The sequence below is a fragment of the Myxine glutinosa genome, unplaced genomic scaffold (assembly GCF_964187855.1).
Source record: "Myxine glutinosa unplaced genomic scaffold, kmMyxGlut1.1 SCAFFOLD_719, whole genome shotgun sequence".
Taxonomy (NCBI): Eukaryota; Metazoa; Chordata; class Myxini; order Myxiniformes; family Myxinidae; genus Myxine; species Myxine glutinosa.
This window is the reverse complement of record NW_027616814.1, coordinates 20991-165169: the sequence shown is the minus strand read 5'-3', so window position 1 is coordinate 165169 and position 144179 is coordinate 20991. Positions and strand designations below refer to the sequence as shown.

Sequence of the window (144179 nt, the reverse complement as noted above, 5' to 3'; positions counted from 1 at the left end):
ATACACCGCCCGAAATAACAGACGGGAAAATGCCGAGATATATATATTTTGTTTAAATCGCGGCATGGTCAGTCATACACCGCCCGAAATAACAGCCGGGAAAATGCCGAGATATATTAAAAATTCGTCCATTTGATGACAATCGTCACGATGAAATATTTAATTTATACGTCGTCACAATAATGTGGAGAGAGGAGCATAGCTTCGTTCACGTGTCGCCACATACGGGAAATTGCCGAGATATATTTTTTTTACATCGCGGCATGGTCAGTCATACACCGCCTGAAATAACAGACGGGAAAATGCTGAGATGCCAAAATTGTAAAGTTTGGCATTGTGTACAGGTGCTGACGTTGTACCTAACCGTTTATATAGAAGTTTTACTGTCAAGAGAAAAAGCATCAGCCTTTTCCTGGGATGAACACTGTTTAATTTGTGGAGAACCACAGAATAAAAAGAAAGGAATAAAACTTACAGCAGTGAATATGAAGCCAGCAGAAGTTCGTGAGAATGTGCTTACAAGTTACAACAATGGTTCTGATTACAAAAATGATTCCCAAATACTTCACCGTGCAGTTAGTATTATTCGCAGAGACATAGAAAAACAAGAGAAAAATGACCACAGTGTGGTCACCAGCTGCGACGTGTAGAATCATGAGGATATCCGTTGCAATATGCATATTAAAATGTATGCGCATGCGCTATTCAAAAAGGCACCCCAACAATTACAACCAACAACTGAATACCCTAATACCCAAGAAATTGATCTTAATGCATCAGCTGCGTTTAATTTAAATATTATTTAAATATTATTTTAAATATTGTTGCGGATCTCCTACATCGGCTCTCCCCTTAGGAAGAGGGGTTTAATCCCCTTGTCTCTTATCTGGCCGACGCGATCCTGGGGGTTATCACGTTCCTTCCGGACGACGTTAACTAGGGTTGTAAGCCGACTTCTTTTTACCTACTTATTAACGCCGCCCAGGAAGCAAGGAAATAACTCCTGCTCAAACCATGGATATTGATGGGATATGCCGAGCGGATAGCAATCCGCGATCCGAGCTGTTAACCAGTGACTAGACCGGATTATAGCAGTTCCGAATCGTGCCATGTTTACCCAATGGAGAAAAGACTAGGACGATCGAATTGAGAGGAAACCAGGAAAATAGGAAGAACAGATTGGTTTATTAATTATGTACAAATAAGAAGAGGAAACGAAAGAATGTACAAGAAAGAAAGAGGAAGGAAAAGTACACAGGGCAGCCTTCGACAGTCTTATTATATTCCCTGGACACGGGCTCGATTGCTCTCAGATTCAGTCTGAGACGCAGACTCACGCGGGGATGTAGAAGGTAGGGTGGAAGGTCCGGCGATGGTGTTCAGGCTCCAGTCCGGCTCCGGTCCTCGACCTGTACCAGCAGACGAAACCCAGCAGGCAGCTCTCCACGTAGTGCAGGCGCGGACGGACAATTATAGTGACGAGGGAAGGGTAAGCTGGCCTAGCGCGACTTCGTAATATGTGGACCGGCGCTTTGACACGCGCTACCGGTCTTACTCGCCTCAAGCGCCCCTTCCCCAATGTCTTTCGGCACGCTGCAGTTCTCGGCAATGCGTGCCGCACGCTCGCCCGTTGTAAAGCTGGTTACCACAGCGCGTCTCTCTCTCTCTCGTAAAGCGCAATTCCCTTTCAATACCAATCTTTGGCTTCAGTCCTTTCGCAATGAGCGCTGCTCCGTAAGTCCTGATCATAAGCCTACCTTCCAACGAGTCCTCTCCAACAAGTCCTTTCGAGGGCTTTGCATGCATGCTTTTATAACCAAGCCAGCGAACGCTCTCGGAGCCCAAAACCACGCCCTGTCAGGCGACCTCACCTCAGCCCTGGTTGGCTGGTGTTGGCTTACCGGCTCCGCCTTGATGGCTGGTTGACGTGGCCACACCTCCATCCTGCCGCTCCGCCCTCTTTTCGGGCCTTACCTCGTGGGTTTCTGGGCTGGTTTGAGCAGAAGCCCAGCGAGGTTGCAAACGCCGCTGGCCCTAAAGGGCGAGGGCGATGGCTAGCGCCTAATGGCGTCGCTTGGAGGGGAGGCTGCCAAACTGAACGGATGGGGACCTACTCTTATTTGTTTGACACAACGCAGATGCAACTACTGGACAGGGCCTTATCTAACACATACTAAGAAATAACTGACGTCCTAAGGTGGCCTACGTGTTGCTTGTGGCCTATCTATGGGGTGCTACCTTTTAACCTTTAATGATGTTATATTTACAAGTGTGGGTTCTCAAAACCGCAACAATATTATTAAATATAATTAATAATATTATTTTTAAGTATTGTTAAATATTAATATTATTAAATAGAATATTTAAATCAGATGCTAGTATCATTTTATTACAGATCAAGACACAGGGACCCTCAATGTAAAAATAAAATACAAAAACTTAATAAAAATGGAGGCCATCTTGATGACGTCACTTGAACATGTTCCCCCAAGGGGATTCTGGGTATTTTTGGTGTGTGAACTAGTCAGGGCCCATACTTTATTTTAAAAAAATATAAAAATTAGCTGGTAGGAAGCTAGTTGCCACTTCACCCTCATTTTCATGCTCAATCTGCAGCCCTATTAGGGACATTGAAGGAAGGCTGAAGTCGTGACATCAAGACATCATGAAATCATGACATCAAGTCGGCAGGAAGAAGTTGGTTGTGGTACACCTTGGAGAAAATCATGTAGGGAAAGTTTACTCAGAGGTTTTGAAAAATAGATGCAGGATATTACAAAGGGTTGTGAGGTAATGTTTTCTGGTATTCTCCCAAGATTACAAAATGGAATATAAATTATGAGCAGAGCGATAGATGTGAACCAATGGCTGGAAGAATGGTGTCGGGAGGAAGGTTTTTCATTTAAGAGGTAGTGGGGAATCATTTGGGGGGTGGCAAAACAGGTGCTTCCAGAATGATGGACATATGCTGATAGAAAGGGGGCAGCAAGGTTTGCATTCGGAATTGAGGAAGGAATTCAGTTTCGTTGTTTTAGGTCAATGGAGGGTGAGGAAGCTACAAAGGAAGGAACTGATGTAATTGTGATTGATAAAGCCACACAAGAAAATATAGTTTTAGGAAAGGAAAATTAAACATATTCCATACCAATGTCAGGAGTTTAAATAATAAAGTGGAAGAGCTTGAGGCTAAAGTAGATAGCGAGTAGTATGATTTAGTTCCGGTAAGTGAGACGAGGTTTAATGAGGAGAGTAACTGGAGGACAGGATTAGGGGATACAAGATGTATCGGTGTGATAGGAAGGAGAAAATAGGAGGAGGTGAAGCAATGTGGATAAAATACATTGCATGAGAGCGTTGCATGAGAAAAAGAGGTGCCATAGGAGAGAATTAATGTAGGGATTCTGTTTGGGGAGAGATTAGAGATTGTAAAAACAATAAGATACCGGTAGGATCCTTTTATAGGGTTCCTGGTATGAGGGAAGAGGAGGAACGAGTACATGCATAATTCAGAAGGGCATGTGGTAAGGTATTGATTATGGGGGATTTAAACTTTCCTGGGATAGATTGGGTCCAGGAAGAGGGAAAGGGCAGCGCAGATGAGGATTTCCGATATATATTCCAGGATTGCTTTGTAACCCAGTTTGTAGATAGGCCCACGAGGTCAGGCCTCCTTTTAAGTAATGATCCTAAGATGGTGGAGGAGGCGTAGATAGGGGAGCATTTAGGACCAAGTGACCAAAACATAGTGTGCAAGTATTCTGTTAAGAGTTAAAGTTCAGGATAGTAGAGTATAGTCCAGCGGATAGGTGAATAATCGTGCATTTTATGATTAAAGCATGAAACTTGGTACACTAATACTAGACATTATGGGGAACATTTTAAAGATTGGAGGCATTCTGGATCTGTCCCGTGTCACCCGTGGCGAATTAGAGTCAGAATCATTATTTAGCTAGAATAAATGTATATTACATCAGAAAATATCAAATGGTTATTTTAATATCATCTGGACACTAAAGTATCACCAAGGATTATATATGATAACATAAATATTCATTTTTGATTGTTTTGGGGACCTCTATGTGTCACTTTAAGGGCATTTGGAGGGGAAAAATGCAAAATTCCAGGAATAAAGTAACACAAACTGGTTTCGATAAACTAGTTTATTTGTACAAAGTGTTATCTTCCTTTCATTTAGGAAAACACTTCAGAAAATTACACTGTAGTAGTACAAATGTTTTTTGGTGTGCATGAGATAGAACAATAACGTCCAAGAACACTCATGTTTCAATGTCAACCGTTCTCTTGTCACCCTTCTCGCTCACAACCACCGCACTTGCAGAGTAATGTACAGGGTAGATTTTCTTCCGCACATTTACATCTTCCTCTGCAGCCTTTAATACAGCCACACTTAACAGCACGGCATGCTGCACCAGCAGGGGGCAGGTTCCTCCACATCACTTCCCATTCGGCCAAATTGTTCTTTCGCGTCCATCCAAACTCTGCTGGGCTGGGCAGGTGAGGTGCTTTTAGCAGGGCTTGACCCCATACATGGCCAGCCTGATAACCAACTCGAAGTAGATGCTGATAGAGAACATCTTGAGTTGGAGGTATGTTTTCAATGCTCCTGCCTTTCTGTGTGAACAGAGTCTTCCATGCCATGTTCACATTATCATCAGAGCTTCCACGGTCGTACATAAGCACAATGTACCTCTCGATGTTTGGGAGAAGCTGGGTTATGCTAGCTGTTGTTGGAGTCTGTGCAAGTCTGCACAAGTCTGGCGTGACATCAACAAACGCATTCCATGATGACCATGCTGTTCTTTTTCCTATGCCGGTGAAACTGGATGTGGTGTCACACCATGTATGAGGGAAGGATTCTAGTCAAGAATAGCATGGTCAGTAGATGTAGTCAGTGCATGAAAAGCAAGTATTGCATTGCACTTATCATTTCCCAGCGTCTGTGCCATGTGAGTTGCGTCTAGGTAACGGAACGATTTTCCCATTCCAAATGCTACAGTGAGCTGTGCACTGTCAAGCTTGTGAGCAAGACTGACTGCTAGTACGACTACATCTTTGTCAACAGTTCTAAGCAAGATGTTCTTGCAACCTTGCCTGGCCCCATCTGCTGCATGCAGCAGCATTCTTGTGTCTGCTTCCTCCTGTGTAGAAGGGGACAACCAGTCTGAGTCAATTGTCTCTGAACAACGCAGCTCTTCTCCGTGAGTCATGACCACTATACCAGGAAATGTTTCATTTGTCACTCGTTCACTCAGGAGATTAAAAAGTTCTGTCTTGTTACCGTCTTCCCGTAGGAATTGTAACCAGTTTCCAGGCAGCTTCTTGTTTCCTTCCACTCTTATCCGTATGCCCTTCCCTCTCTTCTTTCTTGTGGCGGCCTTCAGACTATCTTCTCTGTATACATCAAATACCACATCAACACGGCAAACAGAGCCTGTGAATTGCCTCCGTACATAGTTCATGAACTCTTTAGAATACCCATTGAATGTCTCTGATGTACCAGGCGTAATCACGTTGGCAATAGCTGCACCATCAATGATGACCATGTCTACTTCAGATGTAGTGTGGTCGGCATCATCACTATGTGGCACCAGATCTTCCAGGCACTGGAGCAAGTCTGACTTTTTGCCAAGTCTCATTTTCCCATAGTCTGATATTGAAGGTGGAAATGACTGATTTTCATGCTGGAAAAAATCTTCCAGGTCAGCTCCACGTATTTGACTGGCAATGTACAATGTTGAAAACAAATTGCGGTCACGTTTCATGGACAGCAGCTGCTCCTGGGTGCGAGACTTTTCTTTCTCAGGACACCATCTGAACAAAGGCAAATTGTTCTTTGTTATTCTATCATTGAGTGCAGTTGTGCGCTCCACCAGCCGACTCTTAAAGAACTCGTTGTGTTGATTTTCACCAAGTAGTTTCATTTTGCGAACAGAATCAACAACAGATGAATCGACCACCTCTCGCGTGTCGAGGACCAAGAGATCTCCACTGGTGTCAGAGAAGGGGTTGCCCATAGTTTTCATTGTTAAAATCAGAGACTTCACATTCTTGAGGAATGCCACTTGTGTTCCTGAAAATATATAGTAATTGGGGATTACACAACTGTCAAAATATTTAGTTTTACAAAACAAGTAATGCAATACAAAAACTAGCCAAATTTCATGGAGATACTTATAAGACCTACCTGGCTTGTCCTCGTGATGGTGTGGGTGTGATGCTGCTTCCTTCCTGTCCAGTTCACTTTGAAACTCACCAACCACCCGGGAAATCTCTGGTCCAGCCACCATCCACCTCAATAGTGCTGCTGGATTTTCGGTGAGACCAACTGCTCCCCCATCACCTTTCACACAGGCATTGTTCTGTTCATGGCTTTCGTCCAAAGACATCCTTGAGAATGGTCGGCATGTCTTGTTGACGGTGAACTTTCCCTTGCAAAAAGCTGCAAACACACCTGGTTGTTTGTCGCTAAGCACCACCATGTCCCGCAAGTGAATGGACACAGCTCTTGCATAGTTGTAGTGGTCAAGAGCATAGAAGAGCCATTCCAGCTGTGTCAAGGCATCCACATACAAAAGGAAATTGCCTTCATGAATAGATCTGTCCCAGACCAGTATATTCAACTGCGTTTCCAGCACAAGCTGCCAGAAATAGAATTGTGGACTTGCTTCTGCTCTGCATTTGCACCACTCTTCAAATGATACAGCATCAGTGTCTGCCTGGGATACTTGGTAGTTGGTATAAGATTCATGGAGAAGCTTGTGCAGTGTGCATGCAGTCACTTGATGTGCACGAGCAGTTCTCTTGACATGAGTCGCTTTCAAAAATGAGTCTGCAGTTCCTGGTGTAGCTATGTCAGCTTGCACTATTGCCGATGTCCAACCGCTGCCACCTAACAGATCACCAAGTGCCTTAAGCAGAGTCATCTTGATGTGCAGACCACCCAACATTACCAGAAATGAGCCTTCGCCATATGTTTCTGGCCACATCCACTGAATGTTTTTGGCAAGTTTGAACAATGGCTGATCACACGCTATGACTGGAATTTGTCCCGGATTGAGTATGGCTACAGCTTTTTTCACCACCTCCAATCCTCCATTGAATGTCTTATCATTGCGATTGACTTTGAGTCATCAGGGAATAGAGGGAGAAGAGCACTGACTGCTGTGGGGCCATTATCAGTGGTCTCTGATGATTCTATTCTTGTAGCGTGATATGCACCCCATGACACATGTATATCCTTATCTGCATTTCTATCATCAACAACGTTGCTAATATGATCACACCACCTTTGCTCTTCTGCCACTGCTGCAGTCATTAGACTGCAGTCTGATTGCATTAGGCCACATACTTCTGGAACTGGCGGCCCGTTCTTCAGTGCAGAGACAGCAGGTACCAGTGTGTAGCTTTCTGGTAGTTTTCGGACCTTCTTGCCAGATTTTGTTAAAGGTATGCGCATTTGCTCAGTCCCACAATTTTCAGTGTCAGGGTGCTGAAACAAGGAGATGCCCGTTCCATGGAAAGATCCATGCGCACTTGTTGCTGTCGGGTCATGGTCAATGTTGTCGACTGCTGATGTTGTGAATACTCCAATTTGGAGTGCAGGTGGGCACACTGTTCCAATACTTTCAAAGTGGCTAATGGCAGAGTTTCCTAGATCTGCAGACATGCCTAGAACACGGTCGTATGAAACTGACAATCCAAGCCTATAAAGTGTATCAACTAGATCTCGAGATCTTGTCCTTGAGTGGATCAATGATCCGAGAAATAGTGGAAGTGGTGTCTCACGCTGTTCAGTATGTCTTGTTTCCAATGATGGTTGTTGTCGTCGACGCACACAGCTGTTATATGTCACAGACAAAGCTGGCTGTGACAAGTAGTTTTCTTGGTTTTGGATATCTGTCCCATACATGATCATTGTGACCAGCATCAGCAGTGAGTGAGGCACAGAATTTTCTTGACAATCCTCTTTGAATGAACCACTGAATGGTAAGCATTTCATTCTTAACATGTCTCTACGAACAATGTTTGCAGCACGAGAGATGAACACTGCTTCACTGTCACCGTCGAGCTGGCACGAACTTCTTAGCGATTTACCAATATTTGCATTGGCGACAAGAAGCACATCGCGACCTTCATTGTGCGCTTCTAACTCAGGAAAGTAGCTTAGAACTTTATTTTTGAATCGTGTAGAGTGAATTACAGAGGAGCCCTCTCCCAGCTGGTTAACTCTATCAGTATATAGTTTTTTCAATACAGATATTTTGAAAACAGGGGCAATGTTGTCATCCTCAAGAGTAGTTTGCATGTATGAAATAAGTTCAGCAAATGCAGTGTTATGAGCAATATTTGTGTTGCATTCGTCATGTGATGTTGTTGGTCTATCTCGATCTCTGTTATACAATGACACTAAGCATTGGCTGTGGTACTCAGCCTCTGTAGCGATTAAGTCTCCTTCACTGAGCTTTGCCAACAGACGCTCATCTTGTAGATTAATTGCACACTGTCGCACTCGAGTGTCAAGGCCAAACGTTGAGGCTCTATGGAGAGGTAGGGCATCACATGCGGGCTTCTCACAGATGAAACAATGGCTAACAGCATCACCAGTCCTGGAGACCTTTTGACGTTTGAATTTTTCCTTTTCACCAGAAGAGGAACTCTTGTCCGTTACACATATCTTCCGCTTAGCTGCACGTTTGAGTTCATTTTGGTTGAATTTAAGTCTGCATGTTTTATGAAATTTTGCTTTCCTACTTGAAAATGTTTTCTCCAGTCCATTACCATCGTCCATTCGAGTCAACTTAAGCTTTGGTGGCAAGCAACCGAGTTCGTTGAATGCTGATAAAGTTTGAACAATAGACGTATACCCAGCTCCTTGGAACCTTTCTGCAAAGTCTGCTGGGCACGTGAGTTTCTCACTGGTGCTTTCCTGGCAGATGAGACACTTATTCCAGTCCATCGGTGTATCCTCCTCATTCACAGACATGGTGATATCACTGCTAGCTTGAACTAGTTTGAAGACTTTCTTCATGATGATGAGCAGTAGATTAGATTAACACTCACAACAATCTGAAACAGACAGAAGCAATGATTATTAGAAACACAACCACACCAATTCAATAAATTATAGAAAATTATATTTCTTAAATATTGCAAGAATTCTGGATCTGATCTGCAAAAAAACACCTTAATTAATCTACTTAATTATTTAAAACATGTTTTACTTATAACATATAATGATTAATAACAAATATAACAACTTATATCTAATAATGACTACTAACAATTTCTACTTCTAAACTTATAACTAATAATATTATATGATCCTTATCTTTAAAAAAAAAAAGTGATATTAAGGAATTTGTTCATTTTCTTTAATATTTTAACCATCAAAATACCTATATTGGTCCATATATCCATTAAATATATATTCTTAGGGCATATTTATAATTCTTGTGTTTGAGTAAGTTACTACATATATAGCATGAACATATATATTTTATGTTAATAGAGGTATTTTTGTCATTCACTTATCAGCAAAATCTCCTCGATGGCAGCCATTTTGGAAAATGGCCGCTACGGTGGACACAGGACAGATACAGAATGCCTCCAATCTTTAAAATGATCCCCATGATGTCTAGTATGAGTTTGCCAAGTTTCATGCTTTTATCATAAAGTGCACAATTAGTTCATTTTTTAGCACCTATCTGCTGGACTAGTAAGACTATTAGCTTTCAGGAAGGCAAACCATGAGGGTATGAGAGAGAGCCGGGTGACGTAGATTGGGAGAGGCCAAACAGATGACAATCAGCAGAGGAGAAATGGGAAACCTTCAAGGAGGCAAACCGTGAGGGTATGAGAGAGAGCTGGGTGACATAGATTGGGAGAGGCCAAACAGATGACAATCAGCAGAGGAGAAATGGGAAACCTTCAAGGAGGCAAACCGTGAGGGTATGAGAGAGAGCTGGGTGACATAGATTGGGAGAGGCCAAACAGATGACAATCAGCATCGGAGAAATGGGAAACCTTAACCTTTATCTTTACCAAAAACTCTCTTCCTCAATTTCCTTGCACTGCCCTCTCTCACCAGCCATGGCACCTCAGCAAAGGACTTCTGCGACTCATTGGGACTGACACAATCTGCCAATTTCCCAACCCGGATCTCAGTCAATGGAGTATCTTCTCTTCTGGACTTGGTTATGACTAACTTCCCTGCAAATGTCTGCTGCTCTTCTTCTGCTCCAATCGGTTCTTCTGATCATGTGCTTGTTAAAGTGGACATCTCTCTGGCCATTCTCAGAGAGCCTCCTCAGCGCCGACGAGTCTGGCATTTCACTCAGGCCGACTGGCACGGTCTGCAAGCAGCCATCAATCATCTGGACTGGTCTACCATCTCTACTGCCTCTGACATTAATTCTTCCTGGGAATTCTTCCAGAGCAAACTGCTGTCTCTCATGCATGGATTTATCCCATCTCGTCTTCAGTTGCCTTACCCTTCCTCCCGTCCATGGTACACTGAATCTTGTAGTGAGGCAGTTGCCCTGAAACAACTTGCCTTTGCCTCTTGGAAGGCAAATCCAACTGAAGGCAATCTCAGGTCCTTCCACCAAGCTTGGAACAAGTGTGTGTCTACTCTCAGGAGTGCCAGGAAGCACTATCTCTCCATACTCAAAAATGAACTTGCAAACCTGTCTCCTTCCTCCAAATCCTGGTGGCGTCTGGTCAAATCCGTTTCTGGTGTTTGTTCCCCCTCCATCCCCTCCCTTACCTCAAATGGCTACATGCCTCAACTCTGTGTTTGCCTCAAAATCTTGTGTCCCAAACAGATCTCTCTCTGTTCCCACCTTACTCAGTCGAACCCAACTGCTCCTGGACTCTGTGTCCTTCTCTCCTGACAAGGTGGAGAAGTTTTTGTCAAACCTCGACTCTGATTCTGCAACTGGACCAGACGGCATCAGCCCACGGGTCCTAAAATCCTGCTCTGCCACTCTATCGCACCCTCTCTCTGTTCTTTTCACCCTCTCTTTTGCTCAATGTCATCTGCCATCTGCTTGGAAATCAGCAAACATTACCGCTTTACACAAAAAGGTGCAAAAACAGATCCTTGCAACTACAGACCAATCAGCCTGCTCCCAATTATCAGCAAAGTCCTGGAATCCATCATTGCTTCGGTTATCAAATCCTTCCTATTCTCCAATGGCTTGATCTCCGATCATCAATTTGGATTCAGACCAGGTCTTTCCACTCTGGACTTGCTGCTTCTGCTGCATCAACAATGGATGGAGGTCCTCAATGCCAAACAGGAAATCGGGGATCTCGCGAGATCTCGGAGACGGTGGGAGGGATTTTCGAAGCTCCACACGGTCTCCACGTTTGTCGAAGTTAAGTCTGTTCACAATTGTATTTTGTCGACACTGTATTTATCTTTCGGTGTGTGAAGTTATTGTGTGCAACTTTGGTTGTTTCTCGGTGTTTATCTTTCATAAATTTATCGTCTGTTTGCCGTGTCGCGAGCAAGGCCTTTGCCGCGTCGCGAACGATTTGAAATCGAAGTTAAGTGATTGTTCCCATTTGTATTTTCGTTAAAACTGTATTTATTTATGGTGTTGTACGTATAATGTGTCCCGACGAAGATTTTTCGGTGCAAATCTTTCATACCTGTATTGAAAATCGTGTTAATTCGTGTCGTGTCTTGAGGCCTTGTACAGTGTGCACTGTACAACCTTGAGGCTTTGTTTTTCTCTCAGCGGTCCGTCGTTTTTGTGATCCAATAACTTTCTTTCTCTGTATTCCCAGTCTTTTCACCCATAGCCTACTTCCTTGTGTAAATCTCAACTAAAAAAAAAACAAAAAAAAACAACATTTCCTTCTCTGTTCTCATTCGTTTATTCATTCTTATTCGTTCGTTCGTTCTTCGACCACGTGTTTCTCCCCCATTTCCCCAGATAGTTTTCACTCATTAACCTTCAATGTTTACACTTTCCCCTCAAGTTATGTATTCCGTCATATTTTATAACACCTTTTTCTTCTTCTTCTTTAAAAGGCTGCTTTCGACTTCCTCACAAAATCAATTCATCCCAAAAAAAATATCCATCTCCTATAGTGCCTTTTTTCTACATTCCCTAAACTCTCCTGCACTCCATCCTCCATCCAGCGTCCTTAAACGTATTTTTAACTCGAAGGTCAAAAGAAACTCATTTTGCAATAAATGTTCGTTTCCCATAAATCGTACACTTTCAAAAATCCAATCTCACCCCTCCCCTCCAAATCTTCCCCATAACCCCTCCCCTCCAAATCTTCCCCATCACCCCTCCCCTCCAAATCTTCCCCATCACCCATCCCTTTCAAATCTCCCCCCTTGCCCCCTCCCTCCTAAACTACCCCCTCACCCCTCCCCGCCAAGACGCCCCCTCGCCCCTCCCCTCCTAGACTCCTGCCTCACCCCTCCCCTCCAAATCTCCCCCATATCCCATCCCTTTCAAATCCCTCCCCTTGTCCCTTCCCTCCCAAACTCCCCCCTCACCCCTCCCCTTCAAATCTCCCCACCCTCATTGCTTCTCAATTTCCCCCCTCTCACTCCCCCTCCTCAAAGCGTCCTCCCCGCTTCTTCCCCCTTCAAACTCTCACCTCCATCTCCCCCAACCTTCTGCCTCGCTCTTCCCCCTCCTCAAATAACACCTCATTGTGGCTCACCCAATCACCATCAAAACTTTTGTCTGCCCCATCCTTCCCTTTCTCCGAGCTATTCTGAAATCTCTGACACACCTTCAACAGCTCTCCCTACCTCTTCCACCTCTTCCACATCTTACCCTACCCCTCCTCCCCCCTGTTCTGTATCTGATGCTCCCCCTTCCTCTTCATTAACGGTATGGACCTCAAACATCCGGGGCCTTCGTTCAAACTTAACTGATCTCTCCATACAGGTTGCTTCTGTCAAACCAGACGTGATCTGCTTAACAGAAACTTTCCTCCTTTATGATGTCTCTGATTCCATAGTATCTCTCCCGGGCTACTCCCTCCTCCGGTATGATAGACCTGAGCCTCGTCCTGGAGGCGGGGTTGCTATCTTTATCAAAAACTCTCTTCCTCACTCGCCCTGCACTGCACTCTCTCCACCTCACCCCCAGGAATACCTCTGGCTACGGCTTCCCCTTCGCTCCCACCTCTTGTTCATATGTGTGTTGTACCGTCCACCAAACAGTGATGACTCCATCTACATCTCGCTGTCTGATGATATGGACCAACTTCTATCTACTCATCCCAACTCTCTCTTCCTCATATGTGGTGATTTCAACTGTCATCATGCCAGTTGGCTGGGTGTGGGTACCTCTCTCACCAGCCATGGCTCCTCAGCAAAGGACTTCTGCGACTCACTGGGACTGACACAATCTGTCAATTTCCCGACCCGGATCTCAGTCAACGGAACATCTTCTCTTCTGGACTTGGTTATGACTAACTTCCCTGAAAATGTCTGCTGCTCTTCTTCTGCTCCGATCGGATCATCTGATCATGTCCTTGTTAAAGTGGACATCTCTCTGACCATCCTCAGGGAGCCTGCTCAGCGTCGACGAGTCTGGCATTTCACTCAGGCCAACTGGCACGGTCTTCAAGCAGCCATCAATTATCTGGACTGGTCTCCCATCTCTACCACCTCTGACATCAACTCATCCTGGGAATTCTTCCAAAGTAAATTGCTCTCTCTCATGCACAGATTTATCCCATCTCGTCTTCAGTTGTCATACCCTTCCTCCCGTCCATGGTACACGGAATCTTGTGGTGAGGCTGTTGCCCAGAAACAACTTGCCTTCGTCTCCTGGAAAGCAAATCCAACGGAAGGAAATCTCATTTCCTTTCACAAAGCCCGAAACAAGTGTGTGTCCACCCTCAGGAGAGCCAGGAAACAATATCTCTCCGTTCTCAAGACCGAACTCTCTTATCTGTCTCCCTCTTCCAAATCCTGGTGGCGTCTGGTCAAATCCGTTTCTGGTGTTTGTTCCCCCTCCATCCCCTCCCTTACCTCAAACGGCTACACAGCTGACTCCGCACGTGAAAAAGCTGAATGCCTCAACTCTGTGTTTGCCTCTAAATCTTGTGTCCCAAACCCATCCCTCTCTGTACCCACCATACCCAGTCGTACCCTGCTGCTCCTGGACTCCGTGTCCTTTCCTCCTGACAAGGTGGAAAAGTTTCTGTCAACCCTCGACTCTGATTCTGCAACTGGACCCGACGGCATCAGCCCACGGGTCCTAAAATCCTGCTCTGCTGCTCTATCTCACCCTCTCTCTGTTCTCTTCACCCTCTCTTTTGCTCAAGGTCAACTGCCATCTGCTTGGAAATCAGCCAACATCACCGCTTTGCACAAAAAAGGTGCAAAAACAGATCCTAGCAACTACAGACCAATCAGCCTTCTCCCAATTATCAGCAAAGTCATGGAATCCATCATTGCTTTGGATATGAAATCTTTCCTCTTCTCCAATGGCTTGATCTCTGATCATCAATTTGGTTTCAGACCAGGTCACTCTACTCTGGACATGCTGCTTCTGCTGTCTCAACAATGGATGGAGGTCCTCAATGCCAAACAGGAAATTAGAGCTGTCTCCCTCGACATATCACGTGCCTTCGACACGGTCTGGCACCCCGCTCTGCTCACCAAACTCTCCTCCTATGGTATACATGGAAATCTCCACGCATGGCTTGCGGACTTCCTCTCTGGTCGTAGTCAACGTGTGGCCCTGAATGGATTTCTCTCATCTCCCCTTCCTGTTCAGGCTGGAGTTCCCCCAGGCAGTGTTCTGGGCCCTGTGCTTTTTCTGGTCTTCATCAATGATCTCTCTGACTCTCTGGAAAATCCTCTCCATCTTTTTGCTGATGACTCCACTCTCTGCCGCTCCATTCTTCATCCCTCAGAATGGCAGTCTGCATCCTCCTCACTCTCTGCAGACCTGGACAAAATCACAGACTGGTCAAACAAGTGGAACATGTCTTTCAATCCTGACAATCTCACACTCTTTCTATATCTCTCCGAAAAGATCGTTTGGAAAACCCTCCCATCTACTTTCTCAACAATCCTCTCCAATAAGTTCTGTCGCTCAAGCTTTTGGGTCTCACGATCTGCCATGATCTTTCCTGGGAAAATCCACATTTTCAAGTTAGCCTCCAAAGCCAGTCGCCGACTGGGCATCCTCCATCATGTGAAGTCCTTTCCTTGGCACACCTAAGCTCCTCAGCACATACAAGGCTTTCATCCGCAGCTCAATGGAATACTGTTCCCCCCTCTGGGCCGGTGCTCCTGCCTCACACCTAGCTCGTCTTCACGCTGTTGAAACCAAAGCTTTCAGAATCATTGGAATCTCCCGCGATGAAGCTAACTCCGAGGGCCTTTCACTCACTCACCGCAGGCAGGTAGGTGGTCTTTCTGTCTTCTACCGACTCATCTCCGGCCTTGCTCTGCCAGCTCTGTCTGTGCTCTGTCCCCCAAATATTCCTACAGGTCGCACAAGATCTGCCAGCAACCCTCTTATAGTTAAACAGCCAAAATCTAGGCTATCTGCTCACCTTCACTCCTTCATTCCTCTTTTCTCCCGCCTCTGGAACAAATTCCCTCACTCTCTTCAATCCCACTCCTCCCTCCAGGTCTTTAAAACAGCTGTTCACCACCATCTCTTATCTTCCCACATCCAAAACCTTGATCTTTTCTGCCCCCGCTAATTCATCCCAGAAGCACGTTTTTGAAATTCCAACTTCTTTCCTGGAAGTCCTTGCAGTTTCCTTGTGTTTTATACCTCTCCCACCTCCCCCAAGCCCTCTCCCTCCCACAGATCTCTCGATGTCCCTGCTCTCAAATGTTGTGTTTGTGTCCTTCCCCCCCTCTCCCCATCTTGTTTACCGCTCCCCTTATTTTGTGTTTTATGTGTCTGTTTGACTTTTTGGGCGATTAATGTTAGCCCTTTCACGAGCCTCGATCTTGTATACAAAAAAAATAAAAAAAATAATGATAGGCCGGATCTGAAACAATGATAGGCCGGATATGAAACCATGATAGACCGGATATGAAACCATGATAGACCGGATATGAAACCATGATAGGCCGGAAATGAAACCATGATAGGCCAGATATGAAACCATGATAGGCCGGTTTGGATTTGAACCTGAACCAAAACCTAATTGGCTTGTTCTTGTGATCTAAGTAACTCATCCACCGAGTTTCGATCAAATCCAAATCTAAATGGCTGGCTGTGAGTAGGTGATATCCTACTCACAGCCAGCCAACCAACCAACCAACCCGGAATGAGACCATAACCGCCGTCCATCCATCTTTGGTGGTGGAGGTGATAAAGGGAAGGAAATTTAAAAAAGGAAATTAAATGAAGGAAATAAAATGAAATAAATGAAATAAAGGAAATAATATAAAATATATTAAATAAAGGAAATTAAATAATGGAAATTAAATAAAGGAAATGAAATAAAGGAAATTAAATAAAGGAAATTCAATAAAATAAATTAAATAAAGCAAATTAAGTAAAGGAAATGAAATAAAGGAAATTAAATGAAGGAAATGAAATAAGAGAAATTAAAGAAAATTAATTTATTGTAGGACCAAAAATTGTGACGTAGAATCGTACCCGTACCAGTACCAGTACCAGCATCAGCACCAGCACCAGTACCAGCACCAGTACCATCACCCTCTCAAACAGCCATTTGTTTCGTTTCTTTCAAGATTTGCAGAAACGATGTTCCCCGAATTCCCCGTTCCCCGGTTGTGTGTGTTCACAAACCACGTGGTTTAACATCGAATAATATCGAATGTGCGGTCTTATACGGTCTAAACAGTTTGTGGTTTATTCATAGATTTAACATAAAACCCAAACCGAGTCCGACAATAAATGCGGAATTAACGACGAGTACGAGTTTTAATGATGATCATCGGTCTTTACTACAAGGTAGTAATTAGTAGTAGTGAGCAGAGTAATGACATTTAGCCTCATTCATAGTTAAGCGATACCTCTGCGCGACCTCGAGGAAGCGCTTCAGATTAGCATCATGATGTTCCTGGTCATACCCGCAAACCGTTAGATTATCCAGATAAACAAAGACATCGGTCAAGTTCTCCTTAGCGATGAGGTCGTCCATAGCCCTCTGAAAACAAATGACCCCGTTCGTGACCCCGAAAGGTAGCCGGGTGAACTGGTATAACCTCTGACCCGATTCAAACGCTGTATAGATGCGATTCGCCTCGGAGATGGGGATTTGATGATACGCACTACGCAGATCGAGAGAGCTATAGACCGAATACTGTGCCACCTGTCGAACCAGGGAGTCCATTCCCCCGGGAGTGGGTAGGCGTCCAGCTGTGTAAACCGATTAATCGTCTGCGAATAGTCGATTACCATGCGTCTGCGATGCGATTCGCTTCGTACCACCAGAACTTGGGCCCACCATGGCGACCGACTAGGTTCTACGATACCTTCCTTTAGTAGCTGGGCCGTTTCTTCCGCAATGAATTGTGCGTCAGCTCGTGAGTAGCGTCACGATTTAACCACGACAGGTGTACAGTCCGTGGTCATATTGGGGAACAGCGACAGTGGCTCAATTTCCATCCCTGCAAGAGCACACACAGCAAGATTATCAGTACCACCAAATTCCATTTCCAAACGTCCATGTCGCTTGATAAAATCATGTCCTAGCAAAACTTCTGCACATAATGCTGGTAAGACCATTAGATGCACATCCGGAAACAATCGACCCTTAATCACAAGCTTCAGTCGACATTCCCCTTTTGTGCTAAGCCATAGCACTTGAGGCCATAAAGATTCGGCATCTTGTCCCAAGGATCGGCCATCCATGTTTCTGCACAAGTCGAAAATCAACATAACTATCCATGGATCCCGTGTCGATCAAAGCATTAGCAAAAATTCCCTCGATCATGAGTGGGATTATAGCCACGAGCCAGGCCAGGTGGACCTGTAGTTATCGATTCGTCAAGGCGAGGCGCTCGTGCCTCACGTGTGGATCCAACGCCAGCTAAAGTCTTTCGTGCCGTTGAAGTCGTGTGTAGGCCAGTCGTGCCGCCTCCAGAGGGCGCTCGTGCCACGCGCAGAGTTTCAAAGCCAGCATTAGCCGATCGGGTAGCCGATCCCGGAAGTTGGCAGGGTGTCGGAAGAATGCCTGTCAAGGACGGTCGCGCCGCGTACTGAAGTGATTGCGACACTTGTTTAGTCGGCGCGGCGAGTCTCACCAAGGTCGAGCTCTCAGCTCGGGGCCCACGGAAAGGGGCGATCCCCATCAAAGTCGGGCGAGGCGCGCCGCACGCCGTTCGTACCGCTGGCTCGGAGATAAGCACATTCATCGTCGAGCGGGCTCGTTTGCCCCGCGACGCTCGGCAAACTTTTGCAAAATGTCCCGGCTTTGAGCACAAATGACACTTCGCATCTTTAGCAGGGCAAACAGACCTGGGATGATTCCGATTCCCGCAGAAATAGCACGTAGCGTTACTTCCGGACTTGGGTCCTGCTGCAGCGGCCACCGTCAAGCCCGGATCGGGATCCTCGGGAGTGGCCGGGGTCTCTGATTCTGGCGGAGGTGCCAAGGCTGCATCTACGACCTCGGCGGTAGCTCTCTCTGGTCGAGTCTGTCGAGATGTCCCCGCAGTGATGTATGGGCGTTCATACGCGTCGGATTGTTCCCGTGCTTCGGTATACACGCGAGATAGCCGGAGTGCTTCGGCTAGTGTCAAATCGGCTTCTTCAAGTGGTCTCTGTCTGACGACCGGTGATCTAAGACCTGCGATGAAAGAATCGCGTACAAGGTCATCACAGACTTGTTCATGAGTGCGTACCTCAGGGGTACTCTCCTTCAGGAGGTGTCGGAGGTCTTGAGCAAATTGATCTAAAGTCTCAGTGGGCTGTTGTCGTCGAGTCGCAAGCAAATGTCGTGAATAGACCACGCTTCGTTTTTTTATGTAAATACGCTTCAGCTCAGCCACAGCTGTATTGAACGTCTCACATTGTTCAATTGCCATGTACACGGTATGGTGCACCTTTGATTGCAGTACTTCGAGTTTTGTTTAGTTGGAGACAGCCTCCTGAGCATTGAACTGGATATTCAAGATTTTCAGCCAATGTGTCAGTTCGGCAGCCGCGTCTGCCGCCTGAGGGTCTGCTCCGAAGATCGGAACTTGGATCATCTTATGAGTCACGTTGTTCTCGTTCGTGTCCCGTTATCGTTCAAGATGAAGAGATGAATTTGCTTTAATTGTTGTAAGAAGTCAAATCCACAACATTGTCCCAATGATAGGTTTAATGCAAATTCAATCTCTGGCAACACCTGTAAAAATACGATCATGCAATATATCAGGATTATATAATCAAGGAGAAGCCCAGCAATCAACAATCAGTGCAAGCAAGCCTGGATCATCTAAATATACACACCATTCGAGTCTACGCTGTCACACAGATTATATGTCACAGGAATGATCCGGAGCGATGGTCGTCCGAGTTCTTATAGACGCCCCTCAGGGGTTGGAGAGAGCATAACACCTGGGTTCAACTTAGGTACAATTTCATTACAGTGTGCACACAAACAGTTATTACAAGCAATAATGAGATCGCTTAACAGGCGGAAATGAAGCACAAACAATTAAAATAACTACTCGACCGTGAAATAAGCAAAGCATGCGAAATAAGTATGTGCCAAAGTGAACACAGATGGTGGATGTTTCAAACCCATGCATTTTGGGGATTGTTATATAGTTTTTGCTTTTGCCATCTGATGGAGCACTGCAACTCAAGTGAGATTCTGTCATTAGATAAAACTATAAACGTGTATTTGTCCTGGAAACGTTTATTGGGGTGCATTGCACATCAGATGGGGATATTACCTCTTGCTCACCATAGGCCTTTGGTGGCTTTGTGGGTTTTTACGATCTGAATTCTGGTCTTGCTCCTCCTGCTCTCTCATCATGCCACTCAGCTCCTGTCTTTACAGGTTGCACACATTCCACCAGAAACCTTTTCCTTGTTGCAGTCCCCAAGTCAAAACTCAATAATCACCTCCATTCTTTCATCCCCTTCTTTTCTTGCCTATGGAACTGTCTTTCTGTGGGTACGTTGGCTTGAACTCTTCCCTGCAGGGTTTCAAGTCCGCTGCCGAACCGTCATTTTATGGTCTCTACCATTTCCACTGCTGAACACCCACTGAGGTCATGTTCTCACCCTGCTCCTATAGATTCCTCTCCTTGTGCTGTAGTGCATCTTTTTGTTGTCGGCACACTCTTTTCTCCTTTATCCCATTCTATCTGTTTATCCATTCTGTTGTTTTTTCGTTCTTCTGTTCCATGAGCATGTAGTACCTGTATAACTAGAACGGCACCCAGTAGAGTGTGTACCTCTACCAGGCTGAACACTTTATGCTTTGTATCCCACTGATAGGCTGGATCTGCAAAATGTAGTCTGCAAAATATCTCAAAAAAGATCTGCGAAATCTAATCTGAGACCATAACCAAAATCGAATCGATTCGTCCTCGTTACCTCACAAACTCATTCACCAAGTTTCATCATAACCTGTCCACTACGTTTTGAGATGTCGTGCAATATATCTTTTTGGCCCAATCTCAACGAAGATTATTTTTAAAAAATTATCATCTGGATCTTCACAAAAATATTGTCAATTTGTCTTTGGCATACATCCAACCTGTCCACAAGGTTTCGTCCAAATCCACCCATAGCATTTTGAGATATTCTGCGAACATACAGACAAACAGAATTGAAAACATAACCTCTGTTCACCTTTGGTGGCAAAGGTAAAGATCGATAAAATTGTAGCGGTTACCGGTAGCATGACACAATTACCTTGCACCGGCCGATGACGCAACCTGCGAGCGGTCACGTGTCCGGACTCGCCCGGGCGTGTTCAGACTTGCCTTTCCCGGGCGAACACTTGTCTTGCATACCACGCCCCGTTGAGAGGCGTGGCTTACCTATTCGCATACCACGCCCCGCCTGAGAGGCGTGGCTTTTGTGTGTTGAGTTTCTCTTATAAATTGCCGGCCGTTCGATGGGCGGATTCAGTGCTTTTGAGTTCTTTTGAGTGAGCTTGAAATAAATAGCTCAAGGAAACTTCATTCCTGGCGTCGTCCATATTGTCCGGTTTTATCGTGCGAGCACAGCTCCCACAATTGGTGACCCCTTTTTAAGAACACGGCGATGGAGTCGTCTGTAGCTTTGAAGCTCCCGGGCTTTTGGGAGTCGCACGCGGCCGTTTGGTTTGCTCAAGCGGATTCTCAATTCGCCCTGCGGAAGATTACGGAGGATACGACGCGCTACCACCATGTGGTCTCCGCGCTCAACGCCTCCACCGCTGCCCGGGTCCTGAGCTTCCTACAGCACCCACCGAACGCCGACAAATATGGCGCACTCAAAGGCCTACTCCTCGGTGCGTTTGGACTCACGGAGACCGAACGCGCGCGACAACTACTCGACCTCCCGGAGCTGGTCGAGGCCCTTCCATCCAAACGCATGGACCACATGCTTGCTCCTCTCGGTGAACACAGCCCGGACTTCCTCTTCCGTGAGCTGTTCCTCCGGCGGCTACCCGGGCAGGTACGGTTAGCTTTGGCTAACTCGCCCATCACGGACCCTCGCGCCCTGGCCAAGGAGGCCGATACATTTTTCTCGGCCGGGCGACATGTCGGAGCGGCCGCCTGGAACCCTGGGCCGACCGAGGCAATGCCCACTCCACGACCGGCGCCACCACCGGCCAAGTCAGCGCCGCTGATGGCAGCGGCCGCCACGATGCCCCGTCGACCGAACCCGACGCGACCGCCGGAGCCTCCACCAGAGCGGACCATGTGCTATTACCCCGCCAGGTTCGGGCAGAAGGCCAGAACGTGCCGCCCACCGTGCACTTTCGGCAGGTCGGGAAACGACCAGGCCGGCGCTCGCTGCTGGCCATGAGCGTCGGCCATTCAGGCAGCCTTCTGTTTATCATGGACACAGAGTCCGGGCGGAGTTTTTTATGTGACACCGGCGCTCAGCTGAGCGTGATACCTGCCTCGGTGCAGGACAAACAGGCCGCGCTATGCGGCCCCGCTTTGGTCACCGCAAACGGTTCCTCCATCTGCACCTTCGGTTCGTGCAGCGTCGCATTCTGCTTCGGGGGCCAGCGCTTCAGGTGGGACTTCATCACGGCGAACGTGCCCATGACCTTGCTGGGTGCAGATTTTATTTGCGCGCATGGGCTTTTGGTCGACGTCAAATGGCGTCGGCTCATCAACGCGTAGACCTTCAGCTCGCTCACTTGCTCATTGAGCGGCTCCGCTCCAACCAAGCTAGCCTGCACGCTCCCGGCCGTGGACGATTTCACCCGCCTACTCGCCGAGTTTCCCGCCCTCACGCAGCCGACGTTTTCGGCCGTCGCTCTCAAGCACGGCGTCGAACACCACATCCCGACCACAGGTCCACCGGTCTACACCAGGGCTCGCCGCCTCGACCCGGCCAAACTCGCCGTGGCGAAGGCTGAATTCGACGTGCTGGAGCGATTGGGCATTGTGCGGCGCTCGAATAGCGCGTGGGCCTCGCCCCTGCACATCGTGCCTAAACCGGGTGGCGGATGGCGACCATGCGGCGATTACCGCCGCCTCAACGACGCCACCACCCCCGACCGCTACCCGATACCACACATACAGGACTTTTCCGCCCGTTTGGCGGGGCGGGTGATCTTTTCCAAGGTCGACCTGATTCGGGGCTACCACCAGGTACCCGTCCGGCCGGCCGACGTGCCGAAGACGGCGGTAATTACACCTTTTGGCCTCTTCGAGTTCCTTCGCATGCCGTTCGGCCTTAAGAACGCGGCCCAGACCTTCCAGCGGCTGATGCACAGCGTGCTGCGCGACCTCACCTTCCTTTTCGTCTACTTGGACGACATTCTCGTCGCCAGCACTTCCCGGGCAGAGCACCTCATCCACCTGCGCATGCTTTTTGAGCGCCTCAGCCAGCACGGCCTCATCATCAACCCGGCGAAATGCCAGTTTGGCATAACGGCCGTCGACTTCCTGGGGCACCGCATCACGAAGCGCGGGGCCATCCCGCTGCATACCAAGGTGGAAGCAGTCACAAGTTTGCCGCGCCCCCGCTCCATCATGTCCCTAAAGGAATTTTGGGGGATGGTAAATTTCTACCACCGGTTCGTGCCTCGCGCCGCCCAACTCATGCGCCCCCTGTACGAAGCCCTCCAGGGCAAGCCGGCCAAGCATGACGTCGCCTGGACCACAGAGATAGATGCGGCATTCACCGGCGCTAAGCTGGCCCTCGCCAACGCGACCATGCTGGCGCACCCGGCACTTGACGCACCCATCGCCCTCACCACGGACGCTTCCGACTACGCGATGGGCGCCGTGCATGAACAGTGGGTGAACTGGGCTTGGCAACCGCTGGCCTTCTTCAGCCGGCAGCTTCGCCCTAACGGGCGCAAGTATAGCGCTTTCGACCGCGAGCTCCTCGGCCTATACCTGGCCGTTCGCCACTTCCGCCATCTTTTGGAGGGCCGCCCGTTCACGGCGTTTGTGGACCACAAACCCCTGGTCTTCGCCATGGCCAAGGTTATGGAGCCGTGGTCGGCCGCCAGCAGCGCCACCTCTCCGCCGTGTCCGAATTTACGACGGACATCCGGCACGTCGCGGGCAAGGACAACGCTGTGGCCGATTGCCTCTCCCGGTCCGGCGTGAATGCCGTCCACCTGGGTGTGGACTTCGCCCGCATGGCGGTCGACCAGACCGTCCACCCCACGGTGCAAGCCCTCCGGACAGCGGACACAGGCCTGCGGTTGGCCGACGTCCCCTTCGAGGACACAGGCACAGTTCTCCTGTGCGACGTTTCCCTGGGCCAACCTCGCCCCATCGTGCCCACCGGATGGCAGCGGCACATTTTTGACGCCCTCCATGGCCTTTCCCACCCGGGCCGGAAGGCGTCGCAGAAGCTCGTGGCAGAAAAGTTCGTCTGGCATGGGCTCCGTAAAGACGTCCGCGACTGGGCCAACGCCTGTGTCGCCTGCCAGCACGCGAAGGTCCACCGGTGCACCCAGATCCCGTTGGCACCATTCGACGTGCCCCCGTGGCGCTTCGACCACGTCAATGTGGACCTGGTGGGACCCCTTCCCTCCTCGCGGGGCTTCACCCACCTCCTCACGATGGTGGACAGGACCACCAGGTGGCCGGAGGCTGTCCCGCTGGCATCAACAACATCCGTCGACGTGGCGTAGGCCTTCATTGGCACTTGGATTGCCCGTTTCGGTGCCCCCTCGGACATCTCCTCCGACAGAGGCCCGCAATTCACCTCCGAGCTTTGGGGTGCGGTCGCCCAGGCCTTGGGGGTCAAGCTTCACCGCACCACGGCCTACCACCCCCAAGCTAACGGCTTGTGCAAGCGGTTCCACCGCTCGATGAAGGCCGCTCTCAGGGCCAGCTTCCAGGACGACGGTTGGGCCGACAGGCTCCCGTGGGTCCTATTGGGCCTCCAAACGGCCCCTAAAGAGGACCTCCAGGCTTCCACCGCCGAGCTGGTCTACGGCCAGCCACTGCGCGTGCCGGGCGAATTCATCCCTGATGCCACCGACCCCTGGTCCACGGCTCGCCAACGCTCGGTCCTCCAGGAGGCCGCCAGGAGATTTGCCCCCGTGCCCAAGTCCCACCACGGCTGCCCCCAACCCCACATCCCCCCAGCACTTCGCACTGCGGGGTACGTTTTTATCCGGCACGACGCACACTGGGGACCGCTCCGGCCGCCGTACGATGGACCTTTCCGGGTCCTGAAGAGGGACGACAAGTCGTTCATCATCGACATCGGCGGCAAGCCGATCGCATCTCCGTGGACCGCCTCAAGCCGGCCCATTTGGACCTCGACCAACCTCCACGGTTGGCCCTTACTCCACGACGGGGCCGTCCCCCGTCAACCAAGCCCCCCGCCCGACCATCCACCGCTACGCCACCTACCACCCCCACACGAATCGCCAGGGGTCGTTTCCGGTGCATGTTAATTCTGGGGGGCACATGTAGCGGTTACCGGTCGCATGACACAATTACCTTGCCCCGGCCGATGACGCAACCGGCGAGCGGTCACGTGTCCGGACTCGCCCGGGCGTGTTCAGACTTGCCTTTCCCGGGCGAACACTTGTCTTGCATACCACGCCCCATTGAGAGGCGTGGCTTACCTGTTTGCATACCACGCCCCACCTGAGAGGCGTGGCTTTTGTGTGTTTAGTTTCTCTTATAAATTGCTGCCCGTTCGATGGGCGGATTCAGTGCTTTTGAGTTATTTTGAGTGAGCTTGAAATAAATAGCTCAAGGAAACTTCATTCCTGGCGTCGTCCATTTTGTCCGGTTTTATCATGCGAGCACAGCTCCCACAAAATCGAATAAGAGCACTATAAAGTGCTTCTTACAATAGTGTTATGTTTTCATCTCTGTTGAAGCCTACACGTGTGTTCAGTCTTGGCAACCAAGATAAATAGAGGTTTCCTTTTTTTTTCTAAAAATGTTTTTGAGGCTTATGGCAGAGTATAAAGATTGAGTTTTTGAGGAATTCTTGCAGAAGTATATGAAACCCCAATACACACGGATAAGTGAAATAGAAGCGTTAAATACGTCAAAATAGATCCAAAGATAAATTCATGTCAATGGATATTAAAATGTTGGTGCACCGACACCTCATAAAGTAAATGTGATGCTGTGGCGGACACGAAAGCTCACTGGCGTGAGAACATCATTCCGCGCGCCAAGTGGGCGGCGGCCACGCCCGAGGGGTAGGCGTGGCCACGGGATATACACCGGGCGCGCAGCCTGGAACGCTTCAGTGTTACAGTGAGCTCTTGAATAAAGACTCTTACAAATTACCGCGTTGTCCGCTTCCTCCTTGCTTACAAGCAGCGCGCGTAACACCGCGCTTTATTGGTGACCTCGACGTTCTGGTCAGCCGTCACTGACCACCCGACCCCGCCACAGCCATGGCAACCAACGCGCTAGCGATGAAGCTTCCCGAGTTCTGGGAAGCTCAGGCGGAGATCTGGTTCCTGCAGGCCGAAGCCCAGTTCAGGCTTCGAGGCATCACGGCAGACGAGACACGCTACTGCCACGTGGTCGCCTCCCTCGGGGCCGGCACGGCCGCCCGCGTCGTGTCGGTCCTGAGGAACCCACCAGCCGACGACAGGTACGAGGCGATCAAGCATCTCCTCCTCGCCACGTTCGGCCTTACAGTGGACGCCCGAGCCGATCGTCTTCTGGACCTCCCCGACCTCGGTGACACGCGACCGTCGGTCTGTATGGACCACATGCTGTCGCTCATGGGCGGCGAAACCCCGAACGCTCTATTCCGGGCGTTATTTCGATGCCAGCTGCCGGCACGGGTCCGCCTCGCGTTGGCCGGTTCCGTGTTAACGGAACCCCGAGCGCTCGCTGCCGAGGCCGACAAGTACTACGCGGCGTTGGACACGCAGGCGAGTTTTGGCGCGGCCGTGGCGCATCCCGAGGCAAATGCGGTCCCTGATGCACACCTCGCGGCCACTGCTACGCCCCGCCCACCACCACCACCGCCGCCGCGGAGAAAACCGCGGCCGCTGCCGCCTCCGCCGCAAACCTGGTGTTTTTTCCACGACCAGTTCGGCCACGAAGCTCGGCAGTGTCGCCCGCCGTGCTCATTCAGCAAGTCGGGAAACTCCCGTGCCGGCGCTCGGTAGCGTCCCTGAGCATCGGCCGGTCGAACAGCCTGCTGTTCATCAAGGACACCTTGTCCGGGCGCCGTTACCTGTGCGACACAGGAGCGCAGGTGAGTGTCGTTCCTGTCGGTACATCTGACAAGCAAACCGCGGGCTGGGGTACCGCGCTGCTTGTGGCCAATGGTACGTCCATACGCACGTACGGAAAACGCTGTCTCTCTCTGCGGTTCGGAGGGCAGGTTTTCTGGTGGTCCTTCGTCACAGCCGACGTGCCCATGGCATTGCTCGGCGCGGACTTCTTATGTGCTCATGCACTATTGGTGGATGTACAGCACAGAAGGCTTGTCCAGGCTGAGACGTTCAGCTCGCTCGCTTGCGCGCTGCCCCGCTCATTGAGCAGCTCACAGAGCGGCTTGCTGAGCGGTTCTGTTCCGGCCAGGTTCATCTGTACGCTTCCGGCAGGGGACGAATTCACCCGCCTCCTCGCCGGCAACCCGGCCCTCACGCGGCCCACCTTCTCGGCGGGGACCGTCAAGCACGGGGTGGAACATCACATCCCCACCGCCGGGCCACCGGTCTACGCCCGGGCACGCCGCCTCGAGCCGACGAAGCTCGCGGTTGCTAAAGCAGAGTTTGCTACGCTGGAGCGGCTCGGCATCGTGCGGCGCTCCGAGAGTGCTTGGGCATCGCCGCTCCACATCGTGCCCAGGCCCGGCGGGGGATGGCGACCGTGCGGGGACTACCGCCGTCTCAACGACGCCACCACCCCCGACCGCGACCCCGTCCCCCATATTCAGGACTTTTCCGCCTGCTTGGCGAATATGTCCTTCTTCTCGAAGGTGGACCTCATACGCGGTTACCACCAGGTCTCCGTCAGGCCGGAGGACATCCCGAAGACGGCTGTCATCACGCCGTTCGGACTTTTCGAATTTCTTCGGATGCCCTTCGGTTTGAAGAATGCGGCTCAGGCGTTCCAGCGCCTCATGGACAGCGTCTTGCGCGACTTGGATTTCGTCTACGTCTATCTGGATGATATCCTCGTCGCAAGCGCGTCCCGCGAAGAGCACCTCCACCATCTCCGCACGCTCTTCGAACGCCTGGGCCAGCACGGCCTGATAGTGAACCCCGCCAAGTGCCGGTTCGGTGTCACTGAAATCGACTTTTTGGGTCACCGGGTCACCAGGCACGGGGCCGTCCCCCTACCGGCCAAGGTGGAGGTGGTGAAGGGGTTTCCGCGCCCCCGCACGATCAGGGGGCTTCAGGAGTTCCTGGGCATGGTAAACTTTTACCATCGGTTCCTGCCCCGCATCGCCCAGCTCCTGCGCCCCTTCCACGAGGCCCTCCGAGGGAAGCCGGGCAAAGGTGACGTTACCTGGTCCGAGCAGATGGACGCGGCGTTCGTGGGCGTGAAGCTCGCCTTGGCTAACGCCACCATGCTCGCGCACCCGGCGCCCGATGCACCGATCGCCCTCCCCACCGACGCCTCGGACTATGCGGTGGGCACGGTGCACGAGCAATGGGTGCGTGGCGCTTGGCAACCGCTGGCGTTCTTCAGCCGGCAGCTTCGCCCGCCCGAACGCCGGTACAGTACCTTTGACCCTGAGTTGCTCGGGCTCCACCTGGAGGTCAGGCACTTCCGCCATCTGCTCGAGGGCCGTGCGTTCACGGCCTTCGTCGACCACAAGCCATTGGTGTTCGCGATGGGCAAGGTCGCCGAGCCGTGGTCGGCCCGGCAGCAGCGTCACCTCTCGGCTGTGTCCAAATACACGACGGACATCCGGCACGTCGCGGGGAAGGACAACCCAGTGGCGGATTGCCTTTCCCGGTCCGTTGCCCATGCGGTCCACCTCGGCATCGACTATGCCCGGATGGCGGCGGACCAGGCCGCCGACCCCGACGTCCAGGCCTTGCGGACCGCCGTTATGGGCCTCCGTGTCACCGAGGTGCCGTTCAACGGCGCGGGCACGGCCCTCTGGAGCGATGTCTCCCTCGGGCGGCCTCGCCCCATCGTGCCCGTGGGCTGGCAGCGCCAGATTTTCGACGCCATCCACAGCCTCCCACCCGGGCACGAGGGCCTCCCAGAGGTTGATCGCCGACAAGTTTGTCTGGCGTGGCCTCCGGAAGGCCGTCCGCGCCTGGGCCAGGACGTGCCTCGCGTGCCAGCGCACGTAGGTGCACCGACACACCCAGGCCCCATTGGCCCCGTTTGTGGTGCCGGAACGGCGGTTTGACCACGTTCACGTGGACCTGGTGGGACCTCTGCCCCCCCGCGGGGTTTCACCCACATCCTGACCATGATGGACCGCACCACTCGGTGGCCGGAGGCCGTGCCGTTGGCGTCAACGACGGCGGCGGACGTCGCGCAGGCGTTCATCGCCACCTGGGTCGCCCGGTTCGGCACCCCCTCGGACATCTCGTCCGACCGCGGCCCCCAGTTCACCTCGGAGCTCAGCGGGGCGGTCGCGCGGGGGCTCTGGGTCCAGCTGCACCGCACCACGGCCTACCAACCCAGGCTAACGGCCTGTGTGAGTGGTTCCACCGCTCGTTGAAGGCCGCGCTCCGGGCGACCCTCCGTGACGGCGGCTGGGTCGACAGGCTCCCCTGGATGCTGCTGGGCCTCCGAACGGCGCCCACGGACAACCTGCGCGCATCCGCGGCGGAGTTGGTCTTCGGGCAACCGCTGCGGGTGCCGGGTGAGTTCCTCCCCGACTCCACGGCACCATGGTCCGCGGCGCTGCAGGAGACCGCCCAGAGGTTCGCCCCGGTGCCCACGGCGCACCATGGGCACCCACCTACGCACGTCGCCCCGGAGTACGTCTTCGTCCGGCACGACGCCCACCGGACACCACTGCGGCCCCCGTACGACAGGCCTTTCCGCGTGCTGGAGACCGGGGTGAAACATTTCACCTTGGACATCGGCGGCACTCCTGACCGGGTCTCCATAGACTGCCTCAAGCCGGCCCACCTCGACGTGGACCACCCACCGCCGATGGCTCGGCCCCCGCGTCGGGGCCGCCCCCCGGCGGGCGGACCCCCGGCACCGCCCGGCCCCGCCGCCCCCCGAGCCTGCACCCATCCCGGGTGCAGCCGGAGGCATCCCAGCGGGCATCCCTGCACCCCGGACGCCGCCAGTCGCCAGAGGGCACTTCGGCCGGGTCATACGTTTGCCCCGCAAACTGGCCCTCCAGGTGCGCGGGGATTCTGGGGGGGGGGCACGTGTGGCGGACACGAAAGCTCACTGGCGTGAGAACATCATTCCGCGCGCCAAGTGGGCGGCGGCCACGCCCGAGGGGTAGGCGTGGCCGCGGGATATACACCGGGCGCGCAGCTCGGAACGCTTTAGTGTTACAGTGAGCTCTTGAATAAAGACTTTTACAAATTACCACGTTGTCCACTTCCTCCTTGCTTACAAGCAGCGCGCGTAACACCGCGCTTTAATGCCAATTATTAAGTATGTAAAATTTTGAAAATTGCTCTTCTTCTTCCTGTACTCTCCTACCTTTGCCCTCCCCAAACCAACCCAGCGGTGACACGTGTTCCGATAGAAACCCTCACCTGCTCGACACGCGCCGAATGTTTCGCATTTTGTTCGTCCATAGCCCACTGTAACTCGATATATTGCGTTTTTCTTCCGTTCCTCTTGGATGGCCAACCTCACCTCCTCCTCCTCCCATTTCACCCCTGCTGTCCCCCACCCCCAAGACCCTTTTATGTTCCCTGGGAACGTAAAACAATTTCATAATATTATTTTTGCAATGAGTGTGCAGATGACTATAAGTTAACACTGGGTTGTTCCCAGTGAACATAAACTGCCTATACACTGCCCAAACAGAGGGACAGTTTTCCGTGGAACCCTGTGGTAATCCAACATGGCGGATCAAGTATGGTGACGTCACATGCTGATTATCGCGGCAGCGGTGTTCCTGCGTGCGGGGCGGTTGAGGAGGTCAAATGGAAATAACATCTATTAAAACAATTACAATGTATTAGTTCAAGAAAGGATTTTAAAATCGACATTACTATTATTATGATTAAAATAGAATCAGAAAATCAACTTCCGGTGTCCCAAACTACCCCTAAAGCAACTTCCCGAAAATAAATATAAAACGATTGCTTTATTTTAAAAATTAATAAATAACGATGATGAAGACTTCAAATCTACCAATTAAACTTTACTCCTCATTATTTGAGGATGAGGATGGCTGACGTCACAAATGTATCACGTGGTAACGGTGTACGACGGTCCACGACGAAAACATCATATCAATGCACATTGTCGATGAGCTGGATGTTTTGTTTTCTCGGGAGCTAGCGAATTTTTCGTTGAAATTTTCTCAACACACTCCTCCTCCTTCTCCTATTCCTCCCCTCGTTCGATCTGTCTTTGTTTCCCAAGATGCGTCTTCGTAAGAAGACATCGCAACGAAGGTATCTTATCGTTATACGGGTTTTCACAACATCAAGTGAATTTTATCTCCAAGTCGAGTATTGCGTGCTAATCGATGTACGTCCGGCATCACCTCCTCAGGAAAATGACGCAGTGGCGACTGGCGTTTATTATTTATTAATTACGAGTATAAAGCCCGCCAAAAATGACGGGTTGGAGCAGTTTTTGACGGTGCAGCAGCGGCGTGAGCGTGTTGAAGTCTGGGCCAACTGGCCAAGTGGCGGTGTCAGGGCCCACGGCCCAGGGGTGCTTCGTAGGGTGCCTTTCTCATCTTTTTTTATTCGACGTTCGACAGACGTAAATGAACACTCGTTTTACTCTCCGCACTTTGCACGTCACTTTCAGCGAATGTCGTCTCCCTGTGCTTTGTATTTATTGTGATTTAAAAAAACGCTTCCATACACCGACCTTGAGGCTCGGTTTGCAAGCCACCGTCTACAATTCCAATGTAAGAGACATAATTACTCTTCTTTTGGGTCTTCAGAGTCCAAAGGGTCTCTTGGGTTGGGTCCTCTGGTTAATTTGGGTTTGTTGGGTGCCCAAGCTCTTTTGCATCCTTGGGATCTTCAGGTTAATTTGGGTCTTCAGGATGTTTTAGGTCATTTGGGTCCTTTGGGTCCTCTGCCTCTTTGGGGTCCTTGGGTCTTTTCAGTCATCTCGGTATTTTGGGTCTTTGGGTTCCACTGGGTCCTCAGGGTCTTTAAGAGTCTTTTTGGTGTTTTGGATTGTTTGGTTCTGTGGGGTCATTAAGGGTCTTCGGGGTATTTTGGGTTTTCAGGGACTTTTTGGTCTTCTGGGTCTTTTAGATTTTTTGGGGGTCTTTGGGATATTTTAGGTCTCTGGGGTCTTTTGGGTTTTGGGGTCTTTTTGGTCTTCTGGGTCTTTAAGGGTCTTTGAGATATTTTGGGTCCTTGAGGTATTTAAGGGTCTTCTGGGTCTTTTGGATCTTTGGGGTATTTTTTTAGTTTTCATGGTCTTTTTGGTCTTCTGAGTATTGAAGGGTCGTTTGGGTCTTTGGATCTTCAGGGTCTTTGGATCTTCATGGTCTTTTGGGTATTTTGGTCTTTGGATCTTCATGGTCTTTTGGGTATTTTGGGTCTTTGGGGTATTTTGAGTATTTTGGGTGTTGGTGGTCTTTTGGATCTTTAAGGGTCTTGTGGTATTTTGGGTCTTCTGGATATTTAAGGGTCTTTGTTTTTTTTGGGGGTCTTCAGGGTATTTTTGGTGTTCATGGTCTTTTGGGTATTTAAGGTTTTTTGGGGGTCTTTTGCGTCTTTGTAGTCTTTGTAGTCTTGGTTCTTTAATGGTATTCGGTGTCTTTGGGGTCATTTGGGTCTTTAAGGGTCTTGGGGTCATTTCAGTCTTTTGGGTCTTTGGGGAATTTGGGGTCTTCAGCCTGGTGTTTGCTTAGCGGTTAGGGTGCTGGCTTGGGATCCTAGAATCCTGGGTTCGAATCTCGGTCGATCGCTAAATGAACACCAGGGGGGTTGGCACAGCCTGTCATCCTTCCGAGGTCAGCAAATTGAGTACCAGTTTGTTGGGATGAATGATCCCGGTGTGTACGCTGGTTTAGAATAGGTACACCGTATCCCTGCGCATCGTAAGAGGCGACTAAGGGTTGGCGCCAGGAAGGGCATCCGGCCATAAAACCATTGCCTCAAACACGGAACCATGATTGTCATGGGACCCGCAAGGCTAACCCCTGCTCTAGCGGGGAAAATGGCCTTAAAACGATCATTCATTCATTCATTCAGTGTCTTTTGGGTTTTTGTGGTCTTTTGGGTATTTAAGAGTCTTCGGGGTCTTTTGGGTGTTTGGGGTCAATTGGGTTTTCAATGACTTTTCTGTCTTTTGGGTATTTAAGGTTTTTGGGGGTCTTTTCAGTCTTTTAGGTCTTTCGGGTCTTTTGGGTCTTCAGTGTATTGTGGGTTTTTGGGGTTTGGGATTTTTGGGGTATTTTGGTGGTTTTCTGAGTCATTGGGGCTTTTGGGTCCTTTTTGTCATTTGGGACCTTGGGGTTGTTTGGGTCTTTTGGATCCTCATGGTCTTTTGGATCCTCATGGTCTTTTGGATCCTTGGGGTCCTTTGGGTCTTTGGGGTATTCGGGGTATTCAGGGTATTTTGGGTCTTCAGAGTCCTTGGGGTCTTTGAGGTCTTCGTTAGCTTTTGTGCCTGTTACAGTCTTCAGGATATTTTGGGTCTTTGGGTATTTTGAGTGTTTGGGGTCTTCTGGGTCCTTGGGGTATTTTGGGTCCTCAGAGCGTTTTCGGTCTTTTAACCGGTGGACACACAGTCATGTTCAAAGATTGCCCCTTAACCCCCTCCCCCCTCCCCCCACTCATATCCCTCTGAAAGCACTACTCAAAGCCTTCAAAACCTAGCCTTATGAAGGGGGACAGACACACAAACACACACACATTGTGTTTTAGATGGTAGATCTCTGTGAGGTGGTTTAGGATGAGACACCCGAATTGCGTACGTACTAAATATGTAGATACTTTCCAAACGCTGCAATCCATCGAATAATCCGATTTTTCAATCCCTCATCAGAACCCTTGTAATTCCAATCGGGGAAAGCGAACTCGGTGCTTTAATGATGAGAGTGTCCGCTACAAATGAGGGGATGTCGGTGGATCAAAGCCTGACCGAGTCATGCCATAGACTTTAAAAATGGTTTGTGCTGCTTCCTCTGTTATCGTTCAGCATTTAAAAGGATGAGAAATACGGGGCCTTCAGGGGCATTGACAATTGTCGTCCGCTCACAACCCCCTCCCACTTCGCACGTTTCCGCCCCTCCCCTACCTCCCACCCCCCGACTCCCCATCCCCCCATACTCCCTCTCCCCTCTCCCTTCCCCCCTACCCCCTCCCCCCTACACCTCCTCGCCCCTCCCCCTTCTGCCGTACACGCCCTCTCACATTCCCACACCCCCTCTCACACATTCCCACACCCCTTCTCACACATTCCCACACCCCTTCTCACACATTCCCACACCCCCTCTCGCACATTCCCACACCCCACATCACACATTCCCACACCCCCTCTCGCACATTCCCACACCCCACATCACACATTCCCACACCCCACATCACACATTCCCACACCCCACATCACACATTCCCACACCCGCTCTCGCACATTCCCACACCCCATCTCACACTTTCCCACACCACATCTTGCACTTTCCCACACCACATCTCGCACATTCTTACACCCCCTCTCGCACATTCTTACACCCCCCTCTCGCACATTCCCCCACACCCTCTTACACATTCCCACACCCACTCTCGCACATTCCCACACCCCCTCTCACACATTTCCCCACCCCCTCTTGCACATTTCCACACCCCCACATGCACATTCCCACACCTCTCACACATTCCCACGACCCCTCGCACACATTCCCACACCCCCTCTCGCACATTCCCACACCCCCTCTCGCACATTCCCACACCCCCTCTCGCACATTCCCACACTCCATCTCTCACATTCCCACACCCCCTCTCGCACATTCCCACACCCCATCTCGCACATTCCCACACCCCATCTCACACATTCCCACACCCCATAACGCACATTCCCAAACTCCCTCTTGCACATTCCCACACCTCCTCTCGCACATTCCCACACCCTCTCCCACACCCCCTCTCACACATTCCCACACCCCCTCTCGCACATTCCCACACCCCCTCTCGCACATTCCCACACCCCCTCTCGCACATTCCCACACCCCCTCTCGCACATTCCCACACCCCCTCTCGCACATTCCCACACCCCCTCTCGCACATTCCCACACCCCCTCTCGCACATTCCCACACCCCCGCTCGCACATTCCCACACCCCCTCTCGCACATTCCCACACCCCCTCTCGCATATTCCCACACCCCCGCTCGCATATTCCCACATCCCCGCTCACACATTCCCGCACCCCCGCTCGCACATTCCCACACCCCCGCTCGCACATTCCCACACCCCCGCTCGCACATTCCCACACCCCCGCTCGCACATTCCCACACCCCCGCTCGCACATTCCCACACCCCCACTTGCACATTCCCACACCCCGCTCGCATATTCCCACACCCCCGCTCGCATATTCCCACCCCCCCCCCCCCCCCCCCGCTCACACATTCCCGCACCCCCGCTCGCACATTCCCACACCCCCGCTCGCACATTCCCGCACCCCCGCTCGCACATTCTCGCACCCCCTCTCGCACATTCTCGCACCCCATCTCGCACATTCTCGCACCCCATCTCTCACATTCCCGCACCCCATCTGGCACATTCCCGCACCCCATCTGGCACATTCCCGCACCCCATCTGGCACATTCCCACACCCCATCTGGCACATTCCCGCACCCCATCTGGCACATTCCCGCACCCCATCTGGCACATTCCCGCACCCCATCTGGCACATTCCCGCACCCCATCTGGCACATTCCCGCACCCCATCTGGCACATTCCCGCACCCCATCTGGCACATTCCCGCACCCCATCTGGCACATTGCCGCACCCCATCTGGCACATTCCCGCACCCCCGCTCGCATATTCCCACATCCCCGCTCACACATTCCCACCCCCCCCCCCCCACCCCCTCTCGCCTGGTCCCACCACCCCATCATTTCAGTGAATTCATCAGTTTATTACCCCATGAGCAAAGTGCAAGGTAAGGTTAAGCAGTTGGTTCACTCTGTGTCTATGATCGGGGAGCAAACTTCATTTCAATTTCACTTGATATTTTGATCACGACAACACAAATCGGAACATGAAACGGCAGATTAGCAGTAGTTACCCTGCGCTCGCGAACTTAGGTACAGTGCATTCAGAAAGTATTCAGACCCCTTCACTTTTTTCACATTTTGTTATGTTGCAGCCTTATGCTGAAATCGTTGAAATTCATTTTTTCCCTCATCAATCTACACTCAATACCCCATAATGACAAAGAGAAAACAGGATTTCAGAAAGTTTTGCAAATTTATTAAAAAGAAAAAACTATAGGAGCGCCTCCTCCTTTAGCATATTTTGATGATAATCATGACGTCATAGGTCATGTGTTACAGGCGCCATCTTGGAAAAACCAAAAAACGTTGCACCTCTGTATCTCCAAAACCGCTCTATGGAAAAAAAATTGAAACGCAGCTCATTGTAAATAACTCCATATGGGGAATAGGTGTTAACGATGATGTCATTGGTGCCATAATTATGACGTCATAATTCGACATGGACAACGCTTAGTCTGATCAGTTTGAAATATATCGAGCATGATCTATGCAACAATTATTTAGAGATTATACATTTATGTTGTTATCGCTCATGTGGTCTGGCAGCCATATTGGATCAAAAAAAAAAGAAACGTTCTAAAACAGAAGAGTTGGCTCACACCAAGTTGACTGCACAGTGTAAGTATTCTATGAATACCACCTCGTTTGACTCTGAAATTGGTTCGGAATCTTGTCCCGAGCGCACAGAGGAGTAAGATAATTGTTTTAGTCTGTCTGCCTGTCTGTCAGGAGGATGAAATTGAAAATCATTCCAAACATGAAACTTCTTGTTTTTGTGACGTCATAAAAAAAACACAAGCACCAGGCACAAATAACGAATTCAACGTGTTAAATAAGGTGGTGTAAAAATATCAATGGCGGTAAACTTCTGAAAATATTTTTTCTAGAGCCTTCAAAACATTTTATTTCAAATGAATTAAATACTCGAACACTAGAACACAAATCGCCTTTTTGACCTCCAGTTTTGAAAAACCTCCAGTTCAGCAGTACTTGGACAAAATATTACCCCATCTCGACCAATCAAATTTGATGAGCTCATGCTCTCAGCTTTGGGTAAATCAAGATTTGGACAAAATCCCGGCTCGTAGGAAACATAGATCGTGCTAGGAAAGGCAAAGAAAGATTTGAAAAGACGCATCGTATGTCCTTTTTGTCAAGACTGTGGGGAGTAAGGTGTTCTATGAACTCTCCAGTTTACTTATTATCACTTGCCGGCGGGAGGAAGGAGTGGTGCGAGAGTGCGCAGGACGTACAGGAGCATCATCAGGGAATGAGGTGTGTCAGCTGATGGATGAACAAACATTGAGAGCACATTCATTTGTCCACATGCCCATCTCAACCAAAATCATGGGGGTTTTTTTTGTTATTTTTTATGCACATTTTCCCAATATTTTTTAATTTTATGTGATGTTTAGTGCAGGGGAATTGTGGTGTCAGTTGTTGAAATGGAGAATGTATATACATCCGGTTTAGCACATTTGTATTCAGTTGTGGATGAAGAGTTCTGTTCTTTTGCAGGGAACCAAAGATGAACATGTCGTTACCATCCAAGACAAAGAAAATCAGTTGTTGGAACCGTCCGAAGTAAATAATTTTATTTTCCTCCTCTTGACTTTTTAAACTTGTTTTAGGATGTATCTACCGCATCACATGTAGAAGAAACTGACTTTTCAATCTTTTTCAACCTAGGCAAAAGTTTACCACACATGATGAGAAGAACAAGTGTTGTGGTGACACTGCACCTGACGTGTGAGTAAGAGAAAATATCCCTTTGGAATGATATCCGATTTAGCACATTTGCATTCAGTTGTGGATGAAGAGTTCTGTTCTTTTGCAGGGAACCAAAGATGAACAAGTTTTTACCATCCAAGACAAAGAAAATCAGTTGTTGGAAGCGTCTGAAGTAAATAATTTTATTTTCCTCCTCGTGACTTTTAAAACTTGTTTTAGGATGTATCTACCGCATCACATGTAGAAGAAACTGACTTTTCAATCTTTTTCAACCTAGGCAAAAGTTTACCACACATGATAAGAAGAACAAGTGTTGTGGTGACACTGCACCTGACGTGTAAGTCTGAGAAAATATCCCTTTGGAATGACCTGGCATGAAACGTGCTTGCAATAGAAATGGTATTCCTTTAAGGAAATTCAAACTCTCCCTGTCGTATCTCGATCACATTTTGCTCCTTAAATATTTTTATATGCCACTTCTCAATACCAATACTCAATACCATTTCAACCAGACATATCAAAATATTAATCTTCGTTTGCAAATATTTGATCCATAACAAAGGACCCAACGACTTCTTTGTGCAATATTATATCAGAATAATACCAACAATACTGTCAGCCAATACAAGGAACTTTGAGGAGGCCATTTCTCCCATAATGCCTGCTCTCAATGAACACCACATTAATTAAATTAATCAGTTCATGTACTTATCACTGAGAAGGTGTTGGGTGTTGGGATGGTTTTGGAGTGTATGGAGATGAGGACATTGTGGAGGAGGGGCAGAAACATCACCAGGGGATGAACGAACATCTGTTACGGGTACATCGCCTGGTAACGGGTGGCCTCTCTCGGACTGCTTCCATGACGTAAGACCCTGAAGCCGACGAGTGGCGGACAACTCTTCGACCGGACGGGTTGCTAAGCAACCACGGACGCTATCTAAGATGATTAAAATCTGGCAGAGTCCCTGCGGCTAACTTTGTTTACTTTCCCGGTGACTAATTAGTTATGTCAGTTAGGGAATTTGCTCTCGGCTCGCACCTTTATCTTTTTATTACATACGGCTGAGCGAAACCGTAGGTGGGATGCCGGCTGGACTAGCATAGTGAATCAGTGGGGCACAACCTCCCTTCTATTTATTGTACGCTACGTCTAACCAATGAAAGAAAGAGACAGTCGAGCAGGTTTGGAAACAACAAATCTTGCATTAAACAGGCAAACAGGCATTCACAAGAAAATGCAGTGTCACATCAGAAACAGTCCTATCCCTGTCATTCAATGAAACCCCTAGTACAACAACAGGCATTTTAAGGCCATTTTCCCTGCTAGAGCAGGGATTAACCTTGCAGACCCCATGACAATCTTCTCCATTTTGCCCTATTTTCTAAATCTCCCCTTGTTAACCCCCTTGCCCGCACTTCTTCTTCCACCACCTTTAGCCAAGTCTTTCTCGGTCTTCCCCGTCATCTACTTCTGCATTAATTTCCATGACTCTTCTCACCCAGTCACTTTCATCCTTCCTCAACACATGACCAAACCATTTCAACCTGTTTCTCTTCACAGCATCCATCACAGGCTCTATTCCCATCATCTTTCACAATTCATCATTTGTCCTCTCTCAACGATAGTCCGCACATCCACCGAGCCATTCGCATTTCCACCCTTTCCAGCCTTCGTTACTGCTCTACCTTCATTACCCATGTCTCACTCCCATAAATCATAACACTTCTCACACATGCAGCATACACCTTTCCCTTCAGCTTCAATGACACTCCCCTCCTCGTCAGCATGCCACTCAGTTCCCGAAACTTCTTCCATGCACATCTCACTCGAGCAACCGTTGCCGAGTCTGATCCACCTTCTCCATTCAGCATGTCTCCTTGGTAACAAAATGTTTTCACACCTTCCAGCTCTCGTGTTCAGGCCGTTAGTTCTCCTATGGTTGGCAGCGAGTGTCCCGGAAGCATTGAAGGAAAGAGTGGCAATCATATGTGGGAAAATTGCATACTCAGTCAGGGTCGCCCAGATAGCTCAGATGACAGAGCACTGATACGGTTTTCCAGACGACCTGGCTTCGATTCCCGGTCTGGGAATGTAATTTTCCCACATATATCTATTTAATTATTTAATCGTGTTCATTAAGATAACATTTCAATCTTTTTCAACCTGGGCAACAGTTTACCACACATGATAAGAAGAACAAGTGTTGTGGTGACACTGCACCTGACGTGTAAGTCTGAGAAAATATCCCTTTGGAATGATATCCGATTTAGCACATTTGTATTCAGTTGTCGATGAAGAGTTCTGTTCTTTTGCAGGGAACCAAAGATGAACAAGTCTTTACCATCCAAGACAAAGAAAATCAGTTGTTGGAAGCGTCTGAAGTAAATAATTTTATTTTCCTCCTCGTGACTTTTTAAACTTGTTTTAGGATGTATCTACCGCATCACATGTAGAAGAAACTGACTTTTCAATCTTTTTCAACCTAGGCAAAAGTTTACCACACATGATAAGAAGAACAAGTGTTGTGGTGACACTGCACCTGACGTGTGAGTAAGAGAAAATATCCCTTTGGAATGACCTGGCATGAAACGTGCTCGCAATAGAAATGGTATTCCTTTAAGGAAATTCAAACTCTCCCTGTCGTATCTCGATCACATTTTGCTCCTTAAATATTTTCTGTACCATTGTTTGGAGGTTTCAGGGCTGAGTGATTCCCTGAGCTCTTTAACCTGGGTTGACACGTCTCTTGTAAAGAGTTGACAAATTATCGCCGGTACCCTGAACAAATGACAAATTCTTGCCAGTCAACAAAACGATTGGTCAACCGATCCGTGAAAACCTTGTGCCACACCTGGTCCCACAGCCAGACTAAAAAGTTAGGGAGAGGTATCTGAAGAAGAAGATGAAGTTTAAGGTTGTAAGAATGTCCATCGAGAAGTGCAAATGACAAGCGTCAGGAGGTACCTGATCTGAGGAGAGGGATGTGATACACGGAATACCACTTCAACCAGACATATCAAAATATTAATCTTCGTTTGCAAATATTTGATCCATAACAAAGGATGCAACGACTTCTTTGTTCAATATTATAGCAGAATAATACGAACAATACTGTCAACCAATACAAGGAACTTTGAGGAGGCCATTTTTCCCATAATGCCTGCTCTCAATGAACACCACATTCATTAAATTAATCATTTCATGTACTTGTCACGGAGAAGGTGTTGGGTGTTGAGGTAGTGTTGGGCTGGTGTTGGTGTGCATGGAGATGAGAATATTGTGGAGGAGGGGCAGAAACATCACCAGTGGATGAACAAACATCTGTTGTGGGTACATCTCCTGGTATGGGGTGGCTTCTCTCGGAATGCTTCCTGACGTAAGACCCTGAAGCCGACGAGTCGTGGACAACTCCGCCATCCAAGGTGATTAAAATCTGGCAGAATCCCTGCGGCTAACTGTCACTTTACTTTCTCGGTGACTAATTAGTTACGTCAGATAGTGACTGCTCTCGGTTCCCACCTTTATCTTTTTGTTACATACGGCTGAGCGAAACTGTATGTGGGATTCCGGCTGGACTAGCATAGTGAATCAGTGGGGCACAACCTCCCTTCTATTTATTGTATGCTATGTCTAACCAATGAAGGAAAGACAATCGAGCAGGTTTGGAAACAAGAAATCTTGCATTAAACAGGCACTTATTTTCAAGAGAATGCAGTGTGACATAAGAAACAATCCTCTCCTTAGCATTCAATGAAACCCCTTGTACAACCGGCTTTAAACAAAATACAGGTGGGCGCCACGTTCATCCGGGGGAATTATATAGAAAAGGGGACATAAAGGAAGAAGTTGGTGCGTGTTGGTGACTCGTTCCTCACCCTCATGTAAACAGGCTTGGCCCCGTAGGTCTCAATGAGGTGTCGATGCAGGTGGATGCACGGTGTAAGTGAGATGTGTGCTGTCGTGGAGTGTATTGTGTGGTGCTTAGCTCTGAAAAGAAATGTTGGAATTCTTGTGTCGTTCATTTAACGTTTGCTGTTGCTGTTTTTGTTGAGCACATGCACTCCCAGGAAATTGTGCACAGGGATATAAAGGTAACCAACTACCCCAGTGCAGACCGTGATACGTTCTGCGTAACACTGCAATGAAAACCATTTTTTGATGGAGGAAAGGAAGGAATGGGAGTTGGAAGTGGGAATCACTAGAATGCACATTATCAAGTTGATTAAACATTCTTTATTCAAGAAGAAGAAGAATTGTCATACCAGATACCGATACCACGGGGTGGGACTAAACATTTACGGAGAGAGAATTGGGGTCTCCTTCTCACTCTGAATCCACTCCCACAGATATGCTACCCAGACAGAAACCATACTTGGGGTACCCTGAGGCAACATGCAAACTTTGAGTATTTTTTTTAGTTTTTGAAGACTATATATAACGAGAGCAATGTGACTGCGTCACCAATATGCCTCCAAGTAGTTCCACAATGGGTAGATGCCCTCGTTCACTGTCCTAAAAATGAAAAAGTTTGATTTAAATCCCTTCAGCTGTTTTCAAGTATCACATTTTCACCAGCCATGACAGGTTTCACATCGATCAGTGAAGCAGTTTCAGAGAAGGATTTTAAAAAAATATTGGCTTCAAGCTAATATGGCTGCCACGCCACGTTTTTCTATCCAAGATGCTGCCAAACCACGTGACCTACGAAATCGGCATTTTCAAACTATATGCAACAATGGTGATAGGTGATATTTATAAAATTTCGCATCGATAGGGTAAGCGATTTCAGAGATATAATTATTTAATATTTTCCTTCAATCCAATATGGCTGCCACACCATGTGACCAATGATGTTTTCTTGATTATCCTTTAATCGTAATGCCTAGTCAATGACACACGTAAAAGTTTGAGTCAATTGTTTTGGTGGTTCGGGAGATGTTGTTTTTTTTAAAGGTTTTAGGTTAAATCCAATATGGCTGCCAAACCATGTGACCTATGATGTCACAAATTTAATATTTCAATAAAAATGGGTCATAGATATTGCACATGCAATTTCAGATTTAATAATAATAATACACTTATTTTGTATAGCGCTTTTCAAGAAACCCAAAGACGCTTTAACATGGTACATAAAACAAAGACAAAAGAGACAAAAATACATAATTAAAAAACCAAACAGAAAGGAAGGAGAAGAGACGATCAGGGGTTGAATGCAGTGTTGAACAGGTGGGTCTTGAGTGATGATTTGAATGTGGTGAGTGAGGAGGAGTCTCTGATGGTTTGAGGTAGTGAGTTCCAGAGTGTGGGAACAGCGATGGAGAAGGCCCTGTCCCCCCAGGATCTGAGTTTGGTCCGGATGGGGGGGGGGGGGACAGGAGGTTGGCAGCAGCAGAGTGGAGGGTGCGTGTGGGAGTGTGTCTGGGGAGGAGGTCAGTCAGGTAGGATGGGGCCAGGTTATGAAGGGCTTTGTATGTCAGAAGGAGGATTTTGTACTGGATTCTCTGGGAGATGGGGAGCCAGTGGAGCTTGTGAAGGACGGGGGTGATGTGGTCCCGGGCCCGGGAGTGGGTGAGTAGACGGGCAGCGGAGTTCTGAATGTATTGAAGTTTATTGATGATATTTGAGGGTGAACCATAGAGGAGGCTGTTGCAGTAGTCCAGACGGGAAGTGATGAAGGCGTGGATGAGGGTTTCTGCAGCTGTGGAGGAGAGGGATGGACGGAGACGGGCGATGTTTTTCAGATGAAAGAAGGCTGTCTTGGTGATCTGTTTAGTGTGTTTGTCGAAGGAGAGGGTTTGGTCAAAGATGATGCCAAGATTCTGGATGTGAGGGGAGGTGGTACTGGGATACCGTCGATGTTGAGGGTGAATTTGTGGGTGGATTTGGTGAGCGTTTTTGGTCCAATAATGATTATTTCGGATTTATCACAGTTTAGTTTGAGGAAGTTGATTTGAAGCCAGTATTTTATTTCAGTGATGCAGTTTGTCAGGATAGAGTGGGTAAAAAATAAAATATAATCACCTTTAGAGGCCATTTTTCCCCGCAAAGCGGGGGTTGGCCTTTTTGGGCACCGTGGTTGTTGTTGTTTTTTTGGTCCCCTTTTTGAAGCAATGTTTTACGGCCGGATGCCCTTCCTGCCGCCAACCCTTTTTGTCGCCTTTTTACGACAAGCAGGGAATTACCAGTGAACTGGTACTCAATTTGCCGACCTCGGAAGGATGACAGGCTGAGTCAACCCCCCTGGCGTTAATTCAGCGATCGACCGGGATTCAAACCCAGGATCCTAGGATCCTAAGCTGGCACCCTAGCCGCTAGCTCAACACCAGGTCTCAGAGTGGGTGACGGTGGAAATTGACTTGGCAGAAATGAAAAGCTGGATGTCATCGGCAAAGCAGTGGAATTGGAGACCATGACGACAGATTAAGTGACCAAGGGGGAACAGGTACAGGATGAAGAGGAGGGGACCGAGAACTGAACCTTGGGGGACACCTTGGGGGAGGGGAGCGGTGGGGGATTTGCAGTTATTGATGGAGATGAACTGGTGCCTGTCGGAGAGGTATGATTTGATCCAAGAAAGGGCAGTGCCAGTGATGTTAAAGGTGGTTTCAAGTCGGGTAAGGAGGCTGATGCGATTGATGGTGTCAAAGGCAGCGCTGAGGTCGAGAAGGATGAGCATGTTGAGGTTACCGGCGTCGGAGGAGAGAAGAAGATCGTTGGTGATTTTGAGGAGTGCAGTTTCCATACTGTGGTTGAGGCAGAATCCGGATTGGAATGTTTCATACAGGTTATTGGCAGAGAGGTGATGTTTGAGTTGAGTGGCTACAGCGCGTTCCAAAACTTTTGACAGAAAGGGTCGGTTGGAGATGGGTCTGAAGTTATTTGGGGTGTCAGGATTGAGTCCAGGTTTTTTCAGAATGGGGTGACAGCAGCGATTTTGAGGGATGGTGGGACGATGCCAGTAGACAGGGAGGAGTTTATCATTGCAGTGATAAGTGGAGAGAGAGCAGGAAGGCAAGCCTTAACAAAGCTGGAGGGGATGGGGTCCAGAGTGCAGGTGGCAGTTTTCATTCCTGTGAGGAGTTCAGAGAGGTCAGTAGGGGAGACTGGGGAAAACTGAGATAGGGGTTGGCAGGATAAAGGGGGGGCAGATGGTTAGAGGGGGAACAGGTGCGGTGGTGGTTAAGCTGCTGTAGATGTTGTCTATCTTGCTTTGGAAGAATGAAAGGAAAGAAATGCAGTTGTCGACTGTGAATGACTGGGTGGTGGTATCCAGGGGGCTGAGGAGTTTGTTTATTGTGGAGAAGAGTGCTTTTGGGTTTCCGGAGCCAGAGTGGATTATTTGAGATTAGTAGGTGGAGCGGGCGTGGGAAAGGGCATCTTTGTAATGCTGCAGGTGGTCTTTGTAGGCTTCGGAGTGGATTGTGAGACCTGTTTTATTACGGAGTCTTTCCAGTTGGCGGGCACGGGTTTTCATCAGGCGGAGTTCAGGGGTAAACCAGGGAGCAGAATGGGTGAAGGAATCTGTTTTGGTTTTTATAGGCGCAAGCTGGTCAAGGCAGGAGGAGAGAGTGTGGTTGTAGTAGTCAGTGAGGTCAGAGGGGCTGTGCAAATCAACGAAGGGAGAGGTGGACAGTTTTTCGGAGAGGGAAGATGAGAATGAGGTAGGTGAAAGAGAGTTTAGCTTACGAAAGTTGATTATGCGTTTTTGCCTTAGTGCTGGGGTGGGAATGTTGATGGTCATAGTGATGGCTAAGTGATCGGAGAGAGTGAGGTCAGAGCCAGAGAGATGGTGTAGATGTAGTCCAATAGAACAGACAAGGTCCAGAATGTGACCACGGTTATGGGTGGGAAAGTTGACATGTTGAGTGAGGTTAAAGCAATTAAGAATATCAATGAAGTCAGCGGTTATTGCGGAATCAGTGGAGTCCATGTGGATATTGAAATCACCGAGGAGGAGGGTTGAGGGGGAGAAGGAACAGAGCTGGGTCAGAAAGTAAGAGAAGTCAGACAGGAATGATGGGTGTGGTTTGGGAGGGCGGTAGACAACTGCCATGACTGACTGTGTGTGACCAGAAAGTTTAAAAGCCAGGTGTTCAAATGATGGAGCAGATGAGATGGAGACGGGGCTGGTCTTGATGTCCTGTCAGTGTATTACAGCAATTCCACCACCTCGGCCCTCCGAGCGTGGTTTGTTGATGTATGAGTAACCATTGGGTGTAGTGAGGTTGAGTGAGAGGTAGTCCAGAGGTTGTTGCCAGGTTTCAGTCAGACAGAGAAAGTCCAGTTTATTGTCCAGAATGAAGTCGTTTAGGATGTGGCTTTTATTGTTGAGGCACCGGGTATTGAACAGAGTAAGCTTCATATTGCTTTGTATGGTGTGGATGGACTCGGGTGATTTTGCCAGGGCTTGCAGACAGGGGGCGCGTTCGTGTATGTTGTTGTGATGACGTAGTCGACGGGTGAGAGTGCGCTCAGCTGACCAGAGTGAGGGGATGGAGTGACCTGCCTGGGAATATACAAACTTGCGACCGGAGCCTCTATGGATGTATCTGGGTCGTCGTAGGAGTCCGTGGTTTTTGATGACAGAGATGCATGGCGGAGTGGAGTGGTTGTTGAGTTGAAGAAGCCTAGCGGTGGAGTACCTCAGAGCCATGCCAGGTAGGAGTGAAGGGGCACAGAGCCCGGAGAGGTCCTCTCACAGATCACAGATCACAGATAAGGATAAGGAATTCAATTAATTATATTCTTTATAGGATAAGGAATTCAATTAAAACATTTTTGGCTGGGATACCACTTCACCAATGATGACATCATTATCATGCTTTTGTTCTCCATTGGGAGTACTTGACAATGTGCCAGGTTTCAAATTTTTCCATTCAGCGGTTTCTGGGAAATAATTTTTTAATTACTTGCGTTTAATCGAGGATGGCTGCCATACCACGTCACCTATGACGTCACAATTATCATAAAAAACATTCTGCATGGGTGCCACTCCTACCCTCAAAGTTTCGTCTCAATCGGGCACGTGGTTGCTGAGAAAAACAAGGTTTAGCCCGTACGGATGGATGGACGGACAACCCGAAAACATAATGCCTCCAGCCACCTTCAAGGGCAGAGGCATTAAAAAACTATTTTCCCAAAACAAGGCTGAAAGCCACTACATGGAAAGAGCTACAAGGAAAAAGAAAAGGAAAAACTGGCAAAACCTTCATCTCGTCCTGAAACGAGGAAACGTCTTCACAGGACCACTGTGCAGGAGGGGGTATCTAGGCCAGTGGAAAAATTAATTTTCCTACACCCATTGGGTGTATTTCAAAAGACCCCATATCCGTACTGGAAGGCTGGTGGCTACTGAAGGGAGCTCATCGACCCTTTCTCAGGTGTTGTTTTTAGTCCTTGCAGGGTGTCACAGTCACCCTCCCCGCTAGCAAAGCCCTCAGGTACTCAATGACTTGCATCCTTCCAGGCAGACACTTTCCCATTCACAGCCACTCTTGGGTTCCTATCACTCCTCCAGTTAGTTCTTAGTATAAACTTCTTAAAGTTTAGATGCAGTACATGCATTACACTTTCCTCGTGCATCCAATCTTGAACTTTCAAAGTCAGCGCTCACTAATGTGGAGGATTGCTGGAAGTGAGCACTGTATTTGAAATTTGCATTTTGATTAAATGTTGGGCTGTTTCGACTCCCCATTAAAGCACTTCCTTCTTTGAGATGCAGATAGATCTTCTTTAGTACAATGCACGTGGCTGTGGAAAGCATCATTTGCAGGCAGGTTCAACGTACATCCGAAGTAAGGCACACATTGACGAATCATCCTTTCTGTGAATTACCAGGATGGCAGCATATTGCTGACCCGGGATTCTATCCCAGGCTACACAGCTCAGAGGTGAGTGTAGGAGCTTGCGACACGAAGGGGAAAGAAAAAAGTGTGGTTAAAAATATATATTTAGTGATCTTCACCCCCTCTTTACACGTGACATTTCTTGGCTTCATTGTCAACTGTATTTGAAGATGCTTGGTGGGGTAGCACAGTGTAGTTAGTGGTGGTGTTTGCTGTCTGAATGTAGAAAACACAAATACCTGATGCAGTCTGATTTTTCACCTGCCTGACTGCATTTTTATTCTCACATTTTCTTATTTGTGACATTTATTTAACGACAGCTTTACAAAATCTTTCTTTTCTGCAGGAATGCTGAGCTTAAAGTGATAAATGAATCTGTTGAGGAAGAGTATGCTGAACCCCAAGTAACAAATGTATCTGCTGGGGAAAAGCTGCGAACTGGTGAGTTTTGAGAAATAATCTTTTCACAAAATATATTATCGTCTCATTTACAAGTACAACAAGAGTGACCTGAAAATGTTTGTTGTTGATTTGTTTCTTTTTCAATTTGCTGGTGGTGCCTGCTTGTTCCTCATGACAGTGATACAAACAACTTCCTCTCATCACAGTAATCTTTCCCGTGAATGCTCCAGACTTTTTGTTTTGATCCTCCAGGAACGCCATGGCGGTGTTTTAGTAGCTCCACTCGGTCACAGGTGTAACTTTAGTGCAGAGGCATCCGATGTGTAATATTTGGCCAAGCTGAGCATCACCTCAAGCAATACAAAACAATACTGATTGGTGATATTGATGGAAGAGGAGGAAGACAAGGATTAAAATGGACAGACAAGATGATGGAATAGATGAGGAAGTTAAAGATACAGCTGCTGAATAAACATTTGAATGGTGTTCCGTAAGAGGCAATCTCTGGATTGTAGACGGTACCAGATGATGGTGAGAGAGCAAATTAATTTAAAATGAAAATATAAAACGGCATGATCACTGAGGTGGAGGAAACGCTCAAAGGAAGCAAGTAATAGGTTTGGGTTGGGAAGGGTTAATGCGGTTCAGAAAGATCATGGTCAGGAGGATGGATGACGTGAGATGGTGGTTAAACTGGGTGTCCCGTCTGCCAGCATGAGGTGGTGAGTGTTAAAGATCACATAGTGTCCTTCACAAAGAGGAGGGAGCTATCACTGGCACCTTGGGCGAATTCCAAATTCCTCTCATCACCAGCTGAGGACACTGCATCAACGGTACATCTGCCTTCTTAGCCAATGATGCTTGGTACTCCACAGTCTTGTTTGTGCTAAATAGAACATGGAAAAAGCCTGCTTTGTCTGATTCGAAAATATAAATCCCATTAACATCCTTCCACAAACATAAATTTGCCTTCTTTGTTGTTGTCCAACACCGTTTCAGATGCATATTTGTGTGTTTTTGCCACCATTATTCCTTTATCCTTTTCCTGGAGAGAATCCACCATTTATAAATTACTAGGGCATGTGGGTACGTGGGTGCAATGCCCGTACGTGGGTACGTGGGTACGTGGGTGCGAGTACGGTGACAATCCCCCCCCCTCTATTTACATGAAATGGTTTGGTCCATGAAATGTTTTGGTCCATTCGCAACGCCAAAGCGAACGGCGAACGCTTTACATGAAATGGTTTGGTCCATGAAATGTTTTGGTCCATTCGCAACGCCAAAGCGAACGGCGAACGGCTTGCGAGTACAGTGACAATCCCCCCCCTCTATTTACATGAAATGGTTTTTATTAGTTTTAAAACATAGTTTAACGCCAACATAGCGGCAACATAGTTTGCCAACGTGAAATAAATGAATACGCTCTCAAATGTGCCGTCCGAGGCAGAGTGTGTTCGCCACGTTCGGCACACGCGATAACTCGCTGCTCTCTGATTGGTTGAATCGTTTTTTGGACATAGCTCGGTAAGTACTTGTCCGATTAATATGAAACCTTGAAAAGGCACATCCTCGGGTCCCCAGCAATATACCTGGCAAGTTTAAAGTATATCGGACCCGTGGTTGTCGAGAAACAGCGGTCACAGACATACATACAGACATACAAACATACAAACATACACACAGAGATTACCGGAATTATAGATAGACTAGGGCATGCCCGTACGTGGGTGCCCGTTCCTTGCCAAAAAAAAAAAAAAACGCTACCCGTACGCTCTACCCCGCCCGTACGCCCGTAAACAAAAAAAACAACGCTCTTCGCTTCCGCCCTTCGCTCTGGGAGAAATAATGCGCATAAGAAATCGAGAAATTATTATTTTCTCCGGAAGAAATCGAATTACGAACCGTAATGGCGCACGCGCTCGGCTCGGCTCGCAACAACGCGTTCTGTGATTGGCTGCCGGAAGTGAAGTCTTCACTGTCCGGAAGTTCGCATGTCGCAGTTACGATTATTCGCAAATTAGTTTTAATTAGTTTTAAAACATAGTTTAACGCCAACATAGTTTGCCAACGTGAAATAAATGAATACGCTCTCAAAAGTGCCATCCGAGGCAGAGTCTGTTCGCCACGTTCGGCACACGTGATAGCTCGCTGCTCTCTGATTGGTTGAATCGTTTTTTGGACATAGCTCGGTAACTACTTGTCCGATTAATATGAAACCTTGAAAAGGCACATCCTCGGGTCCCCAGCAATATACCTGGCAAGTTTAAAGTATATCGGACCCGTGGTTGTCGAGAAACAGCGGTCACAGACATACATACAGACATACAAACATACAAACATACATACACACAGAGATTACCGGAATTATAGATAGATACTGTGTCCAACAGGGCTGTACACAACAACAACAACAACAAACAACAGGCATTTTAAGGCCATTTTCCCTGCAAGAGCGGGGGTTAGCTTTGCGGTCCCCATGACAATCTTCTCCATTTTGCCCTATTTTCTGCATCTCTCCCTGTTAACCCCCTCACCCGCATTTCTTCTTCAACCCTCTTTAGCCAAGTCTTTCTCGGTCTTCCCTGTCCTCCATTTCCTTCTACATTCATTTCCATCACTCTTCTCAACCAGTCACTTTCATCCTTCCTCAACACATGACCAAACCATCTCAAACTGTTTCTCTTCACAGCATCCATCACAGGCTCTATTCCCATCATCCTTCGCAATTCATCATTTGTCTTCCTCTCTCTCAACGATATTCCACACATCCACCGAACCATTCGCATTTCCACCCTTTCCAGCCTTGGTTGCTGCTCTCTGTTCATTACCCATGTCTCGCTCCCATAAATCATAACACTTCTCACACATGCAGCATACACCTTTCCCTTCATCTTCAACGACACTCCCCTCCTCGTCAGCACGCCACTCAGTTCCCGAAACTTCTTCCATGCACATCTCACTCTCGCAACCGTTGCCGAGTCTGATCCACCTTCTCCATTCAGCATGTCTCCGAGGTAGCAAAATGTTTTCACACCTTCCAGCTTCACGCCATCTCCAAGATCCAACTCAACATTTCCTCCATCTGCAGCTCCCTCTGTGCACACCTTACACTTGAATGTAGCTGCCACACTGGTTAATGACCCTCTCAAACCACTACATTTTTGATGAACCCACTCAGCGCACATTGTACATTGAATGGAATTCACTCCGACACCCTTCCTGCACATAGCACACGGCCACTTCCCAGTTCTTTCTACCTCACCACATGCTTTACCACTTGCCATCACCTTCGTTTTTCTGATATTCACCTTCAGACCTTTTGTCTCCATACATTCCTTCCACTTGTTCATCTTCTCCTTCAGTCCATCCATACATTCTGCAATCAACACCAGATCATCTGTATACAACAACTCCCACGGTAAACCCTCCTTTACGTTCCGAGCCAGCACCTCCATCACAGCTACAAGGCTGTACAACCACCGTTTAGAGGCCATTTTTCCCCGCAAAGCGGGGGTTGGCCTTTTCGGGGACCGTGGTAGTTGTTGTTTTTTGGTCCCCTTTTTGAAGCAATGTTTTACGGCCGGATGCCCTTCCTGACGCCAACCCTTTTTGCCGCCTTCAACGACAAACAGGGAATTACCAGTGAACTGGTACTCAATTAGCCGACCTCGGAAGGATGACAGGCTGAGTCAACCCGCCTGGCATTAATTCGGCGATCGACCGAGATTCGAACCCAGGATCCTAGGATCCTAAGCCGGCACCCTAGCCGCTAGCCCAACACCAGGGCTAGGCCCAACACCAGCTACAAGGCTGTACAGATGTAGTAAATTTACCTCTGAACTGTGCAGTCTGCTTTGCTTCTCAAACTGATCGTGCACTTTCGAATAAAGAGCTAGTCTTGCACGTGAGGCCCTGTGTCGGACTGTTGTACACCGCACCTTTCCTATGCCATCTCCAGGCGCTGCATAACCTCATTTCCGGGCACCGAAGGGGGCTCGGTAATGACGCCCGCTAAAAGGGAGTACTCCGTTTTCACTCTGGTTGTTTGTTTTCTTGCTTTCTTGTTTGTTTGTTTGTTTGTTTGTCTGGGCGATATCTCAGCCATCCTTTAAGCTGGGAAGCTGAAATTTCAGCACAATAGTGAGCAAGTACTTTGTCAAAAACGGTATTTTTTGTTTTTTGATTAATCAATCAATTGATGAGTTATTTAATTATTAGCGATTAATTGGCACTCTTATACATTTACTTTCTCTTCTGACCATTATCTCAGGCACCTTTTGAGTTAGGAAGCTGAATTTGGACATGCCAAGGATCCTGGGTTCGAATCCTTGTTGATCGCTGAAGTAACACCAGGGGGGTTGAAGGCCTGTCACCCTTCCGAGGTCGGCAAATTGAGTACCAGGTCACTGGTAATTCCCTGTGTGTCGCAACAGGCGACTAACAGGGTTGGCGGCAGGAAGGGCATCCGGCCATAAAACATTGCTTCAAAAAGGGGGCCATGGTGCCCGAAGTGATTTGGCTGCAAAGGCTATTTTTGATTTATTGATTAATCAATTAATCGATTAATTATTTGATTAATGACTAATGTTTTAATTTTTTTTGATTTACAGATTCGGATGAAATGGTGGTGCTTTATATGTTCTATTGGCGAATTGATTAATTATTTATTTATTTTTTATTGTTCTTTATTTATTTTTCTTTATTAATTATTATTTATTTTCTTTCTCATCTGGCCAATATCTCAGGCACCTTTTGAGCTAGGAAGCTAATATTTGGACATGAGAGTGACCAGGTGATGTGGCCATAAAGGATATTTTTGATTTATTGATTAATCATTGAATCAATTAATTATTTATTGATTAATCAATTAATTATTAAAATTTTTATTAATGACTTTCATTAAATTTCTAAAAGATTCATCTTCGGATGAAGCAGTAGTGGTTTTGTTATGTTATTAGCCAATTGATTAAGAAAATATTTTATGATAATTGCACACCGCACCTTTCCTATGCCATCTCCAGGCGCTGCATAACGTCATTGCCGGGCACCGAAGGGGGCTCAGCAGTGACGCACGCTGAAAGGGAGTACTCAGTTTTCACTCTGGTTGTTTTCTTTCTTTGTTGTTTTCTTGTTTTCTTGTTTGTTTGTTTGTCCGGGCGATATCTCTGCCATCCTTTGAGCTCGGAAGCTGAAATTTCGGCACAATCGTGAGCAAGTCCTTTGTCAAAACTGTATTTTTTGTTTTTTGAATAATCAATTAATTGTGGAGTTTTTAAATTATTAGCGATGAATTAAGTACTTATTTAATTAATCAAATTTCCTTTCTCTTCTGACCATTAACTCAGGCGCATTTTGAGTTAGGAAGCTGATATTTGGACATGCCAATGACTTGGTGATTTGGCTGCAAAGGCTATTTTTGATTTATTAATTAATCAATTGATCAATTAATCGACTAATTATTTAATTATTCGATTAATGACTTAGATTTTTTTTTTTTAAGTTACAGATTCTGATGAAATGGTGGTGGTTTATGTGTTCTCTGACCGAATTGATTAATAATTTAATTTTTTAATGATTATTATTTATTTATTTTCATTATTAATCATTTATTTATTTTCTTTCTCATTTGGCCAATATCTCAGGCACCTTTTGAGCTGGGAAGCTAATATTTGGACATGACAGTGACCAAGTGATGTGGCTATCAAGGATATTTTTGATTTATTGATTAATCATTTAATCGATGAATTATTTATTGATTTAATCAATTAATTATTTAATTTTTTATTAATGACTTATTTAATTAAATTTCTAAAAGATACATCTTTGGATGAAGCACGAGTGGTTTAGTTTTGCTATTCGCCAATTGATTAAGAAAATATTTTGTGATAATATTTTATTGATTTTAATTATACAATTAATCAATCAATTTATTGTACACCTCTCCCTTGCAATGCAGTCTCTATGAGCTGCACTGCGGTATTGCCGGGCGCCGGAGGCACCCCAGCAATGCCGCACCGTAGGATATTTAATTATTTGGCATGGGGGCGGTGTAGTTTGAATCTATCTGTACTTGTTTTTGGCTTTTTTGGTCCGACGAAGGGTTGATGCCAGAAATGTCAACTTCCCCTCGCTTCCAACTGTGGAAAGCATTGCTCGATCAATGTCCTTCCTGGTGATTCCATCCGTTCCAGTAAATCAAATGGTGCTTCACAGGTGGTGTGTTTGCTCACAAATGTGTGGTCCCTCTGAAGGAACTTGTGCTGGGTATTCTGTCTGGTCACATTAGTTTAGAGACATTAAACATCTCATGGTGTCTTTCATGACGAGTTGGCAAGTCAACGCCGGCACCCTGAGCAAATTACAAATTCCTGCCTTTACCCAATACAATCATGTCAGGCCTCGCCAACCAGTTCCTGAAAGACTTGGGTCAATTCTGCATGTTCTGAGCCCTTGACTTCTTAGGAAGGGATATGGTTTGTGAACATTTGGCTGGCAAAGAATAAGACAAAGACTCATTGATGAAATTGATGTCTCATTTCCACAATGTACACACATCTGAACACGGTGATATTCTCTCCATTGATCTTTTTCTGTCTCAATATCTGTTTTATGTTCATTTTGCCTCTTCTTTCCAGGATCTTCTCTCCGTCATGGTGAAGATGATAAGCGTACTTTCAGTTATAAGAATAGAGTACTTCCAGAGTTCGATGTGGGGCATGTCGTGGTAAGCAAGACATTCAATTACCTTTTTCCAGTAATTGCTCGGTTTGTGTCACGGATGCTTTCCTGAAATGTCCGACGATTATCAAAACGATTTAAATCAAAATAATTTTTATTCCTCCACCGACGAAGTCGCCAGAGACATTATGTTTTCAGGTTGTCCGTCCGGATGTCCTTCCGTCCATATGACCATACGTACGTCTGTGGATCCGTCCGTGATAGGATTTCGTTACTGCGTTAACTTAAGAAGGGTTGAAGGGATGTTAGTCAAACTTGGTGCAGGTATGTATAATGAGTTAAAAATGAACTGATTCGATTTTGGGGTCATGAGGTTAAAGGTCATCGGTCATGTTAGGTAAAAATCCTGTTACCGTGATAACATGTGAACCAGTGATGTGATTCTGACCATAGGTGGTCCAAGTGCGTATCGTTTGATACAAAGATGAACTTATTTGATTTTGGCATCAAGAGGTCAAAGGTCAAAGTCTGTGATAGGTGTCGAACTTGAGAACGACGAAAGCAATCTAATTCAAACTTGGCACAAGTATGTTTAATGATTTGAAGATTTATTGATTCGATTTTTGGGGCAAGAGGTCAAAGGTCAGAGGTCCCGTTAAGTAAAAAAAATCTGTCACTGTTCTAACTTGCGAATCGGTGATGGGATTTTGCCTAAACTTGATATAAGTATTGTCATGCGAATCCCTCAGGGTTAACACCAAGGACCGCGGATGGACCAAAATGGCTTTACTGGAGGCGACGATCAAACACGGATTTTACTTCTGTAGCGCGGGAAGAAGAAGGGAAGTGGAAGCTGCGGCAAAAGCGCTTACCTTCAGCGAACCGACGGCAGCTTCGATCCTGCAGGAAAATTAATGAACTCGAACAACGAATTAGAATGTACAAAAATAGAGATTTATTCACGGACCCGATACAATGAAACGTGACGGCAATCAAATAAACTAAATCCTATATTGGGATCCCACACACCAGAATCAACAACAGGACACAGGAATGAATGAAAGGAAAATAAGCATTATGGTGTGTATTTGTGAAATGTGGTGCATCTTAACTGTCCGTCTGTAGTCGTGTCGTATCCACCATGGCTCCAAGCTCCGGTGCGGAGAAACCCTCCGTCCGCCTTGCACGCTTCGCTAGGCCCAAGCCAACGCCCTCGCTCCAAACCCCTCGCCGTTCGCACACGAAGTCCCGCCCGTTCACAGCACCGAGCCTCGCTCCTGCACCACGCATATGGTGAACCAACGACCACCAGGACCTCTCAAGACCAAGAAGAAGCGCAAGAGCTTCAAGCACAGAGAGATATCGTGCAAGAGACAGAGCTAGAGCTGGAGTTGCTGAAAAATGTCCTGCAGCGCCCTTTTATAACCTGGGCGGTGACGTCAGCCTTGGCGCGCCACCAACCAGTGCCTTCCACCGAACCTTCTATCGCCTTCCCTCCAATCACACGTTCCCTGTGGCGTGGTCATAGCTCGTGTCACGCGATGTTGCTAGGCCTAGCTGGTGGTGTAGCTGACGGCGGCCACCCGGCGGTGCCCCGATCTGGCTTCTTCCAAAGTCGTTGTAAGGGAAGGGGATTTAATTACTGTGTGCGCTAAAGGGCCTATCTAAGTGTTTACGGGTGTGCGTTGCCATAAGGGACAAAGGTTTGACGACAGAGGGGACGACGAACAAAGGAATCTTTATCCATAATCCCTGCACTATATAGCACGCCCTGCTCCCTCGTAGTGGGGACATCAATACAGCTTATCCCGGCAAACCTGACTAACATAGAACTTATTACAGGTAGATTCCTTATCGCGACAGTCGAATACCTTCCTATACAGATCTACCTGGCTCCAGATATTCCTCTACCCCACCGACATAATAGTATGTATAATGATGCGAAGATGCACTGATTACATTTTTTCATCAAATGTGAGAAATGAGGTGATTTTGTGATTTTGGTAAGGTCATATGTCATGTCAGCTAAAAAGGTGATACTTGAGAACAGCTGAATGGATTTATATGAAACATGGCACAAGTACTGTATGTGTAATGATGTAATAATGTGGGCGTATTGGTCGATGTCACGACGTCGAAGTGTCGTTCTAGTTATCATTAGCATTACTAGGATAAGCTTGTGATGCGTTCTTAATGTTGCCACTTCACATATTGTATTTCACTTTTTACCGATGATATTCCTCTGTTTTTGAGTAATGCCAGCTATATTCAAGTACACAAACGTACAGTAGTTCTGTCGACGATTTTGCAATCTTCCAATTTGGTACTTTGCGATGTATAATGGCATTTTTATCAGTCTTGCAAGTTCTGAAAATGTTCGAGAATCAAAGGTGTGGCTTATAAAGCGACGTAAATGTGAGTTGAGGCGACGCAAGTAGGGTATTGCTATAATCGCGTGACGACATAATGGGTGGTCTTACTCTATTTATTTATTTATTTATTATATCAATTATTTCCTTCTTTTTAGTTCCCATGAGATATCTTATAGTCGTTGATGTGAGATGCCTAGCCTGGGTTTGAATCCCAGCCCAGCTATAAACTGTCATTCCTGTGTTTCATAGGCAGGGTGATTCATCAATGTGTGTGCCCTCCCTCGGATGGATTTTAAACTGGTCATCCTTGTGCCGGAATTAGTTGTAGGACATCGAATATCCCATGGTGTTCACAAATAGGAGGCAAACTATCGCTGGCACCATGAACACATTTCAAATTCCTTTCCTAACTTCTTGAGCCGGAGTCGCGACTTCACCAGCATTGTGGCCAAATATCTGCTCTGCCTGGAGCAGGGGTTCCCAACCTTTTTTGTGTTATGGCCCCCTTGGCTCCCAGAGCACATCCCCAGCACCCATCTCCCTTTTTGCGAGGGTCGAGCGGCAGAGCGTGTGTAAGCAGGCTATGGGGGTCTGGGGGCAAGCCCCCCAGAAATGTTTTGATTTATATGTGCTCTGTGGTGCATTCTGAGAGGTGTTTTTTTTCCTTTAATTGGCTATTTTGCTTGTATGAGAATCGGTAAATTATTACACAGAAAATGAGGAATTCCAAGTGGCCAACATGAACATTTAGTTCCATAGTTTTTTTCTGTTCCTTACTGGCTCCCAACTACATCGTTTTTGGAAGAAGCAAACAAAGCAACGTCGCTCGAATGATGCATGTTTGATATGAGATTTTAATATTATCAGTAACAACACTATGGACAGCATATAATAGAACTGTCACACACGAAAACAGTATGAAAAGGTTCCAAGTCAAGAATATGTGAAAACTAAAAACCTCTGTTATGTCTGTATTTAACACAGTGTGTTATGATCACACAAAATGAAACTCAATTCGACAACAACTCAGGTAATCAAAACTCGTGACGCGGTGCATGCGCCGTAAAAGTGAATTAAAAACTCAGTGGGATGGCTTAAATTGCATTTTAGCTACCAATTGGGGTATCCATGGTTGAGTCACAGTCAGGGCACAGTGGAGGTCATCTTCCACGTGGATCCGATTACGCTGTTTCAATTTGATATTCAACAGCGTGGAAAACCCCACTTCGCAGAGATAGGTAGACGAGAATGGCAGAAGCAACCGGATAGTTATCTGGCTGATATTAGGGAAGCGACCCATTCCCTCCCAAAACTCCGTCAAGCTCTTCTCTTCTAATGTGTCTTTGGCAAATCAATCGTTTCGGAGATTCAGGAATTCATCTTGCATTGCCTCCGGCATGCTCTCCACGCAAAGGTTGACGGAAAAAGGATTCCTCACAATTTTTGCCTCATTCTTGTCTAAATCACAAAAATACTTATGAAATTCCAGCTCCAGTGACTGCAGATGCTCAAGAATATCATTTTTCAGTATGGGATTTTTTTTTTTTTTTTTTTGTATACAAGATCGAGGCTCGTGAAAGAGCGAACATTAATCACACAGAAAGACAAACCGAAACATAAAACATATAACATCGGGAGCGGTAGACAAGATGGGGAGAGAGGGGGAAGGACACAAACACAACATTTGAGAGCAGGGACCGAGAGACATGGAGACATCGAGAGATCTGAGAGAGGGCGAGGGCTTTGGGGGGGGGGGGCATGGGAAGGGGGCGGTGGGAGAGGTATAAAACATATGGACACTGCCAGGACTTCCAGGAAAGAAGTTGGAATTTCAAACAAGGTGGATCTGGGGTGAATTAGCGGGGGTAGAAAAGATCAAGGTTTTGGATGGGGGAAGATAAGAGATGGTGGTGAACAGCTGTTTTAAAGACCTGGAGGGAGGAGTGGGATTGAAGGGAGTGAGGGAGTTTGTTCCAGAGGCGGGAGAAAAGAGGAATGAAAGAGTGAAGGTGAGCAGAGAGCCGAGATTTCGGCAGTTTAACCATCAGAGGGTTGCTGGCAGATCTTGTGCGACCTGTAGGAATATTTGGGGGACAGAGCACAGAGAGAGCTGGGGGTGCAAGGCCGGAGAGGAGTCGGTAGAAGACAGAAAGACCACCTACCTGCCTGCGGTGAGTGAGTGAAAGGCCCTCAGAGATAGCTTCATCGCGGGAGATTCCAATAATTCTGAAAGCTTTGGTTTCAACAGCGTGAAGCCGAGCTAGGTGTGAGGCAGGAGCACCGGCCCATAGGGGAGAACAGTATTCCATTGAGCTGCGGATGAAAGCCTTGTATGTGGTGAGGATCTCAGGTGTGCCGAGGAAGGACTTCGCACGACGGAGGATGCCCAGTCGGCGACTGGCTTTGGAGGCCAGCTTGGAAATGTGGTTTTCCCAAGAAAGATCATGGCAGATAGTGAGACCCAAAATCTTGAGCGACAGAACTTCTTGGAGAGGATTGTTGAGAAAGTAGATGGGAGGGTTGTCCAGTCGATCTTTTCGGAGAGACATAGTAAGAGTGTGAGATTTGTCAGGATTGAAAGACATGTTCCACTTGTTTGACCAGTCTGTGATTTTGTCCAGGTCTTCAGAGAGTGAGGAGGCAGCAGACTCTCGATCTGAGGGAAGAGGAATGGAGCGGCAGAGAGTGGAGTCATCAGCAAAGAGATAGAGAGGATTTTCGAGAGAGTCAGAGAGATCATTGATGAAGACCAGAAAAAGCACGGGGCCCAGAACACTGCCTTGGGGAACTCCAGCCTGAACAGGAAGAGGAGATGAGAGAAACCCATTCAGGGCCACACGTTGACGACGACTAGAGAGGAAGTCCGCCAGCCATGCATGGAGATTTCCATGGATACCAAAGGAGGAGAGTTTGGTGAGCAGAGCGGGGTGCCAGACCGTGTCGAAGGCACGTGATATGTCGAGGGAGACAGCTCTAATTTCCTGTTTGGCATTGAGGACCTCCATCCATTGTTGAGACAGCAGAAGCAGCATGTCCAGAGTAGAGTGACCTGGTCTGAAACCAAATTGATGATCAGAGATCAAGCCATTGGAGAAGAGGAAAGATTTCATATCCGAAGCAATGATGGATTCCATGACTTTGCTGATAATTGGGAGAAGGCTGATTGGTCTGTAGTTGCTAGGATCTGTTTTTGCACCTTTTTTGTGCAAAGCGGTGATGTTGGCTGATTTCCAAGCAGATGGCAGTTGACCTTGAGCAAAAGAGAGGGTGAAGAGAACAGAGAGAGGGTGAGATAGAGCAGCAGAGCAGGATTTTAGGACCCGTGGGCTGATGCCGTCGGGTCCAGTTGCAGAATCAGAGTCGAGGGTTGACAGAAACTTTTCCACCTTCTCAGGAGGAAAGGACACGGAGTCCAGGAGCAGCAGGGTACGACTGGGTATGGTGGGTACAGAGAAGGATGGGTTTGGGACACAAGATTTAGAGGCAAACACAGAGTTGAGGCATTCAGCTTTTTCACGTGCGGAGTCAGCTGTGTCGCCGTTTGAGGTAAGGGAGGGGATGGAGGGGGAACAAACACCAGAAACGGATTTGACCAGACGCCACCAGGATTTGGAAGAGGGAGACAGATAAGAGAGTTCGGTCTTGAGAACGTGAAGATATTGTTTCCTGGCTCTCCTGAGGGTGGACACACACTTGTTTCGGGCTTTGTGAAAGGAAATGAGATTTCCTTCCTTTGGATTTGCTTTCCAGGAGACGAAGGCAAGTTGTTTCTGGGCAACAGCCTCACCGCAAGATTCCGTGTACCATGGACGGGAGGAAGGGTATGACAACTGAAGACGAGATGGGATAAATCTGTGCATGAGAGAGAGCAATTTACTTTGGAAGAATTCCCAGGATGAGTTGATGTCAGAGGTGGTAGAGATGGGAGACCAGTCCAGATGATTGATGGCTGCTTGAAGACCGTGCCAGTTGGCCTGAGTGAAATGCCAGACTCGTCGACGCTGAGCAGGCTCCCTGAGGATGGTCAGAGAGATGTCCACTTTAACAAGGACATGATCAGATGATCCGATCAGAGCAGAAGAAGAGCAGCAGACATTTTCAGGGAAGTTAGTCATAACCAAGTCCAGAAGAGAAGATGTTCCGTTGACTGAGATCCGGGTCGGGAAATTGACAGATTGTGTCAGTCCCAGTGAGTCGCAGAAGTCCTTTGCTGAGGAGCCATGGCTGGTGAGAGAGGTACCCACACCCAGCCAACTGGCATGATGACAGTTGAAATCACCACATATGAGGAAGAGAGAGTTGGGATGAGTAGATAGAAGTTGGTCCATATCGTCAGACAGCGAGATGTAGATGGAGTCATCACTGTTTGGTGGATGGTACAACACACATATGAACAAGAGGTGGGAGCGAAGGGGAAGCCGTAGCCAGAGGTATTCCTGGGGGTGAGGTGGAGAGAGTGCAGTGTAGGGCGAGTGAGGAAGAGAGTTTTTGATAAAGATAGCAACCCCGCCTCCAGGACGAGGCTCAGGTCTATCACACCGGAGGAGGGAGTAGCCCGGGAGAGATACTATGGATTGAGCTCTTTTCCCATGCTGTCTTGCAATTCAGACATTCTTTCGAACATGGCAATGTTTCCTGTGTTCACATTCCTGTGCCAGTTTTGGAGCTTGGCAACAAATCCTCTGAGATGATCGTGGAAAAGAATAATATTAGTCGCTCTTCCTTGGAGCTTGAGGTTCAGCTGGTTCCGCTGCTCGAAAATGTCAGCAAGATAAGCAAGTTGTTCGTTCCACAATTCATTGTCGTAATGCTGCAGGAGGTCATGTTTTCCTTGAAGATTCAAGAAATGTTTGACTTCCGCACGAAGTTCAAAGACGCGGTTCAGAACATTCCCTTTTGAAAGCCAGCGTACAGCAGTATAGTACAGCAACGTTTCATGTTCCACGTTCATGTCTTTGCACAGCTCCTTGAACATTTGGGTGTTGAGAGCCCCTGCCTTGATGTAGTTAACAATCTTGATTACGACTTCAATAACTTTCTTCAATGAGAGAGGGAGAGTCTTACAAGCCAGGGGGTAGCGATGAATCGTAGTGGGTTCCTTTCGCTTGTGGTGCCAGCATCTTCACTTTTGCTTGGAATCCGGATTTGGAACCAAGCATGGCAGGAGCACCGTCAGTGCAGACACCGCATACATTCTCTCACTGAATTTCTCCCGCATCGAAGAACGACTTCATTTTTTCCATGACGTCGTTAGCTTTTGTCATTGTTTCCAGGGCACTACAGAACAAGAATTCTTCCTTGATATCATCTTCCTTGACATAGCGAACGGATGCCAGTAGTTCGGAGCAGGAACTAACATCGGTTGATTCATCATGTTGAAAAGAAAACAAGCCAAAAGGCACCACCTTAATCTCATGGATGATCTGTTGTTTCACATGTCACGGATACGATGCTGCACTGTGTTATTCGATAAAGACACCTGTTCAACTTTGTGAGCCTCTGCCTTGCCGAGAACCCGTTCGACAATGAGGAGGGTACAAGGCTTGATGAGTGTCTCCCCAATTGAGTGGGTTTTTTTCTTCTTTGCAATTTCAAGAGAAACTTCATAAGAAGCCTGGACAGTTGCTACATTTTGTTGTTGAAAAGCTCCTCCCTCATCCAACTTCTGTCGCTTTAAAAATTTTCAAGCAGCTTGAAAAATTCGGGATCCTGCTTTGCATGTTGTGCGTGATTTGTCTCGAGGTGCAACTTCAACTTGGATGGCCTCATGGATTCAGGACTCAAAACCTTGTGACACAGCACACATTGTGGTTTCTCTTGGCCAGACACGGTAATGGATGTGAATCCAAGCTTTATGTATTCGTCAAGATACTTTCTTTTTTTACTCCCAGAAGCCATAACGTCAAATCTGTAATAAGTAAAAATCAAAACAATATCAAATTCAAAACAATAAAAAAAAAAAAAATATTGTAACGGTTTTGAGAACCTGCACTTAGTAAATTGTTTGTAAAGTTCCATTGTAAATAATTCCCTGTAAATACTCCTGTAAATATCCCCATTTCTTGTAAAGGTCAAAGGTCGCACCCAAGCTAGTCCACATTGCAACAGGCAGGACACCATAGGACCTCTCAATAGATATTTCCTTAATATGTGTTTAGTTAAGGCTGTGTTTCCAATAGTTGAATCGACGTTGCATTAATCAAATAACCTAGGCCCCTTGCAACCCCATTCATCTGGCGGCGCAGCCGCCCTTTCATTGGTGCCAAAGTTCTGCCAACTGGATCCACTGGCCCGTGTGAGACGCCATAAGCCATGAGGTAAAGCCCGAAAAAGGAGGCAGAGCGCCAAGATGGAGGTGTGGCCACGTCATCTCACCATCAAGGTCGTGGCCGGTAAGCCCTCGCCGGCTAACCAAGGCTGAGGGGAGTCGACCGGGAGGCGTGCCCTCAGAGACGCGGCTTGATTCGTGCGGCGAGCAATAAAAGCGGTCACGGGGACTGCTTACGGAGATGAGTGAGGGAGCACGCAGATGAGACAGGAGAAGAGCACGTAGAGGAGAGGGAGGAGCACAGACGTGCACGGAGAACCTTTTGTTGGCCCAAACATTCCTTTGTGCGTACGAGAATCGGTGCGCTCGCCGCAGCAATATCACCAGCGCTGCCGGCCGGGTTTTGCCACTGAACCAGAGCGTGGGCGTTCGAGCGGGACCTCGACGTCGTGCCGTCATCCCCGGACCTTTTCCTGCTCCGCCAGCTCCTTGGACCGTCTCATCCTTCCAGCCATTCCTACCATTGCCATCTCCCACCCGTGTAAGTGTGTCTGTATTGTCCTGGGCGTATGATAAGTAAGACCGTATAGATAAGCTTGCCCGGTGTCCTGCTTTGCCTCTTTTGTATATTCTTGCCCTTTCGTTTTCCTCTTGTAGAAGAGAAATAAACCTGTGTTCCTTCTTTACCTTTGGTTTCTCTCTTCATTCGATCGCTCTCGTCCTTTCTTTCAATTGAATATCTGTGGCACGATTTGGCCAACCGCTATAATCGGGTGTAGTCTGTTAATAACGGCCCGAGTCGCAGCGCGCTTCGCTCGGCGCATCCATTGACGCTGCGGCCCGGGTGGAAATATCTCCTCGCTTACGGCCGGTCCTAGCACGCAGGTATTTGGGGATACCACCATTGACCCATGACCCTGGCTACGACCGACCGGAAGTGACGTCATATTTCCAGGACCGGGAGGATCGGCCAGTGAAAACGACCAGGGGATTGACCCCCAATTGATAACGGGAGTGCCGACCCCGGATCCGCAACAATATATATATTTTAGTATGGTTCAAATTACCCCATGGCCCCCCGAGAAATACACCATGGCCCCCAGGTTGGGAACCACGGGCCAAGAGTATGGTACATGAATATGAATATGAACATGATGATGATGATTATCGAGTTGATGTGAAATAATCATTTAAACATGGCTTTGTCATTACCCTTGCCAGAAGAGAGGGTATTGCATTTGAGTCTGTTAGTTACTTGGCAATTTTTTTTTTTTGGACAAGGATGTTGATCATGTGTGTGTGTGTGTGTGTGTGTGTGTGTGTGTGTGTGTGTGTGTGTGTGTGTGTGTGTGTGTGTGTGTGTGTGTGTGTGTGTGTGTGTGTGTGTGTGTGTGTGTGTGTGTGTGTCCGTCCGTCCGTCCACTCACTGATACTTGCCTGCATGTAACAATTTGAAACTGATCTTCACAAAATCGTAAAGTTTGTGGTCCGACAAAATGAAGTCAAATGGTTTCTTTTGGTCAAACACTTTTTTTCAAATCTCTAAAATCCTCAATTTTCATCCCATTGACTTGAAATTTGACGAGGATTTGTATATCTGGTCACTGAATTCAAACACCAAGTATTTTTGAGATCAACATCGGCCAGATTTCTAGAATCCTCAATTTTCATCCGCTTAAATTGAAATTTGGAGAGGATTTGTATATCTGGTCAGTTAATTCAACCACCAAGTATGTTTGAGGTCAACATCAGCCAAAAGGTCAACATAGGCCATAGGTCAACAAATAAGCTGCAATTTCTAAAATCCTCAATTTTCATACAATTGACTTGAAATTTGAAGAGGATTTGCATTTGAGGTCACTGAATATAACCACCAATTTATCTTTGAGGTCAACATCAACCAAAAGGTCAACATAGGCCAAATTATTTAAAATTGTTAATTTTCATCTGATGACTTGAAATTTGAAGAGGATTTGCACGTCGGTTTACTGAATTCAACCACCAACTATTTTTGAGGTCATCATGGACCAACAACCAATTTTAGGGATTTTGCAAGTATCGTGCCATGCACGACATATTTGTTGTGTGTCTGTTACTTGGCAAAAAAAAAAAAAATTGACGTTGAATGTTGATCATTCCTGTTTGTGTGTGTGTGTTTGTGTGTTTGTTTGTCTGTCCGGTCACGTATACTTGCCTGCAGATCACAATTTTAAACTGATCGTCACGAAACTTCACCAAATGGTAGAGTTTGTGGTCGGACAAAATCAAATTTATTTTGAGGTCAAAAGGTCAGCTTAGGCCAAAGGTCAAACACTTTTTTTTCAAATTTCTAAAATCCTCAATTTTCATCCGATTGATTTGAAATATGAATAGGATTTTCATATCAGCGAACTGAAACCAACCACCAACTATTTTTGAGGTCAACATGGACCAAAAGGTCAACCGAGGCCAAATTTCTAAAATTGTCAATTTTCATCCGATTAACTTAAAATTTGAAGAAGATTTGCATATCAGGTCACTGAATTCAACCACTAATTATTTTTGAGGTCAAAAGGATGCACTACTGAGTGCCATTCTGCTTTGTTTTGTTTTGCCAAGTGTTGCTGCATGAGTGATTTTTCATTTGTCTGTCTCAGTCTGTCTGTCTGTTTGTCTTCACAGAATAAATATGATTTTCTCTGCAAGCGTTGGTCCGATTGGCAGGAAATTTTCACCATCGACATTTGACAGGAAAATTTCACTCCTTTTGCAGAGTTTTTAAAAGATAATTACGACATCATAGGTCACATGGTACGGGCGCCATCCTGGAAAAACCGAAAAACTTTGCATCTCCATATCTCCAAAAGCACTGCATAATAAAAATTGAGACATGGCTTATTGTAAAGAACTCTTCATGGGGAATAACATATGTTAATGATGATGTCATAGGTGCCTCCATTATGATGTCATAATTCGATAAGTACTAAACTTAATCCGATCAAAATGAAATTTTATGAGCTCAATCAAGGGGTAAATTAGTGGAGAAAACAAAACGACGTCATCGGTCACGTGGTTCGGCCGCCATATTTGTTTTAACACAAAGCCTTAAAAACCACCAAAAACACGTCCTGGCGAGGGTCTGCAATCTCTGATTGCTCTTTCTTAATTCTATTTTATTTCAGAAGCAATGTTGTGAAGCTCTGTTTGTGCCTTTGTTTTCAGTTCGATGAGTGGGAGGTTATCTCCAAAATTGGAGAAGGAAGTACTGGATTCGTTTACAAAGCAAAGAATGTCAACTCTGCAAAAAAGGTACAAGCTGTGTGATGTACCTGCTATGTCTTCATTTCACTTTCTGGGAGATGGAACAGTTTGTGGGAGAGCGAGATAGAACACAGAACTGTACACGGTGGAAAATACAGACAGCAGGCAGTGTAGAGGGACACGACGGGGAGACACATGGAAGAAGGACGAGAGCAAAGGGATCGGGAAATTCTGCATCTGAATGTATCGTATCTTCTCTATTTCTGATGAGATGAACGATGCTTTTTGTTTTGACTTGCAGGCCCCACATCACTCCTGCAAAAAATTACATCATAGATGTGATTGCAATGAACAAATAATGTGTAATCTGTGACAGATGATGGTTGAGTGTCAAATATCACCAAAAATAATGTGGAAAATCACTGGATGCAAAGTTGAGGGGGCTTCTTCATTCCTACCATTGATTTTTCTTTTCTTTTTTCCCCTCAATTCACACTTTGATGCCCATCACTGCTCCTCACCCCCTCCCACTCCCTCATCGCTTGTACCTCAATGTTTTGTCCTTCCAATTCTTAACACTCGACTAGATTCACTTGTGGTGTATTGATGTAATCGTTTACCTATTCCCCTTTTTATCGTCCGTCTATGTGAAATTGTTCCTTTCTGTCATTTATCTCCGACGTTGACTTTAGTATAAACAGATATAATAATTGTACATCACCACACACCAATATCATATATTTTACTCATTTTCCCAAATTGTAACTGAGATGTTGTAATACGATCTCTTGTCGCCTCTTTCAGGTTGCTTTGAAGTTGACAAAATCTGTGGGAGATGGAGACATTGTAAGTTTGTGTTTATATTGAGATATTGGTGTTTTTAACTGTTGAACTAACAACACAGTTTAACTTACCTCTGAACTGTCCTAGTAGAATCTTTGTCCGTTATACATCTTTGTCTCTTGGCTCCTGAGGCCGTGCATCTCTGTGTGAGAGTTACAATCTTGTGGTTTTGGTAATGGGGTGACCTAACCTGATTCCAGCTTATTGAAGGAATTTGTATAATTTTCTCTCTGTTTTCTGCTTTTATTTTTATTTTTTACAGATGTTGCATGAAGCACGCATAATGAAGAAGCTTCATCACTACAACATTGGTAAGTATGGATTTCACTCAAACTTATTGAAGTTTGATTGCAATATAATATATTTATATTATAATAATATGAATGCTTAGAATGAAATGCACCTCCTTAATATCAATTTCATTGACTTCAAGAATGAATTTGATCATGTTTATATAGCAGGCCTGTGGAAAATACTAAGATCTTATGGAATTACACAGAAGATGATCACTCCAACAAGCAAATTCTATAACCACTTTGCATACATTGTCATCCTGAACACCTCTTTATCACAGTGGTTCCCGGTAGAGTCTGGAGTTCACCAAGGTTGTATTATATCTCCTATCCACTTTCTGATTACAATCGACTGGATCATGAGGAATACCACATCATATAGACCTCGAGGCATCCAGTGGACCCTTTCCACCCAACCTGAAGATCGAGACTTTGCTGACGATTTTGCTGTTTTGTCATCAAGGGACACACATTTGCATGGACAATCTGACAGGCTAGCTATCCAGAAGAAGGACAGATCTTAATGTCCATACCACCAAGACAAAGGTGATGAACAGCAACACCGTACCTCCTGCATCCATTACTGTAAATGGAGAAGCCCGGGAGACTGTAGATGAGTTTACATACCGAGGCAGTCTAATCGGTAAAGACAATGGAGCCAAGAAAGACATCAAGTAAGAATCCGCAAAGCTTGCAATGCAATCGCTCAACTCTATTCTATTTGGAAGTCGAAGGAGTACAGCTTTTTTTTTTTTTTTTTTTTTGTATACAGAGTCGAGGCTCGTGAAAGAGCTAACATTTATCAAAGAAACAAATCAAACAAACAAGCAAACAAAGTATATAAAAAGGGGAGCGGTCGACAAGATGGGGAGAGAAGGGGAGGAAGCACACAAACACAACATTTGAGAGCAGGCTTTGCGCTTCGCTCAAGGTTTTTCACTTCACCTTAACCATTGTCACCGCATTCAGACGTGAATCTGGTGTGTGTGTGTGTAACGTGGCTTTTGAGTGGGAAATCTGCGGTTCGCCGGTTGGGAGCCGTGGAACATCCATACCCGAGGATGTGATTTCCCAGTCGCCTTGAGGGCACCTTTGTGCAGCTTTGGCCGCGTGACTGTGACTGTCATCCGAACGGTATTCTGATCTCGATTAGACATCGTTCTGACGATTGCTGGAGCTGATCGACTTTGGCTTGATGCCGGAATAGAGACATTGGGGAATGTTCTTCTTTTCACTCACTTGGAGCACAGTGAGTTATATTGTACGAACCTGATGGTACCATCATAGGAAATATATATTGGTTGTACAATTGATTACTATTGTTGTACTGTTATTCTTGTGTGATCTTGATACAATACTTGTTTGTTGGTAACAATTGGTGTGGTTTCACCATTGATCTTTGACATACAGAATAACACATCTTTCTGCCGTGACTCCTCTCGGGGCTCGGAGGTACACCGTGACCAGGGTTTGGGGAGGAGCACGTAACAGAAATTGGGGGCTCGTCCGGGATTAAATTGCCCAGCACTCTTCCGGGATAGAATACCTTAACATTCCCAAAATTCCCAAATTTGGAATTTTTCTAACATTCCAAAATTTTTTTAAAAAAAAATTGAAATATTTTGTGTGAAGGTTAACAGGTGTTCACTGATAGTCACCATGGTGTTTGACGCAGAAAAGTTTGCGGCGTCCCCTAATGAGGCACAGTTCCAAGCGTTAAAAAGATCGGAACTCTTGATATTGGCCAAACATTTTAACTTGGAGGTCCGAGTTAATATGAAGAAAGCAGAGATGCAGACATTGGTGGTAGAATCTCTGGTGGGACAAGGAACATGGAAAGAGGTAGCCTTGGATTGGTTACCAGAGGAAAAAAAAAATGTGGAGCTCCGGAAAATGGAGATGCAACTGCAGATCCAGGAAAGGTTAAAAGCAGAGGAAAGGAAAGCAGAAAAGAAAAGAGCAGGACAGGAACGAGAACTCGAGGAGAGAAGAGCAGAGGAAAGGAGAGCTGAAGAAGAAAGAAGAGCAGAGGTAAGAGCAGAGGAAAGGAGAGCCGAAAGGGAGTTAAAGTAACGTGGCATGGAGTGTCAGAAGGAACTTAAACTCAGGGAGCTGGAATTAATGGGAGAACGGAGAGAAGTAGTATCCATGCCGGCTAGTTCGACAACTAGTCAGAACACTTGGGATGTTGGTCGGCATGTGAGGCTGGATCCACCCTTCAATGAAAAGGAGGTAGCCAAGTTTTTTTTTACACTTTGAGAAAGTGGCTCAAATGCTAAAATGGCCTGTGGGGTCCTGGACTATGTTAGTGCAAAGTGTTTTGGTGGGAAAAGCTCAAGATATCTATTCGGCTTTACCGATTGACCAATGTGCAGATTATGAGAAAGTGAAGAAAGCCATTCTCAAAGCCTATGAAATGGTCCCTGAAGCTTACCGGCAAAAATTCAGTAATGCCAGGAAGAGGGAGAGTGAGACCCATGTGGAGTTTGCCAGAATGAAGGAAACCATGTTTGATCGGTGGTGTGACTCGAAGGGGATTTGGGAAGACTTCAACCTGTTGCGACAATTGATCTTGGTGGAGGAATTCAAACAGTGTGTCCACGCGGTCATTAAAGTACATCTGGATGAAAAGAAAGTACCAGAGTTGTATGAGGCAGCAACCGTGGCAGATGACTATGCCTTGACACACAGGATGGGGTTCCACAAGCCTAACCTCCCACCTAGAGTTAGCCAGGGGAGTTATGGTAAATCAAGGGCGGAGAACAAATATTCATGGAGGCGGCCTAGAGATGACTATGGGGACAAATCTGATACCGCGCATTTTATGGATCAGAAGACTACAGTTCCAAGACAGACTTGTCTTCCGGGGGGGCCCGAGGCAGACCACGAGTTTTTCCTCCGGGCCTACTTGCGCTTTTTGCAAGAAACCTGGGCATTTGATGTCCCAATGTTACGCCCTGAAAAGGAAAAATCAGGAGCGGAGTCAGACTAGTACAACTCCGAATGCATTGGCAAATGCGAGAAATCGTCCTTGGAGGACAGTGCCTTGTGAAGGTTCCCATGCCAAAGTTACGGCATCACAGAACGACCTTGTTCAAGCGGGTTACAAACCTTTTATTTCAGAGGAGTTTGTCACTGGATGGAGACTTAACGAACCAGAGACCTGTTAGGGTATTGAGGGACACAGGAGCACATCAATCTTTGATGCTTGAGGGCATTTTGCCATTGTCAGAGAAGACAGCAACTGGTGTTAGTGTTCTTTTACAGGGGGTTGATGGCTATGTTAAAGCTCCACTTCATGTCATCCATTTGAAGTCTGATTTGGTGTCAGGACCGGTCACCGTAGGTTTACAAGCCACTCATCCTGTAGAGGGAATCTCTTTTGTTGTCGGGAATGATTTGGCCAGTGGTCAAGTTTCTGATAATCCGATGTTTGTTGAAAAGCCTAGTATGGAAAATAACACCGCACAGTTAGAGCAGGAGATTCCGGGTATCTTCTCACAGTATTAGAAAAGCCTATTCTCACATCGCCCGTCTCCGTCCATCCCTCTCCTCCACAGCTGCAGAAACCCTCATCCACGCCTTCATCACCTCCCGTCTGGACTACTGCAATAGCCTCCTCTATGGTTCACCCTCAACAATCACCAATAAACTCCAATACATTCAGAACTCTGCTGCCCGTCTACTCACCCATTCCCGGACCCGTGACCACATCACCCCCGTCCTTTACAAGCTTCACTGGCTCCCCATCTCCCAGAGAATCCAGTACAAAATCCTCCTCTTGACCTACAAAGCCCTCCATAACCTGGCCCCATCCTACCTGGCTGACCTCTCCAGACACACTCCCACCCGCAACCTCCGCTCTGCTGGTACCAACCTTCTGACCCCCCAACCCCCCATCCAGACCAAATTCAAATCCTGGGGGGACAGGGCCTTCTCCATCGCTACTCCCACCCTCTGGAACTCGCTACCTCACACCATCAGAGACTCCTCCTCACTCACCACATTCAAAACATCACTAAAGACCCACCTGTTCAGCACTGCATTCAACATTCAACCCACAGCATTTAACCCCTGACTATCACTTCTCCTTCTCCCTCCTTTTGCTTTAAATATTTCCCTATTGATTCTTGTCTTTTTGCAATTGTTGTTTTCATGTTTTGTTATGCATTATGTTTTGCACTCTGTCAAAGCGCCTTTGGGCTTCTTGTAAAGCGCTATACAAAATAAATGAATTATTATTATTATTGTTATCTTTCCATCCTGTGCCGCGACTCGTGCTGTGGGTAGGAAGCGCTCAGAAGAGAAGGAGAAGGTACTGACGCGAGAAGGTACTGACGAGAAGGTACTGACGTCACGCTTTGCACAGGCACTTCTTGTCGAGTACCCTGAAACTAAGTGTCAGCACACACAAGTCATGGATGGAGGCAATGTTTGCAAGCTCTTTGTAGGTGAACTGAACTTTGACACAAGTGAAGATGTTCTGGACTCTATCTTTGGCAAATATGGACCACATTTGGAAGTGCTGCTGATAAAAGACAGGGAGACGCAAAAGTCGAGAGGGTTTGGCTTTGTCACGTTTGAAAACACAAAGGACGCCAAAGATGCAGGAAAGGATTTGGATGGTCGGACCATAAAAGTGGAGAAGGCAGGCCATGGGCGTCGTGGGGGCTACAGGGGAGGAAAACGTGGAGGTAGTTTCAGGGGTGGCTGTGGCTCCCGGGGTGGGAGTATTAATTTTGGTGGCGGCCGCAGTCGTGATTACTACGGAGGCTCCCAGCAGCAGCAGCAGCAGCAGCGCAGTTTTGGCAACACTCGATGGGATGACTATTACGGTGGTAGCCGAGATGGGGACCGCTACTCACGTGACTACAGCACCCGACTCAACAACCGTGATTATGATTTTTATGATCAAGAGAAGAGTTGGAAGCACTGAGTGCTCAGGAGCAGCCGAGCCAAGATTCCCACACGGATTAACCCATGAACTCCACGTTCCTAAATGCGTCCATGCAGTGAATACTTCCAGGCCTCACCACCCAACCACCATGAAACCTGGCTCTCAGCTCAGTCTCCTTCAAAAAGTGCTATAGATTTGCTTTGCTTTGGATTTTTGATCACAACCCCTTAACCTTCATTCAAAAAATGAAAAATAAAAACCAGAGGTTGATGAGATGGAGTTTGGCTTTGCAGGAGTTCAACTTGGAAATTGAGCATGTAAAGGGCAGGGACAATGTCGTTGCTGATGCTTTGTCCAGAATGAACCAACTTTGGAAATTTCTGCCGGTTGTTTGGAAGTTTTGTTGCTTTATTTTGGGGAATATTAATTATTGTTGCTCACGTGAATTGATAATTTGGGTGTGAGTTTTACTTTTGTTTGTTAAAAGAATTTTTGCCTGCAAAGAAAGTTTTCACTATGTTCAAACTTTCTTTCTTGAGGGGGGTTAGTGTTACGGATTCATCACTTCCGTTGTGGTTTTCATCCACTGTAAACATTTTTGATTCCATGTACTATTATTGTTGTCATTTGAGGGTAATAGATATTACTATTTTCAAAAGGTAAAAAAGTTAATGTTTTATATGAAACCGGAACCGGACGACGACGAAGAGGAAGGAGAGGAAGAGAAGGAGGAGCGAGTGAGTCGGAGAAGAAGCCTAGCTGCTTCGAGGTCTGGAGCGAACGATTGGCGAACGAGTCACGAGTGAACTTTGGGTTTCCCAGGAAAGGGATTCCTGCGACAGAGTTGTTATCGCTGTGACAGATCAACCTGCGTGTCAGATTTTGCTGTTGATTCCGAGGAGAATCATTGTCGTGCCGTTACGCATCGAGAACGGGCCGTCGGCCATTTTGACTCGCGTGCTTTGCGCTTTACTCAAGGTATTTCACTTCGGCTTCACCATTGTCACCACATTCAGACGTGAATCTGGTGTGTGTGTGTGTAACGTGGCTTTTGAGTGGGAAATCTGCGGTTCGCCGGTTGGGAGCCGTGGAGCATCCATACCCGAGGGTGTGATTTCCCAGTCGCCTTGAGGGCACCTTTGCGCAGCTTTGGCCGCGTGACTGTGACTGTCATCCGAATGGGATTCTGATCTCTATTAGACATCGTTCTGACGATCGCTGGAGCGGATCGACTTTGGCTTGGTGCCAGAATAGAGACATTGGGGAATGTTCTGCTTTTCGCTCACTTGGAGCACAGTGAGTTATATTGTACGAACCTGATGGTACCATCATAGGAAATATATTGTTACGGGACCGCGGCGAGGATGTTGTTTGCCGAGCGGATGGCCGCCGCGCCCGAACAGTTACCCCGACTAACCCGATTCCTGAATGTTGGCCGAATCGCGCCACAGATATTCAATGGGGAAAAGACTAAAACGAAGGATGTAAAGAAGAAAGAAAGACAAAGGGTAAGGAATACAAATATAATTTATTTACTATTTACACAATTGAAAGAAACCAAGGAAGAAGGAAGGATAAGAAAATAAAATACAGAAGAGGAAAGGTGACACAGTGAAATTCTAGCTTATCTATTACTGTCTTAATTAACCCAGGGACAGAACAAACAAAGACGGACTCACACGAATGGGGAATGGAGGCAGGAATGATTGGCTGGACCGGGAGGAAGGTTCAGCTCGGACCACAAGCTGGAAGGCTTGGCAGGGCGCACAGCAAGCCGGGCCTCGTCAGGCTGGGAGCGAGCAGGGTGACGTCGTGCACTTCTCTCAAGGCTTCCCCCGCGCACTTGTGTTAAAGGCTTCCCCCGCGCTTCTGTCGCACTTGTCTCAAGGCTTCCTTCTCGCTTCTCTTCCCTCCTCGCGCACACTTCTTTTAAAAAGGCTTCCGCGCGCTTCTCTTCCCTCCTCGCGCACTTCTCCTAAAACGGCTTCTGCGCGCGCTCTTTATAACGCCGCGGGCAAATCAAGCCGCCGGCCTCTAGAACACGTCCATCGGTGAGATCGCCCCGGCCCTCATGATTTGAACCCGTCACGCCAGACCCCCCACCAGCAGCGTTGGCTCCACCAAGCAGCTCCGACAAGTTACCCCGCGCACACGACAGGATCGGTGGCATCGGCGGCCGTCGAGGTCCAGCCCGACGTCCCGTGCGGGACCAAGCTCCAGCCAGCTCCGTGCCTGCCTCCCCCTCCAGCCACCCACCTCCTGTCATTCCTGCCTGCAATTTCCCCATTCGTGTACATGAGTTTGTTCTGTTTGTTTTGTCCCTGGGGATTTAGTTAAGCCTGTTTAGATAAGCTAGGAATTTTCACTGTGTCTCTAATATCTTCTGTATATTATTATCTTGCCAAAACGAAGTTTTTGCTAGATGTATCAGTCAGCTTGTATGTTTGTTTGTTTGTTTGTTATCTTGCCAAAACGAAGTTTTTGCAAGATGTATTAGTCAGCTTGTATGTTTGTTTTTTTGTTTGTTTTTTTGTTTTTTTGTTTTTTTGTTTGTGGTTAATCATTTTTTTTCCACGTTTAGATCACTCTGTAGAGCACAGTTATTATTGGAAACTCCTGTAACTTCGCATATCAGAGTCCTATAGAGATACCCTTCAGCACACAAAATTTTGAAGGTCAAGGTCAAAGGTCAAGGTCACTTTGTGGTCAATCATGGAGGTCGACGAAACCCTTATTTTTTGAGTAACTTTGATCGGATCGTCTCCAAACTTCATGGGAATCTAGTATATGGTCCGGCGCTCAGCTGATTAGTTTTTGGTGGCGATCGGCCTTGACCTTCATGGTTAGCGCTGGAGGTCGAAAATTATTGACCCCAAGGTCAAATGTTGAAACCCTTATTTTTTGAGTAACTTTGATCGGATCGTCTCCAAACTTCATGGGAATCTAGTATATGGTCCGGCGCTCAGCTGATTAGTTTTTGGTGGCGATCGGCCTTGACCTTCATGGTTAGCGCTGGAGGTCGAAAATTATTGACCCCAAGGTCAAATGTTGAAATCGTAGGTACCATATCTTCGCATATCTTCGCATGTAACTTCGCATATCAGAGTCCTATAGAGATACCCTTCAGCACACAAAATTTTGAAGGTCAAGGTCAAAGGTCAAGGTCACTTTGTGGTCAATCATGGAGGTCGACGAAACCCTTATTTTTTGAGTAACTTTGATCGGATCGTCTCCAAACTTCATGGGAATCTAGTATATGGTCCGGCGCTCAGCTGATTAGTTTTTGGTGGCGATCGGCCTTGACCTTCATGGTTAGCGCTGGAGGTCGAAAATTATTGACCCCAAGGTCAAATGTTGAAATCCTTATTTTTTGAGTAACTTTGATCGGATCGTCTCCAAACTTCATGGGAATCTAGTATATGGTCCGGCGCTCAGCTGATTATTTTTTGGTGGCGATCGGCCTTGACCTTCATGGTTAGCGCTGGAGGTCGAAAATTATTGACCCCCAAGGTCAAATTTTGAAATCGTAGGTACCATATCGAGTAATACCTCATATGAATGCCCTTGATGAGTGCTTCCCAGATCTGTAAACAGTTTGACGCTATGACGTCATTTGATGACGTCATGACGAAAAAACGGAATTTTCATGAAAAAATTATTTCCTCAGTTCTCATCAAAATCTTTCAATATTTCATGTGCGTTGGTCATGAAGACATACTATTCACCATACGAAATTATTAAGGTCAAGGTCAAATGGCAAGATACGGTTCACCCTGTGGGTGACATATGTTCATTTTTTTGTTTTTTTGTTTGTGGTTAATCATTTTTTTTTCACGTTTAGATCACTCTGTAGACCACAGTTATTATTGGAAACTCCTGTAGCTTCGCATATCAGAGTCCTATAGAGATACCCTTCAGCACACAAAATTTTGAAGGTCAAAGGTCAAAGGTCAAGGTCACTTTGCGGTCAATCATGGAGGTCAACGAAACCCTTATTTTTTGAATAACTTTGATCGGATCGTCTCCAAACTTCATGGGAATCTAGTATATGGTCCGGCGCTCAGCTGATTAGTTTTTGGTGGCGATCGGCCTTGACCTTCAAGGTCATTTTGAAGGTCATTCAATTGGGTCAATCATGGAGGTCAACGAAACCCTTATTTTTTGAGTAACTTTGATCTTATGATCTCCAAACTTGGTGGGTATATAGGGTGTGGTATGGCGCTCAGCTGATTAGTTTTTGGTGTCGATCGGCCTTGACCTTCAAGGTCATTTTGAAGGTCATTCAATTGGGTCAATCATGGAGGTCAACGAAACCCTTATTTTTTGAGTAACTTTGATCTTATGATCTCCAAACTTGGTGGGTATATAGGGTGTGGTATGGCGCTCAGCTGATTAGTTTTTGGTGTCGATCGGCCTTGACCTTCAAGGTCATTTTGAAGGTCATTCAATTTTGACCAAAAGGTAAAATTTTCAAGTTTCAGTTACCATATCGAGTAGTACCTCAAATTGAAGCCCTTGTTGAGTGCTTTCCAAACATATAACTAGTTTGACAATGTGACGTCATTTGACGGCGTTATGACGAAAAAACTGCACTTTTCATGTATATTGTATTGCTTTAGTTCGCATTGTTTAGGTCACTCTGTAGAGCACAGTTCCCTTTGGAAACTCTTGTAAGTTCGCATATCAGAGTCTTTTAGAGATACCCTTTAGCACACAAAATTTTGAAGGTCAAGGTCAAAGGTCAAGGTCACTTTGCGGTCAATCATGGAGGTCAACGAAACCCTTATTTTTTGAGTAACTTTGATCTTATGATCTCCAAACTTGGTGGGTATATAGGGTGTGGTATGGCGCTCAGCTGATTAGTTTTTGGTGTCGATCGGCCTTGACCTTCAAGGTCATTTTGAAGGTCATTCAATTTTGACCAAAAGGTAAAATTTTCAAGTTTCAGTTACCATATCGAGTAGTACCTCAAATTGAAGCCCTTGTTGAGTGCTTTCCAAACATATAACTAGTTTGACAATGTGACGTCATTTGACGGCGTTATGACGAAAAAACTGCACTTTTCATGTATATTGTATTGCTTTAGTTCGCATTGTTTAGGTCACTCTGTAGACCACAGTTATTATTGGAAACTCCTGTAACTTCGCATATCAGAGTCCTATAGAGATACCCTTCAGCACACAAAATTTTGAAGGTCAAGGTCAAAGGTCAAGGTCACTTTGTGGTCAATCATGGAGGTCGACGAAACACTAATTTTTTGAGTAACTTTGATCGGATCGTCTCCAAACTTCATGGGAATCTAGTATGTGGTCCGGCGCTCAGCTGATTAGTTTTTGGTGGCGATCGGCCTTGACCTTCATGGTTAGCGCTGGAGGTCGAAAATTATTGACCCCAAGGTCAAATTTTGAAATCGTAGGTACCATATCGAGTAATACCTCATATGAATGCCCTTGATGAGTGCTTCCCAGATCTGTAAACAGTTTGACGCTATGACGTCATTTGATGACGTCATGACGAAAAAACGGAATTTTCATGAAAAAATTATTTCCTCAGTTCTCATCAAAATCTTTCAATATTTCATGTGCGTTGGTCATGAAGACATACTATTCACCATACGAAATTATTAAGGTCAAGGTCAAATGGCAAGATACGGTTCACCCTGTGGGTGACATATGTTCATTTTCTTATCTTTCCTTCTCCTTGGTTATTTTGAGCCTGTAAATAGTAAATAAATTTAGTAGTATTTGCCAACCTTTTCGTCTCCTTCCTCTTCACATCCGTGTCGCTTTTGTCTACTTTTGGGTCCGGCATCTACTTTTCCGGCATCTACTTTTGGGTCCTCGGCATCTACTTTTGGGTCCTGGGCATCTACTTATGGTTCCTTAGCATCTACTTTTGGGTGTTCAGCGTTGTCTTTTGGTCCTCAACAGCTTGGGGTCATAGAGTCTCTTCAAGAGTAGGCCATTGGGTGCTGGTACCCTTGGCGGGTAAAGTCCCTGCTCACAGTTAGCTGTATAATCGGTATACCACTTCACTCAGGTGGATAGTCAAGTGAAAATCGCATGACTGGTACCCACCAAGTTAGGTCGTGCCTAAGTCGACGTAGGTGCGAATATACCTGGAACGAGTCATGTCGGTCTCCCATCTTGTCCACCCAGGACGCATCGTTCATCCGCACACTCCACCTCCCCAACCACCAGATTTTCTCACCCCAGCCCCACAAACCACGCTCCTTTGTGATGCGTTCAAAGGAGGCCAGCTAATTACACAAACGGAACGAGCGGGATGCAAACACTCTGCTAATCTGCCAGCGAGCTCCATTGCTACCCCTCCACGTGCAAAGCGCCAGCCCCACCGCGGCCATTCTGCGAAACCTCAAATGGCGCCCTTTATCCTGTCAAGGCTCAAACGCACACAAAGGGCCTTCCCCATTACAATTCGCCAACGATAACGAGGCACTGAAAGAGCGACGCGTCCAAACACTGAGCCATTCACCCCCGGAATGTTGCGGGTAACGCGAAATCGTAAGAAATTCACAGTAACGCGGATGCTGAGACTCGCTGAGAATATGACCTTCCTTTGCGATCTCTGCTCCGCTTATTTGGCTCTTCCTGGTGTCCTGGTGCTTCCCGGACATGGCGTTGCATCAACGAGCCCACTATCCTTGTAAGGGGGGGGGGGGGGGATACGCTCCACAATGATGTCTCGAAAAGAGCAGGCCATTGTGGTCCACGCCCTTGGCCAAATTCCCCACTTCCTGAACCAGAGGCTTTGGGAAGAATTGCGCCAATTCCATGCACTTTACGGATCGCCATCCTCGTGAAGCATATCAGGAACGTAGGTTTGACAAGGTGTGCTCACCCGAAGTTGGGGAGAATAAAGGGGGTTATAGCGTCTCGAAGAGTAGGCCATTGGGTGCTGGTTGCCTTGGAGGGTAAAGTCCCTGCTCACAATTACCTGTATAATCGGTACCAGCATGCCAGGAAGAAGTGGCAATGCTGGGAAGTGGAGATGGCACAGATATATTGGGTCAATGACCAAATTCCAAATTTCTTCTCCAACCGATATGGGGCACGGCATCAATTGCACAGTCACGTCCTCAGTAGATTATGTTACATTAAGCCCTGTATACATCTATTTCTAAAGTCAGTGTGGACGTGATTCAACCTCTTGAACATCTAGGCCTCATTGTCAGTCATGATCTTTCCTGAGCTGACCACATAGCAAAGATGGCCTCCAAATCCTTCCTATGTCAATCAAAGTCTGTCCTTAGAAACGTCACATGTACTCGGTCTATAAAGCTTTTTTTCTCCCCAGCTCAATGGAGTACTGCTCCCCGCTATGGGCTGGCGTCTCTGCATCACACCTGTCTCTCCTGGATTCTGTGGAAGAAGGTAATGTGTTGCTGAATTATAAGGCTCTCAACATTAATGGAATCTCCCATGATGAAGCCAAAGCACAAGGTCTGTTGCTTTCACATTGCAGACCGGTAGGTGGTCTCTGTTTTCCACCGTATCAGCCTTGCCCTTGAAGAAAAAAAGAATGTTGGCCAGTGTAAGGTGGTCATAAACAAACAAATGAAAAATCACTCATGGAGCGACACTTGGCAAAACAGGACAAAGTAGAATGGCACTCAGTAGGGCATCCTTTTAACCTCAACAATAACTGGTGGTTGAATTCAGTCACCTGATATGCAAATCGCCTTCAAAGTTTAAGTCAACCGGATGAAAATTGACAATTTTAGAAATTTGGCCTATGTTGACCTTTTGGCCCATGCTGATCTCAAAAATAGTTAGTGGTTGAATTCAGTAAGCCGATATGTAAATCCTATTCAAATTTCAAGTCAATCGGATGAAAATTGAGGATTTTAGAAATTCAAAAAAGTGGTTGACCTTTTGACCTCAAAAATAGATAGGATTTTGCCGGACCACAAACCCTACCATTTGGTGAAGTTTCATGAAGATCGGTTAAAACCTGTAACCTGTAGGCAAGTATAAGTGAGCGGACAGACAAACACACAAACAGGAGTGAGCAACATACTTGCAAAAAAATTTTTTTTTTTTTGCCAAGTAAAAAATCACTCCTGTCTGAAGGAAGCGGTTCAGTTTGGCATGTTTAATATGAAATAGGTAGGGCCTAGAAACGAACGAAAACCATTAGAATTACTCTAGAATTAAACGTGGTGGGTTAGAAAGGTTCCTCTTCTTCATTTTGTTGTGCTTCCTGCAGGAATATTTGGGGGACAGAGCACAGACAAAGCTGGGAGAGGAGTCGGTAAAAGACAAAAAGACCACCAACCTGCCTGCGGTGAGCGAGTGAAAGGCCCTCGGAGTTAGCTTCATCGCGGGAGATTCCAATGATTCTGAAAGCTTTGGTTTCAACAGCGTGAAGCCGAGCTAGGTGTGAGGCAAGAGCACCGGCCCAGAGGGGGGAACAGTATTCCATTGAGCTGCGGATGAAAGCCTTGTATGTGGTGAGGAGCTCAAGGTGAAAGCCTTGTATGTGGTGTGGTGAAGCCTTGTATGTGGTGAGGTGAGGAGCTTCGCATGACGGAGGATGCCCAGTCGGCGACTGTCTTTGGAGGTCAGCTTGGAAATGTGGTTTTCCCAGGAAAGATCATGGCAGATAGTGAGACCCAAAAGCATGAGTGACAGAACTTCTTGGAGAGGATTGTTGAGAAAGTGAAATTTTCTCTAAATTTCGATGTTCGTCAATGCTGAGAATGCGAACGGCAAATTTGATTGGTTAAGATGGCATAAATTTTGGCCAAGTACAGTACTGCTAAACTGGAGTTAATGGGAAGTGTCAAGAAGGTGATATTTGTTCCACAGTGTTTTCATAAATAATTCAATTGAAATAAAATAAAGATATTAAAGGTTGTAAAAATAATCCCGGAAATTAACCGCCCTTTATGCACCGTCTTTCACACCACTTTATTTAACGTGTTCCATTATTATCCATGCCTGTTGTTTGTCTCATTTATGACATCCCTAAAAACAGGTTTTCCTGTTATGAATGATTTTCAATTCTGTTGGACTGCCAAACATGCAGACAGACAAAAACAATTATCTTATTCCTCTGTGTGCATGTGAGTTTGGGACAAGTCTCCATACAATTTGCAAACTTCAGAGCCAATGTCCTACTAAACTGCAAGCTTGTGTTCCAATTTGTTCCGATTAGTGTTCTACAATATAACATTGAATTGAATCAAGTGACTCCTCGATCACAGAATGACATCTGTAGACAGACAGACAGACACAGACTAACCCAATTGCTTAACCCCGTTTTGTGCTTCGTGCGCGGAGAAACAATAGCTCCATCATATCATCTCCATTTTTCTTCTTCATTCATTCACAAAATGGGAAAATGTTTGCAACAAATCCATACAATGAAAATAATCTTCAGAATGTCCCGATCAGATCGAGTGTTCAATGGCAGTGAGAGCTATGGTTCTGACATCATCAGGTCGCCTGGGAGATATTCCATAGTAAGTCATACGTGACAAAACTGCCCTGCTGACTTTCAAATTATTCTTTTTACCTTCGCCTGAGGAGACAGTATTGAATTTGAGTCCGTTTGTTTGTTTGTTTGTCCACACAGAATAAATACGATTTTCTCTGCAACCGTTGGTCCGATTGACAGGAAATTTTCACCATCAGTGCAACTGCAGCTGTATAATTATTTAATGATAATTATAACGTCATAGGTCACGTGGTATGGGCGTCATCTTGGAAAAACAGAAAAACTTTGTACCTCTATATCTCCGAAAGCGCTGAATAGAAAAAAATTTACAGGCTCATTGTAAAGAACTCTCCATGGGGAATAAAATATGTTCATGATGATGTCATAGGTGCCTCGATTATGACGTCATCATTCAACAAGCCATATTTGTTTTAACACAAAAGCCTTAAAAACCACTGAAAACGTCCTGGCAAGGGTCTGCAATCTCTGATTGCTCTCTCTAGTTTTTTTTTTTTTTAAATATTGAAGGCTCCACTCACGGACTATATAATCCTCATCGAGGCCAGGCCTTAAATAAAATAACTGCATAAAGAGATATGAGAGAGAGAGAGAGAGAGAGAGAGAGACAGAGACAGAGACAGAGACAGAGACAGAATGTAAAGGTGAGGAGTGAAAATGAGGAAGAAAAGTGTATGATGTTTGCTTGCGAGAAAGGGATTGAAGCTGGCCCGGTAGCTATAGTTTCAGTGAGACAGAAAGTAAGACCAGCAATCCTGACACGGAGTGTGTTAGATGGTTCCGGGCACCACTTCAACGCTCCTAAGTCAGAGCGGTAGTACTACCCTGGGCAGTTGCCGTCTTCAAGCAACTTCCTAAAAAACCGGTCCAACCAGATGGGTGTTTTTTTTAGTAGACTCCATCTCCTTACGGATGGCCGGCGTTGGCTCACGAAGGAAGCTCATCCGCCCGTTAACAGGTATTGTTTTTAGTCCTGCAGGGTGTCAGACACCCTCCCCACTGGTGAGGGTAGTCGGTGTAGTCGCAGACGACCTGACCATGCGGCAGATAGCACTGGGTTGCATGTGTATAAGTGGCAGTTAAAAAAGAGATTTTGTCCCGCTGACTGTGGATAGATGAGTGATGTTGCAAGATGGCGTCACTGATACCAGGAAGTTACATCACTCCCTGCAAGGTCACTGGGCGGTGTGCATCTGAAGTCAGGGCCAGCATTGCCCACAATCTCTGTCTGCATGCGTGTGCGTGTTTTGTGTAGCAAGCTCCTCTGTCAGTCTGGCATCCTGTTTAAAAAATAATAATAATAAAATAAATCCCCAAAAATGATGTGTTGTATTTCCAGGATATTGATTTTGGATACTTTACATTTTGTAACCTTATTTGATGCATTGGCAAGTAAAGAGTACGCTTGAGCAGAATGCAAAAAAGAGAGAGGGAGTCAAAAAAAATTGTCCCTCCCTAATCCAATCTTCTTACTTGCAGGGCACTGTATTTCCTCCCCTACTCTCTCTCTCTCTCTCTCTGTCTGTCTCTCTCCTCTTTCCTTGTTCATTCTTTCCGTTGCCTACCATGTCCAACTGTTGCCCCACATCACGTTGCCCATCCATTAGCCTTGATCTTGTAAAGAACAAAAGAACAGATAATGATACAAGTACCAATGAACGAGACCTCAAGTGTCCAGATTGCTGTACATTTGAAGTCGTTTCCAAAATTTTCTGTGGTGAGGGAGTTGGGGTGGAGGGGAGGGGGGGGGTCGCAGACAATCCGTTCCTCCTTAGCAGGCTGACTTGCTTCGATTGCAAAGGTTAGTGGTAAAGGGTCCAATAACATGCTGAGAAACACATTTACAATCACATTTATCTCAAATTTTTGCACATTGTGTCACAACAAACGAAAATACATAATTAACATTTTATTGGCTCTTCCTGGAGAATGCATTAAAACCAAATCATGAGAGGGTAAAGAAGTAAGAGTTCAGTCAAGGCAGAAGCAAAACAAATGAAATATCTACAACAGAGAAGTTGTTTTTGGAAGTTGCAAACTTGTAAACGTAAGCACTGGCCCCAGTGGTCCCAACTGAAGTGCAGCCAAAGGTTGATGCCTCCCGATGCCACCCCATTTCGAGTCCATCAACAATTCTCCTTAATAAGTGTCATTATAAAGGCAATCGGAGCAGTGGGATGAGCAAGGCAGAGATGGTTCAATCCAAGTGAGGTGGCACTCGCATTGAGACAAACTTGGACACTGGACTCATTCGGCGAGACCGATGGCGGGATTTCTTTTTCCTGGAAACTCAAAAATAGCACATTTTCCTCTAACATACTAGTTTTGGAACATTTCAAGCAAAGCCATGAAACCCCACAAGATGTATGCTTACTTCCAATGATAACTATTATTGGCACTGGCACTGAGGGCTGTGGAGGAGATAGAAACAAACAGGGCGACCCTGAGAGGTGGAAAGATGCGTCGATCCCACAGCTAAAGAGGTGGTGGGTGGGGGTAAAATCATCCCCATTGAAGTCCTTGCTAGCATCACAGCGAGCATGTGGTGAGCCTGCTATGCACCAGTGTATACGATGTTCATCAGATTGACCTTCCCATTTTCTCATGCAGTAGTACAGCTCGTCATATCATAATCATGCGCTCGATGATTTCATTGGTCCGTTTTACTGAAATGAAAGGAGGAAGTGAACAAGGATTTGCATGCTACTTGCCACACGAGTAGAAGCACTTCATATCGCTGCAGTATACTTCAATTTACAACCCCGACTGCAAGTTTGGCTTCCATTTAAACCTTCATGAAAAGATGATGAGGATTGAGAGAGTGTGGCACCAATTTTGACTCAATTTAAATACAGGTCCACATAAATCACAACTCTAAAGTCATCAGACGCCGTACGTCTGACCTTTGGGTTGCTAAGGTGGCTTCTTCTTTCGTATGCAGCACATCTTCCCTATGCAGCTGCACCCGCAACATCATTTGCTGGGGGTGCAGCTGTGCCACTGATGCAATACACCCTGTAGCTTAGTGTACCCTGCAGGATGGCCCAGAGGTACGCGCACTTGCCTCCAAGCTGTCTAGCTCGAGTTTGAATCCCGACCTAGCTATAAACTAGGTCACCCTGGTGTTTTACAGGTAAAGCGATTCATCAATGTCCCTTTGAATGGACGTTAAACTTGGTGTCACATCTGCTGGCATTAATTGGTGGTTGTCAAAGATCCCACGGTGTCCTTCATGAGCTGTGGGAAAGCTATCGCTGGCACCATGAACAAATTCCAAATTCCGGCCCTGACCTACAGAGGGCATTGCATCAGCGGCACAGCCGTGCCCTCAGCCATGACGCTGCTCCGCAACCTTGTGCTGCATCTCAAAGAAGAAGATTTTCTCTAAAAGAGTATTCCATTATGAGCCAATAACCTGGCAAAATTATCTGCCTGTGAATCTTAGAGAAACTTGTTGAGTTCCATAATATTAGGCTGATGGTAAGAATGGAGTTAGTACGAAGAAAACAAGTTACAATAGTATGTATAAAGCACAGGTATTATCAATCGGGCAAATGACATTCTCCTGTATTTGTTTTAACCCTCAAGTTTCTTAAACAAGTGTATGATTAATCAAACATCCACAACACAACTTTCTGCTCAAAATATCATGATACACAAAGAAAAATCACAACACAGAGATCAAGAAGGCAGAGAAAATAAAGGAAAACTGACAAATTAATCAATACATTCTCAGATGTAACACCATTGACTTCTGAATGGACCCAAGCAAGCAGAGGCATGCAGCAGACGCCCTCTAGTGTTGAACACCAAGCATCAATAACAGGAAATGGATTTCAGTGTGTATACCACGAAAGTCGAAGTACTTAAAATCTTATAAATCCAAAATCAACAGGAATGGCACTCAGTAGAGAGCATACCTCCACCTGGTTGGCCATATCGCTCCCATAATCACTTAAAATTTTTACTAGCTGGATCCGGATCCAGATCTTCACCAAAATTGAATCGATTCTTCCTTGTAACACAAACAACCTGTCCAACAAGTTTCGTCCAAATTCATCCATAACTTTTTGAGATATCCTGCTATGTATCGTTTTTGGCCCTATCTCCCAAAGGTGAAGAATCACTTAAAAAATTAAATAATTCTCATATCCCTATCCATATTCAGATCTTCACCAAAATCTAATCAAATCGTCCTTGTGAGACACCAAACCTATCCACCAAGTTTCGTCCAAAACCGTCCACAACTTTTTGAAATATCCTGCTATGTATCGTTTTAGCCCTATCTCCCAATGGTGAAGAATCACTTAAAAACTTCTAGTAGCCGGATCCGAATCCGAATCTTCACCAAAATCGAATAATTTTGTCCTCGTCACATACACGACATCTCTGCCAAATTTCGTCCGAATCCGTCCACAACCTTTTGAGATATGTTCACAAACAACGGACAAACAAACAGACAGATAGACAGGGATGAAAACATAACCTCCATCCACCTTTGGTGGCGGAGGAAATAAACAGGCACAGGTAAAATATGCCCATCTCGGGCTGATGAACTCTTAACAGAGCAAAACGGTGCCACAGATGGCTTGCCCGCTGAGAAAATTTCACCGATTGAAAACAAACACCAGTATCTATCTCCAGAAGGAGCGAGTCAGAATTTACCAGCCATTTTAAGCTGATATACAGGTAAACTATTGATCAATTGAAAGGAAACATCCAATTAGATACACAGTAGATAAGACTTACCACGAGGCTCGACCTCGATGTGGCTGCCAACCAGGCAATCTTTAAGCTCCACACCAGCACCCAGTACTGCACCTTCACAAAGCACACTTCCTTGTATGTTGCAGCTGCAGGGAACAATGCAATGGACAGCTTGCAACTCACCTTCCTGGTTAAGCGGCCCGACAACTTTGACAATGGAGACTTTCATTGTGGAATGGTTTTCAGGTAGGGGCCAAGTTCTAATAGTGAGGGCCGCACGGCCCCAGGCCTGACCCCTCTCCAATAGTGACACGATGCATGACGATAGAGCTCGTAATCTTGCTCCGCAGCCGGACGACACAGTAGTCACCCACCACGCTGCGCTTAACAGATGTGCGCTCCTCCACCTGCGTCTCTCGCCCAACCATGCTATCCGCACCCACCTTTGGAGGGGATAGTAAAAGCACAAGTAATTAATAAAAATAAATCGAGGAACCTTGTCATCAATATTTTCCCCAATTATACACATTTTTGTATTTCCCTCTTCAGATGAGACATTGTGGCATAATCGCTAGCACATCCATTCCAAGTCTGGTAGGTCGACGCTTCAATTCCGACTCAGACCAAGTCATACCAAAGACATTATAAATTATACACTTGATGCTCAACATTTAAAGGACAGAGCATGGACAAAGCTCACGGGTTGGTATCCCATGGGGATGGGGGAATTGTTCTCAATTAACCCTCTGATGGCAGAGAGAATAAATAGCACCGCAAAGTGGGCGTAACCCCTCAGCCCATGCATGGTGGAAAACAATTTCAAGATGGCTGCCGTGGCGGCCATATTGAAAATCGCAGCGCGCCCATTTTCGAAAGGAAACTTCCTCTACTCAACCCCAACACACACTGCAAAAATGGATTTAATCGGACAAGCCATTCTGCTCGAAATTGACGGAAACCAATTTCAAGATGGCTACCGTGGCGGCCATATTGAAAATCGCAGCGCACCCATTTTCGAAAGGAACCTTCCTCTACCCAACCCCAACACACACTGCAAAAATGAATTTAATCGGACAAGCCATTCTGCTCGAAATTGACGGAAACCAATTTCAAGATGGCTACCGTGGCGGCCATATTGAAAATCGCAGCGCGCCCATTTTCGAAAGGACCCTTCCTCTACCCAACCCCAACACACACTGCAAAAATGAATTTAATCGGACAAGCCGTCCTTGAAATTGACGGAAACCAAAAGTTGACGGACGCCCCCGACGACAATACCCCTTAGCCCAATTTGGGCTGAGGGGTGAAAACCACCTAACAAAGATAGATAGCATCGCTGGTACCCAGAATGCATGACGTGGAAGTTACATCATGCTCAGTGACTTTTTTTTCTGAAGCTAATTCCATTGCTGTCTCCTGTGCGTGTGATTGTTCCTCCATAAGCCTTAGACAGTGTAGAAAAAAATACGACAAAAAAGAAGCAATTTGCAGACCTGCTTCTTTAAAAGGTGGGAAAGCACTGTGGTCAAAATGTCTCCTGGATGTCTAGATAACATGTCGAGACAACCTTTGTTCTATACAAGATAGCCTGCATACAATGGGAAACCTTTGACTTATCAACTTCCTTAACTCCGACAGAGTTGAGCTCCATGGCCTGTATATTCACCATTGGATAACAGCGTTTCCAACCTTCACTCAACTGTCAAAGGCATGTCTAATTATTTAATGATGTGCAATATACGGTACATGACATGTTGGGGTGCGGGGAGGGATTATACACTTACGAACTATGTCCTACATGACACAAAGAAAACTAGAATATAGAAATAGACATCTACCGATGGATATGCCTCCACCCACATTAAATGTGAACCCATTGTTACGTTTGACCTCAACTAAAGGTCACATGAGAGAGCGTGAGAGAGAAAAGAAAGATAAGTACAAGATAGGACAACATCAGATGCTTCCAATTTGAGTTATGATCTGCAAAATTGTTTTTCAAAGGGCAGATGACCTTTGACATGTTTAACCCAAAATTGAATCGGTTCATCTTTGCACTACAGTCCATACTTGTGCCAAGTTTGGTAGAGATTTTTTCGGTGTAAATAAGTTCTCAGATCCGGATCTGGGTTTGGATCTTCACCAAAAATAGCATTCTCGGATCCGGATCTTCACTAAAATCTAATCAATTCGTGATTGTCACACACCCAAACTGCCCACCAAATTTCATCCAAATATGTCCACAACTTTTGGAGATCCTGCACACAAACAAACAAACAGGAAATATGTCGTACATAGCACGATACTTGCGAAATCCATAAAATAAGTTGTTGACCTATGATGACTTCAAAAATAATTGGTGGTTGAATTCAGTGACCTGGTATGCAAATCCTCTTAAAATTTCAAGTCAATCAGCCTATGTAAATTGAGGATTTTAGAAATTTGGCCTATGTTGACCTTTTGGCCCATGTTGATCTCAAAAAATACTTGGTTGAATTTAGTGTCCAGATATGCAAGTCCTCTTCAAATTTCAAGTTAATCGGATAAAAATTGAGGATTTTAGAAATTTGGCTTATGTTGACCTTTTGGCCTATGTTGACCTTTTGGCCTATGTTGACCTCAAAAATAGTTGGTGGTTGAATTCAGTGACCATATATGCAAATCCTCTTAAAATTTCAAGTCAATCGGATGAAAATTGAAGATTTTAGAAATATGACAAAGTTGGTGACCTTTGGCATACGTTGATCTTTTGACCCCAAGAACAATAGGATTCTTGCTTATGACCAACTCTACAATTTGGTTATTGGAATCTCCCGCGATGAAGCTATCTCTGAGGGCCTTTCACTCACTCACCGCAGGCAGGTAGGTGGTCTTTCTGTCTTCTACCGACTCCTCTCCGGCCTTGCACCCCCAGCTCTCTCTGTGCTCTGTCCCCCAAATATTCCTACAGGTCGCACAAGATCTGCCAGCAACCCTCTGATGGTTAAACTGCCGAAATCTCGGCTCTCTGCTCACCTTCACTCTTTCATTCCTCTTTTCTCCCGCCTCTGGAACAAACTCCCTCACTCCCTTCAATCCCACTCCTCCCTCCAGGTCTTTAAAACAGCTGTTCACCACCATCTCTTATCTTCCCCCATCCAAAACCTTGATCTTTTCTACCCCCGCTAATTCACCCCAGATCCACCTTGTTTGAAATTCAACTTCTTTCCTGGAAGTCCTGGCAGTGTCCATATGTTTTATACCTCTCCCACCGCCCCCTTCCCATGCCCCCCCCCCCCCCAAAGCCCTCGCCCTCTCTCAGATCTCTCGATGTCTCCATGTCTCGGTCCCTGCTCTCAAATGTTGTGTTTGTGTCCTTCCCCCTCTCTCCCCATCTTGTCTACCGCTCCCGATGTTATATGTTTTATGTGTCGGTTTGTCTTTCTGTGTGATTAATGTTCGCTCTTTCACGAGCCTCGATCTTGTATACAAAAAAAAAAAAAAAAAAAAAAAAAAAAAAAGATCGGTTGACATTTGTGACCTGTAGGCGACTGACAGACAGACAGACAGACAGAGGCAAACAGACAGACAGACAGACAGAAAGAAAGAAAGAAATAACACACAAGACCAACCAATATACTTGAAAAATCTTTGATTTTTCGCAAGTATCAAACAGACAGGTGAAAACATAATAACTGTCCATCGCAAATAGAGGCGGTAACAAGGTAACAAGAAAGATGTCGTACTTAGCATGATACTTGTAAAATGCAAATAAAGAATAGTTGTCATGGAAACAGCAATTTGCAATTTCTAAAATTTCACCTATTAAGTGTTTTGCATGATTGAATGTTGTGCAAAACAAATTTGGCTGATACATTTTATAACTGTGGCATAATTGGTGTTTTACACGCATCAGATGGCCGTCATCAGTACCTTTGACTAATTTGACGAAATTTTACACACATACACTAACAATAAATACAAATAAGCTATGTAAGTTTCAATCTCATATCTTCAAAAAATCCTGAGGTTTGGCAATAATAAAATCACAAAAAATCCCATTTGATTACAATGGGATAAAATTGTTGTCATGGAAACCATTCACATGTCAAAATGGCTACAATGATCGTTCTGATTTTTGGTGAACCAATTCAGTGAACCAATACGCAAAGACTGTTTAAATTTCAAGTCAATCAGCTGAAAATTCACGATTTTATTCGACCTTGACCTTTAGACGTCAAAAGTAAAGCTTCTAGTTTTTGATTGGTGAACCAATTCAGTGACAATATGCAAATTCTGTTCACATTGCAAGCCAATAGGATGGGAATTTGCCGATTTTACATGATTTGACCTTTAACCTCAACTGCTAAAGCCTTTGATTCTAGATATGTGAACATTGATGCTCACTGCTATAGGTGAACCAATTCAGTGACCCAATATGCAAATTGTGTTCAAACGAGCAGAGAACCCACCCTCTGGCTGGTGGGTCGAATTTGCACATTACCTACTGGAAAAAAGATGGCCTTATCCTGTCATAGGATGGTGAATGATGATGATTATGACTTGCTGAAAAAAGTATACTGTAGTCTGTATATTGCAAGAAGACTGTAGATGTTTGTGTGGTATGCGTCTAAACGCGGTCTAATGAGTCAAAGGTCGTGTCAATAAGGGGGTCAATGGGGTATGTTCCCAAAGTAGTTGTGGTTTAAGGAGGTATAAATAGTTCAAAGGGGTCAAAAGAGTATGTTCCAATCGTAGTTTGAGTCTACAGTTGGTGTCTAACTAGTAGAAAAGGGTATAAAGGGGTATACAGGGATTATAAGCGGATGAAATAGATCTTAGCGGACTGAAGGGGTCTGAGCAGACGAAAGGGTCGGAGCGGACGGAAGGGTCCGAGCGGACGGAAGGGTCCGAGCGGACGGAAGGGTCCGAGCGGACGGAAGGGTCTGAACAGATGGAAGGAGTTTGAGCAGACTAAGACTTAAGGGGTCTGTTACGACTAAAACGGTCCAAAGGGTATAGCAACGCCCAAAGGGTAAGAGAAAAGGGTCCAAAGGGCCTAAAAAAGGTCCGTAGGGTCTCCAAAAGGTTATACAAAATGTCCAAAAAAGGGCCTACAAAATGTTTAAAAAAGGGTCCATAAAAGGTCTAAACAAGGGTCCACAAAAGGTCTAAACAAGGGTCCACAAAAGGTCTAAACAAGGGTCCACAAAAGGTCTAAACAAGGTCCACAAAAGGTCTAAACAAGGTCCACAAAAGGTCTAAACAAGGGTCCACAAAAGGTCTAAACAAGGTCCACAAAAGGTCTAAACAAGGTCCACAAAAGGTCTAAACAAGGGTCCACAAAAGGTCTAAACAAGGTCCACAAAAGGTCTAAACAAGGGTCCACAAAAGGTCTAAACAAGGTCCACAAAAGGTCTAAACAAGGTCCACAAAAGGTCTAAACAAGGGTCCACAAAAGGTCTAAACAAGGTCCACAAAAGGTCTAAACAAGGGTCCACAAAAGGTCTAAACAAGGTCCACAAAAGGTCTAAACAAGGTCCACAAAAGGTCTAAACAAGGGTCCACAAAAGGTCTAAACAAGGTCCAAAAAGGTCTAAACAAAGGTCCACATTGTCTAACAAAGGTCCACATTGTCTAACAAAAGTCCACATTGTCTAACAAAGGTCCACATTGTCTAACAAAGGTCCACAGGGTCTAACAAAGGTACACAGAGTCGAACAAAGGTCCAAGGGCAAAAAAGGTCCATAGGGTTGTCGAGGGGTTTAAAATGCAGGTACAAAGGGGTACGTTCCAATAGTGAGTAATAAAATAGATGTAGTCATGGTGTAATAATACTGTTACATGCAAAGGGGTGAGGGAGATGTCCATAATTAGAATGTAGTAAAATTTATAGTATGGCTCATGTGCTTCGTGTCATGGAGATTTACTCTGGTAAACAGGGAAAAGGTCAGAGTAAGACATCTTGTTAAACGTTTGTATGTGTTAAAAGGATAAGATTGTATGTGTAAAAAACTTCCTTTTAGTGGCAGGGCCAGGTGAGGATACTATTGTTAATACTTAGCTAACATGGGAGGACTGAACATAAAAAGTGCTATTTCCTCTAGTATCTCATGGTGGTGTTGTATGCAATATTGTATGTCCAGAGCTAAACTCTTCAGGAATCCACTAAATGAGGTCCAGGAACAATATTTGGTTGGTAACACATTTCCCATTGTGGGCGAAATGGGTGAAATGACCACGCCCTTTTTGCACGAAGTACTACCATCCGCCGCGACTATATCCAGAACCGTTGGACATAGGAGGTTGCCTGACCACTCAAAATGTGCGGAATGGCCACATTATGGGGGGTCAGTAATACATTGTCATATCCAAAAGTCAATGGTTTTTAAGATAATTACCAAAAACCGATTTCAGCATGTTACGCACCACAATTATTCCTATTGTTCCTGTTCCTATTGTTCAATTACTTGATTCCTGAATAGAAAAGTCTAGCAACAATCTGCATAAAAAACTACAATGAACCCTAATTTAGATGTTTATTTTTTGTTTCAGTAGGCGTTAAAGTGTTCTCTGATGGCAAGTAATTCTACTTTCGATCCCTGCTTGCTGTGACTAAAACATGGTAAGTTTTTAAGAAATAGTTGTATTGTGCACATTGCTTCACAATCCATCTGAAACAATATTTGTTCTATCATCAGAAATTATGCAAAAAATCTTTTTTACAGGAAACTGTAGTGTTTATCATCAGAAATTATGCAAAAAATCTTTTTTACAGGTAACTGTAGTGTTCTCAAGGTCAGCAGCCGAAGGAGTTTATGATGGGACTGCATGCGTTATATGCAACACTGCATCAGGGAAAACGTTAACAGGTAAATTTTACCATAATCTCCATTTTTACTATATCGTTACAAGTTTTATGTGAATTGTATGTATAACATGAACTGCTACAAGAGCAGTTGGCCATATAGATTTTACTCATGCTGAAACTTTTTTTCAGGAACTGATGATGGTCGTGCCAAAATCCGGATGGCAGCAGAACAATTGGATGATTCTTTCGTCATCTCAAGAATAAACATGTGCAGTAACACATTCAAGTACCATCAAAAGCCGAAAGCCTGTTATTCCACTTACATTCTGAAGTCGAAGAGATCAATGAAAACTAATAGTGAGCCAGAACTTGTTCAAATGGAGGTTGAAGAGGGAGAAAGCAGTGACAGATATGAGGTCCCCAAAAGACGGAAGAAGAGTACTAGTTCCAGTAGCAAAGCCGTAGAAAGGAAGTGTGTAATCTGTGACAGAGCAAGAGAGAGTAGTGGTGATAGGAATCGGGTGTGTGTGTGTGTGTGTCCGTCTGTGTGTGTGTCCGTCCGTGTGTTTGTGAACCCGTGTGTTTGTGTCCCCGTGTGTTTGTGTGTGTGTGTGTGTGTGTGTCCCCTTATGTGTGTGTGTGTCCCCTTATGTGTGTGTGTCCCCTTATGTGTGTGTGTGTCCGCTTATGTGTGTGTGTGTCCCCTTATGTGTGTGTGTGTCCCCTTATGTGTGTGTGTGTCCCCTTATGTGTGTGTGTGTGTCCCCTTATGTGTGTGTGTGTCCCCTTATGTGTGTGAGTGTCCCCTTATGTGTGTGAGTGTGTCCCCTTATGTGTGTGAGTGTGTCCCCTTATGTGTGTGAGTGTGTCCCCTTATGTGTGTGAGTGTGTCCCCTTATGTGTGTGAGTGTGTCCCCTTATGTGTGTGAGTGTGTCCCCTTATGTGTGTCAGTGTGTCCCCTTATGTGTGTCAGTGTGTCCCCTTATGTGTGTCAGTGTGTCCCCTTATGTGTGTGTGTGTGTCCCCTTATGTGTGTGTGTGTCCCCTTATGTGTGTGTGTGTCCCCTTATGTGTGTGAGTGTGTCCCCTTATGTGTGCGAGTGTGTCCCCTTATGTGTGTGTGTGTGTCCCCGTGTGTGTGCGTGTGTGTCCCCGTGTCCCCTTATGTGTGTGTGTGTGTGTGTCCCCTTATGTGTGTGAGTGTGTCCCCTTATGTTTGTGAGTGTGTCCCCTTGTGTGTGTGTGTGTGTGTCCCCTTGTATGTGTGTCCCCTTGTATGTGTGTCCCCTTGTATGTGTGTCCCCTTGTATGTGTGTCCCCTTGTGTGTGTGTCCCCTTGTGTGTGTGTCCCCTTGTGTGTGTGCGTCCGTGTGTGTCCGTGTGTGTGTGTGTGTGTCCCCTTATGTGCGTGTGAGTGTGTCCCCTTATATGCGTGTGAGTGTGTCCCCTTATGTGCGTGTGAGTGTGTCCCCTTATGTGTGTGAGTGTGTCCCCTTATGTGCGTGTGAGTGTGTCCCCTCGTGTGTGAGTGTGTGTGTCCGTCCCCGTGTGTGTGTGTGTGTGTGTGTCCATCCCCGTGTGTGTGTGTCCGTCCCCGTGTGTGTGTGTGTGTGTCCATCCCCGTGTGTGTGTGTGTGTCCGTCCCCATGTGTGCGTGTGTCCCCGTGTGTGCGTGTGTTTGTGTCCCCATGTGTGTGTGTCCCCGTGTGTGAGTGTGTCCCCGTGTGTGAGTGTGTCCCCGTGTGTGAGTGTGTCCCCGTCTGTGTGTATGTGTGTGTCCCGTCCCCGTGTGTGTGTATGTGTGTGTCCCGTCCCCGTGTGTGTGTATGTGTGTGTCCCGTCCCCGTGTGTGTGTGTTTGTCGCCGTGTGTGTGTGTGTGTGTGTCCGTCCCCATGTGTGTGTGTCCGTCCCCGTGTGTGTGTCGGTCCCCCCCCCCCCCCCCCCGTGTGTGTGTCGGTCCCCGTGTGTGTGTGTGTCGGTCCCCGTGTGTGTGTCGGTCCCCGTGTGTGTGTGTCGGTCCCCGTGTGCGTGTCGGTCCCCATGTGCGTGTCGGTCCCCGTGTGTGTGTGTGTGTGTGTGTGTGTGTGTGTGTGTGTGTGTCCCCTCCCCACCCGAACCCCCCCTTCCACCATGTGTGTGCATGTGTGTCCGTCCCCGTGTGTGTGTGTGTGTGTGTGTGTGTGTGTGTGTGTGTGTGTCCGTCCCCGTGTGTGTGTGTGTGTGTGTGTATGTCCGTCCGTCCGTGTGTGTGTCCGTCCGTGTGTGTGTCCCCGTGTGTTTGTGAACCCGTGTGTTTGTGTACCCATGTGTTTGTGTCCCCGTGTGTTTGTGTCCCCTTGTGTGTGTGTGTGTGTGTGTGTGTGGTGTGTGTGTGTGTGTGGTGTGTGTGTGTGTGTGTGTGTGTGTGTGTGTGTGTCCCCTTATGTGTGTGTGTGTCCCCTTATGTGTGTGTGTGTCCCCTTATGTGTGTGTGTGTCCCCTTATGTGTGTGTGTGTCCCCTTATGTGTGTGTGTGTCCCCTTATGTGTGTGTGTGTCCCCTTATGTGTGTGTGTGTCCCCTTATGTGTGTGTGTGTCCCCTTATGTGTGTGTGTGTCCCCTTATGTGTGTGTGTGTCCCCTTATGTGTGTGTGTGTCCCCTTATGTGTGTGTGTGTCCCCTTTTGTGTGTGTGTGTCCCCTTATGTGTGTGTGTGTCCCCTTATGTGTGTGTGTGTCCCCTTATGTGTGTGTGTGTCCCCTTATGTGTGTGTGTGTCCCCTTATGTGTGTGTGTGTCCCCTTATGTGTGTGAGTGTGTCCCCTTATGTGTGTGAGTGTGTCCCCTTATGTGTGTGAGTGTGTCCCCTTATGTGTGTGAGTGTGTCCCCTTATGTGTGTGAGTGTGTCCCCTTATGTGTGTGAGTGTGTCCCCTTATGTGTGTGAGTGTGTCCCCTTATGTGTGTGAGTGTGTCCCCTTATGTGTGAGTGTGTCCCCTTATGTGTGTGTGTGTGTGTCCGTCCCCGTATGTGTGTGTGTGTGTGTGTGTGTCCCCTTACGTCTGTGTGTGTCCCCTTACGTGTATGTGTGTGTACCCTTACGTGTGTGTGTGTATGTGTGTGTCCCCTTTCGTGTGCGTGTGTGTCCCCTTATGTGTGTGTCCCCTTATGTGTGTGTGTGTGTGTGTGTCCCCTTATGTGTGTGTGTGTGTCCCCTTATGTGTGTGTGTGTCCCCTTATGTGTGTGTGTGTCCCCTTATGTGTGTGTGTGTCCCCTTATGTGTGTGTGTGTCCCCTTATGTGTGTGTGTGTCCCCTTATGTGTGTGTGTGTCCCCTTATGTGTGTGTGTGTCCCCTTATGTGTGTGTGTGTCCCCTTATGTGTGTGTGTGTCCCCTTATGTGTGTGTGTGTCCCCTTATGTGTGTGTGTGTCCCCTTTTGTGTGTGTGTGTCCCCTTATGTGTGTGTGTGTCCCCTTATGTGTGTGTGTGTCCCCTTATGTGTGTGTGTGTCCCCTTATGTGTGTGTGTGTCCCCTTATGTGTGTGTGTGTGTCCCCTTATGTGTGTGTGTGTCCCCTTATGTGTGTGAGTGTGTCCCCTTATGTGTGTGAGTGTGTCCCCTTATGTGTGTGAGTGTGTCCCCTTATGTGTGTGAGTGTGTCCCCTTATGTGTGTGAGTGTGTCCCCTTATGTGTGTGAGTGTGTCCCCTTATGTGTGTGAGTGTGTCCCCTTATGTGTGTGAGTGTGTCCCCTTATGTGTGTCAGTGTGTCCCCTTATGTGTGTCAGTGTGTCCCCTTATGTGTGTGTGTGTCCCCTTATGTGTGTGAGTGTGTCCCCTTATGTGTGCGAGTGTGTCCCCTTATGTGTGTGTGTGTGTGTCCCCGTGTGTGTGCGTGTGTGTCCCCGTGTCCCCTTATGTGTGTGTGTGTGTGTGTCCCCTTATGTGTGTGAGTGTGTCCCCTTATGTTTGTGAGTGTGTCCCCTTGTGTGTGTGTGTGTGTGTCCCCTTGTATGTGTGTCCCCTTGTATGTGTGTCCCCTTGTATGTGTGTCCCCTTGTATGTGTGTCCCCTTGTATGTGTGTCCCCTTGTGTGTGTGTCCCCTTGTGTGTGTGTCCCCTTGTGTGTGTGCGTCCGTGTGTGTCCGTGTGTGTGTGTGTGTGTCCCCTTATGTGCGTGTGAGTGTGTCCCCTTATGTGCGTGTGAGTGTGTCCCCTTATGTGCGTGTGAGTGTGTCCCCTTATGTGTGTGAGTGTGTCCCCTTCTGTGCGTGTGAGTGTGTCCCCTCGTGTGTGAGTGTGTGTGTCCGTCCCCGTGTGTGTGTGTGTGTGTCCCCTTATGTGTGTGTGTGTCCCCTTATGTGTGTGTGTGTCCCCTTATGTGTGTGTGTGTCCCCTTATGTGTGTGTGTGTCCCCTTATGTGTGTGTGTGTCCCCTTATGTGTGTGTGTGTCCCCTTATGTGTGTGTGTGTCCCCTTATGTGTGTGTGTGTCCCCTTATGTGTGTGTGTGTCCCCTTATGTGTGTGTGTGTCCCCTTTTGTGTGTGTGTGTCCCCTTATGTGTGTGTGTGTCCCCTTATGTGTGTGTGTGTCCCCTTATGTGTGTGTGTGTCCCCTTATGTGTGTGTGTGTCCCCTTATGTGTGTGTCCGTCCCCATGTGTGCGTGTGTCCCCGTGTGTGCGTGTGTTTGTGTCCCCATGTGTGTGTGTCCCCGTGTGTGAGTGTGTCCCCGTGTGTGAGTGTGTCCCCGTCTGTGTGTATGTGTGTGTCCCGTCCCCGTGTGTGTGTATGTGTGTGTCCCGTCCCCGTGTGTGTGTATGTGTGTGTCCCGTCCCCGTGTGTGTGTATGTGTGTGTCCCGTCCCCGTGTGTGTGTGTGTCGGTCCCCGTGTGTGTGTCGGTCCCCGTGTGTGTGTGTCGGTCCCCGTGTGCGTGTCGGTCCCCATGTGCGTGTCGGTCCCCGTGTGTGTGTGTGTGTGTGTGTGTGTCCCCTTATGTGTGTGAGTGTGTCCCCTTATGTGTGTGAGTGTGTCCCCTTATGTGTGTGAGTGTGTCCCCTTATGTGTGTGAGTGTGTCCCCTTATGTGTGAGTGTGTCCCCTTATGTGTGTGTGTGTGTGTGTGTGTCCGTCCCCGTATGTGTGTGTGTGTGTGTGTGTCCCCTTACGTCTGTGTGTGTCCCCTTACGTGTATGTGTGTGTACCCTTACGTGTGTGTGTGTATGTGTGTGTCCCCTTTCGTGTGCGTGTGTGTCCCCTTATGTGTGTGTCCCCTTATGTGTGTGTGTGTGTGTGTCCCCTTATGTGTGTGTGTGTGTGTGTCCCCTTATGTGTGTGTGTGTGTGTGTGTGTGTGTGTGTGTGTGTGTGTCCCCTTATGTGTGTGAGTGTCCCCTTATGTGTGTGAGTCTGTCCCCTTATGTGTGTCAGTGTGTCCCCTTATGTGTGTGTGTGTGTGTGTCCCCTTATGTGTGTGAGTGTGTCCCCTTATGTGTGTGAGTGTCCCCTTATGTGTGTGAGTGTGTCCCCTTATGTGTGTGAGTGTGTCCCCTTATGTGTGTGTGTGTGTCCCCTTGTGTGTGTGTGTGTCCCTGTGTGCGGATCTGTTTCGTGACACCGGAATTAGTTGATGGATGTTAAAGATCTCACGGTGTCCTTCGCAAAGAGTTGGCGAGTTATCACCAGCACCCTGAACAAATTACAAATTCCGACTTGGGTTTCTTTTTTTTGTATTCTGAATCGAGGCTCGTGAAAGAGCTCACATTTACTTCACAAACAAATCAATCAGACAAACAAAATATATAAAAAGAGGGAGCGGAAAACAAGAGAAGGGGAAGCACACAAACACTTGAGAGCACACAACATTTAAGAGCAGGGAGATGTGTGGGAGGGAGAGGGCTTGGGGGGGAGGAGGCGTGAGAAGGGGGGCGGGGGGGGGGGGTGGGAGAAGTATAAAACACAAGGACACCAAGGACTTCCAGGACAGAAGTTGGTAAAAATTAGAGTTGGGTTGTCTGTTGGTACCAAATGTCCGTTTCAAGGTACCGCAAAAACGAGTGAACCGATCGCATCGATATTTTGGGTGGATAATCCTGGGATCTCCTGGAGTAAAATAGGCCATATTGTTTTTTCCAATTTCAGCTTTGGCCTCCAGCATTTTCAGGTTTGGACTCCTGCATAACGTTATTTTCCCGGGTGCCGCACAAACGGCTGCACCGACTCGATCACCCATTCTATCTATCCGATCACCCATTCTATCCATCCGATCACCCATTCTATCCATCCGATCACCCATTCTATCCATCCGATCACCCATTCTATCCATCCGATCACCCATTCTATCCATCCGATCACCCATTCTGTCCATCCGATCACCCATTCTGTCCATCCGATCACCCATTCTATCCATCCGATCACCCATTCTATCCATCCGATCACCCATTCTATCCATCCGATCACCCATTCTGTCCATCCGATCACCCATTCTGTCCATCCGATCACCCATTCTGTCCATCCGATCACCCAATCTATCCATCCGATCACCCATTCTATCCATCCGATCACCCATTCTATCCATCCGATCACCCATTCTATCCATCCGATCACCCATTCTATCCATCCGATCACCCATTCTATCCATCCGATCACCCATTCTATCCATCCGATCACCCATTCTATCCATCCGATCACCCAGTTCTATCCATCCGATCACCCAGTTCTATCCATCCGATCACCCATTCTATCCATCCGATCACCCATTCTATCCATCCGATCACCCAATCTGTCCATCCGATCACCCATTCTGTCCATCCGATCACCCATTCTGTCCATCCGATCACCCATTCTGTCCATCCGATCACCCATTCTGTCCATCCGATCACCCATTCTGTCCATCCGATCACCCAATCTATCCATCCGATCACCCATTCTATCCATCCGATCACCCAGTTCTATCCATCCGATCACCCATTCTATCCATCCGATCACCCATTCTATCCATCCGATCACCCATTCTATCCATCCGATCACCCATTCTATCCATCCGATCACCCATTCTATCCATCCGATCACCCATTCTATCCATCCGATCACCCATTCTATCCATCCGATCACCCATTCTATCCATCCGATCACCCATTCTATCCATCCGATCACCCATTCTATCCATCCGATCACCCATTCTATCCATCCGATCACCCATTCTATCCATCCGATCACCCAGTTCTATCCATCCGATCACCCATTCTGTCCATTCGATCACCCATTCTATCCATCCGATCACCCATTATATCCATCCGATCACCCATTCTATCCATTTCCCTGGTTGATTTCTCACTCATCTTATCCATTTGCACCTCCAAATATGCGCTGAATTGAGTCATGAAAACATCCATGTTAAACCCCGCTTGCACAACGGGTCCAGCCTCCGCCGCCGGCCCTGCGTGCGAAGCGCCGCCATTATCTCCACTCCCTGCTGCGCCGTGATTAACTCCAAGGTCAATCTGTTCGTTTATGTCCTGGGCCATTAATTCATCCTCATTCTCGACACTTTCTATACCCACCGGAACCTGCTCGTCTTGGCCCGCCATCATCCGAATTTAATTTTAAAAAAAAAATTTTTAAATTTGTTTTAAACTAAATTTCCACACGCTCGTAATTTCGCAATACGTGAAGCGTACTCCAGGTCAGAATATCGCAAACTCCTGACACCAATTTTGTTTGCGAGGCTTCAAAAATCCCACTCCTTGACAACAATTTTGTTCCCCTCGGTTAATACCGGAAAATCACGGATACCGTAAACTGGGGCTACTTTGAACATTTTTTTTCTTTCCCATAGAACCCTGGCTAATGTAATAAATATATCTCACTCCTTTCATTACTCAAATAGGGGGACTGAATGAAGCTAATGATAGCATGCATCAAAACTGCTTGGCTGTGCATATAAATATATATATATTTAAGGAAATTATGTGTTCAAAGTAAGTAGTGTTGAAAGGACAAGGACGAACGCTATTGAAAATTGGGTCGCCACGTCAAAATCCAAGATTGCCGCCGCCATGTATGTCTGACCCTTGTGAGCGGAATATCTTGAAAAATAAGCGAAGTACCAACTTCTAATCTGGTGTTTGGGTGTATCTAGGCATAATAATAATAATAATGCATTTATTTTATATAGCGCTTTTCAGGAAGCCCAAAGACGCTTTGACAGAGTGCAAAACATAATGCATAGCAAAACATAAAAACAATTGCAAAAAAAGAAGAATCAATAGGGAAATATTCAAAGCACAAAGGAGGGAGAAGGAGAGGAGATAGTCAGGGGTTAGATGCTGTGGGTTAACCTTTCCTGGCTCTTTTTTTTTTTTTTTTTTTTTTTTGTATACAAGATCGAGGCTCGTGAAAGAGCTAACATTTATCACACAAAAAGTCAAACCGACACACAAAACACAAAAAACAAGGGGAGCGGCAGACAAGATGGGAAGAGAGGGGGAAGGACACAAACACAACATTTGAGAGCAGGGACATCGGGAGGACTTGGGGGGAGGTGGGAGAGGTATAAAACATATGAACACTGCAAGGACTCTGGGGTGAATTACCGGGGGTAGAAAAGATCAAGATTTTGGATGGGGGAAGATAAGAGATGGTGGTGAACAGCTGTTTTAAAGACCTGGAGGGAGGAGTGGGATTGAAGGGAGTGGGGGAGTTTGTTCCAGAGGCGGGAGAAAAGGGGAATGAAAGAGTGAAGGTGAGCAGAGAGCCTAGATTTTGGCAGTTTAACCATAAGAGGGTTGCAGGCAGATCTTGTGCGACCTGAAGGAATATTGGGGGGACAGAGCACAGAGAGAGAGCTGGGGGAGCAAGGCCGGAGAGGAGTTGGTAGAAGACAGAAAGACCACCAACCTGCCTGCGGTGAGTGAGTGAAAGGCCCTCGGAGTTGACTTCATCGCAGGAGATTCCAATGATTCTTAAAGCTTTGGCCTCAACAGCATGAAGCCGAGCTAGGTGTGAGGCAGGAGCACAAGCCCAGAGGGGGGAACAGTATTCCATTGAGCTGCGGATGAAAGCCTTGTATGTGGTGAGGAGCTCAGGTGTGCCAAGGAAGGACTTCGCACGACGGAGGATGCCCAGTCGGCGACTGGCTTTGGAGGTCAGCTTGGAAATGTGGTTTTCCCAAGACATATCATGGCAGATAGTGAGACCCAAAAGCTTGAGCGACAGAACTTCTTGGAGAGGATTGTTGAGAAAGTAGATGGGAGGGTTTTCCAGTCGGTCCTTTCGGAGAGACATTGTAAGAGTGTGAGATTTGTCAGGATTGAAAGACATGTTCCACTTGTTTGACCAGTCTGTGATTTTGTCCAGGTCTGCAGAGAGTGCGGAGGCTGCAGACTGCCGATCTGAGGGATGAGGAATGGAGCGGCAGATAGTGGAGTCATCAGCAAAGAGATAGAGAGGATTTTCCAGAGAGTCGGAGAGATCATTGATGAAGACCAGAAATAGCACAGGGCCCAGAACACTACCTTGGGGAACTCCAGCCAGAACAGGAAGGGGAGATGAGAGAAATACATTCAGGGCCACACGTTGCCTACGACCAGAGAGGAAGTCCGCAAGCCATGAGTGGAGATTTCCATGAATACCATAGGAGGTGAGTTTGGTGAGCAGAGCTGGGTGCCAGACCGTATCGAAGGCACGTGATATGTCAAGTGAGACAGCTCTGATTTCCTGTTTGGCATTGAGGACCTCCATCCATTGTTGAGACAGCAGAAGCAACATGTCCAGAGTAGAATGACCTGGTCTGAATCCAAATTGATGATCAGAGATCAAGCCATTGGAGAAGAGGAAGGATTTGATATCCGAAGCAATGATGGATTCCATGACTTTGCTGATAATTTGGAGCAGGCTGATTGGTCTGTAGTTGCAAGGATCTGTTTTTGCACCTTTTTGTGTAAAGCTGTAATGTTTGCTGATTTCCAAGATGCTGGCAGATGACCTTGAGCAAAAGAGAGGGTGAAAAGAACAGAGAGAGGGTGAGATAGAGTGGAAGAGCAGGATTTTAGGACCCGTGGGCTGATGCCATCTGGTCCAGTTGCAGAATCAGAGTCGAGGTTTGATAAAAACTTCTCCACCTTGTCAGGAGAGAAGGACACAGAGTCCAGGAGCAGTTGGGTTCGACTGGGAAAGGTGGGAACAGAGAGAGATGGGTTTGGGACACAAGATTTTGAGGCAAACACAGAGTTGAGGCATTCGGCTTTGTCACGTGTGGTGTCAACTGTGTAGCCATTTGGGGGTAAGGGAGGGGATGGAGGGGGAACAAACACCAGAAACGGATTTGACCAGACACCACCAGGATTTGGAGGAAGGAGACAGGTTTGAGAGTTCAATCTTGAGTGTGGAGAGATAGTGCTTCCTGGCACTCCTGAGGGTAGAAACACACTTGTTTCGAGCTTGGTGGAAGGAACTGAGATTGCCTTCAGTTGGATTTGCCTTCCAAGACGCAAAGGCAAGTTGTTTCAGGGCAACTGCCTCACCACAAGATTCAGTGTACCATGGACGGGAGGAAGGGTAAGACAACTGAAGACGAGATGGGATAAATCTGTGCATGAGAGAGAGCAGTTTGCTTTGGAAGAATTCCCAGGAAGAATTGATGTCAGAGGCATTAGAGATGGGAGACCAGTCCAGTTGATTGATGGCTGCTTGCAGACCGTGCCAGTCGGCCTGAGTGAGATGCCAGACTCGTCGGCGCTGAGGAGGCTCTCTGAGAATGGCCAGTGAGATGTCCACTTTAACAAGCACATGATCAGAAGAACCGATTGGAGCAGAAGAAGAGCAGCAGACATTTGCAGGGAAGTTGGTCATAACCAAGTCCAGAAGAGAAGATACTCCATTGACTGAGATCCGGGTCGGGAAATTGACAGATTGTGTCGGTCCCAATGAGTCACAGAAGTCCTTTGCTGAGGTGCCATGGCTGGTGAGAGATGAACCCACACCCAGCCAGCTGGCACGATGACAGTTGAAATCGCCACATATGAGGAAGAGAGAGTTTGGATGAGTTGATAGAAGTTGGTCCATGTTGTCCGACAGCGAAATGTAAATGGAGTCATCGCTGTTTGGAGGACGGTACAGAACACATATGAACAAAAGGTGGGAGCGAAGAGGAAGCCGTAGCCAGAGGTACTCCTGTGGGTGGGGTGGAGAGAGGGCAGTGCAGGGAGAGTGAGGAAGAGTTTTTGATAAAGATAGCCACCCCACCACCAGGACAAGGCTCAGGTCTATCGTACCGGAGGAGGGAGTAACCAGGAAGAGATATTAAGGAATCAGAGACATCTTGAAGGAGGAAATTTTCTGTTAAGCAGATCGTCTGGATTGTCAGAATCAACCTGAATGGAGAGATCAATCAGGTTTGAGCGAAGGCCCCGGATGTTTGAGGTCCATACCGTTAGTGAGGAGAGAGGGGGAGCATGGGTGCAGGACAGGGGAGGGGAGGGGTAGGGTCAGATGAAGGGTGAGAGGGGGATGTCGGAAGAGCAGTTGATCGTGTGTCAGAGATTACAGAAGAGTTACAAGAAAGGGAAGGATGAGGAGGACGAAAGGTTTGATGGTGATGGGATGAGGCACAGTGAGGGTTTGTTTGAGGGGGGGCAGAGGAAAGTAGAAGGTTGGGGGAGGTGGAGGTATGACATAGAAGGGAGACGAAGTGGGGAGGAGGCAGCTTTGAGAAGGAGGTGGGAGGAGGGAGAATTTGGGAGGGATGGTTGGGGGGGAGATTTGAAGGGGAGGGGTTAGGGGAGAGTTTTGAATGGGAGGGGCAAGGGGGGAGTTTAGGAGGGGAAGGGCAAGGGAGGAGTTTAGGAGGGGAGGGGCAAGGGAGGAGTTTAGGAGGGGAGGGGCAAGGGGGGAGTTTAGGAGGGGAGGGGCAAGTGTGGAGATTCGGAGGGGAGGGGAAAGGGGGGAGTTTAGAAAGTGGATGATTAATGAAAGATGACCATGTATAACAAATTGGGTTTGTTGTGATTTTCAAGTTAGCGATTCGTTTAAGAACGATGGAGGAGGGATAGAATGAATGAGAATTTAGAGCATGGAGTGATTTGGAATCATAAGAGATTGAATATTTTTTTGAAATGGAATGAGTTGAAGAGGAAATTGAAAGGAGCCTTTTAAATAAGAAGAAAAACAGCGTGTTGTAATAAACCACTGAATAAAACACTGAAGGGGGTAGTTTAAACATATTTAAACAGAATTGTGAAGAACAATCTTACATTCACAAAAATACCAATGGGGAGAGGAAGCCTAGAGCGACGACCACGAGTCACTTGAACAGGGCAAAAGGTGGAAGGCAAGGGGAAAATGGGGGCGGGGCGAGAGCGCACGTGGGCAGAGGCAAAAGCACATGAGGAGAAAGGGAAATAAAAGTTGTTTTTTTTTTTTGTTTGTTTTTTGGGGGGAGAGGGGGGGGTGTGGGGGTTACAACGTTAGACAAATTGTAGATGTTCAGTGAAAGTTTGGGGGAGAAGGGAAAAATAAAAAAACCTAGCAAAACCAGCAAGGGAAGAAACAAACTTCGATGGGGGAAGCCTGAGGCTGCAAGGCCTCACACCCCATGCGGCAAACAAACGATTAATTTATTAAAGATAAACACCGAGAAACATCCAAGGGACTCCCTATAAGTTCACACGCCGAAAGATAAAATACAGTTGCGACAAAATACAATTGTGAACAGACTTAACTTTGAAAACGTGGAGACCGTGTGGAGCTTCGAAAAATTCGTGACGTCGTCTCGAAATCTCGCGAGATCGAGGATCTGCAGTTACATCTCCATTTTCCGGAGCTCCACATTTTCTTTTTCCTCGGGTAACCAATCCAAGGCTACCTCTGTCCATGTTCCCTGTCCCACCAGAGATTCTACCACCAATGTCTGCATCTCTGCTTTCTTCATATTAACTCGGACCTCCAAGTTAAAATGTCTGGCCAAGATCAAGAGTTCCGATTTTTTTAACGCTTGGAACTTTGCCTCATTAGGGGACGCCGCAAACTGTTCTGCGTCAAACACCATCACGACTATCAGTTAACACCTGTTAACCTTCACGCAAAAAAATTTCCAATTTTTTTTTTTGAAAAATTTGGGAATGTTAGAAAAATTCCAAATTTGGGAATTTTGGGAATGCTCGGGAATTCTATCCCGGACGAATGTTATCAAGGAATTTAATCCCGGACGAGGATCCCAATTTCGAGCCCCCGAGCCAATTGGACGAGCCCCCAATTTCTGTTACGTGCTCCTCACCGACCCCCTGGTCACAGTGTACCTCCGAGCCCCGAAAGGAGTCACGGCAGAAAAATGTGTTATTCTGTGTGTCAAAGATCAACGGAGAAGCCACCCCAATTGTTACTCACAAACAAATATTGTATTAAGATCACACAAGAATAACAGTACAACAACAATAGTATTCAAAAGTACAATCAATATGTCCTATGATGGAACCATCAGTTTTGTAATATATAACTCACTGTGCTCCAAGTGAGTGAAACAAGAACATTCCCCAATGTCTCCTATTCCCGGCTTCAAGATGAAGTTGATTCGCTCCAGCGATCGCCAGAACGATGTCCAATCGAGACCAGAATCCCGTGCGGATGGCAAGCACAGTCACACCGCCAAAGCTGTACAAAGGTGCCCTCAAGGCGACTGGGAAACCCAAAGGCGCCCTGCAGGCGACTGAGATCACACCCTCGGGCATGGACGAAGTAACCTTCAAAAAGCCACGTCACACACACGCCCCAGGTCGACGTCTGAATGCGGTGAAAATGGTCAAAAAGATGAAACCGCAAGCGAAGCACAAGTCCTGCGCGAGTCAAAATGGCCGACGACCCGCTCTTGAGACGTAACGGCCCGGCGATAATTCTCCTCGGAATCCACCGCCAAAAACCTGACACGCAGGTTGATCGGTCACAGCGATGAGAACTCTGTCGCAAGAATTCCTTTCCCGGAAACCCGAAAGTTCGCGAGTGACTCTTGTTGCTTGCCAACGTTCGATTCCGAACTCTGAGCAACTCGGCTTTCTTGTCCAACTCTCGCTCCGCCCCCTTTCTCGCTCTTCTTCCTCTTCGTTGTCCGGTTCTTGATCCGGTTTCCTGTTTCTTTTAACATTAACTTTTTTACCTTTTGAAAACAGTTCATGGACAATAAACCTTTTGAAAACAATAATAGTACATGGAATCAGAAATATTTACAGTGGATGCAAACCACCACAACGGAAGTGACGAATCCGTAACGATACGTTTTCTCAATAACCAGTTAAGCAGTTGACACGAAAGTTTCAACATAGGAGCACCTACTCATGGAGAATTCCAAAAACATTCCAAAAATTGGTTTTCTACAGGGTTGGGTTACAGGGTGTTTCATGTACCGAGAATAAACGGCCTCGACCTTGCTTCCCATGGTCAAATAATGGGGAAAAAAAATTATTGTGGATTATCCGTCGGAGAAAACGTCGCTGAATTAACGCCAGGGGGATTGACTCAGCCTGTCATCCTTCCGAGGTCGGCTAATTGAGTACCAGTTCACTGGTAATTCCCTGTTTGTCGTAAAAAGGCGACAAACAGGGTTGGCGGCATGATGGGCATCCGGCCGTAAAACATTGCTTCAAAAAGGGGACCAACAAAAACAACAACAACCACGGTGCCCAAAAAAGGCCAACCCCCGCTTTGCGGGGGGAAATGGCCTCTAAAGGTTTTTTGTTTTTATTTCCGTCGGAGAAAAGGTGTTTGTGAAGAAAATGTTTTGAACATTTAGTTTTGACCTTCTTATTTTCATTTTATGATAAATATATCTTCCAAACAATTATTTATGACCATCATCCAGCAATCAAATAAAGTACTTCTCTCTCCCCCTCCAAATTTGTAACTGGCCCTTCATGAAAGGCACTGTGGGACCTTTAACATCCACCATCTAATGCTCGCAGATGGGACACCCGGCTTAAAGGGGAACCCAAACGCTCAGACCACCTCGACGCTAATCTATCCCTTGCTTCCCTACAAAATAGATATCTTTTTCTGATGTCCGATTTTTAAAATAGGTAATCTTGCAATTGAAAGACTAAATGTTCTTCTTTACGATTAGCCGTGACTTCACATCATGAAGTTGACCGCCACTTCCGTATTGTCCCCGACTCTACGGGTTCCATCAAGCAACGATTTAACTTGAACGGTGAATAAGTTTTGAATTTCTACAATTAATATTCCTCGTCGATGCGTCCTTGGTGGTTGTAGTCACACAAAACGAGATGGTTTCATGCTACACCAATGGCCAAAAGACCAAGTTTGCCAGAAATTAGACGAGGTTTTTGCGAAATACCCAAGTGTGGGTCGGGCCTACAAAATGTTTGTTTTTGTGCTCAGAAAATTTTCCAGAGCACTGTTGTGAAACAGATGGCTAGATCTTGTTTATCTGCCAATATTGAGAGAGGGTGCCTTCCCCACAATTAAATACAATAAACAGCAGTCGCTCAACTCCAAAACAATCAAACATGTTGACCTGCCGGCGACTGATCTCACCTTGCCATCACCCCTCCTAAGCCCCCTCCACTGGGTCGCGACATCCACACGGCACGGACACAAAATAACCATCGCACTAAATTGAAATATCATCTCTGCCGATCTCACATCATGTGGACACGGGCGATTTGAGTCATGAATTGAACACCTGTGTTGGCCTGCCACCAACTGTTCTCACTCTGCTAGATGTGCTGGCTAACTTCGCCACCACCTTGCCCTGCACATCTGAAGAGCTCAAATGCCAAGAAGCCATTGTTTCGGATGCCATCACGTCAACTCCGGTATTCCATAAATTCCCTCCCGATGAAGACTCATTCAGTACGATCTGCATTCAAGAAGAGAGAATGAGGGTTAGTCTACTGTGTGCGCGTGCTTGGTCCCGCGTTTTGTGAAATACCGTATGCCTGTGACTCGAGCTATGGCCCGACAAATAAAGCAGTTATCTTGCTCCACCCAACCCCTCCCCCTTCACCACCTCCCCACAATCTCCCATCAACCATCACCCCCAAAATACCACCACCATCCCACCCCATCCACAATCCACCATAAACCAACCGTGTGCCTGAGCGGTCTCCATGCCGTACTTCTGCTGGGGTAATATAACTGATTTATCAATAAATTTAAAAATCCCTGATAAACCATCAATTGAACTGAAAAACAAACAAAATTGAACGATAAATCTGTAATGAACATGTGACCAGCGTTTAAATCTACATTATCAACACCGCCATCTTCGTCCGAATCGCTCGCACAAGGCTCAAAACAATACGGCTCTACAATTCCCCCAAAAGTGTTTCCATCACTAATTTTCTCTCCAAAAGTTTCTTCGAAATCCCACTGATCCATTTCAATATACTGAGAATCCTCAGAGTAGTTAACGACGAACGAATCAGTATCGAAATCCGAGCTTGGAATACACTTTCTCTGTGTTGCCATTTGCCGACAAGGTGAGATCATTGTGACGTCACTGGCAAAATCAAAAATTAATACTCGAGGACTATTTGACACTTAGGCAAAAAAAGAAGACAAGACATCATGCAGAGTATGATACTTGCAAAATGCACCCCTTCCCCAACCCCCCTCAAAAAAATGAGTTGCTATGGATACATCAAATTGTCCATTTCATTAAGATTAAAATTGACAATTGTTACGTGGTCCTCCCGGTGACTACCTGGTCTCGGTGACCCCCGGACCGTGAGAGGAACTCCGCCAGAAAGATCTATTATTTCTGCGCTTTCGTAACGCAATCAATATGAATTCCAATCAATAAGAAACCCCACACCAAGGATCCGGAATAATCAATGATATATTCCCCGAGCAATCAACAACCATCCACAATCAGCAATCAATAGTACAAAGATGTAAACTCATCTATAATAACTCTAAGATGGCCATCCTATACATTCCTCACGTGAGCCCCACTCCCGACTCCTGACTCCCTCCGTGGTCAATGTCTCTCACAATGTCTCCGTACGCCTGTAGTTCGATCTCCGCACGTGGGCGGTTGAACAGACCCTTCCTGACGTGCTTTCACCGGGCACGTCCCGTACCGGGAACAACGGCTGCAGCGCGCACCTCCTGGCCAAGCAAAGCGGGTAATGTAAAGCAGGCAAAGCAACACGCGGCTTGCCCAGCGCGCGCGGCCCAAGGTGCGACCCGTACGCGGCCTTGTAGACGGCGAGGCGAACTGTGCCAGCTGCTTGGTTCCGTGCACGAACCCACAGTGACTTGACGTGTCAAAGGGTAGTTACACGTCCCGGTAACTCCTCTCGCCAGACGGGCTTTGAAACGCCGATTCTCTGACGTTGCTCAATCGATCCCGCCCGCGTCCGAGCTCCGCGAGGAAGAAGAAGAATCGTCGCTTCTCCAGGACCTCGTGTCTTTTCTTCTTCCGTTTCCGGTCTCCTTTTTCCCAGAAGGGCTCCTGACCCTTTAATCACAACAACCTTTAATCGAGTCCACATTGATAAGCAAAGACCTGAATAGTAATTCACATACATTCACATAAATATGTAACACTCCCCCCCTTCAAGAAAGAAAGTTTGAACCCAGCGAAAACTTTCTTTGCCGGCCAACTTGGATAAACAAACCAAACAACTCACCCCCCCCCCCCCCCCAACTCATCAGTTCCCCCCGGGCACAGTCATCACTTAAAAATAAAGCAACAAAATTTCACACAATCCCCTAGATTAATTCCCTCTGGACCAAGCGTCAACCACTTCTAGTTTCTCTTGAATGACGGTTAAGAGGTGGTGACCCAAAGCCCCCAAATTTAAACCTCTCTATAGCACTTTTTCGGGAGGCCCAGCGGAGTATTCCTACATGGACGCCTTAAGGAATGTGGAGTTCACGGTTAGTCCGGGGAGGAAAGTTCATTACATGGACGCCTTTAAGAACGTGGAGTTCACGGTTAGTCCGTGCAGGAAAGTTCACTACCTGGACGCCTTTAAGAACGTGGCGTTCACAGTTAGTCCGTGTAGGAGCCTCGGCTCGGCGGCTCCCCCGTATATAGTGCTTCAACTTCTCCAGACTCCTAACAGTTACGGTGGGACCCCTTGTCCCAGCCGTTACCTGACTGGCGGTCTCCTTCTCGGCCAGTGCTCTGACATTCATTCTTTCGGGAGGTGCCGTAACTCTGGGAGCCTCCATAGTAATATCGGCTGCTGCCAACCCCAAAACTCCTGCCAAGTGGTCCTCTTCTGTAGACCTCTCGACGCCTACGAAATGCCTTCCCTACTGTTATGGTCCGACCCTCCAAATCCTTACCATTCCAATTCTTCTCTGCCTCTCTGGCGTCTCTTGTGCTTGCAAAAGTGACAATGCCGAACCCTCTTGACCGTTGCGTTTCCCTGTCTTTTACCACCCGCACTTCCACCAGCGGCCCATATCGGTTGAAGACAGAGGTCAGAACTTCTTCCTCTGTGTTGAAGTTCAGTCCCACTACAAATAACTTGGAACTTTTGTCGCCATCCCGAGCTGGTGGGGTGTTATTTTCCCTGCTGTGCTCTTTACCAACCCTCGGGGTACCATAAATTTGCCCCCCGGCCAAATCATTTCCGATAATCACAGATACTCCCTCTACAGGAAGCGTGGCTTGTAAACCGACGGTGACCGGTCCTGACACCAAATCGGATTCCAAATGGATGACATGAAGTGGGGCACTAACACAGCCACCGATCCCTTGTAACCGAACACTATCACCAGTTGCGGTACTCTTTGACAATGGCAAAATGCCTTCAAGCATTAAGGATTGATGGGCTCCTGTGTCCCTCAAAACCCGAACCGGTCTTGGGTTAGTCAAGTCTCCCTTGAGTGAGACCAACCCCTCATAAGTAAATGGTTGGTAACTCTTCTGTGGGCGATTTCTTACGTTTGCCATCGCATACGGAGTTGTACTAGTCGGACTCCGCTCTGGGTCTTCCCTTTTCATGAGGTAACAACTGGACATCAAGTGTCCAGGTTTCTTGCAAAAAGCGCAAGTAGGCCCGGAGGAAAAACTCGTGGTCTGCCTCGGGCCCCCCGAAAAATAAGTTTGTCTTGGGCCCGCAGCCCTCTGATTTCGAACAGGTGGGGTATCCGCGTTGTCCCCATAATCCTCTCGAGGCCGCCGCCATGTATTGTCGTTCTCCGCACCTGCTGTTCCCCACCTCCCCTGCGGAGATCTAGGCGAGGAGTTAGGTTCGTGGACCCCTATCCGGTGTGTTAAGGCATAATCATCTGCCAGGGTGGCTGCGTCCCACAACTTCGGTACTTTCTTTTCCTGCAGGTACACTTTGATGTCCTCGTGGACACACTGTTGAAATTCCTCCACCAGCATCAGGTCACGCAATGCTTCGAAGTCGTTCCCGACTCCTTTTGACTCACACCACCGATCAAACATATTTTCTTTCACTCTGGCAAACTCCACATGGGTCTCACTCTCCCTCTTCCTGGCATTCCTGAATTTTTGCCGGTAAGCTTCCGGAACCAACTCATAGGCTTTGAGGATGTGCTTCTTCAATACCTCATAATCTGCACATTGGTCCATTGGTAGCGCCGAATAAATCTCTTGAGCTTTTCCCACCAGCACACTTTGTACTAGTATGGTCCAGGCCTCCTCCGGCCAGTTTAACTGTCGAGCCACTTTCTCAAAGTGCGGAAAAAAATTAGCGACTTCCTTTTCACTGAAGGGTGGAACCAGCCTCACATGTCTGCCCACATCCCAGGTGTTCTGGCTAGGTGTCGACCCCGTCAGCAAGGGTGGTCCCTCTCCCCGTTCTCTCATTAACTCCAGCTCCTTGAATTTAATTTCTTGCTGAAGCTCCATGTCACGTTCCTTTAATTCCCTTTCCGCTTTTCTCTCCTCTGCTTCGAGGTCCCTTGCAGCTCTCCTCTCCTCTGCTTTTCTTCCTTCTAACCTTTCCTGGAGTTCTCGTTCCACTCTCCTTTCCTCTGCATGTTTCTCTTCTCTCCTCTCTTCTGCTTTCCTTTCTTCTTCTGCTCTTTCCTTTTCTGCTTTCCTTTCTTCTTCTGCTCTTTCCTTTTCTGCTTTCCTTTCTTCTTCTGCTCTTTCCTTTTCTGCTTTCCTTTCTTCTTCTGTTCTTTCCTTTTCTGCTTTCCTTTCTTCTTCTGCTAACCTTTCCTGGAGTTCTCGTTCCACTCTCCTTTCCTCTGCTTGTTTCTCTTCTCTCCTCTCTTCTGCTTTCCTTTCCTCTTCTTTGATCCGTTCCTGGCTCCGTAATTGCAACTCCAGTTTCCGGAGCTCAACGTCTTCTGGTTCTTCGGGTAGCCACTCCCAGGCTAACTCGTCCCATGTTCCTAATCCCACCATAGATTGTATCACGGTGGTCTGCAACACTCTGCCTTCCTCAAATTAGTTCGGACCTCCAAGTTAAAATGTTTGGCCAATTTCAAGAGGTCCGACTTTAGTAACGCTCGGAACTGTGCCTCACTCGGGGTTACCGCAAAGTTCTGTGCCACAAATGCCATGGTGCCTATCGTTAACACCTGTTAACCTTCACCCAAGACTTTACCCCAATTTCCCCAAAAATTTACCAATTAATACTTAATTAATAAATTGTAATTAATAAAAATATTATTTTATTATTTTATCCAATTTTAGATCCCGGACGTAGACCCAATTGCGAATCCGCAAATCGTAATTTGGACGAGCCCCCAATTCTGTTACGTGGTCCTCCCGGTGACTACCTGGTCTCGGTGACCCCCGGACCGTGAGAGGAACTCCGCCAGAAAGATCTATTATTTCTGCGCTTTCGTAACGCAATCAATATGAATTCCAATCAATAAGAAACCCCACACCAAGGATCCGGAATAATCAATGATATATTCCCCGAGCAATCAACAACCATCCACAATCAGCAATCAATAGTACAAAGATGTAAACTCATCTATAATAACTCTAAGATGGCCATCTTATACATTCCTCACGTGAGCCCCACTCCCGACTCCCTCCGTGGTCAATGTCTCTCACAATATCTCCGCACGTGGGCGGTTGAACGGACCCTTCCTGACGTGCTTTCACTGGGCACGTCCCGTACCGGGAACAACGGCTGCAGCGCGCACCTCCTGGCCAAGCAAAGCGGGTAATGTAAAGCAGGCAAAGCAACACGCGGCTTGCCCAGCGCGCGCGGCCCAAGGTGCGACCCGTACGCGGCCTTGTAGACGGCGAGGCAAACTGTGCCAGCTGCTTGGTTCCGTGCACGAACCCACAGTGACTTGACGTGTCAAAGGGTAGTTACACGTCCCGGTAACTCCTCTCGCCAGATGGGCTTTGAAATGCCGATTCTCTGACGTTGCTCAATCGATCCCGCCCGCGTCCGAGCTCTGCAAGGAAGAAGAAGAATCGTCGCTTCTCCAGGACCTCGTGTCTTTTCTTCTTCTGTTTCCGGTCTCCTTTTTCCCAGAAGGGCTCCTGACCCTTTAATCACAACAACCTTTAATCGAGTCCACATTGATAAGCAAAGACCTGAATAGTAATTCACATACATTCACATAAATATGTAACACAATCTTAATCAAAGCTTGAGTCAATTGGATTAAAATTGATTTTTCAGATGAAAATGGAAATTAGAAGTTTGACCTAGAGTTGAACTTTGACCTTTTAAGGGGGCATTATTTGCAAAGTTGCAAACTTGCAAATTTGAAAAAACTTGCAAAGTGAACTCCAGATTCATGAAATAATGGAAAAACATTGTACGCAATTGTAATTTCAATGTATAGGAAACGGAATCCTGATTTCAATGGCCACTTACAGCAAATGTGTGTTTACATAATATTAGTTTACATTTTCCCCTATAACTTTGGAATTCTTAATTCTTTTCACTTCACATTTGGCACAGATATTGATAATGACCCAACAAAGATATTAATAGAGTTTTATTGTATTATGACCTTGGGTTTTTAATTTAAAGGATGTCAATTCTCATTGGACGATTAATGGTTGCCATGGCAACACGAAATGCCAATTATACAAATGCATCAATTAAAATGTTTGTTTCCTAGTATTGTATATATGTACCAAGTTTGAACGTAAATGGACTTGTCATAGAGAAGATATAAGCTGAAAAGTGGTAATTCATCATTTGTATGCATCTGGTTACCATGGTAACCATGCATAATATAATGCTATGTAATGTATACCAATGTAATGTTCATATATCAAGCAACATGTACATATATAGTTTTGCATATTTTCAATCAAGACATTTTCTCAAAAAGTGCATTACTGTGATTTTGTGTTGTTTTTACTGTGTTCAGTGTAATGCTCCCTTAAGTCTCCATCCAGTGACACAAACTCCTCTGAAATAAAAGGTTTGTAACCCGCTTGAACTCCATCAGACTCCCTCAAGCATGCCCTCAAGCATCAAAGATTGATGTGCTCCTGTGTCCCTCAATACCCTAACAGGTCTCTGGTTCGTTAAGTCTCCATCCAGTGACACAAACTCCTCTGAAATAAAAGGTTTGTAACCCGCTTGAACAAGGATGTGATGTGATCAAGGGCGGAGAACAAATATTCATGGAGTCGGCCTAGAGATGACTATGGGGACAAATCTGATACCACGCATTTTAGGGATCAGAAGACTACAGTTCCAAGACAGACTTATCGTTCTGTGATGCCGTAACTTTGGCATGGGAACCTTCACAAGGCACTGTCCTCCAAGGACGATTTCTCGCATTTGCCAATGCATTCGGAGTTGTACTAGTCTGACTCCGCTCCTGATTTTTCCTTTTCAGGGCGTAACATTGAGACATCAAATGCCCAGGTTTCTTGCAAAAAGCGCAAGTAGGCCCGGAGGAAAAACTCGTGGTCTGCCTCGGGCCCCCCGGAAGATAAGTCTGTCTTGGAACTGTAGTCTTCTGATCCCTAAAATGCGCGGTATCAGATTTGTCCCCATAGTCATCTCTAGGCCGCCTCCATGAATATTTGTTCTCCGCCCTTGATTTACCATAACTCCCCTGGCTAACTCTAGGTGGGAAGTTAGGCTTGTGGAACCCCATCCTGTGTGTCAAGGCATAGTCATCTGCCACGGTTGCTGCCTCATACAACTCTGGTACTTTCTTTTCATCCAGATGTACTTTAATGACCGCGTGGACACACTGTTTGAATTCCTCCACCAAGATCAATTGTCGCAACAGGTTGAAGTCTTCCCAAATCCCCTTCGAGTCACACCACCGATCAAACATGGTTTCCTTCATTCTGGCAAACTCCACATGGGTCTCACTCTCCCTCTTCCTGGCATTACTGAATTTTTGCCGGTAAGCTTCAGGGACCAATTCATAGGCTTTGAGAATGGCTTTCTTCACTTTCTCATAATCTGCACATTGGTCAATCGGTAAAGCCGAATAGATATCTTGAGCTTTTCCCACCAAAACACTTTGCACTAACATAGTCCAGGACCCCACAGGCCATTTTAGCATTTGAGCCACTTTCTCAAAGTGTAAAAAAAAACTTGGCTACCTCCTTTTCATTGAAGGGTGGATCCAGCCTCACATGCCTACCAACATCCCAAGTGTTCTGACTAGTTGTCGAACTAGCCGGCATGGATACTACTTCTCTCCGTTCTCCCATTAATTCCAGCTCCCTGAGTTTAAGTTCCTTCTGACACTCCATGCCACGTTACTTTAACTCCCTTTCGGCTCTCCTTTCCTCTGCTCTTACCTCTGCTCTTCTTTCTTCTTCAGCTCTCCTTTCCTCTGCTCTTCTCTCCTCGAGTTCTCATTCCTGTTCTGCTCTTTTCTTTTCTGCTTTCCTTTCCTCTGCTTTTAACCTTTCCTGGATCTGCAGTTGCATCTCCATTTTCCGGAGCTCCACATTTTTTTTTTCCTCGGGTAACCAATCCAAGGCTACCTCTTTCCATGTTCCTTGTCCCACCAGAGATTATACCACCAATGTCTGCATCTCTGCTTTCTTCATATTAACTTGGACCTCCAAGTTAAAATGTTTGGCCAATATCAAGAGTTCCGATCTTTTTAACGCTTGGAACTGTGCCTCATTAGGGGACGCCGCAAACTTTTCTGCGTCAAACACCATGGTGACTATCAGTTAACACCTGTTAACCTTCACACAAAATATTTCAATATTTTTTTGAAAATTTTTGGAATGTTAGAAAAATTCCAAATTTGGGAATTTTGGGAATGTTAAGGAATTCTATCCCAGAAGAGTGCTGGGCAATTTAATCCCGGACGAGCCCCCAATTTCTGTTACGTTCTCCTCCCCAAACCCCGGTCACGGTGTACCTCCGAGCCCCGAGAGGAGTCACGGCAGAAAGATGTGTTATTCTGTATGTCAAAGATCAATGGTGAAACCACACCAATTGTTACCAACAAACAAGTATTGTATCAAGATCACACAAGAATAACAGTACAACAATAGTAATCAATTGTACAACCAATATATATTTCCTATGATGGTACCATCAGGTTCGTACAATATAACTCACTGTGCTCCAAGTGAGTGAAAAGAAGAACATTCCCCAATGTCTCTATTCCGGCATCAAGCCAAAGTCGATCCGCTCCAGCGATCGTCAGAACGATGTCTAATCGAGATCAGAATACCGTTCGGATGACAGTCACAGTCACGCCGCCAAAGCTGCACAAAGGTGCCCTCAAGGCGACTGGGAAATCACATCCTCGGGTATGGATGCTCCACGGCTCCCAACCGGTGAACCGCAGATTTCCCACTCAAAAGACACGTTACACACACACACACCAGATTCACGTCTGAATGCGGTGACAATGGTTAAGGTGAAGTGAAAAACCTTGAGCGAAGCGCAAAGCGTGCGGGGCAAAATGGCCGACGGCCCCTCCTCGAGGCGTAACGGCACTACGATGATTCTCCTCGGAATCAACTGCAAAACCTGACACGCAGGTTGATCTGTCACAGCGATAACAACTCTGTCGCAGGAATCCCTTTCCTGGGAAACCCAAAGTTCACTCGTGACTCTCGTTCGCCAATCGTTCGCTCCAGACCCCGAAGCAGCTAGGCTTCTTCTCCGACTCACTCGCTCCGCCTTCTCTTCCTCTCCTTCCTCTTCGTCGTCGTCCGGTTCCGGTTTCATTTAAAACATTAACTTTTTTACCTTTTGAAAATAGTAATATCTATTTCCCTTAAACGACAACAATAATAGTACATGGAATCAAAAATGTTTACAGTGGATGAAAACCACAACAACGGAAGTGACAAATCCGTAACAGAAGGCAAATCCAACAGAAGGCAATCTCATTTCCTTTCACAAAGCTCGGAACAAGTGTGTGTCTCCCCTCAGGAGAGCCAGGAAACAAGCTAGGACTGAACTCTCATACTTGTCTCCCTCCTCCAAATCCTGGTGGCGTATGGTCAAATCTGCTTCTAGCATTTGTTCCCCTTCCATCCCCTTCCTCAACTCAAACGGCGACATAGCCGACTCTGCACATGAAAAAGCAGAAACGCATCAATTCTGTGCTTGCCTCAAAATATTGTGTCCCAAACCCATCTCTCCCTGTACCCACCTTACTTAGTCGTACGCAGCTGCTCCGGGACTATGTGTCCTTCTCTCCTGACAAGGTGGAGAAGTTTCTTTCAAACCTCGACTCTGATTCTGCAACTGGACCAGACAGCATCGGTCTACAGGTCCTAAAATCCTGCTCTGCCGAGATTTCTGCTCTGCCGAGATCTGCTATTCCGAGAAAGGCCTTGTCAAGATCTATTTCACACCTCTTAAACAATCCCCACAACTCCAAAAATTTTGCATGCTCCTCTACCTTTCATCGTTACCTGCATCCCTTGTTTGTCCATCTCTGTATATTTCTTCCTCTGAAGAGGAAGGGAGGAGAGACAGAGATGGGAGGTGGGGGAGAGAGAGAGAGGCAGAGAGGGGTGGGGGAGAGAGAGAGAGGCAGAGAGGGGTGGGGGAGAGAGAGAGAGAGAGGCAGAGAGGGGTGGGGGAGAGAGAGAGGGAGAGAGGGGTGGGGGAGAGAGAGAGAGAGGCCAAGAGGGGTGGGGGAGAAAGAGAGGCAGAGAGATGTGGGGCATGGAGAGAGAGAGAGGCAGAGAGGGGTGGGGGAGAGAGAGAGGCAGAGAAATGTGGGGCATGGAGAGAGAGAGAGAGGCAGAGAGATGTGGGGCATGGAGAGAGAGAGAGGCAGAGAGGGGTGGGGGAGAGAGAGAGGCAGAGAAATGTGGGGCATGGAGAGAGAGAGAGGCAGAGAGGGGTGGGGGAGAGAGAGAGAGAGAGAGAGAGAGAGAGAGAGAGAGAGAGAGAGAGAGAGAGAGAGAGAGAGAGAGAGAGAGAGAGGCATTTCCTCTGAATGAAGACCTTCATTAAATAATGTATTGTACGCATTTTTAAAAGTCCATTCTCCTGAAGAGGAAACATTTATGCCACCACAAAATACCAACAATAAACATCATTATACAGCATAATTTACATATAATGACCACTCAATTGCCACATTATGCAACAAAATTATGATGTCACTTCCAAATACACTCTTGGGGTTTAGTTTTGGAAGAATAAAGTACACTGCGCCAAATTAAATATTATAAACGAGGAGGAACAACAGATAATAATCACAAAGGTCTAACCAGAGTGGCCTCAAAATGAATATCACTGGTTAGATCTCTACCTCTAGGGTGACCATCCTCACGAAGGCAACCATACCCCACTAGAGCAACATACACAACTGCCATGCAGACCTCACCGTGCTGTTTAACCCTCCGGGGATCTTTGCCTGGACGAGGGTTAACGGTGACCATCACCGCCGCGCCTCAGCACAATGTACCATTTCCTGTGTGTTTTATATTTCACGGCGATGGCCCCGCTTCACACAGGGAGTACAAAGGCTTCATTGGCTTCATATGTGTGGAAGAGAGAGAGAGGGGGGGTGGAGAGAGAGAGAGAGAGAGAGGGGGTGGGGGAGAGAGAGAGAGGCAGAGAGGTGTGAGGCATGGAGAGAGAGAGGCGGAGAGGTGTGGGGCATGGAGAGAGAGAGAGGCAGAGAGGGGTGGGGGAGAAAGAGAGGCAGAGAGGTGTGGGGGAGAAAGAGAGGCAGAGAGGTGTGGGGAAGAAAGAGAGGCAGAGAGGTGTGGGGGAGAAAGAGAGGCAGAGAGGTGTGGGGGAGAAAGAGAGGCAGAGAGGTGCGGGGGAGAAAGAGAAGCAGAGAAGGGTGGGGAAGAGAGAGAGGTAGGCAGAGAGGGGTGGGGGAGAGAGAGGCAGAGAGGAGTGGGGGAGAGCGAGAGAGGCAGAGAGGGGTGGGGGAGAGCGAGAGAGGCAGAGAGGGGTGGGGGAGAGCGAGAGAGGCAGAGAGGGGTGGGGGAGAGCGAGAGAGGCAGAGAGGGGTGGGGGTGAGCGAGAGAGGCAGAGAGGGGTGGGGGAGAGCGAGAGAGGCAGAGAGGGGTGGGGGAGAGCGAGAGAGGCAGAGAGGGGTGGGGGGAGAGCGAGAGAGGCAGAGAGGGGTGGGGGAGAGCGAGAGAGGCAGAGAGGGGTGGGGGAGAGAGAGAGGCAGAGAGGTGTGGGGCATGGAGAGAGAGAGGCAGAGAGGGGTGGGGGAGAGAGAGAGGCAGAGAGATGTGGGGGAGAAAGAGAGGCAGAGACGGGTGGGGAAGAGAGAGAGAGGCAGGCAGAGAGGGGTGGGGGAGAGAGAGGCAGAGAGGGGTGGGGGAGAGGGAGAGAGAGAGAGAGAGGCAGAGAGGGGTGGGGGGGGGGGAGAGAGAGAGAGGCAGAGAGGGGTGGGGGAGAGCGAGAGAGGCAGAGAGGGGTGGGGGAGAGCGAGAGAGGCAGGGGAGAGAGAGAGAGGCAGAGAGGTGTGGGGGAGAGAGAGAGGGGTGGGGGAGAGAGAGAGGCAGAGAGGGGTGGGGGAGAGAGAGAGGCAGAGAGGTGTGGGGCATGGAGAGAGAGAGAGGCAGAGAGGGGTGGGGGAGAGAGAGAGGCAGAGAGATGTGGGGGAGAAAGAGAGGCAGAGAGGTGTGGGGGAGAGCGAGAGAGGCAGAGAGGGGTGGGGGTGAGCGAGAGAGGCAGAGAGGGGTGGGGGAGAGCGAGAGAGGCAGAGAGGGGTGGGGGAGAGCGAGAGAGGCAGAGAGGGGTGGGGGAGAGCGAGAGAGGCAGAGAGGGGTGGGGGAGAGCGAGAGAGGCAGAGAGGGGTGGGGGAGAGAGAGAGGCAGAGAGGTGTGGGGCATGGAGAGAGAGAGGCAGAGAGGGGTGGGGGAGAGAGAGAGGCAGAGAGATGTGGGGGAGAAAGAGAGGCAGAGACGGGTGGGGAAGAGAGAGAGAGGCAGGCAGAGAGGGGTGGGGGAGAGAGAGGCAGAGAGGGGTGGGGGAGAGGGAGAGAGAGAGAGAGAGGCAGAGAGGGGTGGGGGGGGGGGGGAGAGAGAGAGAGGCAGAGAGGGGTGGGGGAGAGCGAGAGAGGCAGAGAGGGGTGGGGGAGAGCGAGAGAGGCAGGGGAGAGAGAGAGAGGCAGAGAGGTGTGGGGGAGAGAGAGAGGGGTGGGGGAGAGAGAGAGGCAGAGAGGGGTGGGGGAGAGAGAGAGGCAGAGAGGTGTGGGGCATGGAGAGAGAGAGAGGCAGAGAGGGGTGGGGGAGAGAGAGAGGCAGAGAGATGTGGGGGAGAAAGAGAGGCAGAGAGGGGTGGGGGAGAGCGAGAGAGGCAGAGAGGGGTGGGGGAGAGCGAGAGAGGCAGAGAGGGGTGGGGGAGAGAGAGAGGCAGAGAGGTGTGGGGCATGGAGAGAGAGAGGCAGAGAGGGGTGGGGGAGAGAGAGAGGCAGAGAGATGTGGGGGAGAAAGAGAGGCAGAGACGGGTGGGGAAGAGAGAGAGAGGCAGGCAGAGAGGGGTGGGGGAGAGAGAGGCAGAGAGGGGTGGGGGAGAGGGAGAGAGAGAGAGAGAGGCAGAGAGGGGTGGGGGGGGGGAGAGAGAGAGAGGCAGAGAGGGGTGGGGGAGAGCGAGAGAGGCAGAGAGGGGTGGGGGAGAGCGAGAGAGGCAGGGGAGAGAGAGAGAGGCAGAGAGGTGTGGGGGAGAGAGAGAGGGGTGGGGGAGAGAGAGAGGCAGAGAGGGGTGGGGGAGAGAGAGAGGCAGAGAGGTGTGGGGCATGGAGAGAGAGAGAGGCAGAGAGGGGTGGGGGAGAGAGAGAGGCAGAGAGATGTGGGGGAGAAAGAGAGGCAGAGAGGGGTGGGGAAGAGAGAGAGGCAGGCAGAGAGGGGTGGGGGAGAGAGAGAGAGGCAGAGAGGGGTGGGGGGGGGAGAGAGAGAGAGGCAGAGAGGGGTGGGGGAGAGCGAGAGAGGCAGAGAGGGGTGGGGGAGAGAGAGAGAGGCAGAGAGGTGTGGGGGAGAGAGAGAGGCAGAGAGGTGTGGGGGAGAGAGCGAGAGAGAGGCCGAGAGGGGTGGGGGAGAAAGAGAGGTAGAGAGGTGTGGGGGAGAGAGAGAGGCAGAGAGGTGTGGGGGAGAGAGCGAGAGAGAGGCCGAGAGGGGTGGGGGAGAAAGAGAGGTAGAGGTGTGGGGCATGGAGAGAGAGAGAGGGGTGGGGGAGAGAGAGAGAGAGAGAGAGAGAGGGGTGGGGGAGAGAGAGAGGGGTGGGGGAGAGAGAGAGAGAGAGAGAGGGGTTGGGGGAGAGAGAGAGAGAGGGGTGGGGGAGAGGGAGAGAGGGGTGGGGGAGAGAGAGAGGCACAGACGGGTGGGGGAGAGAGAGAGGTAGAGAGGGGTGGGGGGGAGAGAGAGAGGCAGGGAGAGGTGGGGGAGAGAAAGAGAGGCAGAGAGGAGTGGGGGAGAGAGAGAGAGGCAGAGAGGGGTGGGGGAGAGAGAGAGAGAGGCAGAGAGGTGTGGGGGAGAGAGAGAGGCAGAGAGGGTGTGGGAGAGAGAGGCACAGAGGGGTGGGGGAGAGAGAGAGAGAGGCAGAGAGGGGTGGGGGAGAGAGAGAGGCAGAGAGGGGTGGGGGAGAGAGAGAGAGGGGTGGGGGAGAGAGAGGCAGAGAGGGGTGGGGGAGAGAGAGAGAGAGGCAGAGAGGTGTGGGGCATGGAGAGAGAGAGAGAGGAAGAGAGGGGTGGGGGAGAGAGAGAGAGAGGCAGAGAGGTGTGGGGCATGGAGAGAGTCTGGAGGGAGAGAGAGAGATTTAATCATGAATTATTGTGAATTACTAAGTATAACGCATGAGTTAAACATGAACTAAAAACAACGAAGATGAAAAACAACACCTGAGAAAGGGTCGATGAGCTCGCTTCAGTAGCCAACAGCCTTCCAGAACGGATATGGGGTCTTTTGAAATACACCCAATGGGGGTAGGAAAATTAATTTTTCCACTGGCCTAGATTAGAGTCCCTTTATACAGAGAGTAACGACATGACGATCCGGAAAAATACTGTCACGTGACTCAGGGAGCCATTTTGGAGCCAAATTCGCGTTCGCTTAACTTCTCGCGTTCGCGTGTTATGCAAGTACAATCGATTCGACTACCTACGGAAGCCTTAGTTCACTGAAAATGCCGGGTTGTTGTGCATTTGGATGCACAAATAGACATGACAAGGGTTTCAAGATGTACAGATTCCCTTCAGATCCCAATCGACGTAAAATATGGGAGAATAAAGTGAGCCGTTTGGGCTGGAAGCCGGCTTCGTCTTCAAAGCTTTGCGAGGTAGGTCAAGTTACTGTTCGGTCCCGTTCAGAAAGTAAAGTGAATTATTTAACTTTCACCTTATAGAGACTACAAGTAATTCCCGCAACAAGTAGTCAATAGCTGTCATTGTATCATAGTGAAAACCGTTAATTTTTTTGTTTGGAAACATTGGATACTTTGCTTGACGGTACATTGTACTGTATTTTCTATATTTCTATTTAGAAAAAGAACGTTCAGTTCACAATATGCCAACAGTTTGATAATAGCTAGTATTAGGAATCATTGCTAGAGAATGGTTATGAATGGTTATGTTGTAAATTCAACAGGGCTGGACAAAAAAAAGAAGTCTCTGTTTGGCATTATTGTGTATTCGTGCATGCATCTCTTATTGTGTATTCGTGCATGCACCTTAAGAAATAGCTTGCCCATGTAGCATATCCACTTACCCTGTATTTGGTCTTGCCATTTTTTTTTTTCAGGGGAACACAAAAGTTATCAAAAAATTCCACATAATGCAATGAAAGTTTTAATGATTGTAAAGATAAAAAGCAGGAAGTTGCTATTCATATTGGGGTCTCAACCCTCACAAGACCTCCAATTTGTATCGTTCTTCAAAATGGTAGAGATAAATGCTAAAAAAAAAATTCATCACATATTGCAATGAAAGTTTTAATGATTGTAAAGATAAAAAGCAGGAAGTTGCTATTCATATTGGGGTCTCAACCCTCACAAGACCTCCAATTTGTATCGTTCTTCAAAATGGGAGAGATAAATGCTAAAAAAAAAATTCATCACATATTGCAATTTTGACAGCTGGACTACGTTTCATTTATTCTGATTGTACCTGGATCTGTTGCTGAATGTGGTTAACTGATGAAAAGAAAGCTGAAAAGGTTAATTTACAGTATGTGTGCATTGACCGAGAGCCTGTGTGTGTGTGTGTGTGTGTGTGTGTTTATCCCGTGTGTGTGCATGTGTGTTTTAATGTGTTGATGTTTGTGTGTATGTTTGAGTTTATTGGCTCTGAAAACGCATTAAATTTGTTACAGTTTGATAATGTTTACATTAAATTCATTTCTTTCAGACAAAACACACGTGTGTTTTAATACCCGCCCCCCCCCCCCCCCCCACCCCGCTTTTCCTATCCTCTTAATCGAAGAGGTTAAAGATTATTTTAGGTTACAAGACTACCTTGTCACATCGTATGTTCAAATTCTCTCCAGGCATCGTGAGTAACCCAAATTATTATTGCCAACATCGCGATAATGAGGATTCAGAAATCACCCATTTTGTCACTTCTCGTCAACCGCTCATTTTTTCAGACAAACTAATATCCCATTATAGGCAATCTGGAACATAATGGAGCTAATACTCATAGACCGACATCTCGATACAATAAAATAAATAAATAAAAACATTCACCGTACTCCCTAACCCGCCCCGTGTTTGTGCAGTGGTGCATTGCATTATACACACATAGCTCATAGTGCACTGTGCATGTGCCGGTTCAGTGGTTCCGCACAATTGGCCCCAAAATGGCGGCGTATTCTCAGTTGTCATAACTCTCTGTATAAAGGGACTCTAGCCTAGATACCCCCTCCTGCACAGTGGTCCTGTGAAGAGGTTTCCTCGTTTCAGGACTAGATGAAGGTTTTGCCTGTTTTTCCTCTTCTTTTTCCTTGTAGCTCTTTCCATGTAGTGGCTTTCAGCCTTGTTTTGGGAAAATAGTTTTTTAATGCCTCTGCCCTTGAAGGTGGCCGGAGGCATTATGTTTTCGGGTTGTCCGTCCATCCATCCGTACGGGCTAAACCTTGTTTTTCTCAGCAACCACGTGCCCGATTGAGACGAAACTTTGAGGGTAGGAGTGGCACCCATGCAGAATGTTTTTTATGATAATTGTTACGTCACAGGTCACGTGGTATGGCAGCCATCTTCGATTAAACGCAAGTATTTTAAAAACTATTTCCCAGAAACCGCTGAATGGAAAAATTTGACACCTGGCACATTGCCAAGTACGCCCAATGGAGAACAAAAGCATGATAATGATGTTATCATTGGTGAAGTGGTATCCCAACCAAAAATGTTATAATTGAATTCCTTATCCTATAAATCTGAAATTGCATGTGAAAGATCTATGACCCATTTTTATTGAAATATTAAATTTGTGACATCATAGTGTTACATATTTATGTGAATGTATGTGAATTACCATTCAGGTTGCTTATCCGTGTGTATTATATTAAGGGTTGTTGTGATGGGAGGGTCAGGAGCCCTTCGGAACCAGTGGCCGGAAACGGAAGTGGCCGGAAACGGAAGAAGAAAAGACACGAGGAGAGAAAAGGACGGTGATTCTTCTTCCTCGCCCCGCGAGGACAGAAGGTGGAATCGACCTTGCGCTGCGCGGAAAACAGAGGCGTTCCGAAACCCGTTTGGCGAGAGAGGAGTTACCTGGACGCGTAACTACCTGTTGACACGTGAAGTCCCCGTGAGTTCGTGCACGGAACCAAGCGGTCGCACGTTGGGCCGCGCGCGCGTTGCAAACCGCGCCGGGTTCTGCCCCGTCTACAAGGCCGCGTACGGGTCGCACGTCGAACCTCGCACGCGGTGAAAAACCGCGCTTGGTTTTGCCCCGTCTACAAGGACGCGTACGGGTCGCACTTCGGGGCCTCGCGCGCGTTGGAAGCCGCGCTGGGTTTTGCCCCGTTGCTTGGCAAGGAGGTGCGCTGCAACAGCTGTCCCCGGTACGAGACGGCACGTTTGGAGCACGTCCGCCCGGGGTTCGTTCAACCGCCCGTGTGCGGAGACGAGAGACATTGTGGGAGACATTGACCACGGAGGGAGTCAGGAGTGGGGCTCACGTGAGGAATATATAAGATGGCCATCTTAGAGTTTGTATAGATGAGTTTACATCTTTGTAATATTGATTGTGCATTGTTGATGGTTGTTGATTGCTCAGAGAATATATTATTGATTATTCCGGATCCTTGGTGTGGGGTTTCTTCTTGACCGGAATTCCTCTTGATTGCGTTACGAAAGCGTATAAACCATATATCTTTCTGGCGGGGTCCCTCCCACGGTCCGGGGGTCACCAAGACCAGGTAGTTACCGGGAGGACCACGTAACAGAATTGGGGGCCCGTCCGGGAATTAAAATTGTATAAAATAATAAAATAATAATATTTTTTATTAATTAAAATTTATTAATTAATTATTAATTGGTAAATTTTTTTTTTGAGAAATTGGGGTAAAGTCTTGGGTGAAGGTTAACAGGTGTTAACGATAGGCACCATGGCGTTTGTGGCACAGAACTTTGGGGTAACACCGAGTGAGGCACAGTTCCGAGCGTTGCTAAAGTCGGACCTCTTGAAATTGGCCAAACATTTTAACTTGGAGGTCCGAACTAATTTGAGGAAGGCAGAGTTGCAGGCCACGGTGATACAATCTATGGTGGGATTAGGAAAATGGGACGAGTTAGCCTGGGAGTGGCTACCCGAAGAACCAGAAGACGTTGAGCTCCGGAAACTGGAGTTGCAGTTACGGAGCCAGGAACGGATTAAAGAAGAAGAAAGGAAAGCAGAAAAGGAAAGAGCAGAAGAAGAAAGGAAAGCAGAAGAGAGGAGGGAAGAGAAACAAGCGGAGGAAAGGAGAGTGGAACGAGAACTCCAGGAAAGGTTAAAAGAAGAAGAAAGGAAAGCAGAAGCGAGGAGAGAAGAGAAACAAGCAGAGGAAAGGAGAGTGGAACGAGAACTCCAGGAAAGGTTAGCAGAAGAAGAAAGGAAAGCAGAAGCGAGGAGAGAAGAGAAACAAGCAGAGGAAAGGAGAGTGGAACGAGAACTCCAGGAAAGGGTAGAAGGGAGAAAAGCAGAGGAGAGGAGAGCTACAAGGGACCTCGAAGCAGAGGAGAGAAAAGCGGAAAGGGAATTAAAGGAACGTGACATGGAGCTTCAGCAAGAAATCAAATTCAAGGAGCTGGAGTTAATGAGAGAACGGGGAGAGGCACCACCCTTGCTGACGGGGTCGACACCTAACCAGAAAACCTGGGATGTGGGCAGACATGTGAGGCTGGTTCCACCGTTCAGTGAAAAAGAAGTCGCGAAATTTTTTCCACACTTTGAGAAAGTGGCTCGACAATTAAACTGGCCGGAGGAGGCCTGGACCATACTCGTGCAAAGTGTGCTGGTGGGGAAAGCTCAGGAAATTTATTCGGCGCTACCAATGGACCAATGTGCAGATTATGAGGTACTGAAGAAGCACATCCTCAAGGCCTATGAGTTGGTTCCGGAAGCTTACAGGCAAAAATTCAGGAATGCCAGGAAGAGGGAGAGTGAGACCCATGTGGAGTTTGCCAGAGTGAAAGAAAACATGTTTGATCGGTGGTGTGAGTCAAAAGGAGTCGGGAAAGACTTCGAGAAATTGCGGGACTTGATCCTGGTGGAGGAATTCCAGCAGTGTGTCCACGAGGACATCAAAGTGTACCTGCAGGAAAAGAAGGTACCAAAGTTGTGGGACGCAGCCACCATGGCAGATGATTATGCCTTAACCCACCGAATAGGGGTCCACGAACCTAACTCCTCGCCTAGATCTCCGCAGGGGAGGTGGGGAACAGCAGGTGCGGAGAACGACCATACATGGCGGCGGCCTCGAGATGATTATGGGGACAACTATGATACCCCACCGGTTCGAAATCGGAGGGATGAGGGCCCAAGACAAACTTATAGTTCGGGGGGCCCGAGGCAGACCACGAGTTTTTCCTCCGGGCCTACTTGCGCTTTTTGCAAGAAACCTGGACACTTGATGTCCAGTTGTTACCGCATGAAAAGCGAAGACCCAGAGCGGAGTCCGACTACTACGACTCCAAACGCAATGGCCATTGTGAGAAATCGCCATCAAAAGGGTTACCAACCATTTATTTCAGAGGGGTTTGTGTCACGGGATGGAGCCTCGACTAACCGGAAACCGGTTAGGATATTGAGGGACACAGGGGCACATCAATCTTTAATGCTTGAAGGCATTTTGCCATGGTCCGAGGAGACGGCAACGGGGGATAGTGTTCGTTTACAGGGGATCGGGGGCGGTGTTAGTGCTCCCCTTCATGTCATCCATTTGGAGTCCGATTTGGTGTCAGGACCGGTCACCGTCGGTTTACAAGCCACGCTTCCTGTAGAGGGTGTATCTGTGGTTATCGGGAATGATTTGGCCGGGGGTCAAGTTTATGGTAACCTGAGGGTTGGTAAAGAGCCCAGCAGGGAAAATAACGCCACACCAGCTCGGGATGGCGACAAAAGTGCCAAGCTATTTGTAGGGGGACTGAACTTCAAAACAGAGGAAGAGGTTCTGACCTCTGTCTTCAACAGATATGGGCCGCTGGTGGAAGTGCGGTTGGTAAGAGACTGGGAAACGCAACAGTCAAGAGGGTTCGGCTTTGTCACGTTTGCCAGCACAAAAGACGCCAGAGAGGCAGAGAAGGATTGGAATGGCAAGGATTTGGAGGGTCGGACCATAACAGTAGGGAAGGCATTTCGTAGGCGTCGAGAGGTCTACAGGAGAAGACAACTGGGCGGTAGTTTTGGTGGTGGCCGAGAAGGAGACCGCTATTCATGGGACTACAGGGACCAGTGGTCCCACCCTAATTATTAGGGAAGTTCTGAGAAGTGGAAGCACTGAAGGCGGCGGAGCCGCCGAGCCAAGATTCCTACACGAATTAACCGTGAACGCCGTTCCTAAAGGCGTCCAGGTAGTGAACTTTCATGCACGGACTAACCGTGAACTCCACGTTCCTCAAGGCGCCCATGTAGAGAACTTTCCTGCACGGACTAACCGTGAACTCCGCGTTCCTAAAGGCATCCATGTAGTGAATACTCGGCTTGGCCTCCCGGAAAAAGTGCTATCGAGTTGCTTAACTTTGGATCTTTGATCAACCCTTAACCTTCATTCCCAAGATACGGATGGTCAAAGTCAGAGGGTCATGAGATGGAGTTTGATTTGGCAGGGACAATGTCGTTGTTGGTACTTAGTCCAGAGGGAGTAATCTGGAGGGGTTGTGGTGAAAATTTGGTTGCTTTATTTTTAAGTGATAACTGGGCCCGGGGGGAACTGATAATGTGGGGGGGGGGGTTGAGTTATCTGGTTCGTTTCTCCAAATTGGCCGGCAAAGAAAGTTTTCGCTGGGTTCAAACTTTCTTTCTTGAAGGGGGGGGAGTGTTACATATTTATGTGAATGTATGTGAATTACCATTCAGGTTGCTTATCCGTGTGTATTATATTAAGGGTTGTTGTGATGGGAGGGTCAGGAGCCCTTCGGAACCAGTGGCCGGAAACGGAAGTGGCCGGAAATGGAAGAAGAAAAGACACGAGGAGAGAAAAGGACGGTGATTCTTCTTCCTCGCCCCGCGAGGACAGAAGGTGGAATCGACCTTGCGCTGCGCGGAAAACAGAGGCGTTCCGAAACCCGTTTGGCGAGAGAGGAGTTACCTGGACGCGTAACTACCTGTTGACACGTGAAGTCCCCGTGAGTTCGTGCACGGAACCAAGCGGTCGCACGTTGGGCCGCGCGCGCGTTGCAAACCGCGCCGGGTTCTGCCCCGTCTACAAGGCCGCGTACGGGTCGCACGTCGAACCTCGCACGTGGTGAAAAACCGCGCTTGGTTTTGCCCCGTCTACAAGGACGCGTACGGGTCGCACGTTGAACCTCGCACGCGGTGCAAACCGCGTTTGGTTTTGCCCCGTCTACAAGGACGCGTATGGGTCGCACTTCGGGGCCTCGCGCGCGTTGGAAGCCGCGCTGGGTTTTGCCCCGTTGCTTGGCAAGGAGGTGCGCTGCAACAGCTGTCCCCGGTACGAGACGGCACGTTTGGAGCACGTCCGCCCGGGGTTCGTTCAACCGCCCGTGTGCGGAGACGAGAGACATTGTGGGAGACATTGACCACGGAGGGAGTCAGGAGTGGGGCTCACGTGAGGAATATATAAGATGGCCATCTTAGAGTTTGTATAGATGAGTTTACATCTTTGTAATATTGATTGTGCATTGTTGATGGTTGTTGATTGCTCAGAGAATATATTATTGATTATTCCGGATCCTTGGTGTGGGGTTTCTTCTTGACCGGAATTCCTCTTGATTGCGTTACGAAAGCGTATAAACCATATATCTTTCTGGCGGGGTCCCTCCCACGGTCCGGGGGTCACCAAGACCAGGTAGTTACCGGGAGGACCACGTAACAGAATGTCACATGGTTTGGCAGCCATATTGGATTTAACCTAAAACCTTTAAAAAAACAACATCTCCCAAACCACCAAATCAATTGACTCAAAATTTTACGTGTGTCATTGACTAGGCATTGCGATTAAAGGATGATCAAGAAAACATCATTGGTCACATGGTGTGGCAGCCATATTGGATTGAAGGAAAATATTAAATAATTATATCTCTGAAATCGCTTACCCTATCGATGCGAAATTTTATAAATATCACCTATCACCATTGTTGCATATAGTTTTAAAATGCTGATTTCGTAGGTCACGTGGTTTGGCAGCATCTTGGATAGATCGTTTATCTTGGATAGACACATCGTTTATTAATGCCCCACAACCTTCCAGACACAAGACCTCCAACATTTATTTTTAGAGCTAAGCACCACACAATACACTCCACGACAGCACACCGCTCACTTGCACCACACATCCACCTGCATCAACACCTCGTTGAGCCCTATGGGGCCAAGCCTGTTTACATGAGGGTGAGGAAGGGGTCACCAACACACCCCTGACTTCTTCCTTTACAGTATGTCCCCTTTTCTTTCTAATCTCCCTGGATGAACGTGGCGCCTAACTGTATTTTGTTTGAAGCCGGTTGTACTCAGACTCGGCGACGGTTGCTAGAGTGAGATGTGCATGGAAGAAGTTTCGGGAACTGTGTGGCAGGGAGGGGACTGTTGTTGAAGCTGAAGGGAAAGGTGTATGCTGCATGCGTGAGAAGTGTTATGATTTATGGGAGCGAGACATGGGTAATGAAGGTACAGCAGTAACGAAGGCTGGAAAGGGTGGAAATGCGAATGGGTCGGTGGATGTGCGGACTATCGTTGAGAGAGAAGAAGACAAATGATGAATTGCGAAAGATGATTGGAATAGAGCCTGTGATGGATGCTGTGAAGAGAAACAGGTTGAAATGGTTTGGTCATGTGTTGAGGAAGGATGAAAGTGACTGGGTGAGAAGAGTCATGGAAATTAATGCAGAAGTCGACGATGGGGAAGACCGAGAAAGACTTGGCTAAAGGTGGTGGAAGAAGACGTGCGGGCAAGGGGGTTAACAAGGGGAGATTTAGAAAATAGGGCAAAATGGAGAAGATTGTCATGGGGTCTGCAAGGCTAATCCCTGCTATAGCAGGGAAAATGGCCTTAAGATGGCTGTTGTTGTACTCGGGGTTTCATTGAATGATAGGGATAGGACTGTTTGATGTGACACTGCATTTTCTTGTAAATGCCTGTTTGCCTGTTTAATGCAAGATTTGTTGTTTCCAAACCTGCTCGACTGCCTCTTTCTTACATTGGTTAGACGGAGCGTACAATAAATAGAAGGGAGGTTGTGCCCCACTGATTCGCTCTGCTAGTCCAGCCGGCATCCCACCTACGGTTTCGCTCAGCCGTATGTAATAAAAAGATAAAGGTGGGAGCCGAGAGCAAAATCCCTAACTGACATAACTAATTAGTCACCGGGAAAGTAAACTGAAAGTTAGCCGCAGGGACTCTGCCAGATTTTAATCATCTTTGATAGCGTCCGTGGTTGCTTAGCAACCCGTCCGGTCACAGAGTTGTCCACCACTCGTCGGCTTCAGGGTCTTACGTCAGGAAGCAGTCCGAGAGAGGCCACCCGTTACCAGGCGATGTACCCGTAACAGATGTTCGTTCATCCCCTGGTGATGTTTCTGCCCCTCCTCCACAATGTCCTCATCTCCATACACTCCAACACCACCCCAACACCCAACACCTTCTCAGTGATAAGTAAATGAACTGATTAATTTAATTAATGTGGTGTTCATTGAGATCAGGCATTATGGGAGAAATGGCCTCCTCAAAGTTCCTTGTGTTGGCTGACAGTATTATTGGTATTATTCTGATATAATATTGCACAAAGAAGTCGTTGGGTCCTTTGTTATGGATCAAATATTTGCAAACGAAGATTAATATTTTGATATGTCTGGTTGAAGTGGTATTCCGTGTATCACATCCCTCTCCTCAGATCAGGTACCTCCTGACGCTTGTCATTTGCACTTCTCGATGGACATTCTTACAACCTTAAACTTCATCTTCTTCTTCAGATACCTCTCCCTAATTTTTTAGTCTGGCTGTGGGACCAGGTGTGGCACAAGGTTTTCACGGATCGGTTGACCAATCGTTTTGTTGACTGGCAATAATTTGTCATTTGTTCAGGGTACCGGCGATAATTTGTCAACTCTTCACAAGAGACGTGTCAACCCAGGTTAAAGAGCTCAGGGAATCACTCAGCCCTGAAATCTCCAAACAATGGTACAGAAAATATTTAAGGAGCAAAATGTGATCGAGATACGACAGGGAGAGTTTGAATTTCCTTAAAGGAATACCATTTCTATTGCGAGCACGTTTCATGCCAGGTCATTCCAAAGGGATATTTTCTCAGACTTACACGTCAGGTGCAGTGTCACCACAACACTTGTTCTTCTTATCACGTGTGGTAAACTGTTGCCCAGGTTGAAAAAGATTGAAAAGTCAGTTTCTTCTACATGTGATGCGGTAGATACATCCGAAAACAAGTTTAAAAAGTCAAGAGGAGGAAAATAAAATTATTTACTTCAGACGCTTCCAACAACTGATTTTCTTTGTCTTGGATGGTAACGACTTGTTCATCTTTGGTTCCCTGCAAAAGAACAGAACTCTTCATCGACAACTGAATACAAATGTGCTAAATCGGATATCATTCCAAAGGGATATTTTCTCTTACTCACATGTCAGGTGCAGTGTCACCACAACACTTGTTCTTCTTATCATGTGTGGTAAACTGTTGCCTAGGTTGAAAAAGATTGAAAAGTCAGTTTCTTCTACATGTGATGCGGTAGATACATCCGAAAACAAGTTTAAAAAGTCAAGAGGAGGAAAATAAAATTATTTACTTCAGACGCTTCCAACAACTGATTTTCTTTGTCTTGGATGGTAACGACTTGTTCATCTTTGGTTCCCTGCAAAAGAACAGAACTCTTCATCCACAACTGAATACAAATGTGCTAAACCGGATGTATATACATTCTCCATTTCAACAACTGACACCACAATTCCCCTGCACTAAACATCACATAAAATTAAAAAATATTGGGAAAATGTGCATAAAAAATAACAAAAAAACCCCCCATGATTTTGGTTGAGATGGGCAGGTGGACAAATGAATGTGCTCTCAATGTTTGTTCATCCATCAGCTGACACACCTCATTCCCTGATGATGCTCCTGTACGTCCTGCGCACTCTCGCACCACTCCTTCCTCCCGCCGGCAAGTGATAATAAGTAAACTGGAGAGTTCATAGAACACCTTACTCCCCACAGTCTTGAGAAAAAGGACATACGACGCGTCTTTTCAAATCTTTCTTTGCCTTTCCTAGCACGATCTATGTTTCCTACGAGCCGGGATTTTGTCCAAATCTTGATTTACCCAAAGCTGAGAGCATGAGCTCATCAAATTTGATTGGTCGAGATGGGGTAATATTTTGTCCAAGTACTGCTGAACTGGAGGTTTTTCAAAACTGGAGGTCAAAAAGGCGATTTGTGTTCTAGTGTTCGAGTATTTAATTCATTTGAAATAAAAAGTTTTGAAGGCTCTAGAAAAAATATTTTCAGAAGTTTACCGCCATTGATATTTTTACACCACCTTATTTAACACGTTGAATTCGTTATTTGTGCCTGGTGCTTGTGTTTTTTTTATGACGTCACAAAAACAAGAAGTTTCATGTTTTTTTTTTTTTTTTTTTTTTTTTTTTTTGTATACAAGATCGAGGCTCGTGAAAGAGCTAACAATAATCACAAAAAAGACAAACCGACACACAAAACACAAAAAAACAAGGGGAGCGGCAGACAAGATGGGGAGAGAGGGGGAAGGACACAAACACAACATTTGAGAGCAGGGACATCGGGAGGACTTGGGGGGAAGTGGGAGAGGAATAAAACATATGAACGCTGCAAGGACTCTGGGGTGAATTACCGGGGGTAGAAAAGATCAAGGTTTTCGATGGGGGAAGATAAGAGATGGTGGTGAACAGCTGTTTTAAAGACCTGGAGGGAGGAGTGGGATTGAATGGAGTGGGGGAGTTTGTTCCAGAGGCGGGAGAAAAGGGGAATGAAAGAGTGAAGGTGAGCAGAGAGCCTAGACTTTGGCAGTTTAACCATAAGAGGGTTGCAGGCAGATCTTGTGCGACCTGAAGGAATATTTGGGGGACAGAGCACAGAGAGAGCTGGGGGAGCAAGGCCAGAGAGGAGTCGGTAGAAGACAGAAAGACCACCAACCTGCCTGCGGTGAGTGAGTGAAAGGCCCTCGGAGTTGACTACATCGCAGGAGATTCCAATGATTCTGAAAGCTTTGGCCTCAACAGCGTGAAGCCGAGCAAGGTGTGAGGCAGGAGCACCAGCCCAGAGGGGGGAACAGTATTCCATTGAGCTGCGGATGAAAGCCTTGTATGTGGTGAGGAGCTCAGGTGTGCCAAGGAAGGACTTCGCACGATGGAGGATGCCCAGTCGGCGACTGGCTTTGGAGGCCAGCTTGGAAATGTGGTTTTCCCAAGAAAGATCATGGCAGATAGTGAGACCCAAAAGCTTGAGCGACAGAACTTCTTGGAGAGGATTGTTGAGAAAGTAGATGGGAGGGTTGTCCAGTCGGTCCTTTCGGAGAGACATTGTAAGAGTGTGAGATTTGTCAGGATTGAAAGACATGTTCCACTTGTTTGACCAGTCTGTGATTTTGTCCAGGTCTGCAGAGAGTGAGGAGGCTGCAGACTGCCGATCTGAGGGATGAGGAATGGAGCGGCAGATAGTGGAGTCATCAGCAAAGAGATAGAGAGGATTTTCCAGAGAGTCGGAGAGCTCATTGATGAAGACCAGAAATAGCACAGGGCCCAGAACACTGCCTTGGGGAACTCCAGCCAGAACAGGAAGGGAAGATGAGAGAAATCCATTCCTGGAGGAATATTTGGGGAACAGAGCTGGGGGAGCCAGGCCGGAGAGGAGTCGGTAGAAGACGGAAAGACCACCTACCTGCCTGCGGTGAGTGAGTGAAAGGCCCTCGGAGTTAGCTTCATCGCGGGAGATTCCAATAATTCGGAAAGCTTGGAATTGGAATTGGATTCGGAAAGCTTGTTTGGAATGATTTTCAATTTCATCCTCCTGACAGACAGGCAGACAGACTAAAACAATTATCTTACTCCTCTGTGCGCTCGGGACAAGATTCCGAACCAATTTCAGAGTCAAACGAGGTGGTATTCATAGAATACTTACCCTGTGCAGTCAACTTGGTGTGAGCCAACTCTTCTGTTTTAGAACGTTTCTTTTTTTTTTGATCCAATATGGCTGCCAGACCACATGAGCGATGACATCATAAATGTATATTCTCTAAATAATTGTTGCATAGAGCATGCTCGATATATTTCAAACTGATCAGACTAAGCGTTGTCCATGTCGAATTATGACGTCATAATTATGGCACCAATGACATCATCATTAACACCTATTCCCCATATGGAGTTATTTACAATGAGCTGCGTTTCAAAAAAATTTCCATAGAGCGGTTTTGGAGATACAGAGGTGCAACGTTTTTCGGTTTTTCCAAGATGGCGCCTGTAACACATGACCCATGACGTCATGATTATCATCAAAATATTCTAAAGGAGGAGGCGCTCCTATAGTTTTTTCTTTATAATAAATTTGCAAAACTTTCTGAAATCCTGTTTTCTCTGTCATTATGGGGTATTGAGTGTAGATTGATGAGGGAAAAAATGAATTTAAACGATTTCAGCATAAGGCTGCAACATAACAAAATGTGAAAAAAGTGAAGGGGTCTGAATACTTTCTGAATGCACTGTACGAAAGTTCGCGAGCGCAGGGTAACTACTGCTAATCTGCCGTTTCATGTTCCGATTTGTGTTGTCGTGATCAAAATATCAAGTGAAATTGAAATGAAGTTTGCTCCCCGATCATAGACACAGAGTGAACCAACTGCTTAACCTTACCTTGCACTTTGCTCATGGGGTAATAAACTGATGAATTCACTGAAATGATGGGGTGGTGGGACCAGGCGAGAGGGGGTGTGGGAATGTGCAAGTGGGGGTGTGGGAATGTGCGAGCGGGGGTGTGGGAATGTGCGAGCGGGGGTGTGGGAATGTGCGAGCGGGGGTGTGGGAATGTGCGAGCGGGGGTGCGGGAATGTGCCAAATGGGGTGCGGGAATGTGCCAGATGGGGTGCGGGAATGTGGCAGATGGGGTGTGGGAATGTGCGAGATGGGGTGCGAGAATGTGCGAGAGGGGGGTGTGGGAATGTGCGAAAGGGGGTGTGGGAATGTGTAATGTGGGAATGTGCGAGAGGGGGTGTGGGAATGTGTGATGTTGGGTGTGGGAATGTGCGAGAGGGGGTGCGGAAATGTGCGAGAGGGGGGTGTGGGAATGTGCGAAAGGGGGTGTGGGAATGTGTGATGTGGGGTGTGGGAATGTGTGAGAAGGGGTATGGTAATGCGTGAGAGGGGGTGTGGGAATGTGAGAGGGGGTGTACGGGGGATGGGGAGTCGGGGAGGAGGTAGGGGAGGGGCGGAAACGTGCGAAGTGGGAGGGGGTTGTGAGCTGACGACAATTGTCAATGCCCCTGAAGGCCCCGTATTTCTCATCCTTTTAAATGCTGAACGATAACAGAGGAAGCAGCACAAACCATTTTTAAAGTCTATGGCATGACTCGGCCAGGCTTTGATCCACCGACATCCCCTCATATGTAGCCGACACTCTCATCATTAAACCCCCGAGTTATCTTTCCCCGATTGGAATTACGAGGGTTCTTATGAGGGATTGAAAAATCGGATTATTCGATGGATTGCAGGGTTTGGAAAGTATCTCCATATTTAGTACGTACGCAATTCGGGTGTCTCATCCTAAACCACCTCACAGAGATCTACCATCTAAAACACAATGTGTGTGTGTTTGTGTGTCTGTCCCCCTTCATAAGGCTAGGTTCCAAAGGCTTTGAGTAGTGCTTTCGGAGGGATATGAGTGGGGGGGCGGGGGGGGTTAAGGGGCAATCTTTGAACATGACTGTGTGTCCACTGGTTAAAAGACCCGAAAACACTCTGAGGACCCAAAATACCTCAAGGACCCAGAAGACCCCAAAGACCCCAAACACTCAAAATACCCAAAGACCCAAAATATCCTGAAGACTGTAACAGGCACAAAAGCTAACTAAGACCTCAAAGACCCCAAGGACTCTGAAGACCCAAAATACCCCAAATACCCCAAAGACCCTGAAGACCCAAAAGACCACGAGGATCCAAAAGACCCAAACAACCCCAAGGTCCCAAATGACAAAAAGGACCCAAAAGCCCCAATGACTCAGAAGACCACCAAAATACCCCAAAACCCCAAACCCCAAAACCCCACAATACGCTGAAGACCCAAAGGACCCGAAAGACCCAAAAGACTGAAAAGACCCCCAAAAAACCTTAAATACCCAAAAGACAGAAAAGTCATTGAAAACCCAATTGACCCCAAACACCCAAAAGACCCCGAAGACTCTTAAATACCCAAAAGACCACAAAAACCCCAAAGACACTGAAGACCCCAAAGTCCCCAAAGACCGATAAAGACCCAAAGACCCAAAAGACTGAAAAGACCCCAAGACCCTTGAAGACCCAAATGACCCCAAGACCCAAATGACCCCAAAGACACCAAATACCATGAAAGACCCAAAAGACGCAAAAGACGCAAAAGACCCCCAAAAAACCTTAAATACCCAAAAGACCATGAACACCCAAAATACCCAAAATACCCCAAAGACCCAAAATACCCAAAAGACCCTGAAGATCCAAAGACCCTGAAGATCCAAAGACCATGAAGATCCAAAGACCATGAAGATCCAAATACCCCAATGACCCATAAATACCCAGAAGACCCAAAAGACAATGAAAACGGAAAAAAATACCCCAAAGATCCAAAAGACCCAGAAGACCCTCAAATACCTCAAGGACCCAAAATTCCTCAAAGACCCTTAAAGACCCAGAAGACCAAAAAGACCCTGAAGATCCAAAGACCCTGAAGATCCAAAGACCCCAATGACCCTTAAATACCCAGAAGACCCAAAATAATTGTTTGTATTACGATTGGTGTAAATCATGACAACACAGCAACTCAGGTACAGTCATTATCCTCAGCTAAAGCAAGCCCGTTCCTCAGCAACGACACGTGGTGAGGCGAGCGCAGTGAACCTAGCCAAGCTAGTGCATATATATATATACAGTATATATATATATATATATGTAGGGAGCTGTAATGCCCCTCCCCCTTTGTATATCCTTGCTGCTTTACCAATTACCAAGTATAACCAATTATATGTTTTGTTTTGACTTGCTACTGTACTCTTTTATGATACTGAGTTCTTTCTACTGCATTGAGGATGTGTAATATCCTAATAAGGAGTTCTCTGCCTTTGTGCTCTGGCCTGCGTGGGCGCAATCTCTAGTTCCCCTTTCCAGGCCTTGGAGGCAACTCTTATCTCTCTTTGCCTGTTTCCTGATTTTGCCATTATCTTGCAAGTTGACAGTTTTACGAGTGTCCACTCCCCTTTGTACTTTCCCAAGCCAGCTGCTATACAGAAAGTTGTAAACATGTTGTCACATAATGCTGACCATCTCCTTATCAGAAGCTAACCCATGACTGGCCTTGGATGAACTTCCTTTAATTAACTGAACAACAGGATGGGACTATGGTGGGGGACCCAATGAGCCCATTCTGTCTCTGTGTCTTGTGAGCTAACTCCACCCCTGACTTTCCTTTATATAAAGCAATGTTAATTGAATTATTTCAGAGCATCTTGTTGTACTGTTGGTCATTCCTTGTGAGTTTCAATGCAACTTTGCTGTCCTCAAGCTTGAGTACTCGAGTTCCAATAAATATATCCGTTGCTCCTTTCTTCTGAGTTCTTCTGAGTCCCAAGTCCTAAGTCTCAATCCGACAACTGGTGGCAGCGGTGGGATCAGTCTGGGCAGTCCGGGACGCGGTCCCAGGCAAGGGAGTGGTGAGAGACCAGCTGGCAATTGATCCGGGTCAGGTGAGCTGTGGTTTTCTTTTGTTTTTTCCTTTTTAGCCCGGGGGTCAGTCCAAATTGTAACCCACTCTCTCTTGCTCGGTCGCCGTACGTTCCGTTCCCTGCTCATACCTGTTCCACGAACCTAAATTTAATTACGGACCGCTTGGGTCCTGGAGCAACTGATTGTTTATGGACTCGTTAGGGTAACGTTACGTAAGGTGAAGTGCCCCACGTTGGGCGCCTGAGGTTAAGGGGTAATAGATCTCTGGGTTGTAAGGGTAAGGATAAGGGCGGCGTCCCGATCCGAGGCCTACCCGGGAGACGTTGGGATTTTAAGTAAGATCAGAACTATTATACGGGCGTAGGACGCCAGGCAAGTGCAGTAAGGGTAGGATAGACGGCTGTGTAGGCGGGCGAGCCTCTCAGGAGAGTAGGTAGCGCGGCCGTACCACGCGAGGCGGGCGAACCTCACGAGTACAAGACTGCGAGCCTCTCAGAGTTAGGTAGACGGCTGTAAACGCGAGGCGGGCGATCCTCACGAGTACAAGGCTACGTCGGTAAACTAAATTTTCCTAGGATGGGTAACAGTATGGGTAATAAGACAGTAAAGGCAGGTGAACCGCTTAGACATACCCCAGCATTTTTTATGTTTAAGAGGTATGGCTATGCTGCTGTGAGACCAGGGAAGTCATGGGTTGCATTGACGAAGGATTTAGGAGAACCGTGGCCCGAAGGAGGGTCTTTTGCGCTGGAAAAATTGGACGTGTTGTATGAGACATTAGAAAAGTTCGAACAGGCCACGAAACACTTTCCGCCTGACTATTGGAAAGTCTTTGGCTGGTGGAAGGAAGAAGCGATGAAGCGACACGCAAAGTCGAAACAGGCCAGCTTGGCCGGTGAGGTAACAAAACTCAAGGGTCTGAGGAAACAGGCGAATAAAGAGCAGGATGAAGCGCTTAAGGAAATAGAGAGGCAGGCCAACGCGCGACTGATGCCGCTCGTTGAAAACCCAGACCCCGCGAGAGGGGAGGCAGTGACCAATCTACCCTCCCCAGCCCCAGTCCTAAGCTCTGTCCCGGGGTTTCAGGCACCACCTATCCTTTCTGCGCCCCCGCTACCACCTCCCTATAACCCCGCTACCATCGCGCCCCAGATACCCCAGAACCACCCGAGCCAGGGAAGGCCGTTGGCACAACTCGGGGCTAACGGAATAGATGACGGGACCGACATCGCAGGGTTCCCGCCACCGATAGGACCGGATGGGTTATACCCCTCACTGGTAGGTTGTAAGGGGAAAAGGACCTCACAAACTACCCCATCGGAATGTCAGGAAATAGAGGAAAGGAAAACATTGTGCCCTGTACAAGTTATCGGGGTTGACGCAGCAGGTCATGGGGTTCGGGAAAGAGTACCATGGAAAGAATCCTCTTTAACTGTAATGCGGGCAAGGATTCAACATTTGCTTATTGAGGATCCACGGCAGATAGTGCCGACCATGTCGAATTGGGTTTTGGATGGCGAGTGCGACTATCGAGACATAACCCATATGGGAGTGTCCGTGCTCCCACCCAAGGTATGGGAAAGGGCTAGACAAAGAGCACACTGGCCGGTGGCAGACCCAAGGGCTGGTGCAAACCCCCTGTTAACACAAGCGCAATGGGATGCTCAAAAGGTCCTGCTGCTAGATTCTATTGAGCAGGCGCTGTTGCCAGCAGGAGGTCCGGATTGGGGAAAGATCGGGGCCATAAAACAAAAGGCAGGAGAACCAATTGGAGAGTACCGAGAAAGGTTGGAAAAGGCCATTGCGCGCTGGGGAGGACTGGGTCCGATGCAGCTGGGAGGGCTACCCCAACCATTGGTAAATCAATATCTAATCGAGGGGCTTCGGCCGGTGTTAAAGAAACAGGTACAGACCGTCCTCTTCGGCTGGAAGGGAATGACAACCAACGAATTATGCGACAAACTGGAACAATGCCCGGGCTCCTCCCTAGAGGAGAAGAAGGATATTAAGGAGGAAATATTGCAAATGTTTGTCCAAGAGAAACGGGCTCAATTTAATCAGAATAAAAAGGGGGATCAGAGTCAGAACTACATACACGAACAGTGCCAGAAGTGGGGACCTGTTCGAGGTCCAGAGGAACATAGGAGGAGTTGTTATCCTCTTTTCTATAAGGGCCAATTCCCCAACGGAGAGTGGATCCACAACGAAAATGAGAACTGCGACGGTTGTACTGAGGAAGATTTTGGACTAATTAATATGAACGAGGTGAAACAACAATGGACAATACCACCCCCTCTTCCCCCTCCTCCTCAAAACCCTCAAACTTGGACTGTGCAAGGGCCCCCTCCCCAAAATTGGTATCCACCAAGACCCCTTCTCCAAAACCCCGGACCACCCCCCAATAGTGGGATGCAGAACGGACCAAGGGGGAACTGGGCCCCGCCTCGGGGTCCGCCGCAGTGGCAACCAGTGAACCAGTCACATTGGGGGCCGCCAGAACGCCGGCAGGGCGGAAGGGGCGCTGTAGAGGGACGACCTATGCCCTCCGCACCACCGGTTCCGCAGGAACCGTGCCATTATTGCAAGCAGATGGGACACTGGATACGTGATTGCCCAAAGGCTCGTAAGGGGTTTCAGCCCCAATACAATAGAGGGGCCTATTGACGGGACGCTGGCGAGTCGCCCAAGGAGTGTCCTCTCTTGACCATGACACCGGCAGAGGAACCAACCATGATGTTGGACGTGGAGGGAAGACAATTAGAATTTCTCGTAGATACGGGCGCGACTCGCAGCACAATTAACAAGGGGCAATTGCCCTCTTTGCGCCCTACGGCCAGGAACGTTCAAATACTGGGTGTTTCGGGTTTACCCCAAGCGCTTCCTATTTCGGAGGAAGTGCGAGTAACATGCGGCCCGCTGGAGGCTAAACATGCTTTGATGACCACTACCGCCCCGACGAATTTGCTGGGACGGGATTTATTGTGCCGTTTGGGCTGTCAGATCTCATGTACCGAGGAGGGAGTTTTCGTAGACGTCGCGGAATCTAAACGCGACTTGGTAATGACGGCATTGTCTCGGCCCGGCCCCACCGTGTATTGGTGGCGCATGGATGAAGGGGCTCTGGCTACCTGGACGCATATCATAGATAATGTGTGTTTGGACAACGCAGTTCTGCGAGATTGGCTACAACTGCACGAAATTTCGATAAAAACCTTAAAGGATAGTCCACCCCATTGCACTGCGTACTATGATGCAACGGGCGACGACGAGAATTATCGAGAAAAGGTTAAGGAAAAGCTGGGCGAGCGCACGCCTCTACACTTGTCACGGATGTGGATCGGCCGCGAGGGAATAGGAATCGAGGCAGTCCTAACCTCGAGTCAGCGTGCATTGACCCGATACCCCGAAGGAGCGGCCGCCCATGTTACCCTCACTACTGCCAAGGGGTGGCCGCCGGAAAGTGTAGGTTGGATGGTAGGGAGGTTACGTGAAGTTCCCCTACAAGGTTATCGGAGTAAGAAGGGCCGTTGGACTTTGAAACGGCTCCAAAATGGCGAAGGGTTCTCAATTGACTTCAAGACACAACGGAGGGATGGAACGTTCGAAGCAACAGAGTTGCCTCCTAAGGGCACCTATGCCATGAGGGCAGTGCTGACGGACCCGGGTGAGTCAGATTACCTCCTAGCGGAGGTGCCAGACAATTTATGGCCCAAAAGCGACGGTGAGGTTGGACGGATGCGAGACGCCGAACCTCTAGTGATAGCAGTGCAGCCGGGGATGCGCTTGCCAAATGTAAAACAGTATAA

At 47.2% G+C, this 144179-nt stretch overlaps 1 protein-coding gene, 1 long non-coding RNA gene and 2 pseudogenes across 3 annotated transcripts; 1 reads left to right on the top strand and 3 right to left on the bottom strand.

Moving 5' to 3' along the window:
• Positions 1-30943: 30943 nt before the first annotated feature.
• LOC137433510 (uncharacterized) lies at positions 30944-71867 on the top strand. 2 transcript variants are annotated; one of them, XM_078768935.1, is made up of 13 exons: positions 30944-31146; positions 37463-37528; positions 37634-37693; positions 37782-37847; positions 37953-38012; positions 39995-40060; positions 40166-40225; positions 47871-47965; positions 54562-54650; positions 66446-66532; positions 67289-67330; positions 67590-67638; positions 71181-71867. In XM_078768935.1, exons 1-13 carry the CDS (start codon positions 31115-31117, stop codon positions 71696-71698), a joined length of 1290 nt encoding a protein of 429 aa, XP_078625061.1. In that variant the 5' UTR covers positions 30944-31114; the 3' UTR covers positions 71699-71867. The 2 variants fall into 2 exon arrangements, with proteins under 2 accessions (XP_078625061.1, XP_078625062.1); XM_078768936.1 differs by lacking the exon at positions 30944-31146 and adding an exon at positions 31377-31613.
• Positions 42879-43713, bottom strand: LOC144889083 (uncharacterized; annotated as a pseudogene).
• LOC144889085 (uncharacterized) lies at positions 45025-46041 on the bottom strand (annotated as a pseudogene).
• Positions 71868-83891: 12024 nt separating the features above from the next.
• Positions 83892-87267, bottom strand: LOC144889084 (uncharacterized). The gene is made up of 3 exons (XR_013621585.1): positions 86999-87267; positions 86747-86850; positions 83892-84663 (listed from the first exon to the last, which is right to left on the bottom strand). It is a non-coding gene; the product is annotated as an uncharacterized LOC144889084 (long non-coding RNA).
• Positions 87268-144179: the final 56912 nt, after the last annotated feature.

Bases quoted from the DNA above. Each gene is read 5' to 3' on its own strand.
- LOC137433510 (XM_078768935.1), top strand. From the start codon at position 31,115: ATGCGTCTTCGTAAGAAGACATCGCAACGAAG. The intron at 37,848-37,952 runs GTAAATAATTTT...TTTTCAACCTAG, and splicing joins AGTTGTTGGAAGCGTCTGAA to GCAAAAGTTTACCACACATG. The intron at 54,651-66,445 runs GTAAGCAAGACA...CTTTGTTTTCAG, and splicing joins TCGATGTGGGGCATGTCGTG to TTCGATGAGTGGGAGGTTAT.